Source organism: Pinus tabuliformis, chromosome 8 (genome assembly GCF_031772625.1).
Source record: "Pinus tabuliformis cultivar Carrire ecotype Pingquan chromosome 8, CPIR1, whole genome shotgun sequence".
Classification (NCBI taxonomy): domain Eukaryota; kingdom Viridiplantae; phylum Streptophyta; class Pinopsida; order Pinales; family Pinaceae; genus Pinus; species Pinus tabuliformis.
This window is the reverse complement of record NC_142294.1, coordinates 269,318,054-269,462,232: the sequence shown is the minus strand read 5'-3', so window position 1 is coordinate 269,462,232 and position 144,179 is coordinate 269,318,054.

Below are 144,179 nucleotides of genomic sequence, written 5' to 3'. Positions count from 1 at the left end.
CACTTTGGCACTTATGTACAAAAAACAGCCTCATCCATGACCAAAATACTTTCCACGAAATTTCTTGAATTGGCGGCCATGATATTTTTCTTCTTACAATCATTCTTTTTGTTCTCTGGGTTGAACTATGGATGAATTCTAACACTTCCCTCTTGTATGACCTTACAATGGTTGTAATGGTTTCTAGGACCTTTGCACTACCGTTTTATTACATTTTTCCTTTTTTCTTTTACAACATTCAACTTACTTTTCCCCTCCTTCCAATTTTCTTGGTGCTCCTTGTCCTTTGGCCAACTTTATTTCCCTTTCTCTTGGCCTACGTTCTCTAGGTATTGTGCTTGTAGACAATCCTTGTCCCCCAATATAGGTTTATCATCACTTTCTTCCGCATATGACTATGTACACTCCCAAGATACTTTTGGATTGTTTCTAGGTTCTTTGGGGAGATACCCAACATAATGGCCATGTTTCTAAATTTTGTGGTGTACTCTTGTACACTCTTCCCTTGCTTCTACCTTAAGTAATGTCACCTAGTCTACTAGTCCTCTACATACCTAATAGGGTCAAAATATGGCTTAATGATATCTTTTAAATGCTCTGGCATAGTCACTAAAGGAACTCCCCCAAACCTTAGGGTCTCCATACGGATTTCCTGCCAAGTTATGATTTGGCCTTCTAATTTTAGTTGTGTGAATGTAATATTTTGTTCTTCCTCTGTATGATGAACTGTAAAATTCTAATTATTGCAATTAATTATTTAACATATGAGTGTAAAAATCACCTTGATATGGCTTAATTTCAAACTTTTCTTCTATTTTGAATGGTAAGTATGAATGGTTGAAGACACTCGAACTAGGTTGTTCCTTTTCAAGTTATTTCTTAGATTCCCTGTCTAGCTCTTCCTAATCCTCTAATTTCCCTCTGATCAAAACTCTGTGTTAGGAAATCTATCTTCTCCACATAACCTATGATTATTAGTTAGGGCCTCTCTAACAAGGATGGAATTTCAATTTTTATTTTCAACTTATACTTCTAGCCATAAAAACATCTCCTTTGCAGGATCTTGAGATTTGTTCACAAATCCATCTCTCACAAATGGGGGATTGTGAATTTTGGTAAAATTAATATATATCTCCTACAACACCAAAAAATATACCCAAATAAAATTTTCTCTAATACAAATATTATCCGTAAACTACCATGGATATTCCACTAGATATTTTGTCACAATGGATCAGATAAATTTATACAAAAAATCCAAAATCTATACTATTAGGGTAATTTTCCTTAGACTTTTGGATTTATTAAGTTATTTTTTTTCTATATGTAATTTATTATAAAAAATAAAATAAAAAATCACTCACAATCGTAATAAAACAAGATATGATCTTGGAAACCCTTTCGAGAAAAAACCTAGTTGGAAGGTGAGGTTTCTTTACTCTTTCTTTATATGAATGGCAATGGAGGCAAGCACAAAGATGTGAAATGTGTGGCTTGTGGGATGCTACAATGCACAAACCCTCTATTGTTTATCTCTCCTATCCACTGTTAACCATTCTACTTATTTATGGAACAAGATGCACTCTAATAGAATGGAACCCCTTTTCCTCCTAGTTACCTAATTATAAGACAACTAATAGCCTATTAGTGGTTACGTTTGACACATTCAACTCTTAACTAGAGTTACTATATTGACTCATCTAGAGTCTTCTTCATCATGATTATTTGGATAACCCCTTTAAATGAATAATGGGCGCTGACATGTCGTCCTCTGAAATAATGGTGGTCAAAATAGGAAGTCAACTTATGGGTGGCATAACGTTTTCTTATGGAATATGATTAAGGAAATTTTTTCATCATTGGTAAGGAATTTGATTAAGAATATTTTTAGTGGGTGCCTTTTTCTTAAGCTACACATTTTAATCCACAAAAAAATTCCAATTTAAACGTCAAACTACTTCTGAAATATTTTAGACTCCAATTTTCCAAACTGAGACGTGCTAGTAGAAATGGTCCTATGATATGATCCATCCACTTTTTCCCGTTGTAAAATCATTAGTATGGCTAAAAAATAATATAATGATAGAAATTGGATTAGGGGAGGTGGAGCTTCATGCCACTTCTCATTTAGTGCTAGGAATTACTTTGATCTCATGCATACGAGGGATGTCATATTGAAACCTTAAGCTTGGTATAGATGATTAAGTTGGTGTGCCCCTATCAGTGTATCATCATGTCTCAAGAGCTATTCTAGTCCAAAAGGATCTCACAAAAGAGATAAGGATATGAAACTAAGGTTTTGGAAATATCCAATGCTACTTAGCATAGAACCCACATGGTTTATGGTTCATTTGAATTCTCTTTATTTATTTTTTCCATCACTTTGAGCTTGGAATATTTTCAATTGAATTGATATTTTTTCCTATTCTTCATTAGTATCTTATCTCTAGTCTCTCAATAAGCAAACATCCATAGTCTAGCTAGGCTTAAAGAGGGTGTCTCTAATATGTGGTTAGGAAGGTTTGGATGTTGCTTCTTTGGTGGAACCGAAATTAGTTTTAAGTGGGAGGAAGTAGGATTTTATTTGAATTATGGAAAAGGTTTTTCTAGTTCATTGGTCTAGCTTGATTTTTAGGTCTATTTCTGTTCGGTTTTTTTTTTGTATACATTATAATTTGTTATTGCACTTTTCTTAGTAGTATTTCTATTTATTTTACATGTTGGTGTGTTGTCTCAATTATTCTATAGGTAAAATTACTTTTCATGGATATTTTCTACCAATATATTCTCTTTACTTTCTCTATTCCAAAATTTAGGTTTCCTTGGAGAACCTTTTTTATTGTTTTTGTTGTCCCTATTCTAGAGTGTGCTCAATTTGTGTTTTGTTTTGATGGGCTCTTTTATACCTTATTGTTGCATTCTTTGGGTCACCTTCACTCTCTAGTTCTCTCTCAATTCTCCACTTTACTCTATACTTCTCTTTAAGTCTTATTAAGAAGTTATGTAGTCAATTCCACTTATTATTCTCTTCCATTTTTTGGCCCAGTGAATTTATATATTTCCTTGTTAAACTGGTCTACCTACCTTACATAGGGGGTTGAAGGGGGAGAAGAGGCTCTTATCAAACTTCCAACTCCTAAGTGGTTCTCTATAGAGCGTTGAACTACTATTTATGTGCAATCTACCCCTCCCAAACTTTGAAGAGAGATACAAGATGTAGAATGAGAAGCCAAAATAGGGAGGAGGTGTATGAAATATTTTGAGGTTGAGGAGCAATTTGAAGGTAAGGTTCTTGATATAAGAAATGCATAAACTCAACAAAAAAAATATATGTAAACTATTAACATATATTGTAAATTAAGGACCATCATGGGAAACGTATTTTTTGAGTACTTTTCAACGTAGAAAGATATCTTATTATACATAAATTAAATTCTTAAGAAAATAAGAAATATCATTGAAAAGGATTCAATTATGGCCAAAAATCTTGTACACTTGATTTTTTCTACCTTTGAAGAGGAAGATGAATTCGATAATACAATTCAATTAGATTTATCATTTTTTGGCATACAAGGTAGTGGAAACATATTTCCAATATTAGGCGAAGTCACCTCTAAGTATTCTAGCAAAGTTTCAAACTTTTTCAGAGTTCGATTATCTTTATAGTTTTGTCATCAATTCTAAAGTATTTAAATGGAGAAATATTTTTCTACCATGATATTGTTCTAGCTCACTAGTGACAGATGAGTGGACATAGCACACAATTTATACTTCTTGTTTGCATAGAAACATAAAATTGATTGGCTTACACATAAATAAATAAATATAATATTCAAAACCACGATTTTTCTGCTATGCATAATCAGATAATTATAAATTGATAATCATGAAAATAAACATAAATATATTTATAATGCAATTGACACAAGATAGAATATCAAATATAAATTTTTATTTTATGTTATACAAAATATAATGATATGAATGACGACTATTCTATGCAAAATTAACCGAAATAGTAAATCTATTCATTTTTTTGTATGATAGTGTGTTTGTGACTTGGACGAATAACATTTTGTTTAAGAAACCATGATGCAAAAACATACAAGTTATCAATCACCCCAGAAGACTAGTATGTGGTCTAAAAAATAATGACCCAAAGGTATCTAAGCTTTCAATCTCCCAGGAAACTATCTTTTGATAGAAGAAACCAAAACCCAAAATCAAAGAAGTTGTTAATCACAATGTAACTTATGTGGGCCACACAATCCTTTAACATAACTAGATTTTAAGTATCTCCTTTTATTCACTGAGTTTTAAATTTGAATCTCCCTACTTTCAAAACCAATCACAAATTTGACTACACCTACCCAATTATAAATTGCAAAAATGCTATAAATATTTTAGACTTAATGAATACAAATAAATATTTTTATTCTATATTCATATCTCGCAATAATATGGAGTAAGTGGTCATATGATAAAATATAGTGAAAGAAGTTGCCTAATTTTAAATAGATTTTTATTTTTTTTTGTGTTGGATCTTGCTATTGAAATTCAAATTCTTTATTCATATTGTTGGGCTTATGAAAATTCAACAAAGATCGCCACTTTGTGTTATAATTAATGCTTACATTAGTATATTTAGTTTTGATTTGTTAGGGATTAATGAGATTTTATCTCAACCATAATCTCCAAGTTTGGAATAGCTTAAATTTTACAACACTTATATAAGTGCAATATATATTAGTTTGAATATGAAATTAAAAAAAAATGGGTGTTTTCTTTGTGCATCAATTATTTCAATTTGGTATTAAATCCTAAATGTATGAGAGTAGATAGTTTTCTATTTGTATGAGTTTTTTGTTTGGCCACATGCCATAAGGATCTCATGGTAGTTTATTGTGTGATATTATTTGAAGATGAGTAGGAAGATGAGAAATTGTTTGAAAATGAGGAGGAAGATAGAATGAATGGTTTTTTTGTTGCTCTTGACAAAGAACACACTCTTTCTCTATCAAAAATCAGATAAGTGTTGTCTATATTTGTTACTCTAGAAAGAATATTGCATACAATTCATTCATCAAAATTTCTTAGATTAGAAGTTGAAGCAGCAGAATATGAGAATGAAATTATTGCTGAAAATTCCTTATGGAAAAAATGAAATTTTAGGAAGGATGATATTATGCTAGCCTAGACACATAGGTGTGGTTGGAATATGAAAGCTTCTCTAACACGAGTGTAGGTCCTATTCCTTTTGAATTGAAGAGGGTATTCAAAAATGGAACACAATTTGGTATAAGTCAATGCAACAGGAAATTGATCGAAGGTAGATACTTCATGAAGGGATTTGAAGCTAAAATTTGTCCTTTAATCAATCTGCATTATCAAAATATCATTTACCACATGAAACAAGTGGACATGGAACTCATATATTGTCCACAATGGGTGGGAATTTTTTGAAAAATGAAACTCTATTTGGAAGTAGAGAAGGTGTTGCAAAAGGAGGAGTTCCTAATTCCATATTTGTAAAATACAAATTTCATTGGTATAATAAAATAAACAATTTTGGTACTGATGAAATACATATCCTTTAAATATTTTATGTAGAGACATGTGATGGAGATTTTTTCTCTATTTCACTCAAATTATTATTTCAAGATGAAATTTCCATCAAATGACTCCATGTTTTCCAGAGAGGAAAGGTAGTTGCATGCTCAGTTGCGAATGTTGGTGTAACTAATGAGACAGTTGAAAATATCGCACCATGGATAGTAACTATGGGAGAAAGCAACATTTATATATAATTTAGTTCAGTTTTTCTCCTTGAGCATTGTGTGTGGTTGCTGACTATTTGATGGGCTTGAAGCCTGGAATAGCCTTGAAATCGCTTACATTCTTTCCCCTCACCACTTTTAAGGCCACTAGTACTCATAATTAAACTTATTATATGCAGGGTAGGTTTATTATTTTTGGGTTATAAAATAAATAATATGAAGAACCAATCATAGAATAAAGTAAGGTAACTTAAGTTGGTGGCTCTTGATGTAAGATAAAATGTCATTAGTTTGATTATGTCTATACTGTTACAATTTATGGTTCTTGAAGCATTTTGTAACCCAAGAACAATGGTTACTCGTCATAGTTTTTTATCCTTGCGTGTTAGTAAGCTTGTCTAAAATAGGCCACTTCATAAGATTGATTACTAGATATATTCAATATCTATATTGCTTTCCTAGATAATTGGTGAATACCATGCTATGTATTTTGACAAATGGAAGGATGTTAATAGAATGATTTAGTATGAATACTTGTTCTATGGAAAAGCGAAAATGAAAGTATGTCATGGATCTTCTGCCCTAAAAATACGCCATTGATCTCCACAAGCAACTGTATCTCAAATGGATAAAATGATAGCTAGAAGATGGTGGTGGATAAGGAGTGCAATCATCGATATTTCAGAGTGGATATAAGGGTTGATAAAGACCAAATTATACAAAGATCAAAAATATTTTATGTGATTTAATTATTCTTCATCGTAATGTAAGTATTAAGGGAGGGTGTTAGAACTAATACTTACATTAGTAGATTTGATTTGGGTTTGTTGAGATATTCTTTTAGCCACAATATCCATGTTTGATCTAACTTGGATCTAATAACATTTATATAAATTCATTATATCTTGTTTTGAATATAAGATTACAATAGTACAAATTTGGGTGTTTTCTTTGTGTTTCAATTCTTCCAAATATATAGCCACAATTCTATACAAAAAGGAGGCATTTTACATTGACATAAATTATAATTCATTTTTTTAATTACATGGTCACTTACATTAAAGTTTCATCCTCTTTGTATTGTTAAATGTAATGGACCATAAAATCATTAAACAAAATATTTATTTTTAATGTACGAAAGTTTGATAGGATGAGAATTGTTTTATATATATATATATATATATATATATATATCTATTTTTTTTTAATTTAAATTTTGTATATTTTAGATTAACTATTTTGAGAGGCGATTTACAACTCATTATGATGGATACATTCTCACATAGTGTTACATTTAAAAATAACAAAGTAATACTTACATTAACAAACTAAAAATACTAAGGTTTTTCTTTAATTGTTGCGCATAAATAAAATACTTCAATGTCCACCTTCATTTTACATCAAAATTTTATATAAATAGATAAAGTAAATGAAAATAATAAATTTTAATTTACTTTTTAGTATGAGGGAGATATGTAATTTCTTATTTAATATGGAGTTGACAGGTCTCATTTAAAAATAGTACTATTGATAATACATGATGTGTAATTCATTTTATGTTCAGTTTACATGCAAAACTTAGAAAAGGAATATATTAATAATATAGAAATACTTGAAACAAAAATATATTAATAACAAAAAGAACTACTCATAGTTATAAATAACATAATTTTATCTCAACTTATAACACACAAAAATAAAATAATTTAAATTAAAAAAAATCTTATATTTTCACTTCCCATTGTGAGGGAGATATCTAATTTATTACATTCCTAATATGGACTTCATATATGATATTTAAAAAGTGTTGATAAGAAAAAAAGGTTTAATGTGAATTCATTATAATTCAAATATTTCAAAATGCAAGTATGGTCATTACTTTTCTTCTTTTTGCCGATGATATTGTTCTTCTAGCCAAAATCCATGGGGGTATCGACAAACAACTAAAAATACTCCATGATTACTAATCCATGATGGGTATGATTGTTAAGACTAACAAGAATAAAGCCATGATAATTAGATCCAAGAATATCAACGATGAAAAACTCATTTATAATAAAAATTACTTGGAGAAGGTTTCTTCATACAAATATTTAGGTAAATTGACATTCATCATCAACTCAAATAGAATTATAACATTCAGAAAATGATTATTGGTGATTTGAAAGATTATTATGAGCTTGAAAACAATTACAAGGCACTACAAAAAAAGGACATTGGTCAGGATCGAAAACTGTCACCATAAGCTCATTGGTAATGCTCGAAAGACCCTCTTTCACAAAAATTGAACGTCACCAAAGGTGTCATCGCCAAAAGTATAGGCATTGTGGTGACATTCAAGGTCTGTCACCAATAATTATTTACAGTGATGGACAATGACCGTTATCATTTCATATGAGCAATGGTGACAGACCTTAGCCTTCATTACCAAAAAACCGAACATCACCAAAGGTGGCGTCGCCAAAAGTATAAATGTTGTGGTGACATTCAAAACCCATCACGGAAAATGATTATAATTATGGATAATGACCATCACCATTTCATATGAACATGTTTATGGTGTTGGACCCACGAACATGTCAAGGGGATCTCCCCGGTAAGAGGTCCTAATTAGACCTTACACTGTTTGGTGTAGGAGTCCTAACAGTGGGTGTAAGGTAATGACTTGACTGCAATGTCGCATAGAGGCAAGTAATATAACTTTTTCAGTAGCAAGGGTGTGACTGATGTAGAGAATCAAAGAATGTGTATTAGAGGTTCCAACACTTCAAAGGGAGAGGAAGATGAAGGTGAGTTCTGGGTTGAAAGGGATCAATCCCAACTGGGTTAGGAACACACCAAACAAAGGACATTCATAGCTTCTGGCGGAGCAGTCCACTCAGATGTGGTAGTCACAACATACAAGGCTAGATCACATGAACAACACTCACGGATCAGTCTAAGATAAGTGTGATAGTTGATGTAGAAAGGTTCATGAGAAAGGTCTGTCTGATGTCTGGCAGAGCAGTCGACACGGAAAGTGATATCATTAATAACATATGCAACACATTAACAACAAGATTCATATAATTGCACAAAAATCAGTTGATACACAACTACGTAGATTAAACTACATATGTCATTAAGGAAACTAGAACCGTCCAACTACAATAACACCATATGCATGAAAATGTGTTATCTCTTATTATATAAAAAAGTGGAAGTCACAATCATACAATACATCCATGTAAACTTCTAGCCCCAACAGTGGAACATTACAACCACATCCACGTGTGTTGTGGCCAGCAACAACCCCCCTTCTTATTTAGTGTTATTCCTAATACTGAATAAGTGGGGACCCTTAGTTAAAAAAAAAATTCAAATTAGTGTTTAAATTTCATTTTTCAAATAAAATTACCATCATAAACTTAGGAAGCCCCCCTTCTAAAAATCCAAAAATCTAAGTTTCATGTTAAGGTAAGACACAAATCTTTCCTTAGTAATATCGCATCGGGAAATCGATAACGGGATACCTCCTTATGAGCTGAATTTTAAACATTGCAAGATTGCGATGTGTGATAATGAAATATCGCATCGCATACAACACAATTTACAATGAAACGCTTTAATTTACTGATATGCGATGACGTCGAGCGCAAAATCGCATTTCACAGAAAACAGGTTAACAAAGATTATTATACATAACATTCCTGCAATCTGCGATATTGCGATATCGCGATACAGTGACAATGCGATAATGCGATATCATGAGCGACCAACTTTGCGACATTACGATTTTGTGATAGTATCATTTCGCGATATTGCGATCTGTGATATTGCGAAGCAAATCGCAAAATTGCTTCATCACAGATATGTCGGGCGCGTTATTCAAGAAAAGTATTTTCCTTAAGCTGACACCTGGTTATGTGCTTTAATGCTAATAAATGAGTTAGTTTCCAGTTATTAATGGAATATGGGTGCGTTCTTATCGAAAAATTCATCTCATATAAGGTGGTATACTTCATATGTCTATGGCATTTAAAACTTTCCCATCACCCTTCCTTTTCATTCATTTTCACTTCACTTGTGAATTGCAGGAATGGAGAACAGAGGACAATACAAAGAAATACACAAGTTAAAATGGGAAAGAAAAGCAAAACCCCGTGCTTGGAAGAAAAGGAAATGGTGCCCTTGTATACAGACACGGCCTATAACAGAGACGCGGGAATAGCTACGTGGGAAGGCATGTATAATCTGCTTGAAGAGGAGAATCCCAGAGTAATGGAAAGTTGTTGCTACTGTGGGCTCAAATGGTTCTTCTGAAACCTCCCTTACTGAGCTAGCTTGCTCATTCTTACACCGAATAGCAGCAAGACCCAAAATTCTCCCATACACAAATGTGGTGAAGTGGATATTGAACAACGCAGATATTAAAAACAGACAATTTAAAACTTAGGGTCAGGGACTTATCGGCTCATTCGCTACACAGGATTTAAAGCTCATGTATCATCTACTGGAGCCACAGGAAACTTATAACAAGTAGTTTATGGAGAAATTTGAAAAAGAAAATCAAGACCTGGCAGAAACTACCAAAGACTGGTCTAGGAGGGACGAACCGCTGAACAAAGATAAACACGGTATGTACAGTACTGGTTCTCTTACCTCTCCATATTGCTTTGCTGCTACCACGCTCTGTAGAATATTTGGAATGCCAGATATCAAAAAATTTTCATCCGAATGGCTACCGTTATTGGATGCCGCCACAAATTCCACTATTGTGGATTGGGCCAAAATCTTGTCTGATAACCTAGTCACGACCATTGTAAGTTATCGATCCAAAAGAACTGCGGCTCAAAGAATTTATCCTCCTTTTTACCTATTTGCATATATAATGGATGCAATATGTTATGTGTGTAAATTTCCTGTTATGGGTTGGAAGTGGACAACTCAAGACCCCTTACCCATTCATGTCTATCACAAAGAATTGTGGGACTCTAAGTTCACTCCATACTTCTACCAGATTTTTCATGGAATTATGATTCCCTTGTACAAAATTTTGTATGATAAAGACGCTCCGAGATGCTCTCATGAAGCAGAGGTAGACATCCTCCCTATCGCAAGATGGTTCGGGGAGGAATTGTTTACTTATGTCACGGTATTTGGAAGTTTTTCTTCTCCTCATATCCTACCTTTCTATATCCTTGATAAACTGTTAGCTCGAGAGTTGCCTATCAAACCTATGGGGAAGGCTGTCTAACTAAAGATTTGAAAGAAAAAAAGAAGGCTATATGGCCATAGTTTCCTGTAGCCTGTGGCGCCTTTTCGCTTTTCGATGTAGGGCATGCTTTCACAGAAGTAAATAATATAATGTGTCTACAGTTATTCAAATTTTCAGGAAGGCCATTTGACCCTCATGATGTTGCCAAGAATTTCACTACTACAGTCAAGATAAAGGTGTTGGAGAAAAGGATTTATTCGATGATATATTCCAACAGAGAAGCACACTTGAAGAAGTTTTGCATGCAGCCCAAAGGCAAGTCTCTCCAGAATAATTTCAAAAGTTTAAAATATATAGGGAAAGAAGGTTAGCTAGTGTTCCTTTGGAGAAACTATGCCTAAAACCCGCAAGGGAACCAACCCCAAGCATTAGTCTTAGTGGAAGTTCAGGCACTAACGGATCTAAATCCAAGTCTGAAAAAGAAATGTCTAAACATTCTAAAAGATCTGGAAGAGAACAAGATAAGAGCGAAGGGTCAGTAAAGGATACTGCCCAGTCAACGGAACTTCTACAGCAACAGGTTATTGCCTCTCCGCAAAGAAATCCTCCCCCTCTCGTCATTCAGCAACCGCCAGTCACAACCAAACTAGATAAAGAATAGAAAACCTTCAATGACTAGATCAATCTTGAAGGGAAAACCATAAAAAGACCTGTGAGTGATGCACAAGTAACAAAAGAAATAGTCACAAGAACAGTTAGCAATGTCTCATATATGGAGGATATTCCTATTGCCCCATCCTCTGAGCTTATGCTCAAAATAGAAGAAATCCCCCCTCTGGATGTATTTTATAGCCCACAACACAAAGCAGTAGTGAGAAGACAAAGGAAGAAAAGGAAATTGGAAAACGTTCTCCCTCAAGACACAGAACAATTAGATGTCCTGTGGCAAGATCCCACCAGAAATCCTACTGAGAATCTCACCAAACTATCTCATATTGCAGGAGCATATGCCTCTGCTACTATTGATAAAGCGTCTAAAGTACAACAATTGCTCAAAGAAAAGGAAGACCAGATACAAGTATTGCAACAACAGTTGCAACAAGCTAATGCCAAGAATGAAGCACAGAAATAGCTTGAAAGGTTATAGCAGGACTTCCAACAAATACAAATAGGATATTAGAAAAGTTTGGATGAGAAGGGAAAGCAGTTACAGGATTTACAAGAGATGCATAAGGACAATCCTAAACTTACAGAATTTATCACAGAGTCCATTTCCTTGAATGAACAATTACTACAGCAGCAGGAAGCGTTGGGCCAAAAGATATCGCAGTGGAGTTATTACTATGAAATAAGTGATAAAACCACTAATCAAGTGACTGAATATTTGGCTTGGCAAGAAACAGACGAGGGAAAAAGAGCAGGTGCACCAAAGATAAATGAAAATCACAAAGAAATGCTATTTAACAAATGGGATGAACAAATCAAAGAGGCAAAGCAAGCAGCATAAGGAGCGCCACAATAGCAAGCAGTATTATTTATTGTGTAAATGAAAATTTGCACAAGGAAAATTTGATCGCAGAGACCACTCTAGGATATTTACCTAACGCACAGCAACTGCAGGCAGATTGGAAGCAGAAGGCAAAAGAAAAGGCAGAAGCAATTCAAGGATTAACGAGGTTAAACTGGGATTATTATTAGGCTTACTTGGTAAAGCCACATAGCCAATGGATGACTCTCAAGTGTATCATCAATTCGGCTGAAAAGATGGCACCATCTCTTGTCGATTTTGTTTTCTCAGCTTAGCTAAAATCAGAATTCAGCCAGCTGACTCTTCTCAAACAGATGCTACATGCATGCGATTTCAAGGACCAAATACAGAAGTAGTTTAATTTTAGATTCAATTTTATTTTTAATTTTGTTTTATTTTCCTGAAAAGAGGACGGTCATTTAAACCGTATCCTATATTTTTGTAATAATTTATTTTTAGATTTAATTAGTAGTATTTAAACCCTTCTCATGCATTTAGAGAAGGGTCCTGAAATTTATCAAAAACTTATCCCCAGAACATGCACTTCTGTACCCTCTAAGGAGGTTTTGATGAATGAATGGAACAGGATTTATTGATGTTTTCATTTGATATCTACTACTTATGTTGCACTTTTGTACTCTTAGTGGATGTTTGATCAAGAAGAGATAAATAGTTATCACTTGAAGCTCATGAGTAGGACTAGTTATAAATGGTATTTCTATCTCTTAACTATTTCTGCCTTGTGTTAGAGTGATTTTCATGTTCAGTTATTTATATATTAATGTATGAATGCCTGAGTTATCATTTGGCACTTTTTTACGGTGATAGCTATTTATTTATGCTTAGTGTATGAATAGCTCATTATGCGATACGTTTTTCACAACTGTTTCGTCTAAATTTTTATACGTAGTGTTTCATATTTATTGAATTCTTTTCTCATAGCAGCTGAATGATCTTTATTACCAATTGTTGTCTGAAATAATTTTAGATTGCATACAGGAAAGATTACACCCTGGGTTAGTGTAGATTTACATATTTCTGTTTATTAGAATATAATTTCCTTATTATTAGATTAGAATTAGAGTAGAAGTATTCAAGTTAGAAACTGTTAGAAACAGAAATATAAATCTTTCCCACACACACACATAAATTTTGAAACTGGTCACATATCCCCAGTCGGACCTGCTATACTAAATGGAAAAGGAGTTGCCAACCAAGGTCCGGATTAGGTGGGTATCCCCCTTGTTGTAGACCCTATTTTCAGGGCTTCAACATATTTGGCGCTAGAAGGAGGGCTCCGAATTGTGAATGGAAAGAAAATCTAAATCTAAATACCATTCTGAGAGTAAATCGCCCTCACCATCTCCTCCGACTTCTCCATTGCATTCATAAACCTTAAATCTAGAGTTGGAAGTCGTTGGAGCAACAACCACTGCTACGAACCCTGATATTTTAGAACAATCCACTATTGAACCTCCTGAAGTTGAATCTTTGATTCACAAACTTCAGCGATTTTCAATATCTCCTCAAAATCTGATAAATCTCAAGGCAGCATGACTTCGCAATATAATCCTGCTCATCCTCTTCCCAGGTTAAAGAGTGAAAAGTTTGGTGTTCAACCAACCAAATTACCTCTACCTACTAGGAAGAGAGTGAGGAAGTCTCCTAAGGGATCTGATAGTGAGACTCTTTCATCATCATCATCCATCTCAACCTCTTCACCGCGAAGTCAACCATCCACTCCTCCACTTCAAATCATCGTCAATTATCCTATTGCAACTTCCTCAACTCCTTCTGAACCATCTGGAGTCATAATATCCTCATCTTCTCAGCCGCAGGGATCATCTTCTGCACTTTCCTCTGTTAGTAGTTTAGCGATGGCCCAAACTCCATGGAATAACCCAGGGGCAGTCTTAATGCCTACACCCTTGAGTCAGATACTGGCCCATCCTGAAAAATGGTTGCGTAAGTTTAACCCTGAGGCAAGCATGCTAGCGGAAGAACATATAAATAATTTTATGTTATCTATAAATCTCAATGGAGTTTTTAATGAAGATGTTGTTGTTCGACTTTTTCCTTATACTCTGCAAGGAATAGCCACATCATGGTATTTATCATTACCTTTTGGATCTATTACTAGTTGGGACATCTTCCAAGAACAATTTCTGACCAAGTTTGCTGATGACAGGTCTACAACGACACTGATCAATGACTTGTCTAACCTTAGGGCCGAGTCAAGAGAACCTATCAAAGATTTCAATTTACATTTCAATAAAATCTTAAACAAAATACCTACCACTTCTCAGCCTAGCAAAGAAGTGTGAAGTGAATGGTATATTACTGCCTTACCATCAAACTTAGAAATCTTTGTTGATAGGGCTAACAAAACAACCTTAGTGGAAAAAATGAAAGAAGTAATAGCAGTAGAGAAATGTATTATGGCCCTAGAAAATAAAAATGCGATGGAAGAAAGAAAATCTAAGAAAGTCTCTTTCAAAGAAGATCCCAAGAAAAAACAACCAAAAGATCCATTCAATTTAGAAGGATTACAAAAAGTTTTGAAGACCATGTCTAACGAAATGGTCAACATCAAGAAACAAGTGGAAGAAAATTATTCTGAAAATCCATACAGGCCTTTTAAAAGAAATCCCTCGACTGATTCCAAACCCCCTAATGCTATTTCAAATGTTGAATCAGAAGAAGAAGCAGAGGAAAACACTACCGAAGAACATACCAATGAAGAAGAAGTTGTAGAATTAAAGGTATGTGGGATTTCATCCTCCAAAATGAAGAAGATCAAGAGGCATTCCCGGTTAGTACTCACAGAAGAAATCAACTTGATCCTCCTCAACCTACACCTAAGCCAAAGAGTGCAAGCTCAATGTCTAAGGATAAAGTCGCAGCCAAGAAAACATCACCTAAAGTGACTCAAACCAGCCTAGTCCAAACAGATACATCTACTCCATCTAAAACGCTAATCGTTTCGGATGAAATGGAGTATAACATCGTAGAAGACATGAACAAGACTAGAGCTAATATTACTCTTTTTTAATTAAGCAAGTTAAAGCACTAGCAAAAAGTAATTTTGAAAGAATTACATGATGTTCCAGTTGCACATTTACCAGCTGTTGTAATCTCTCAAGCTTCCCGTGATATGGGAAGGCCTCCAACTAGAACGATGAATAAATTTGATCCAAACGATATCACATTAATTGGAGGAAGATCGAGATCGCATACTCCCCCATTTCTCCTTACTTATGAAATTTTCAATAAAAACGTCCATAATTGCTTAGTCGATTTTGGAGCTTCATCGAATATTTTACCAAGATCAATTTGTGAAAAATTGAACATTCAACCACAAAAATTCGTTGTACGCATAGTCCAATTAGATCGATCGCAAGTCAAAGTGACTGGTGAGTTAAATCAGGTTACCATAAGGCTGTCATCCAACCCAAAGGTATGTCAAGTTATTGAAATTTTAGTTGCTGATATTCCTGAATTTTATGGCTTAAGTCTTAGCAGAGACTGGTCAAAAAAACTTCATGGATACTTTGCAACTGATTGGTCCCACATGTGGCTCCCTTATAATGGTAAACCCAACCAAATAAAAGTTGAACATGAGCGACATCAGAAATACATATTAACAGAACTGGAGGGAGAAAATGAACCAGTAACATATAATTCTAACATCATTGGCAACTATTTAGTAGATTCTTTCCTAGGAAATGTTAATGATCATACTTCACCTTACTTAGAACATTCTGTTTTATATCAAGTAGAAAATTTCTCTCAAACAGATAATTTTAAATGCATGAATTTTATAGATAGTCCTGTAAATAAATATTTGTTTTGGAAATTATTTTTTGATGGTTGTAAGTCTAACGAAGGAGCAGGATCAGGATGCGTATTAGTAAACCCAGAGGGAGATAAAACCATGCTAACTTGCAGACTCGAATTCGAGTGCACCAAAAATACTACAGAATATGAAGCTCTAGTCCAAGGGTTATATAAAGCGATTGGATTAGACGTCAAATACCTGCAAGTTTTCGGAGATTCTAAGATTTTAATCAGACAGGTACAAAATACTATACACTGTTTATCAGGTCATTTAAAGCATTACCAATATTTAGTTCAAGATCTGATTGAAAATTTTATAGCATTTAATATTTCACCAATTCCCAGGCTCCAGAATGCTAACGCAGACCTCTTAGCCAATGTAGCTTCCAAGCTCATTCCTTTGGAAGATTTTAGCCTTGACCGATTTTCAATTGAGTTAATTTTTAGACCATCTATCCCTAATAACATTACTAATTGGAATATTTTCAACAATGATCCTGATATCATGAGTTTTCTCACATCTGAAGGATCCTACACCAATCAAATAATCGATGAAGACCAACATGACCAACAATTGCAACAGGATAGTACTAACTATGCTATACCTAAATCAGTAGTCAAATTAGAAGACCTTTATGATTTGAAAGATCGATTCAAAAGACCTACCAATTCAAAACTCCAAAGTTCAACTTTGAATTATGAATTAGTAAATCTAGGAACTGATGCCAAACCCCATAATATCAACCTAGGCCTTGGCCTAGCCCCTGAAGAGAAATTAGCATATATTCGTCTCTTGAAACAATACAAAAGTTTGTTTGCATGGAATTACAATGAACTCAAAACATATGACACCTCAATCATCCAACATACTATCCCAATCATTGATAACGAAAAACTTGTTCAACAAAAGTTGAGAAACATCCATCCAAATTTAGAAAATCAGATCAAAACTGAACTCAACAAGTTATTGAAAGCCAAAATAATATTTCCCGTTAGACAATGTTCTAAATGGGTCTCCAATATGGTACCTGTTAGAAAGAAAAACGGAGATATATTAGAATCTACATTGACTTTCAAAACCTTAGCAAGGCCTGCCAAAAGGATAACTTTCCTTTACCTCCCATGGAACAAATACTGCAGGCAGTTGCGGGCTCAGAATTAATGTCATTCTTGGATGGATTCTCAGGATACAGCCAAGTGTTGGTACATGTCGACGATCAATTGAAAACGAAATTCAGAACTAAGTGGGGCACATACGCATATCAAAATATGCCATTTGGTTTGATTAATGCCGGTGCCACATTTCAAAGAGCCATGGACATTGCATTCAAACGGTTAGTTAATAAGTCAGTGGTAATCTATTTGGATGATATTATTGTTTATTCCAAGAAATGAAACAACCATCTCAGGGATTTAAAACAAATCTTCCAACGTTGTTTAAGGTATGGGTTTTCGCTTAACCCGAAGAAATATTTTTTCGCATTAAGTGAAGAAAGCTTCTAGGATTCATAGTGTCAAAATCTGGAATTCACATAGATCCCGACAGAATCAAGGAAATTTCCGCAATTCCCCTACCTCACAAGAAGAAAGCCATGCAATATTTCCTTGGCCATATTAACTTTGAAAAGAGATTCGTCCCAGATTTTTCAAGAATCATGTCTCCTTTACAAGCCATGATTAAAAAGAACACAAATTTTAAATGGGGCCAAGATGAACATGAAGCATTCAATCTAATCAAACAAGCAATTATCAATGCTCCATCTTTAGCAACTCCAAATTTTTCTGATCCTTTTATTTTGTATACATTCGCCTCAGATAGATCATATGTTGCGATACTCACTCAAGAAAATCAAGAAAAGGCAGAAGCCCCAATTGCTTTTTTCAGTTCCAATTTACAAGGTGCTGAATTGAATTATTCAAATGTAGAAAAATAAGTTTATGCTGTTTTTAAAGAAATTAAATATTTCAAACCTTTCTTACTCAAAACACATACCAAGATCATAGTACCATTTCCAGCGGTAAGAAATATTCTATTACATAAGGATGTGGGTGAGAAAAGGGCCAATTGGATTACTGCCTTACAAGAATACGATGTAGAAATCAGACCAACAAATATTGTAAAAGGTCAAGGCTTTTGAAAAATGCTGGCAGGAGCATCACTAATGCCCAAAAATCCATCTGAAGAGGTACAAGTGTATAAGGTAAGCCTAAACGATGCTGAGTCATTATATGCTGATATTATTTATTATATAAAGAATGGATATGCCCCTTCAAACCTCGATCATACCAAGAAAAGAGCCCTGAGATTAAAAGCCAAACAATATCAACTCGTGAATGAAGTTCTTTTTAAAATAAAATATGATTCTATTCTTCTTAGATGTCTTGAGAAAGCTGAAGCTGAAAAAGTCTTGCAGGAACTCCACGATGGGCCAACAGGTGGACATTACGCTGGAGACACCACTGCTCATAAGATCTTACGAGCAGGCTATTACTGGCCCACATTATTCAAAGATGCACACAACTACGTAAGAAAATTCCAAGTCTGTCAAACAGCTGCTGGGAGACAAAAGAAACCATCCTTACCACTGCAACCAGTTACCATCGAACAACCATTCGATCAGTAGGGATTGTACATAATAGGTGAGATCGTTCCTCACTCTTCTAAACAACATAGATACATCCTTACGACGACAGATTACTTTACTAAATGGGTAGAAGCAGTTCTACTCAAGACGGCCAATGTTGAAAATATTATTGAATTCATAGATCAGTTCATAATCACCAGGTTTGGATTGCCTTCCACTTTAATGCTTGATAATGCATCATACTTTTCTGGAAATGCAATGACTAAATTTTCACTTAAAAGGGGTTTTAAGCTTAAATGCTCAGCCAATTATTATCCACAAGGGAATGGGTTAGCTGAATCTACAAATAAGAACTTAATTAGAATCATTAAGCGAACCATTGACCAAAATCATAAAAATTGGCATAAGTCTTTAATATACGCATTATGGGCAGACCGAATAACGCAGAAAGCCTCTATCGACACTTCTCCCTTCAATTTAGTTTATGGGAAAGAAGTGGTTCTTCCAACACATCTGGAAATTCCCTCTCTAGCCTTAGTTCAGTACATTGATGAAGTACCAACTTCTTCTTTACAACTTAGGCAGTTGCAATTAATTAAATTAGAAGAACAACAAGAATAGGCTAAAAGAACTCATGCTTATCATCAAGCATTGGTAAAGACCTCTTTTGATTCCAATATGATATCCAGAAAATATTTTCAGATGGGAGATCTAGTTTTAAAATGGGACAAAGCTCATGAGGAAAAGGGAAAACATACAAAATTTCAAAGAATGTGGGTTGGTCCTTTTCAGATCATAAAAGTCATAGGTCCATCTACCTTCATGTTACAAGATTTAACAGGGAAAAGGGATTCTTTACCTGTTAATGGCCAGATTCTTTAGAAATATTTTCCATAGAAGATTATTCTTCTATTTTTGTAGAATAGTTGTTTTTCTTTTCATAATAAAACCAGTTGTGAATGGTTACATTTGGTATTTACGAAAAAGACACCAATTCTCTTTCAAATTTTGATCTTTCGCTTGTATAAATAGCAAATATTTTGGAAAATTGATATTTATTATTGAAAGATACGGTTAGAAACTCTAGCCTAGATATGATACTAGTTCCAACTTCATAAAATTTGATGAAAAGAACCTTTAGTGATAAATTGTTATATAGCAGTGCAATGAAAGGTATCAATAACAAAATAAATATTCTCTGTAGAACAGCTATTTCCAAAAACAATATTATTGTCGTCCAGAGCTATCTTAAGGAAACAATGACTTCCTCCCTACTAAGGAAATCACAACTTTCAGAGGAACAATCCAAGGATACACTTTATCTTAAAGAGTAAGAGGTCTCATCACGAGCCGGCTTATCATGATCATAGATGTTATAACTTGTTGACTTTGCCAATACTGCATACCACAATAGGGCAATGACTCGAGATTGTTAAAATCAAAAGACAAGGGGTCTCATCATGAGCCAGCTTGTTCAACAAAGTTATAAATTAGTGAATGTCTATGTCACGAATTGGCTACCAAACCAAGCTGACTTTGCCAATACTGCATACCACAATAGGGAAATGACTTGATATTATTAAAATCAAAAGACAAGGGGTCTCATCATGAGCCAGCTTGTTCAGCAAAGTTATAAATCAGTGAATGACTATGTCACGAATTGGCTACCAAACCAAGACATTGCTCTTTAAGAATTAAAAAGAAAATCAAAGCAATAAGCGTAGGTGTGGATTCTTCTTTGGGAATTGTAGGTTTCTTTTAGTAGGATACAAGATCATTGCTAGGCAACAGGTAACCCTGTCGAGGCTATAAACGCCTGCTGGCAGCAGAGGCTCTACCTACGACAAATGAGCATATTTAAAACTGGTTTACAAAGAAGACTTTGTTTTATATTTACAAGCCAAATAATGATTGATGTAAATTCAAGGACTAGCTTGAGGCGAGAAGTAATCAAAGTTTAAAATAGTTGAAACAAAATGGCATTGACAGGTTAAAACATAATGTACTTTATCTTTCTATAATAAAGTTTAATTTTCTGGAAAATTTTCTATTTTGGAAGTTTTGAAAATTCAAAAAAACAGCAGAGGTAACTGGTTCTTCCAAGTGAATTGCCAATTGTTGAGGCCAGCAACAACCCCCCTTCTTATTTAGTGTTATTACTAATACTGAATAAGTGGGGACCCTTAGTTAAAAATAAAAATAAAAAAAATCAATTAGTGTTTAAATTTCCTTTTCCAAATAAAATTACCATCATAAACTTAGGAAGCCCCCCTTCCAAAAATCCAAATATCTAAGTTTTATGATAAGGTAAGACACAAATCTTTCCTTAGGAATATCGCATCGGGAAAAAGATAACGGGATACCTCCTTATGAGCTGAATTTTAAACATTGCGAGATTGCGATGTGAGATAATGAAATATCACATCGCATACAACACAATTTACAATGAAACGCTTTAATTTACCGATATGCGATGACGCCGATCGCAAAATTGCATTTCGCAGAAAACAGGTTAACAAAGGTTATTATACATAACATTCCTGCGATCTGCGATATTGCAATATTGTGATATTGCGATCTGCGATATTGTGATATCGCAATACAGCGACAATGCGATAATGCGATATCATGAGTGACCAACTTTGCGATGTTACGATTTTGTGATAGTATCATTTCGCGATACTGTGATCTGTGATATTACGAAGCAAATCGCAAAATCGCTTCATTGCAAGATCTTTCAGGTGCGTTATTCAAGAAAAGTATTTTCCTTCAGCGAACACCTGGTTATGCGCTTTAATGCTAATAAATGAGTTAGTTGTCAGTTATTAATGGAATATGGGTGCGTGCTTATTGAAAAAATAATCTAACGTAAGGTGGAATACTTCATATGTCTGTGGCATTTAAAACTTTCCCATCACCCTTCCTTGTCATTCATTTTCACTACACTTGTGAATTGCAGGAATGGATAACAGAGGATGATACAAAGAAATACGCAAGTTAAAATGGGAAAGAAAAGCAAAACCCCGAGCTCAGAAGAAAAGGAAATGGCGCCCTTGTATACAGACACGGCCTGTAATAGAGATGTGATAATAGCTACGTGGGAAGGCATGTATAGTCTGCTTGAAGAGGAGAATCCCAGAGTAATGGAATTTGTTGCTACTGCGGACTCAAATGGTTCTTCTGAAGCATCCCTTACAAATTAGCTTGCTCATTCTTACACCGAATAGTAGCAAGACCCAAAATTCTCCCATACACAAACATGGTGAAGTGGATACTGGACAGCGCAGATACTAAAAACAGACAGTTTAAAAGTCAGGGTCAGGGACTTATCGGCTCATTCGCTACACAGGATTTAAAGCTCATGTATCATCTACCGAAGCCACAAGCAACTTATAAAAACCAGTTTATGGAGAAATTTGCAAAAGAAAATCAAGACTTGGCAGAAACTACCAAAGACTGGTCTAGGAGGGACAAACCGCTGAAGAAAGATAAACACGACATGTACAGTACTGGTTCTCTTACCTCTCCATATTGCTTTGCTACTACCATGCTCTGTAGAATATTTGGAATGACAGATATCAACAAATTTTCATCTGAATGGCTACCATTATTGGATGCCGCCACAAATGCCACTATTGTAGATTGGGCCAAAATCTTGTCTGATAACCTAGTCACGACCATTGTAAGTTACTGGTCCAAAAGAACTGCGGCTCGGAGAATTTATCCTCCTTTTTACCTATCTGCATATATAATGGATGCAACATGTTATGTGTCTAAATTTGTTGTTATGGGTTGGAAGTGGACAACTCAAGACCCCTTACCCATTCATGTCTAGATCACAAAGAATTGTGGGACTCTAAGTTCACTCCATACTTCTACCAGATTTGTCATGGAATTATGTTGCCCTTGTACAAAATGTTGTATGATAAAGATGCTTCGAGATGCTCTCCTGAAGCAAAGGTAGACATCCTCCCTGTCGCAAGATGGTTCGGGGAGGAATTGTTTACTTATGTCAGGGTATTTGGAAGTTCTGCTTCTCCTCATATCCTACCTTTGTATATCCCTGATAAACTGTTAGCTTAGGAGATTTCCTATCAAACCTATGGGGAAGGCGATCTAACTAAAGATTTGAAAGATAAAAATAAGGCTATAAGGCCACAGTTTCTTGTAGCCTGTGGGGCCTTTTCGCTTTTCGATGTAGGCCATGCATTCACAGAAGTAAATAATATAACGTGTCTACAGTTATTCAAACTTTTAGGAAGGACATTTGACCCTCATGATGTTTCCAGGAGTTTCACTACTGCACTCAAGATAAAGGTGTTCTCTGGAGAAAAGTATTTATTCAATGATATATTCCAATAGAAAAGCACACTTGAAGAAATTTTGCATGCCGCCCAAAGTCAACTCTCTCCAGAATAATTTCAAAAGTTCAAAATATATAGGGAAAGAAGGTTAGCCAGTGTTCCTTTGGAGAAACTACGCCTAAAACCCGCAAGGGAACCAACTCCAAGCGTTAGTCTTAGTGGAAGTTCAGGCACTAACGGATCTAAATCCAAGTCTGAAAAAGAAATGTCTAAACATTCTAAAATATCCGGAAGTGAACAAGATAAGAGCGAAGGGTCAGTAAAGGATACTTCCAAGTCAATGGAACTTCTACGGCAACAGGTTATTGCCTCTCCACAAAGAAATCCTCCCCCTCTCATCATTCAGCCACCGCTAGTCACAACCGAACTAGATAAAGAATGGGAAACCTTCAATGACTTGATCAATATTGAAGGGAAAACCATAAAAACAACTGTGAGCGATGCACAGGTAACAAAAGAAATAGTCACAAGAACAATTAGGAATGTCTCATATATGGAGCATATTCCTATTGCCCCATCCTCTGAGCTTATGCTCAAAATAGAAGAAATCCCCCCTCTAGATGTATTTTATAGCCCACAGCACAAAGCAGTAGTAAGAAGACAAAGGAAGAAAATGAAATTGGAAAACGTGCTCCCTCAAGGCGCAGAACAATTAGGTGTCCTGTGGCAAGATCCCACTAGCAATCCTACTGAGAATCTCACCAAACTATCTCAGATCGCAGGAGCATATTCCTCTGCGACTATTTATAAAGCGTCTGAATTATAGCAATTGCTAAAAGGAAAGGAAGACTAGATACAAGTATTGCAACAACAGTTGCAACAAGCTAATGCCGATAATAAAGCATGAAAATAGCTTGAAAGGTTACAACAGGACTTCCAACAAATGCAAATAGGATATCAAAAAAGTTTGGATGAGAAAGGAAAGAAGTTACAGGATTTACAGGAGATGCACAAGGAAAATCCTAAACTTATAGAATCTATCACAGAGTCCATTTCCTTGAATGAACAATTACTATAGCAGCAAGAAACTTTGGGCCAAAAGATATCGCAGTGGAGTTATTACTGTGAAATAAGTGATAAAACCACTAATCAAGTGGTAGATTTACAAAGTGACTATGATCTAATTGATAAACGGGTGACTGAATATTTGGCTTGGCAAGAAACAGATGAGGGAAAAAGAGCAGGTGCACCAAAGATAAATGAAAATCACAAAGAAATGCTCTTTAACAAATGGGACGAGCAAATCAGGGAGGCAGAGAAAGCAGTAGAAGGAGCGGCCACAGCAGCAAGTAGTATTATTCATTGTGTAAATGAAAATTTGCAGAAGGAAAATTTTATCGCAGAGACCACTCTAGGATATTTACCTAAAGCACAACAACTACAGGCAGATTGGAAGCAGAAGGCAAAAGAAAAGGCAGAAGCAATTCAAGGATTAACCAGGTTAAACTGGGATTATTACTGGGCTTACTTGGTAAAGCCACATAGCCAATGGATGACTCTCAAGTGTATCATCAGTGCGGCTAAAAATATGGCGCCATCTCTTGTCGATTCTGTTCTCTCAACTCAGCTAAAATTGGAAGTTGGCCAGCCGACTCTTCTCAAACAGATGCTACATGCATGCGATTTCAAGGACCAAATACAGAAGTAGTTTAATTTTAGATTCAATTTTAGTTTTAATTTTGTTTTATTTTCCTGAAAAGAGGACGATCATTTAAACCGTATCCTATATTTTTGTAATAATTTATTTTTAGATCTAATTAGTAGTATTTAAACCCTTCTCATGCATTTAGAGAAGGGTCCTGAAATTTATCAAAAACTTATCCCCAGAACATGCACTTCTATACCCTCTAAGGAGGTTTTTATGAATGAATGGAACAGGATTTATTGATGTTTGCATTTGATATCTGCTACTCATGTTGCACTTTTGTACTCTTAGTGGATGTTTGATCGAGAAGAGATAAATCGTTATCACTTGAAGCTCATGAGTAGGACTAGTTATAAATGGTATTTCTATCTCTTAACTATTTCTACCTTGTGTTAAAGTGATTTTCATGTTAAGTTATTTATATATTAATGTATGAATTCTTGACTTATCATTTGGCACTTTTCTAGAGTGATAGCTACTTATTTATGCTCAGTGTATGAATAGCTCATTATGCGATACATTTTTCACAACTGTTTTGTGTAAATTTTTATACGAAGTGGTTCATCTTTATTAAATTCTTTTCTCATAGTAGCTGAATGATCTTTCTTACTAGTTGTTGTCTGAAATCATTTTAGATCGCATACAGGAAAGGCTACACCCCGGGTTAGTGTAGATTTACATATTTCTGTTTATTAGAATATAATTTCTTTATTATTAAATTAGAATTAGAGTAGAAGTATTCCAGTTAGAAACTGTTAGAAACAGAAATATCAATCTTTCCCCCACACACACGTAAATTGGGAAACTGGTCCCATATCCCCAGTCAGACCCGCTATACCAAACGGAAAAGGAGCTACCAACCAAGGTCCGGACCGGGCGGGTATCCCCCTTGTTGTAGACCTGATTTTCAGGGCTTCAACAACGTGCTCCTCCAAAGAGATGTACTAGCTCCGTGCAGTGGAGAAGTCAAGGCACATTATAATACTGTCCAAGCCTTCCCCAAGATAGTGTTAGTAGAAGAATTGGCTGACCAAAAGCCTATACAATGAGTTATGAGGGACTATTTATAGCAAAGGGTGGGGTGACCCTTGACATTCCCCTTTGTGACCATTCAACTACCCTCATGACTCTTCACCTACTCTATGATTGTTACACCCACTCTCGACACTTGACTTACACTTGACATGACTCAACATTACAATGCATATGTACCCATGTCAACAATGGCTTGGACAGGCCAAACTAGACATCATTCAGACTTAGACAACCATAGAAGTCCAATTGCTTAACATCCTCATGCTAATCAATAGCGACATATTGATGCCAAGATTGGTAGTCCTTGAGAGTGTATGTGTGTTCTGTTGTGACATCCGTTTGAAACCTGAACCTTGCCTCCATAGCATGAGGGTAAACTACTCAGGCTCCTCTGTCAAGCTCGTCTGTGAGCATGGTCATCATTTCTTTTAGTGTGGTCAAACCAGAAACATACTTGCACACGATGTCTACACTGATAGGCAAGTCTGGGCTAGTGGCAGTGCGCATCAGCTCATCGAAGTACGAGTCAAGCTCCTATTGGACCTGCTTTTTAGTCTTCGCCTAAGTGAGGATCTTAAGTGATGGGATCACACGAGTGTGAACTATAACCTCCATGCTTTTGAATACTCATGCATGGGAATCTTGTATGCTACTGATGAGTTGTTATAGGTCTTCATAGTTTCATATCTGACTCTCGATATGTGCTTGCAGCTCGACCACATTGGCCTTCACCATCTTTGGCATGTGAAGCAGGGCTCCCTTGTACTTCATCGTCCATGCTCACATGTTATCAAAGGAAGTATGTATGTTCCTCAAGATGCGTATTGTTCTTTCATATTGTTGTTGCCATCTGTGGAGATGAATGACTGCTTGATGCATGGTACCAAACTTGGAGTACAATGCTTGCATAACTATGTCCAAGGAAAACACTTCATCCAATATTTCCTTCTTTAGTTTAGCTTGGGCAGACATTGTCACCAAGTCTCCTCCCCGCTTTGCCACCTGTAGTTCCTTCCCCATTCGCTCATTCTCAACTATGAGAAAATGAACACTTGAGCTAGTGGCTTCGGCATACACTCTAGTTGCATCAGCTAATGTAGCTGGATGCTTGTGCACATTAGTCATGATCACTTTCTCTTCAAATTACACAGGGGATGTTGGATCGTCCGGAGTTGGTACTCTTTGAGACTGCACAACTCTGTGATGGGATTCATCAAAGGAGATGTTGCGCATCTCTACTTCCTGTTGACCACCAAGGATCTCAATGCCTCCTTGGTCATTCGAGACTTTCTTATCATCTCGATGCATTGAAGCAGGTGAGTCGACCTCTCTTTGGTGAGGCATGAGTTCAGTGTCCTATTCTAACTTTGCTCCTCCATGTCTGCATCCAACTATTCAAGAGCATGTTCTATCTCATGAGAAATGTCTTGTCCCTACGAGGGTTCACCCTGTTCTCCTGATGCTATTTATTCAGAAGAATCAACTACTTGTACGGGTGTTGCTTTGTTTATCTGCACGTAATGCGCCCCCTACTGAATCTGATACTATTGTGCTTCCTTCTGATGTTGGCGCAACTCTTGTTATTTCCAAAATTTCTCTCTCAACTCATGCAACTCCTTCTATTCTTCTTCCATTATATTATTATCCCTCTACCTTCACACAATTCATTTGTTGCGCTGCTACCTCTTCTGTTGAATAGCCATAGCTGCTTGTTCTAAAAGTGGATCTACTCAAAACATGCAACTTTGTTCCTCCTCCATGCAGTTGAAAATCTTTCTCTTCCCTTTGTCACACACAAGTATTCTTGGCTCTGTTGTTTCTATTGTTACTACTATTGTTGGTGTTCTCCATGATGCTGCTTCACGTTGTTGTGTTAACCACTCTCTGGAAAAACCATTCTATTCATTGGGTCTAGAGGAATTGAAGCATACCTCCATGAGTCCTCCTTGGCCCAATGGCATGCTTCATGGAACCAATTGAACTTAACTCTCATGTATTGATTCTTGACAATGTAGTGTGGGTCATATGGGTTGAAGCTTTAGAGGTCGAATGGGTACTTCTTCATCTGTTCAACTTCAACATCCACTTTCTTTATTCTCTGGATCTCGTATAACCCAATCGACAACGGAAGAGTTGGCCAAGGTGCCTTCTTCTTCTGCTATAGCCTAGCTATTAATCCTGCTGAGATATGATACACTACTTCCTGCATGACAAGCACATCCAAAGGAAAACTTTGGTAGAAAATGCGGAGGCTTCTCCGCATTGAAAACTCGGATGAACATGTCATCCGGTGAGGCATACCAATCTGCAATGCCTAACAATGCATTCATCGCTTGTTTTGACATGCAGGGTGGACCTTGTTGGAATATCAACCTGTACACTGGGGTGACAGGATGGTCGGACAGCCATATGATCACTCCTCTGAAGCTCCACTCGAACAATAACTTGAAATATGTGCTCAGAATAGTCTCCACTAGTGACCATACCCACTCTAAGCCCGAGAACTCATGTCAGGCACAGACTACATATAGAATTTAGGCAGACATGTAAATCTTTGCATGCATACATTTCGCTAACTATCGAGCCTTCGTGACTTTCTCCTTTAGCTGATGAGACAATATGTCAGACCAGTTGCATGGTCTTCCTTCTCTAGCTAGTTAGTCTAGTTCGACATCCCAACTCTAAGGGAAGGTCTCAATGTTCACTTGGCCACCCAATCAACATGTGAATATGACCAAGTATTGGTATGCATTCATCAATATATTCACCTTATAGATCTGAATGGGGGTCATCCTAAAATGAGCTAGCTCCTTTAAACAAATCTTCAAAATATCTCTGGAGTGGCCTCTACTATTGGGCAAGTTGAACAGGGGAGTCAGGACAGTCATGGGCTTGGCCATTCGATACATCTTATCGTAATATCATGCCCAAAAGGTTGCAATCTTCTTCCCACTGACACTACTGAAGGTCATTGTTTTGGGGTCAATGTGAGAAAAGATCCAGTGAATCATGTTTGCACATGGGAATGCGGGGTATCTGCATGCAATCCAGTACAAACTGGACTTATGAATGTTCACGTACACCTTACAGTCTTGAAGGTCTTCCCCAAAAGTACCTGTGAATGTTTCATTCACCTCTTGACACTTCAGTTTGATGTCCTTGTCTAGATACAACTTCATATCTGCATAGATAGGCAGACCAGAGGACACCTACTCAGCTGCTGCTCTAGCTGCCATACCATTAGCCTCCTAAGATCATGTTCTCTTGAAAGCCATCAAGGTAAATGAACACCTAAAATATCTGGGAACAAGCAGCATGCATGGCAAGAAATGTGCCAGTGAAAACAAAGCAAATCTGGGGAAGGACACAGCACATACCCGGGAAATTGATGAGCAAGATTGCACAAGTTTCACTAGGAGGCTCAGTGATTGGGTGCCAAAACTATGCAGAAGGAAGTCTGGGTTGACTGAGAGGCTAGACAGACTGCCAGATCTGCGAAATACGTAATCTAGTTGGGTAGTTGGTTGTTGGGATTGCGCAATATGCAATCCCAGCTAGGACGGAATGCTGGCTGAGGGACGGATTTGTGCACATTCTTGGGCCAAGCAACCACTACCCTCCAGGAATGTGAAAATCAATCCAAGAGGCTAGTTCTAGGCCACAATGCACAAATCGCAAGACTAAGGTGAACCTTCCTTCCCCAAATTGCGCAATGCAGCCTTACTGAAGGCAACGACTAGGCCAAGGTTGGCCCGACTCACCAACGGGCAACTGAAAGCAAGTAAGTCAATGAAATGCATGGTGAAACTAAGTGATAGCATAATTGGTAAACACTACATGCAAAACATGAATGGAATATTCAACAAATAGATCAACATGCATGTGGGTGAGGTCGTTCGTCGGTTGGGCGAACATCCATGCAAAAAAATTTCATGCATGCGATAGCAATGAGATAGCAACGAAAATTGAAGCAGAGCTAGGAAAAGCTAGAATATATGTAAACAATAGCAGTCATTCAAAGAAATAAAGCAAACAACAATCGCACAAGTGAATACACAAAAAGTGAAAAAAATGTTGAAAAAGACAAGTTCAGGACACTTACTCGTGAATAGATGATCCAGATGTGTCAAGGAGTCCTAGATGTGATGTGGCATGTTAAAGCTCCAAGATAGATGTGAATGAATGAGCTCTAATGTGTCAAATAAATAATTTTTGTCTCACGACATGCATGCCACAAATCTAGGAAAAAGTGACACCTAGAAGGAAACTTCTAAAACAACTTGCATGTAACCCCCGGCTACTAAAAATAGCTCCCTAAATCATGGGACGCATTTTTCATGTTGTATCTTGTTATTCTGGGAAGATAAAGTCATGCATGTATGCAAGTCAACTTTCATCGGTCCTAGGTGGAACTAGTCAACAAAACTCTCCATGCATGCCATTGCTCAACTTCTTGGGGAAAATGTGCATTCCTGACTGTAAGGTAGGTTGACTGCCCAAGGGGATTGCATAATTTTTGGGTAGGGCAACTGACTGCTGTCGAGATTTGCACAAATCCAAGGTTGAATAGCCTGTTGCTAGGAAAAATTGTGTAAATCCTACTAGGAGGGTTGGCTGGCAAGATTGCACAATCGTGGAGCCCATCAGACTGTTAGAGAGGATTGCGCAATTCCTGGATGGAAGGCTGGTTTCGCTTTAGGAATGGGAAATTTTCAAGGGGAAGCTACTCAGCCTGCCGCTGGACCAATTCTAGGTAAGTAGCCCATGAGTGGAATGGATCGACTGTGATACATAGGTTTCCTTTGTGCGAGGAAACACTGAAGCTTGAGTACTTAATGAACCAAGACAAAGTGTTTTATAAGGTGGTTGTAGCCACTACAACACTTGGCGACACACTGGTAGAACTCCAGGTCTCTGAATGGACTTGATTCATGAAAAATGAATCTAACACCTCTGGAAGTATCACTAAGTTCTTAGCTCATCTTGGCTTCACACTAGCTTGATGTAAGATGTAGCACTTTCCAGACTCTTGGTTGATTGACACACATTCCAAGCCAAGGCAACATAGTTGTTTTGATTGGGGTTGAGGGGTATATAGATGCACGAGCAGTATAGTTGTCAGAGACTTAGTTTCATCTCTACTTTAGCTTGGGCTGAAGTGCCTTGATAGTATTGGGTGTCTCAACCTCATCATCAAGTAGATCATCATACAAAAGTGGCTTCAAAAAATCAATTGTGATAGATTTGTGATCGTGATCAAAATTGGAAGCAAATGGATCATGACCACCATGATCAGAAAAATCAATAAATTCTTTGGCATCCCCATGATCAAATGAATCAAATAGAGGGGTAGATGAAAGGCAAATGAACTCATCCTCTATGTTTTTGAAAAAGATAGATGAAGGACCAAGTGGATATTCAATTAATACCTTATCCTCTCCATTGTTGAATGATGGACTAACATCCGGTGAGTCCTACGAGTGATCAAAAATGGGTGCATCCGTGGATGAAGACACACATGAAAAATCATGGATGATAGGTTCCCAAAAGAAGCTAGGAAAGAATAGAGGGGGCTTAGATGGAAGGGAGTCATCCTTTTTAGAAATTCCACAAATTCTCTACAAATCTCACCCTGAGACCTGTGTAGAAAATCTAACTGTAGATTAACCCGATAATGCAATATACCAAAGAAAAATACTATAATCTACTTCTACTATCAATTTTCTTGCGGAAGCTTAAAGATTGAGCAAGATCGAGTTGAACACATACAGCCAGAATAAGAAGAATCAATGCACATGAAACACAAAAAATACTCAAGGGAAAGCCTCAACTAAAAACCCCACTATTTTTATTATCATACAAGGTGGAAATACATCAAAATTATACAAAGCCTTAGCTCTCACAGCTAGCCAGCTCTCAGTACAATCCTCCCGGATGCTCATAGACAATCAAAGCTTCTCACAAGCCTTCCTCTCTACCGTCCAAGCTCCTATTTCCTTGCGTTGTTCCTCTGGGATGATCTTCTCCAACCAAGTGGAGAACTGATCTCTCACACTGATCTCACACCCTGTATGAACTGTGCAATCCTCAAGGAACCTTACCTTGACTACATGCATGAGTTTACTTTGTAGGAAAACACATGAAACTGATAGTACATTTTCGTTGACATTTAGCTCAAATAGGTGTTTTTCATAATAGACATGCATGAGTTACTGATCAGGGAATATTTAGTTATCTAGAGTACACTGGTTGAGTGCATGCATCCATCAACTGATTGATAACTCACAATTAGTTCCTCAAATAGTTTGGAACTAATTTAACGGGACTGAACTCAGTAAACTGAGCTAACTAATTACAACTCAATTATAACTCAATCTTATCTCCTTAATTAAGGGATAATCTGCTTAATTTAAGGGATAACTGTTGCATGACTACAGAAATAATTTTAACTTGAATTTCTCCAACTAATTAATTAATTATTTGCAAGTAGCTGGTGAGACTAAATTCGATTTTAATTCACAATTTTAATTCAAGGAAAAATTAAAATTGGTGTTTCTGGATTCTATTTTTATCATTTCTTGTTGTTATTTTCAACATCCTTCACTGAGTGTTGATGTTAAAGCTCCCACTCATACTCTTCATGAATGACAGCACATGTTGGTTGTGCATCACCAACTCCGTCTGTGGGTTGTTCCTCATCTACAACAAGTGCAAAGTCCATAATGGATGAACACAAGACAACATCATCTGGAGGAACACCTGAGTGTGAAGACGAAGGTTGAAGAAAAGAATGATGAGAATTTGAAGGACTCACAACCAAATCTACGTAAAAATTAAGTGGAGTGATGTTGAGAGGTCATGCAGTGTGAACAGATGTGTGAACATGATCATAAACATCACAAGACAATGGTGGAATGGTTGAATGAGAGGGAGGTAGACAGTCTGTCGAGATAGTGCCTGCTCCCACATGTGATTGCGTAGTTGCATCAATGAAGAAGTTTGAGCAAGGCTTCACATCAAGCTTTCTCTTGGGATGGGCAGATTCCTTAAGACAATACTCAAACTAGTCCTAGAGATAAGCAAACTTCATCTCGCTCCTGGGAGTTTGAAACTATAAGTCATGGAAGCACTGCCAAAAATCAATAACAGATTTATGTGGAGCCCTCCGTTGTTGTAACAGTTTCCGGTCTAGATGGTCTGGATTAGAATAATAGAATGTGTCTTCAATAATATCACAAAAGTGCTCACATGAGTGCATGGTGTCAGCTGGTACACTGAGAACCCAACGAAATGGATATTCACGAAGTGTGTATGCAAGAAGCAAACCAACATGTTCGTTAGTAAACTCATCTTCCTCATAAATCATGGAAAGAAAGTTATGTAAGTGTTTAGGCTAGGCCACTTCACCTTCACCATCATATGTTTCAAGAGATCAAATAGCTTCCCCGAGATGGAGAGATCTTCACAATTGGAAAAACACCTCGGGGGAAGAAGAATGAAAGACTCCATGAAATATATGCAAAGGTTCAAAACCGGATGAGAGGACACTACTTGTCATCAGGCCCTCCTTCTAGTGCTAGAAATGTTGACGGTACTGGATCTGCCATCATGTCAAGGGGAACACCCCGATAAGAAGTCCCAACTATACCTAAGACCGTTTGGTGAATGATTCCCAGCAATGGGTCATAAGGTAATGCCTTGACCGCGATGTCTCACAAAGGCAAGTAAGATAACTTTGTTAGTAGCAAGGGTGTGATTGATGCAGAGAGTCAAGGAATGTCTATGAGAGGTTCCAACACTCGAAGGGAGAGGAAGGTGAAGGTGAGTTCCAAGTTGAGAGGGATTAGTCCCAACTCAGCTAGGAACACAACACACAAAGTACATGCACATCTTCTGATGGAGCAGTCCACTCGGATGTAGCAGTCACAACACACAAGGTTAGACAACACGAACAACACTCACAGACCAGTTTCAGATGAGTGTGACAGTTGATATAGGAAGGTTCATGAGAAAGGTCTATCTAATGTCCCTAAGAGTAGCCGGCACAGACGGTGATAGCATTAATAACATATGCAACACATTAACAACAAGATTAATATATTTGCATACAAATCAGTTCATACACAAGTACATAGGTTAAACAACATATACCATTAAGGTAATCAGAACATTCCAACCACAATAACAACATATGCATGAAAATGTGTTGCCTCTTATTATATAAATAAGTGTAAGTCACAATCATACAATACATCCATGTAAACATGCTAGCCCCAATAGTGGAACGTTACGACCACATCCATCTGCTCCTCCAAATATATGTACTAGCTTCGTGCAGTGGAGAAGCCAAGGCACATTACAATAATGTCCAAGCCTTATTCAAGATAGTCTTAGTAGAAGCTTGGCTGACCAAAAGCCTATACAATGAGTTACAAGGGACTATTTATAGCAAAGGGTGGGGTGACCCTTGAAATTCCCCTTTGTGACCATTCAACTACCCTCATGACCCTTCACCTACTCTATGACTGTTACACCCATTCTTGACACTTGACTTACACTTGACATGACTCAACATTACTATGCACATGTACCCATGTGAAGAATGGCTTGGACAAGCCAAACTAGACATCATTCAGACTTAGACAACCATAGAAGTCCAACTGCTTGACATCCTCATGTTGATCAATAGTGACATATTGATGCCAAGATTGGTAGTCCTTGAGAATGTCCATGTGTTCTACTATGACATCTATCTGCAACCTAAACCTTGCCTCCATAGCATCTGGGTACACCGCTCGAGCTCCTATGTCCAACTTTTTTGTGAGCATGCGCATTATGGTCTTTAGTGTGGCCAGACCAGCAGTGTACTTATGCATGATGTTTGCACTGATAGGCAAGTCTGATCTAGTGGCAGTGCGCATCAACTCGTTGAAGTATGCATCAAGCTCCTATTGGATCTTCTTCTTGGTCTTTGCCTAAGGGTCCCAAGTGATGGGATCACATGAGTGTGCACTATAACATCCATGATTTTGAATACTCATGCATGGGAAGCCTGTATGCTAGTGATGAGTTGTGATAGGTCTTCATAGTTATAAATATAACTCTGGATATGTGCTTGCAGCTCGACCGCATTGGCCTTCACCATCTTTGGCAAGTGAAGCAGTGCTCCCTTGTACTTCATCATCCATGCTCGCATGTTATCAAGGTTAGTATGTATGTTCTTCAAGATGCGTACTCTTCCTGGACATCACTGCTGCCATCCGTGGAGATGAACGACTTCTTGATGCACAATACCAAACTTGGAGTACAATGCTTACATAATTGTGTCCAAGGACAACATTTCATCCAGCTTTTCCTTCTTCAGTTCAGCTCGGGCAGAGATCGTCACCAAGTCTCTTCCCTACTTGGCCACCTGTAGTTCCTTCGCTATTCACTCATTCTAAGCTATGATAAAATGAACACTTGAGCTAGTGGCTTTGGCATACACTCTAGTTGCATCAGCCAATGCAACTCGATGCTTCTGCACATCATTCACAGTCACTTACCCTTAAAATTGGGCAGGGGATGTTTGGTCTTCCAAAGGCAGTACTCTCTGAAACTACACAACTCTGTGATGAGATTCGTCAAAGGAGATGTTGTGCATCTCTACTTCCGATTGACCACTAAGGATCTCAATGCCTCCTTGGTCATCTGAGACATGCCCATAGTCTAGATGCATCGAAGCAGGTGAGTCAAACTCTCTTTGGTGAGGCATGAGGCCAGTGTCTTGTTCCAACTCCTGATGCTCGATCTATGCATCCATCTTTTCAACAGCCGATTCTATCTCATGAGCAAGGTCTGCTTCATCTATCTGCATGTGATGTGCTCCCTGGTAAATCTGTTCTTGTTGCACTTCCTTCTCATGTTGGCACAACTCTTGTTCTTTCCGAAGTTTCTCCCTCATCTCATGCAACTACTTCTCTGCTTATTCCATTCTCGTCTTAACCCTCTGCCTTTACATGATTCACTTGTCATGCTACTACCTCTTTTGTTGAATAGCCATAGATGCTTGTTGTACAAGTGGATCTGCTCGAAACTTGCAGCTTTGTTCCTCCTCCATGCAGTCGACAATATTTCTCTTCTCTTTGTCACGTGCATGTATGCTTGTCTTTGTTGTTTTCGTTGTTGTTGCTACTACTTCCTTTCTCCGTGATGTTGCTTCATGTTGCTGTGCTAACCACTCTTCAGTGAAACTGACTTGGTCATTGGATCTAGAGGAATTGAATCAATTCCTCCATGAGTCCTCCTCAGCCCAATGACATGCCTCATGGATCCAATTGAAATGAACTCTCATGTAGTGATCCTTCACATTGGAATGTGGGTCTTACGAGTTGAATCTTCGGAGGTCGAATGGGTACTTCTTCATCTGTTCAGCTTCAACATCTACAATGGAAGAGTGGGCCAAGGTGGCTTCTTCTTCTGTTTAAACCTAGTTGTTAATCCTTCTGAGATATGATAGCTACTTCTTGCATCACAAACACATCCAAAGAAAACTTTGGCAGAACACGCGAAGGCTTCTCCGCACTGAACATTCAGATGAACTTGTTGTCCGGTGAGTCATACCAATCTGTAATGCCTAACAATGCCTTCATCGCTTCTTCTGAAATGCAAGGTGGATCTTGTTCCACTATCAACCTGTACACTGGGGTGACAAGATGGTCAGACATACATATGATACTTCCTTTGAAGTTGCACTCGGACCATAACTTGAAATATGTGCTCACAATAGTTTGCGTCAGTGACCATGCCTACTCTAAGCCTAGAAACTCATGTCGGGAAAATACTGCATCTACAATGTAGGTGGACATGGAAATTTCTGCATGCATGCCTTTGGGTGATTGTTGAGTCCTCATGACTTGCTCCTCCAGCTGATGAGCTAGTATTCCCGACCAGTGGTATGGTATTCCTTCTCTAGCCAGTTAGTCTATTGCGACCACCCAACTCTGAGGGAAGGTATCAATGCTCGCTTGGTCACTCAGTCGACATGCAAATATGACCAAGTATTTTTATGCCTTCCTCAATATCTTCATCTTATAGATCTGATTGGGGGTCATCCTAAAACGAGATGGCTCTATTACCCAATCCTTCGGAATGTGTCTTGAATGGCCTCTGCTATTGGGCAAGCTGAATGGGGGAGTCGTGACAGTCATGGGCTCAATCATCTAATACATCTCATCTTAATCTCGTGTCAAGAAGGTTGCAGGATTCATCCAACTGACACTACTCAAGGTCATCATCTCGGGATCAGTGTGAGAGACGATCCAGTGAATCATGTTCACGCATGGGAACGCGAGGTATCTGCGTGTAATCCAGTACAAACCATACTTATGAAAGTTCACATACACCTAACAGTCTTCAAGGTCTTCCCCAAAATTACCTATGAATGTTTCATTCATCTCTTGCCACTTAAGTTTGATGTTCTTGTCTAGATACAACTTCATATATTCATAGATCGGTAGAACAGAGGACACCTACTCAGCTGTTGCTCCAGCTGCCATACCATCAGTGTCCTGAGATCCTATTCTCTTGGGAACCATTAAGAGAGATGAACACCTGAAATATCTGGGAACAACTAGCATGCATGGCAAGAAATATGTCAGTGAAAACAAAGGAAATCTAGGGAAGGACACAACACATAGTCATGGCTGACTGTGAGGCTACACTAGCTCCTGGATTTGCAAAAATGTGCAATCTAGTTGGGCAGTTGGCTACTGGAATTGCGCAATGTGAAATCCCAGCTGGAAAGGACTATTGGCCCAAGGACATATGTGTGAAAATTCTTGGGCTAGGTAACCACTGCCCTCCAGGAATGCACAAATCAGTCCAGGAGTCTAGTGCTGGGCCAAAATGCACAAATCTAGATAGAAGGTGAGCCTTCTTTATCCAGATTGCATAATGTAGCCTTGGTGAAGGCAGATATAAGGCCAAGGTTGGCCGAACTTGTCAACAGGAAACTGAAAGCAGGTAAATCGATGAAATGCATGGTGACACTAAGAGATAGCAAAAGTTATAAATATTGCATGTAAAACATGAATGGAAGATTCAACAAACAAATCAAAATGCATGTGTGCGAGGTCATTCACCGGTTGGGAAAAAGTCCATGCAAAACAGTTTCATGCATGCGACAGCAGTGAGATAGCAACGAAAATTGAAACAGAGCTAGGAAAAGCTAGAATATATTTAAACAATAACAAGCATTCAAATAAATTGAGCAAACAACACTCACACAAGATAATACACAAAAAGCGACAAAAATGTTGAACAAGACAAGTTGAAGCCTTTTACCCATGAATAGCTGAGCTGGATGTGTCAAAGAGTCCTAGATGTGATGTGGGATGTCATAGCTCCAGGGTTGATGTGAATGAATGAGCTTTGATGCATTGAATAAATTAGTTTCGTCTCATGACGCGCATGCCACAAATCTAGGAAAAAGCGATACTTGGAGGGAAAATTCTACAACAGCTTTGCATGTAACCCCCGACTGCTAGAAATATCTCCCTAAATCATGGGATGCCTTTTTCATGTTGTCTCTTGCTATTCTAGGAAGATCAAGTCATGCATGTATGCAAGTCAAGTTTCCTCAATCCCGGGTGGAACTAGTCAATCGGATTGTCCATGCATGCTAGTGCTCAATTGCTTGGGAAAAATGTGCATTCCTGACTATATGCTTGGTTGACTACCCAAGGTGATTGCACAATTTCTGGGTGGAGCAGCTAACTGTTGCCCAGATTTGGGCAAGTCGTGGGCTAAACAACCTACTTCTAGGAAAAATTATGCAAATCCTGTTGGGAGGGTTGGCTGGCAGGATTGCGCAATCCTAGAGCCCAACAGGCTATCAGAGAGGATTGCGCAATTCCTAGAGGGAAGGCTAGTTTCCCTCCAATAATGCACAATTTTCAAGGGGACGTTTCTCAGCCTGTAGTTGGACGAAGTCCAAGTAAGCAGCCTATGAGGGGAATGGATCGACTGTGATCCATAGGCTTCCTTTTTGTGAGGAAAACACTGAAGCTTGAGTACTTGATGAAGCAAGACAAAGTGTTGTGTAAGGTTGGTAGCGGGGGGCTCCAAAACAGGCTAAGGCAAAATTTTGTAGGGTGGTTGTAGGAGTTACAACAGAACAACAATGATTTATTGTGATGGACCTTCATGTCACTATTGATGCATATATATGGCAACATTCGTTGACTATCACTATCTCATATTTTGGTGAGGATCAAAAAATGTCACCATAAGCTCATTGGTGACAGTCAAAAGGTCCTTTGTCACTCAAAATTGAATGTCACAAAAGGCCACATTGCCAAAAGTATAGGTGTTTTGGTGACATTCAAGGTCCTTCACAAATAGTGATTATAATAATAGATAGTGATCATCACCATTTCATATTAACAATAGCAATTTATGGTGATGCACCTTTCATGTTCATCACTATTGATGCATATATATGGTGTCGTTCATTGACCATCACATTTCATATTTTGGTGAGGATCGAAAAATGTCACCATAAGCTCATTGGTGATACTCAAAACAGCCTCTGTCACCAAAAAATGATCTTCGTCATTCCATATGAATATCAGGGCACAATGGAATGTAACCACCAACCTCCTGCTTGTAAAGTAGGTTCTCCTCCATTGAGCTAGCACCCTTTAAAGAATTAGGCTTTAAAAAATAGACCTTGAAACATTATAAATTGTAAATTTTAAACCTTTCAATAAATTATTAAACTTTGTGATGTCTTGAAAAATATTTTACTAAACAATCAAATTAGGATCGAAGCCCTAATGGTCATGGAAGTTATGAAAATCAGTTGAAATGAAAAATAATTACCGATAAGATACTAAATATGTTCATATGAATAGTCAATTAGAAGTGAAACTTTGAAGTCATTTATAGCCTATAAATGACCTATAATTATCAAACTTAAAATCTGCAATCACACCAAAGTTTGAATTTTCTCACCTTGTGAATCATGTAAATCTATTATGAAAACATAAAAATTTGACTCTAAAACAATGATTTACCTTCCAAAAAGTAAAAAATAGTGAGCATATATGATTCAATTATGAATATTGAGCTACATGCTTGAATCCTACTAGATATGGGGCCTAGAAACTACTTGGCAGTGCTTCACGTTATTAGTAAATTCAACATGTCAAAATAAAATGATCAATAACAATGATCCTCAAATGTAACCATTAAATAAATGTTAAAATTTTAAGAACAAAGTTTGGCCAATATTTTTTACACCAACAAAATATCCAAGGGGCATTGAAACACATTCAAATCCACACCAAGCATGAGTATCCAAAGATGAAATTGCATAGATACAAGGAAATCACTCTCCACCTCTCAATGATAACTAGAAATTGCATCAAGAGGTGCAAAGGAACACCAATAGTAGGACTGAGGGGAATGTGGAACACCAATAACACATTTTTTAATTTGGAGTATGTACAATGTTTCAATGGGTACCTATGATGGTCAATGCAGGCAAAAGAATCATGTGGCATGTTGCAAAATAAAAATACATCAGTTCTCTTAGAGAGTGGGCACTTGGAACCCACTCTCATACAACAAACCTATAATACAACAAAATTTCTAAACCTATCATACAACAAAAAGGAAAATAAAAAGAGCATTAATAGATGCAGTTGCTAAACTTCTAATCACTAAAGGAGACAAAATAGGTACATAGTATGCCTCAAAAACACATTTTTTGGGTTGGAGTATGTATAATAACAGTCAATGAAGGTAAAATAATCATGTGTCATGTTGCAAAATAAAAATACATTAGTCCCTTAGAGAGTGTGCACTTGGAACCCACGTATGTCAACATGAGATTTCAATAGAGGAGTGGAAATTATTGTATTCAACTCATGATCATATCTGCATTCTAAACTTAACTCTTTCTATAGAGGTGACCCCAAGAATCCAAGTTTGTCTCAGGGAAACTTAACCATAATTTAAAGTATCTACCAAATTCTACGTTTCACTTCAAATGGCCTATGTACCTCAGCTTCCTAGAAGCTTTATTTCAACCTCGGATTGTATCTTGACTCTTGCTAATGGGTTCATAAAAACTCTTGACGGGGAAAATAATATCCAAGTGGATAGATCTGGGAATGATGGGGTAGTAATGAATCACAAATATAGTATCATTTTACTTTCTCCGTCAACATATCAAAAAAAGCTAAATTTGACACCCCATTTCAAGGACTAAATTAAGTGTTGAATAAGGGAATGATACACTCAATATTGAAAGAGAATCTCCCCTCTAGTAATTGGGTTTTAGATAAATGGGGTATGAGGTATTGGAGTATTCAAAATCTATTGAATGAAATTAGGTGTCTTGTTGCAAATAATCTTGTAATAAGGTTTTCCTATGTAAGAATATGGTTCATTAATATGTGGAACTAAATAGGAAACCGAGGAGATCATTTGGGACTAAAGAAAATTTAAGTAAGAATTCAGACCACTCCATGTTGGAACAAAATAAGAGAACATGTGACACATGGATATATGGGAATACTAGCACCTCTAGTCATATTAAATCAGGGATCTCTCATTTAAGGAGAGAGGAATACTTTTCACCACCATCCATAGTGAATTGAATAGTTAGCACAACTATCATTGTTTTGGGTGGAGGAAAAATATTATTCGCTACCTCTATTTTCGTAGCCTATTTTGAAAATAACATCAAAAGAAATCTAAAATATGTATAGTGTAGTAATTGATCTAGTTTGAAACATAGTGCATAGAGAATACCACTTTCTGGAGTTTTTAAGACTCTTTCTAGACACAAAAGGGCTTGTAGTTATACATGTCCCTCAATGATACCCCAATCAATTGAACACGATGAAGCTTTGAATCACAATTTGGAGCTAACGCATTGGCTAAGGTGATGGTATATGAAGAAAGGGCCAGTGCAAGGAATTTTTTCATTTCATCTAGGAATCCTTGAAGAAAAAGAACCTAAGTATAAAATCCCAGCATGGTTAGTAAAGGCTAAAGGAAAATTATTTTTTCATGACCCTTGTCAGCAAGCTAGAGCCACCTTATGGGGATGCACCCATCCTAGTGCCTTGGGTTTTGACCTCGTGACATAACTTAGGTGTCTAACGAAACTTTTCCAATCTTTCTACACCCTCAGGGAACCAATGGTTCATGTTCAAATGGTTAGAATATTTTAGTTGGTGGTATTTGATAGGTAAACTAGTGATAATATGGAATAAAGGTCTTGGTAGAACCCTTTGCTAGGCACCAATGTAGTTATGTGTAATTGAGACGGAATTTTTTTTCTTTTCCCCTGAAAAATGAACATGCTACAACATGCAATGAGTATCGAAGATAAAGAGGAAGATTACCCATTGAGAAGCTCGCAATTATTTGGAGTTAAAATATTGTCATACATTGCAGCCATGACGAGCCCAAGGAAACACATCACAAACACCATTGAAATGCGTAAGGCTGCAAACTTTAGCATTTTAAAGATGGATTCTAAGTCATTCCAAAATTTTATAATCATTCCTTGAAGAAATCCTTAGAATATAAAACTAGAAATGATATGTTTTGATATCAATGTTGTTGGTAACACTTTACTTCATGTTAACTCCTTCTATACAATCCAAACACTTCTTGTCTAATTTCCACTAAAACCTAAGATAAATCCACAAAAGAGTCTAAACTTCCACCAATTATGATTGTAAACAATCATTAACCGCGCCAAAATGAAAATAAAGTCTATTTTCTCAACAACAGGCCAGAGTGGATTCTGTAATCAGCAAACTTATATTGAAGGAAGTCCATTTATTGAAGGGAAAAAATAGTAAGCAAAAAGTACTGTAACTCATGCAGGGCACAATCCAATCCAAGTTAATATAATTGAATAGTTACAAACTCATGCAACAACTATTCCTTGAAACGAGCGTTAGAATTACCAGTGACCTGCATATCTCAAAAATTCAGTGCTTCAGTAATCACAATTTTATAGTAAATTTGCATGCAAATAGTTGATGCACACAAATATATCCAAATGAAGTTTTTTAACCATTCAATGCTCAAAAAAATTACTTTTCTTCGGCTATCTATCGAATAGCTAAAATGAATGAAGAACAGAGCACTCTATTTGATACAAATAGAAGAAATATTTCTGAATATTCTACAAGGAGCCAATCTAATAAGATCTAGATTATGATGTAGTCTCTAAATAATTTTTGTATTTTTTGAGAAGATATTGTCAAAGATAGTGACTAGAAAACTTAGCGAGGGGACCAATAATGTCTGCTCACAACACAACTAAGATTTAAATTGAAAAAGAAACATGTGACACAATGTACATTATTTTTCAAAGTTGTTCATGGTGGACTACTCAAGAAGGAAAAATCACGAGATTTCTTGCCTGAAGAGCAACCAGCTATTTGTAGATTTTGTGTAATGCATGGAACTATGAAACAATGATATAAGTGCACACATAATGGCTACAATTTGAGTTTCCTCTTCAAGTATGCAGAGGATGAATTCCATAAGTTTAGATACTTAGCATATGCATATCAGAACTTTTCTTCTTCAAAGGGACATGAAAACAACTCTCACCAAATGCTAGAACAAGCATACCAAAAGATAAGTAATAATCCATAGAATGTGAAGAATATTATCTTACCATTTAATCATATTTTATAGTGTCACAGATATTCCCAATCATGTGAATATCAGACATAGTATACATAAAGTAAAAATGAGATACGTAAAGAAAAACAACAAGGTCTATCAACAAAGAAAAGAAAATTCAAAATAGTTAAAACAAGAGCACATATAGACATAAATACACAACTTGATACAATTTTCCACCAAACTAAACCCCTTTCCTAGAAAAGTACCTGTTAAGAGTGAGTTCATATTAAATCTGGATTGGGCAACTAGGGTCCAAGAAGGAAGACCTGGGAGTGATGGGGTAATAATGAATCACAAACATAGCATCATTTTTACTTTCTCCATTGGCATATCAAACAAAAGCTTAATTTGAGGCTCCAATTCAAGGACTACTTAACTACTGAATACGGCAATGATACACTCAATATTCAAAGAGACTCTACCCTCTAGTAATCAAGTTTCAAATAAATGGGGCATCAAAGATACAAGTATTTAGGATATCTTCGAGGAAATTAGGTGTCTTGTTGCAAAGATTCCTATAATAATGTTTTCCTATGTAACAAGATGGTTCAAAAAATGAGGAACGAAATAGGTAACTAAGGACATCATTTGGGACTAAAGAAAGTTTAAGTGATAATTCATACCACTTCATGTTGGAGGAAATTAAGAGAGCATGCAATACATGTATATGTATGGGAATAATGGCACCTCTAGTCATTTTAAACATACAATTCCTTTACACTTGTTAGTTCACCAAGCTATGCTGCAATCACTTCCATGATACATCCACCGGTAAGAGATTGTATCATTTCAGGTGACTTAAGGTTATAAAAGGTGGATAAAATAGTCAGAGAATGTAAGGGATTGACAATGAATGAAGTTGATCAAAGAGGATTAGTACCATGAAGTTAAGGTTTTTAAGAACATTGAGTTTAAATGGAAAATTATATTGAAACTCCAATAGGATAATGATGCAAAATTCAGAGATGGAAAATCATAGACTTAGACGACATCATCACACATGAAAACTTCAATATTAATAATAGATAGAGCCATTTCAATTTGAACCAAGGTATTGGTAGGTCAACTATCTAAGAGTGTTGGGGGGATGCAGTAAACATCAAGTTCAAACTCTTCAGTGATGATAGATGAGAGCCAAGGATGTAGGTCATTGTATTTACAACCAAAATATGAAGAGGTTCCTTTGTTTTTAAATTTAATTACAAGATTATTTTTCTTTGAACTTTGATGGGTTTTTCCACATAGGTTTTATAAACTACACTAGAACTTAACTTCATACAAGATGTTCTGTTTTTTCAAAATGTAACTAGATCCTTCTGCTCCTTTTCATTTTTATTTTGGTTATTGGGTGCAACTTTAGGTTATGGTTTTATGGGAATTATTAAGTGTTATAGTTAACTCTTAGGATTATCTATGATTCTGGTCTAGTGGGCCATGTTTAGCACCACCCACAAGAATTCCACAAATTTACTGGGAAGGAGTGGAGTGAAAGGAAAAAACTCGACTCTCTACATGCCCTAAAGACTATGCAGCCCTGACCCACATGGTTGTCAGTTGTGTCAAATCCTAAAGGGAATTGTAACACTAGAAGGAAAGTTAAAGTAATCCATACAAATGGATACTTACTGAGAATTCTTTGAACTAAAAAATATGGTGGAATCTACTCTATGCTTACAGATCATCCCTCCTATTTTTTTCTCTTTTTTGAATTTAGTCCAGGTGGGGGTTGGGACAGAGGCTGTGAGTGTTGTTTTTTCTAGAGATTTGGGGTGAAAACTATTGTTCATAGCTTTACGTGAAATGGTTGTGGTAGTTGATATTTTTTCAAATGAGAAATTCAATGTTATACGTTTGAATGTGTTGATGGATTGGGAATGTTTGAGGTTCTATTTATGGGGGTTAGTCAATCCTTGTGTCAGATTCAACTTAATTGGTTTCATGTACAAAAGGAAAGGTAAATAAACATAATCATCAACACAATATAGGATAAATCACACACACTAACAAAAAAACAATATACAAGCAATCACACACACTAACAGCCCCAAGAAATACCTTAGGAAAGCCCCAACTCTATGGAAAACCCAGCTAACGAAATTCCATGAAAGGCTAGCCAAGATGATAAAATCCATCAATGCTCTTCACACAAATATTTAATGAAGTGCTTATAGATATATATATATATCCTTGTGCAGGTGTGTATATGGGATTGATATATACACAATATTGTATTTGTTAAAGGCTATGTCATTGAGACTGTATCTTTGGTACTACTCAATTTTAACTATTTGTGGTGTTTACCAACATCCAAACTCTTCAAAGAAATTTTTAATAACGCTAGAATTAAACAGAGATTTGAAAAATATTTTTATTCCAAGAAATAGCCTTTCAAATCCATGGTGGGGATGGTTTTCAGGTAGAGATTGAAAGGATTGACAACCATGTAGAAGTTGTAATTGTAGTGACATGGCCATCGTTAGGTAATGTTGCTCTCATTGCAGTGAGATGCCAAACAATGGTGTTGGGAGAGTGTTAGGGTCCAACCCTAACCCATTTATTTATGTAATAACCCCAATGGTTCATGTCATAGTCATAGTTATTTAGAGATTCATTAGATCCTGCCTTAATAATTGTAAGTGGTTGAACCGCATTAGAGAAAAGGGACCACAATTAGTTGTAAATGAGAAATAGTTAATAAATAAATTGGATAACCCATGTTATGAAAGGGACCACTATTAGTTATGGTTTTGGATTTCATTTAGCTGTAAATAGTCTTAGTTAGTAAGGGAAAGATCATGGAGTCTTATTGTAATCGAGCTCTACTCTGCTAGAGGTTGCCCCCTCGAAGAGGCAAGTGAACATTGCATCAGTTTCTCAATAATAAAATAATTTACAGTTTTTCTCATTTCATTCTATGTTCTGGGCTATATTTCTTTGTATTTCTGGTATTCTGAAATTTCTCGTTGGTCAAGAGCATGACAAGTGGTATTATAGCACCTTCCTGGGTCACTTGTACCTCCTATTTTCGCAAATTGTTTTAGGCTAGAGACGTGTTCCATCATCTTTAAACCACGACATCTATTATTGAGCACATAAACCTGCAAATTTGGGGAGGCATGCACGCGGGAACTACAAGAGGTGGTCACGCTTCTTGCACCCCCTTGTAGCCCCTATGGGTACCCCTTCGAATAGTATCGCATTAGACATACCCTCGCACAGACTACACTTCCACATACTGTTGGGTATATCGGAGGTCCCTTAGGCTCACCTAAAACCTAGCCTTAGATAAGTCGTCACTCGTGTTGTTGCTATAGTACACTAAGAACAGTACTTAGGGAGATTAGTCATGCATATGATAGGGTATTTGAGTACTACAACTAAGGTTAAAGGTTATATTCCTTAGTTAGCGCCCTAAAATATTGGGTCGAGTACTATTCCTAGACCCTTATGTGTTGGGTAGTGGAGGTCCCGTGTAATATTTTTCAGTCTGATAGCCTTGAAATTAGGATAAAAATATTGTAAACCTCCAAAATATACGGAGCGCGAAAGACCGTGTCAAAGAGTTGTCCGCCCAAAAAATAATATAAAATAATAGGAAGTCAATCTGCGAACCATAGATAGGTATAAATAGAGCACGGCTCTATGAGGGAAAGGTAGTTCTTTTCAGGTATGATCCTAGATTTAAATTGTAATGGGTTGTTGAGGAAGGCAATCTGAAACATCTGTAAGTCTGAGTCGAGGGTTTGGGATAATAGAGGCTCTGCCGTTGTGTGTGCAAAGGCCTGGAAGAGTCCGTAGTTGTGTGCACAGACCCCTGCAGCTGTGTGTGCAAGGCGGATCTGAATGTATTGGGGATAAGTGGAAATAAATATAAGCTCCTTCTGAGAATTCTGTGTCAAAACTGAATTATCGCGAATCCAGTATTTTGTATGATTAATAAGACTATTTTGATCTATGCGCATAAGTTTGTTTCTTGAACACTTGTGAATTTGGGTTTAATCTTAATAGGCGAACTGGATAAATCAGATAAATTTTTGCTTGAATATCATTTTAAGGTAGATCCGAGATGCAATACTTCATCTAATAGATTAGATCTGTAGACTGCATGCTAATAGACAGTAAGAGGTATTCGGGATGTGCCCAAATACAGTGCAGTGCGAAGGTGGAGAACGGGATGCGAAACCTCCAAACCACATCTATACATCCCAAGGGTGCGGAAACCTGGTTCCAGCACCCTCCTCTGCTACCTGGGGTGAGACCTCAGTCCGCACTTCACTCGAAAGGGCCGGTAGCTGCGGGATTTTCTTGGCGAAATAATTCTTCCGAACCTGGGTCAAGCCTATATTAGCTAACAAATGGTTCCATTGCCGGGACTGGGATTTGCCTAACGGGTGTTTGGTTTGAAACACAGGGACTTTATAGAGAAGAACATTGAAGGATGGAAGGGATCAGGAATAGTCGTAGATCAAGGGTAACTATGGCGAGCACGATTCATTTGCCGGTATTCAAAGGGGCAGGAGGCGAAGACCCGGAACAGTTTTGGTTTGTGCTAACATCAATATGGAATGCATAGTAAATTGCAGATGATAATATCAAAAAGGCTACCTTAGTTAGCACGCTGCAGGACCGAGCACTGACATGGTACATAAAGTACTCAAGCAAGCACTCAATAGCGGGGACAACAGAAATTCATACAGAATTGAAGAAGGAGTTTAGCTGGCTGAAGTCAGAAACACAGTCGATTATAGGATTCAAAGAGATCGTGATGATGCCTAGAGAAACCCCGTGGGATTTGGCACAAAGAATAAAAAGTACTATTCCCAAGGCTAACATGACATTCACGGATGCGCAACACTGTGCTTGGTTTATGGCATCCTTGACACCACATCTACGGGAAGCTCTATCACAATAGAAGATCTCAACCCAGGCCAAAGCGTTAGAGACCGCGATGAGGTTACATAAAACTCCATTGTAAGACCTGAGGTTGGGAGTTCAACAAATCCAAGTGTAGATCCAAGATTTGTGTGTTGAAATGAAGAAGCTAAAACAAGAATAGATACCACGAGCAGAAGTTCGGGAGGAAGTATGGTGTATAAAGTGCAGAAGCCAGGGACACGATAAAGATCACTGCCCGGTGTTAGTAAATTTTGTGGTGACGGGAGGACCAACGCTATTGCGACCAGAGGAACAAACAGGACCGAGCACCACAGCCCCGCTCTGGTGTGAAATCTGTCAGGTGGGAGGAAAGAACAACACTGATAACTACCACCTATTACCAAAATACAACCAATCCCCCTAGCAGCTATTTTGCAACTTTTGCAGGTCAGTGGGCCACGAGGAAAGAGACTGTCATAGCTACTAATTATTAATGGACCATTCACCTACTTCCAGAATGCAGACTAAGGCACGAGGTCAAGATCCAGCCGTGGCAATCACGCGTGGTGGGTTCCAGGGCCGTGGATGAGGACGGGGTGGAATGGGGCTAGGAAGGGGTCACTGACAGATAATCTGATACAACTGCAGAGGACTAGGACATTACACGTGGGAGTGTACCAACCCAACTAGAATTTCATGTAGTTATTTTGAACAATTCGATCATGAGCTGATAGATTGTCCTACACTGATAGTGCAGATTTGTGAGAAAAGGGCAGCGCAGCCAACAACGACACAGAATGTGCAGATGATGAGGTCTGAACCCCACGAGGAGGATCCCAAGGTCAACATGGTGCTCAAGAGTGGCACGACCACAGGAGTGGATGGAAGGATCTTAGGGGGTAGCAAGGAGACATATCTGGAAGCTTGGGAGAGCTTCGCAGAGGTATCTACCTCAGGTAGTAGGGATTAGCCTGAGTCGAACAAGGACCCCTCAATGATAACTACCTTTTTAGGGACATGTATAAATTTGCTTCACGATAATAGGGCAGTTAAATGCTTACACGAATTTGATAAATAAATGTGAAGGATGGAGTGAACATCCCGTCATTCGGAAGTTGGGAAGACATGCATCATAGACCGGAAGGAAAATGCGGTTAATGATGTAGATCGGCGACTATGATATAGAGCAGGTCATTTTGGATTTAGGATCAAATGCCAACGTACTGCCGAAACGGACTTGGGAGCGCATGGGTAGGCCTACACTACAATGGTCCACCATCTAATTATGGATGGAAAATTAGCAGAAGGTGCTGCCCATGGGAAGACTACAAGGAGTTATGGTAGACCTTGATGGCGCAAGTACCTGAATGGGCTTTGAAGTTATTGAGCTCATGGATGAAAGTATGCCCTATCCTACATTGTTAGGAATATATTGGGCCACCGACATGAATGGGGGGATTAATCTAAAGAAGAAGACAATGATATTTGAAACAAAGTTGCTCCGCGTAGTCATTCCACTAGATCCAGCTGAAGGACCATGCTACATTGAACCTGTGCATGACAGAGAACACGATGGAGATGTAGATAGTAGCTACAGAATGTCTGCCCAAGAGCAAGGATGGGTCAAGAGAACGAAGGATAGAAGAATATCACAGGGTAATGGAGAATCCTACACTCCTAATTTAGATGAGGGAGATGAGTGGTGGCACAACAAGTTGAATGAAGTAACCACACTACACTGCAACATGCTGACTAAATCAATGTACTGCGTAAGGGCCTAGGATCGCGAATTGCCAAAGTATGATGGGTTGACAATAATAGATGAATTCCTGAACAAATTTGAAATCGCAGTTCCAGAGCACCAACAGTTTGATGCGATGAAATGGGCGTTACTTGTGATGCCTACGTGATGGTGGGGCACACATGAAGGGACGTTCAAAGATTGGCACGCCTGTAGGCGCATGATGAAGATCAAATTTTAGAAGCCGAAACTAAGCATAACAGAGAAATATGATGGACGTGATGATCCATGCATGCACCTTACCAAATGGATCAAAGCCTACAGAGAGGAACCTCAGCCAGAATGGGTGCACTTATTTTATCACACCTTAGACGTCATTCCCAGAAACTGGCATATGGAAGCAGAGCTCCGACACGACACAGACAAGTGGGATATCTTGCGCACAGGGTTTTTGTCGAACTTCCTTTTTTAAGATCAATGGATGGATCCCATTGACGAAGCACTATAGCTAGTAAAGGCCGCCATATTCAAGACACTGCTAGAGCTAGAGAAAACTGTGCAGCCCAACTGGTTGCAGCAGCTGAGCTAGGCCCTCGAATGCTGTAATTTCTAGATAGAAGATGATTAGGATGATCCACAAAACGTCAATATTCTAGAATCAGAGGGGAGCTAGGAGGTGCACCGACCCGAAATCAAAGGTCCATATATCACGACGCCATTGAAAATGAAACAATTGAATATTGGAACCGAAGAAGAGACAAAGTATGCAATGCTTAGGGACTACTGGGACGATGCCACAATGGAGAAGGTCATCGAGTTACTGCGGGAATATCGAGATTTGTTCCCAACAAAGATTACAAAGCTAAAAGGGATCTTAGGAGACTTAGGAATGATGAAGATAACATTGAAGCCAGACATGAAACCGGTGAAGCAGCGGCCCTACCGATTGAATTCGAAATATAAAGCAAAGGTCCATGAAGAATTGGACAAGATGTTGGTAGCATGAATCATTGAACCAGTCAACAAGTCTGACTGGGTAAGTCTAATGGTTGTGCATGAGAAGAAACAAAAGGGCGAGATTCGCATCTGCATGGATCTCAGGAAGCTCAATGATGTCTACATCAATGATTTGTTTCCAACACCATTTACAGATGAGGTGCTAGAAAATTTGAGGGGGGCAGGAAGCTTACTCCTTCACAGATGGGTTCTCAGGACAGCACCAGATCAAGATCGCGCCAGAGGACAGGAGTAAGACAACTTTCGCCACCGAATGAGGTTGCTTTTAGTAGACAATAATGCCATTCAGACTAAAGAATGTGCCAACAATATTTTCATGAATAGTTGTCGTGGCATTCAAAGAATTTATCCACAAGTTCTTAGAAGTCTATCTTGATGACTAGACCGTCTGTGAATTGGTTAAGAAGCACATAGTGAGCTTACTTTCCTTGTCCCATTCGGGAACCTACTGGGCCATGTGGTCTATAGGCAAGGCCTGATAGTGGATCTGGCAAAGATCGCTTTCATACTCAATCTGCAAGCGCCGCAAAGTGTCAAGCAAGTACATGCCACACTAGGACACACGGGCTACTATCGAAAGTTCATCAAAAGCTACACCTAGATCACACCTCCGATGGAACAATTGTTGAAGAAGGACGCTACTTATTGCTGGAATGAGGAATGTAATAAAAGTCTAGAAACGCTTAAGGAAAAGATGGCATCAGCCCCTATATTGGTCTTTATGAAATAGGACGTCGAATTTCATGTGCATGTCGACGCGTCATGTGTCGCATTAGGGGCAGTATTTACTCAACTAGGAGTGGAGGGAATTTACCACCCAATTGAATTCGCAAGTCAACAGCTATCAAAATCTGATAATAATTACTCCACTACTGAGCACGAGACCTTAGCGATGGTATACGCGCTTCAAATATTCTGCCACTATCTACTTGGGGGTCACTTTAAGATGTATACCGATCGCTCGACATTAAAATACCCTGTGAATAAGCCTGTGTTGGTGGGGTGTATCTGTAGATGGTTGTTGTTATTCCAGGAGTATGACTTTGAGGTTGTCATCAAACTAGGATGTCTAAATGCATGCCCAGATCACCTGTCTCGAATTGAGACTGGCGAAGAACCCACAAATCTAGAGGACGGACTTCCAGATGCTCAACGATATGCGATGCACATAGTGGATGGTCACTTTGAAGATATAATCCATTTCTTAACTACAGGGACCATGCCGCAGGGATAATGCATTTAGCAGAAGAAGGAATTGATGATACGCGTAGCAGACTTCACCGCAATTGCGGGACACCTCTACAAAATGGGCAACGACGAGATATTGCGTAGATATGTCCCAAAGTTCGAGCAAGGATAGATCCTAGCCAAAGCACATGGGGGAGTTGCTGCAGACATTATGCGGGTCATGCCACAGCCTAGAAGATTCTTCTCAGAGGATTATGGTTGCCCACTTTGCATCAGGATTCGAAAGCATACTGTCGAGCCTGCAACGTATGTCAATGGATGGGGAAACCATCGTAGAGAGATGAAATGTCGTTATAGCCACAGATGACGCTATATCCCTTTGAGAAGTGGGCAATTGACTTCGTAGGACCTATCGAGCTGCGAGGGAAAATAAGCGTGCGTTATATCATCACCATGACAGATTAGTTGACCCAATGGGCTGAGGCACATCTGGTTAAGGATTGCACAGCTGCAACAACTACGAAGTTTTTGTTCGAGAACGTAATGACAAGGTTTGGATGTCCCAAAATTCTCATGAGTGACCAGGGAATGCACTTTCTAAATGAAACAATCAACGCACTCACTAAGGAATTCCAGATATATCACACAGAGTATGTCGTGCCACCGGCAAGTGAATGGGACTGTTGAGGCATTCAACAAAATCTTGGAGAACGCATTGACCAAGGTCTGTAATGCGCAAAAAAATGATTGGGACTTGCACATCCCTACTGTGCTATGGGCATACCTAACCACGTGCAAGAAGTTGATGGGCTAGACACCGTTTCGGTTAGTCTATGGCAAGGAGGCCATTATGCCTATGGAATATATTCTACCTAGTCTGTGGATTGCGGCAATCACAGGTATGGAATACTGTGGGGTTTTGGAGGAAAGGTTCATGCAGCTCAAAGAACTGGAGGAAGAATGATTCTTGGTTGGATTCCATCAGCAAGTACATAAACAATGCGAAAAAGCATGGCATGATCACCATATCAAGGTATGCACTTTCAAGGAGAATGATCTAGTATTACTATACAATAGTAAATTCGAGGAATTCCTTGGCAAACTCCAAATGCATTAGTTGGGACTCTATGTCATCAAAGAAGTTACCGAGGGGAGCGCAGTGCAACTTGCCAAACTCAATGGGGACCCCTTCTCGAGTCGAGTGAATGGCAGTCGCCTGAAGCTCTATACGGGTAGGTTGGCCGCTTGACTAATCGTTCGAGGGACAGTCTCACCACTCCATCCAGTTGAAAGAGAGTGCAGGATGGTAAAGCAGTCTGGGAGAACGAGTCACGAGCTCTAGGATACGCGTTGATCTAGCCCACCATGAAGATCGCAGTTGTGCGGTCAGAAGTATGCTGCTGCGTTTCTCCGAGCAGAGGTGACTATTCATGTCATTATTCATGACAAGATGTCTACATTATGGTGAAAGGGAGCAGGCAACCGGCAATCAAGAATAGGAGTACGAGACAGATATGGCACAAGCTACCACAGACTTTCCACGGGGATGCTAGAACAGGTGGGAATAAGGGAATTTGATATTCGAATCACTTATAAATCACTGAGGGGCATCCATCAGGAGAGCTACACTTCCGCAAAGCGTATGCTAAGTATTGACATGGAGTTGGTTAGTATCTCTATACAAGGAATAAGCCCGAGGGTGGTGATATGGTCGATGGCGCAGCAAGACTATCTAAGGATGATGGTGTTGATAGCCACGGGCGTTCTATAGCCTACTGCCTCAACAATAGGGGATGTACCAAAAAAGGGGAGACACGAAGCATAATTGATCTGGATGTCATCGCCCCGGCCATGGGTAGGTCGGCGAATCACAAAAATTCAGTAAAAGAATGGAAAAATGGATACACAGGTGGAAATGAAGTTACTAAGGCGTCTCTGAAATACCTTAAGGAGTGGGATCTCACGAAAAATAGTAACAGTCTTGCAAAATTGCAACACAAGCTACAGAAGACAGGATGAAGAGCAGATACGAAGGTTGGAAGTGGCTGCGGTGGTACAAGGAGGTTCTGTATGTGGCTCCCCCACTCAGGCTAAAATCCAATGAGGGGGTGTTCTGTGTAAATCGAGTAGAGTAGAATGAGCAGCATCAGTCACAAGATGTGGTAAAAACATTGAAGTAGGAGCCGAACGAAGCATTGCATGAGACAACGAAGAAGCAGTAGGATGACGAGCGTCACTTAGAGGGAGGTGAACCGTGAAGCCACGGCAGCGCGTCTCGCCGCACCAACGAGTGAATCGAGATGAGTCATGATGATTATGTCGGGGGACTGTTGGGTAGCAAAGGTCCCGCATAACAGTTTTGGGTCTGATAGCTTGGAAATTAGGATAAAAATATTGTAAACCTCTGAAATATGTAGAGCACAAAAGACTGAGTCAAAGGGTTGTCTGCCCAAAAAATAATATAAAATAATAGGAAGTAAGTCGGTCTGCAGACCATAGATAGGTATAAATAGAGCGTGGATCTATGATAGAAAGGAAATTCTTTTTGGGTATGGTCTTGGACCTAGATTGTAATGGGTTGTTGAGCAAGGCAGTCTGAAGCATCTATAAGTCCGAGTCGAGGATTTGGGATTGTAGAGGCTCTACAACCCTGTGCGAAGAGGCTTGGAAGAGTCCACAGCTATGTGCGCAGACCACTATAGCTTTGTGCGCAAGACGGATCTAAATGTATTGGGGATAAGTGGAAATAAAGATAAGTTCCTTCTGAGAATTCTATGTCAAAACTGAATTATCGCGAATCTAGTATTTTGTATGATTAATAAGACTATTTTGATCTATGTGCATATGTTTGTTTCTTGAACACTTGTGAATCTGGGTTTAATATTAATACGAGAAATGTATAAATCTGATAAATGTTTGCTTAAAGTTCATTCTAAGGTAGATCCAAGTTGTAATACTTCATCCAATAGATTAGATCTGTAGACTATGTGCTAATAGATAGTAAAAGGTATTCAGGATCTGTGTGAATATAGCACAGTGCGAAGCTGCAAAATGGGGCGCGAAACCTCCAAACCACATCTAGACATCCCAAGGGTGCAGAAACTTGGTTCCAGCAGCCTCCCATGCTACCTCGAGTGGTCCCAAAATTCTTCCTGATGCAACCTCAAATGATCTAGGTCATTAGAATCATGAGCTTGCTCTATTTCAAAGTAGACTACTCTTAAGCTCAAAACATTTATCTCAGATTGGTGTATGCAAGGTACTAGACCAAAAGATATGACTACGAAACAAGCACTCGAGAGGGTTAACAACCTTGAAGAAACATTCGAGGCATTTGAGGACATGATTCTCAAACATTTGTCACATATATCATCCCTTATAAGACCACCTTAGATGGAGGAGCTTAGTGTTGATGCACACATAGAAGGAGAATCTAGCCATCACATTCACTTCCATGGAAATCACCGCTCTCCCAACCACCAAAAACCAAGGCTGTACATGTATAAATTTTATGGCTCTAACCCTGGAGTATGGGTAGCACAAATGGAATAGTATTTCTCCAAACTAAACTACATGTGGGGACCCTCTACTTCGAACAAGAGAGATGGAAATGGTGGCAGTGGCATCAGAAATGTTATCTAGGGAACTTAAATTGGAACATGTTCTCAAAAGCCATCTGTGATCACTTTGACCGCAAAACTAATTTTTTGGGTTGTCTCACTAAACTAGGCAAGGCAGGTATAGTAAAGGACTACATTGTAGCCTTTTAGCAATTGGCCATCAGAAATGACGGTCTAGGAGATGAATTTTACTCATATTGTTTTATTAGTGGCATGAAATAATCCATCCAAGTCCATGTCTGGATGCACCACCCAGCTACCTCAATGGATGCCTGTAAAAAGGCCTTAGAAGAGGAAATAGCATAAACCGCCCAATCCAATCATCCAAATTTTTTCACCAAGGTGAATTCCACCGAAGCTCAAGGCCCCACCTATTGTTGGGAAAAGTGTCTACTCAGAACGCCCCTATCCCACTAAGGTGTGATAGTGCCTTAGCAACAAACAAGGAAAACTACTTTCGTATTCTTCTTTATGAATTGTAAACGAAGAGGAATAGGATGAACCAACCTGTGTCTTTCGCTAGTCTTTTGATCCAATCTCTCTTCTCTTTGACAGCCTCCCGCTACCTGCACTTCTTACTTGCCCAGCTTCACCAAGTTCCTGCAAGATCACAGAAGAGGAAAACTACACAAAGACATAGATTTACATTCATAAATAGCTTAGGATCAGATTTAAGCTAAACATGCAAATATAACAAAACATCATTGATACACAAGCATGTAGGAGAAACTCAAATAGTTTTATTGATATAACAAGAAGATCCAGGAAGAGATACAACCAAGTGAGTCCCGATCCAGCATCAACCTCCCAGCAAAGGAATCCCTTCTTCACCTCCAACAAAGCATAAATCACCCAATGCACTGAATCTCAAAACCAACAGCAATTCTCTGCAAAGTACAAAATTCCAGCCTCTAGATCTCTGGGATGAGGGATCCATATATAGATGTATGCATAGAGGATGAGTTAGCTTATGATTTGACTTGTGACCTCTCTTTGTCAGTTCTTTCTTCCACTTGGAGACTGAGAGCCTCTTACTCATCCTTGGTCGAACTCAGTGAGGCAAGTGTCATTGAGGAAGATTCTGGAAGCTTCCATTGTCTATCCACCTCGCGGAATGACACTGCCATTTGTCATTTCCTGCTCAGCGCACCCTGGTAGTGCATTTAGGTGCGTTGCATTGCACCTAGCTAGTGTACTGGGGTGCTATGCAACACAGCTGGCTAGTGGAGCAGTTGAAATGATCCTGATTTGACTGGTTCTCAGCAATTTCTGGTGGAGAACTTCTGGGAGGAGCTGTAATTTGTTGACCTTGTTCCTTTAGGGGCAGGAAAAACACTTTTAGGGACTTAGGATCCCTTGGTTTATGGACATTTCATGCTTAGAGCTATAAGGCACAAAAATGTCTATAACAGCTGCCCCTTAAAGTATGAGGTTGTTTATCGAGTGAAATGCTTTATTAGGAGGATCCGAAGTTCTTTCAATGCTGGGAGGAGACCTGTAATAAGATACAATACAATACATTATTTTCATACTGTTTTCATGATCCAGCTGAGGCGGGCATTCCCATGCTCAGCTTTATAAATTCATTTTTATGTACATAGGACAGACAATTGTCTGATGGTAGACTGATGATTTTGATGAAGTCATCATCCTTTTGGTAGGATGATTATCTGTGCTGCAATGCTGTACATGTCAATGTTTTTATTTTTCCTGAATATATATCGCAGCCCGGATGGATGAAACTAGATCCGGGGTCTTCAATCTCGTCCGATCTTCACTTGAAGTACAACTCGATCCATGTGAGAAATGTTTTGAAGTCGAACATGGAAAGACATCGCTTGATTACCAGTCAATGATGTAAACTGTTAACAAGTGCGAGAGGAATCACCGATAATGATGATGACCCTCAAGGTACTGCAGTACAATTCACGTGGTGTGAATAAAGGACTTGGCGTCGAACACCACGCAAAATCTTTCGGTTGAAGGTCATTGATGTATACCTGTCGCCGGAAGTGAGAAACTTGCCATTGAGGCATGCAAGCTTCAAAGTACTGAATGGGGTGTTCCTAGATCAACTTCTTGGATAATGAGCTACTGTCGACAAGAAGCGATCCGTCAAAGGAGGGCCTTGATGAATCCCACATCAATGACACGGAACGGAGCAAATGATTTTGATGGAGGTGAAAACGATCTGATGATATGTGGTTCAGGATGGCGGTCATGAAGGAATGAAGTATAATGTATGGTAGTGGATGGAACACGGGTGACTTCTCTGGATGACTTCTCTTGAACATGTCGGCGACACTTATATGATGGATTGGTAGCATTTACCCCAAATGTGGATGGTATGGCATGACCATGGTGATGTGACCGGTGAATGAAACAACCCAACCTGACTTAGGCACAGAGTGGAAGTGTCATGTTCAAGAGCGACTTGCTACCAATAAAGATTCTTTGAGTTTCTTCCCAATTTTTCCCCAGTCATTTCTGACCAGTACCTCTTTATTTTTGTCAAGCTTGAGGAGGATAACATATGCTTGTTCTATAATTTTCCCTTCGGGCAAACCCATCGCTATGTTTTAACGAGCCTAGCGATAGTGAAACTCGTTCTCGTCTAAAGACAAGTTTGTCGCTATTAATATTTTTAACGAGTCTAACGACAAAGATAACTTGGTCCTTTTCATTTTTAGAGAGTCTGAAAAGGTACGTAAAGTTAACTCTAGAATTCCTTTTTCGTCATCTAATCCCTTAAGTCCGAAAAAGTATAAAACAATACAGAAGGGATGAATTTTCGATAGTTTTAACAAGCCGAACAACACAATCGCTCGATCTTTTTGTGCAATAATCCCTCAGGTCCAAAAAGATTAAAATCTAGAGGAGGGATAGCACTTCCGGTCGCTTTAACGAGCTGGAAGGTCAAAACTCGGCAATCTTTTCATATTTTACGAGTCAGATGAAAAGAGCTTAAAGAAGACTCGTCTTTTGAGGAACGAGTGATAAAATGGGTAGCAGCTAATTCCAGGTAAGGGTTGGAATTTTCCAATCACGGCAGTGTCACAAGGATGGCTAGTGAAATCACTCTTCGCAGCTGTTCCTCAAAATGGGTAAACAATCAAATGGAGGTGAATGATCGGCCAATGGAAAAGTGGAGGTGACGGTGCAAACATGACCAAGGCTTTAATGGCTGATAATGCTACATTCACGGTGGTTATTTACGGGAGGATAGTTCATTTTTTAACGAGCTTAGACGCGGATTGAAACACTTGCTCGGTCTTATGTTTATTTTTTAACGAGCATGAACTATGTGCTAAAAATGCTCGATAATCCAGTCATATGATAAGAATGTCTCATATAAAACGGCAACATTTAGATTTTTGCCCCACATCCTTTCTTTATCCAAGTTAGGAAACGACTAATCCTACGAGTTTAAAGGGTTAGCCTACGGGTTTAAAGGGAGGACATGAAAATTTAAAAGATAAATAGCTGCCCCTTGCTTGCATTCCAAAAGGTTTGCATGCCCCCAGGTATAAAATATGGTTTCAAGGTTACCCCTCAATTTGCAAAAAAAACATTTGTTCTATCAGGAAAGGCCTACCTCTTTCAGGTTACCAAAGATTGTCTCATTCGCGTTACAAATGAAACACTTCCTCGGCGATGTCTACCGAGATAAACAAAGGTGAGTGACAACGAGCGCCACACACATAACTTTGACAAGAGAATCTTATTCTAGAATAACCCCTCTTCCACTGACGGACGGGGTACAGACTAGTCATATTCTCCCGCGGAAACCTACCCTATACCCGAAGATTTCCTGCCGAAGCAGACCAGGATGCATGCCCCCTAGGTTTCAGTCATATCCCTCCGAATTACTCGCGCTCATCGGGAGGGCAGACTGGGGGTTGAGACATTTCTTGCGTGAAGAGACCATTTAGGGATGGTATATGACTATTTGCGATGCGTGATCCGGGAAATGAAAGCTGGTCCACGAGCTCGACCACTCTTCCTTCGTGCGGAAAACACATTACTCTAAAGAGTGAGGAGACGATGGCTCCCATGCAATAAATATAGTCTCGTCCAAGGAGTAGGTTATAATCCAAGGGTCCTTGAATGACCATTACGTTCATTTGAACTGTCTTCCCTCTCAATGTTATGGGCACATTGGGAAGGATCCCTAAAGGTCGACTGGTTCCTTTATCAAAGCCTGTCAGATTTCTCATCTCAGGCAATAGCGATGGCAAACCAAGCGCTTTCCAAGCAGTAGAGGAAAGGATACTCACAGAAGCCCCCTCATCTATGATGGTACCAGCCATGACCATTCTATATATTTGGACGATAATTCTGAATGGTATGCTTGCTGGTAAACGGGGTCTGCCTAGTTGATTCCAGTCGAAGGAGACAACTAGGTTGCTTGGAGGTGGGACCGAGTAGACGGCCGGGTACGGCTCTGACGAACTTCCTTCCTGCGGTAAAGGAATGGGTAGATTGCCCCCGTGTTCGTCGGAGTCTGTGTTGATGAAGAGAATTTGGATGGTGTCATCCTTGATCTCTCTAGTGACTGTGTCATTCGAAGATAAAACCTCTGAAGGCAAGACCAGGTCAACAGCCGCCTCGACCTTTTGACTTTCGTCGGGTATGGATTCAGCTCGTTCATCTTTAATGATAGGCGCTTCAGCTGACCACTTGAGCGGGCCAGCTGGATTCTCAACTAACGAAGGACTCGGCAAGAGTTTTTTATATCCAGGAGGAAGTCGTAACGGTGAAACCGGACGATCATCCAAAACTCTTTTAGCTTCGTCTAAGAAGGGACAACGGTGGATGGCGTGATCACCTTCACACAGTTTACAGGGAGATCTAGCTCTCCCTTTTTGTCCTGGGGCTTCACTTTCGCTAGTTGACAATGTGTTTTCAACATGGACATCAGAGGTTGACGACACCGGATTGTGCAAACGGGGAGACCAGTCCCTTAGTATCCGAGGGATGCAAGGACAATCTCTGTGAAAGTGGTCTCCCTTGCAAATGACACATGGCGATTTAGGCCTAGTCAGTGCAGTGTGTGGATTTTCGTTAGAAGACACTCGTTTGCCCCCATTCGCTTTTGGCTCCTTCTTCTTCTTCTCTTTCTTCTTCTTTTCCTTCTTCTCCTTAGGAACTTGACTTTTGGCTTTGCCAGCCCCATTAAGCGAAGAGGAAGGAGGAGAGGAAGAATTAGAGGAAGTGGAAGGTTGGTGGGTAACTCTGGACTGGTCTAACTGCTGATTCGATTGTTCAGGAATAGTGGTGTTCTGAACGACATTGGTTGAGAAGAGCCAGACTGGCAAGCCAATTATCAGTCCTGGAAGCGACAATGTGGCCATATGGGGTGCACCAACATCTCCCCAAGAGGAGAAGGGACTAGGATTTCCACCAAGGGGAATTCCTTGGTTGGTAGACTCCATTTTCTCAACCTAAGATCAACGTAGGAAAAGGGTATGAATATTCCGTTTAAAATAAATTTTACGACGCTTGGACACAACTTGTTTTTTCAATTTTAAAGAGTCGAGAAAAAACAAAAGATGACTCTAGTCTCCTTCGATTTTTAATGAGCCTGAAGTGACAAGTGCTCAGATGGACCTTTTCCGTTAAGGAGTCTGAAAAGGAATGAAAGGGACTGCTCTAGAGATCTAGGTAGAGGGTGTACCAAACCAATCACAAAACTGCAGAATACGTTTTACGGTACGGCAGTCAATCTTCCCGAATGCTGTGTTTGGTGCATTGCGATCAGTAGGGCGGCCGACACGGCTTCCTATGGATAAAAAGTTTTAAGCCTATAGGGGTCTCCTAATATATACTCGACGGTACGTGGGAGAACAAGTCCGTACTGGCACTTATTGTCTCATAGTGGAGGAATCACCCAACCATCAGTGAGGACAATAGTTACCAGGCTTTACGACGTCGGAACACGTCTCTAGCCTAGACCTCTATGTTGTGCGTTAAGTTCCGATGCGTTGTTAGATTCATTCAATTTATTTTAAGTTCATATTTCTTAGAAGTTTGCCTTTTGGGTTCACCACGAGATGTAGATGTAATTCCTAAATGCAATCTAAAGATGATAAGCAAGCTTTTATCTCTTTTCAGCAATGAAAATCCTAGCTACAAGGGGAAAAGAAAGACACAATCTTTTCTCAAAGAGCAAAGAGCACACTGTAAATGCACTTTTCCTAAATCAAGCCATACAAACTATCAATATGCAAATGCACATATGCATGTATTTGTTTTCACTTTCTTAATATTGATGCCTAAAAATAAAGTTGATGTACAAATCTAAATTTGCTTTCAAGTGAAAAACACAAACAAGCTTCCTTTTGAAATCAAAAAGGTAGAGAAGATTACGACACTCTATGATTTTGAAATAAACACTCGTTTCGACACTAGAAAGTGAAAAATTCAAACCAAAGGTAAAACTAAAAGTATAATCAAATGTCAACAGCAAATAAACTTTCTCCTAAGATCAAAATCGACACTTACGACAGATCTAAATCCAAGGACGACAGTATGACTATTCTACTCTTTCAATGGAAAACTGTAAATGATGTAACAAACACACAAAGAACATCTACAGTCTTTTTGTACAAAGGAGGCAGAATTAAGGCAAAGAAAAGGGGTTTTCAGACAGGTACCCACACTGATCACAGGCTGCAAAAATCAAAGACAAAACTGGACAAAATGAAGCAAAGAACCTCAGTTGCACAGGGCAAAGGCTGATCAACGCACCTGTTGCACAGAGAAACTGAATTTTAGTGCAGGTAGCCCTCTCGAGACCTGCGTTGAAATGCAGAACCTCTTCACAGAGCCTGCGCTAGGACAGAAACGAGACTTACATCCGGGTTCTAGGTCACGGTTTGCAGTTTAATATTTGGTTTTTTGCCGAGTAAAAGCAATCAGTAAGGTACAATCAGAGGGATGATTTAAAGGAGGACTAAGAGCTATCACAAAGGGTAATCAGATCATTTGTGAATCAGATGTTCAAATCATAAACAAATCCAGTGAGTGGATTGAAGTAGTAGGTGTCTACTTTGCATTTGATAATGGCAAATGCAGTTCGATTGCTACTTCTGTGTTTATGAAACAAACAACAAGAGAAACACAAACAAAACTAACTAGACACGATCCCCAACGGAGTTGCCATTTTGTTGTTGGGAAAAGTGTCTACTCAGAACGCCCCTATCCCACTAAGGTGTGATAGTGCCTTAGCAACAAACAAGGAAAACTACTTTCGTATTCTTCTTTATGAATTGTAAACGAAGAGGAATAGGATGAACCAACCTGTGTCTTTCGCTAGTCTTTTGATCCAATCTCTCTTCTCTTTGACAGCCTCCCGCTACCTGCTCCCTTACTTGCCCAACTTCGCCAAGTTCCTGCAAGATCACAGAAGAGGAAAACTACACAAAGACATAGATTTACATTCATAAATAGCTTAGGATCAGATTTAAGCTAAACATGCAAATATAACAAGACATCATTGATACACAAGCATGTAGGAGAAACTCAAATAATTTTATTGATATAAAAAGAAGATCCAGGAAGAGATACAACCAAGTGAGTCCCGATCCAGCATCAACCTCCCAGCAAAGGAATCCCTTCTTCACCTCCAACAAAGCATAAATCACCCAATGCACTGATCTCAATCTCAAAACCAACAACAATTCTCTGCAAAGTACAAAATTCCAGCCTCTGGATCTCTGGGATGAAGGATCCATATATAGATGTATGCAGAGAGGATGAGTCAGCTTATGATTTGACTTGTGGTGTTGGGTCCCTATAATACTAGTGATTACCCCATTACTATTGTAGTTATACCCCTTATTTATACTGTTGTGCCCCTATTACCCCCATATTGTTACTATTGTGCCACATAGAAGCCCACTATTGTTATTGTTGTGCCCTACAATATTATTGTTATGTAGGCTTGGATTGTATTGGGACCACTTAGACTCCTATATATAGAAAGGAGGTATTTTCATTTGTATCATCCAAGAATTGTTCATTTATGTAATGTAAAGGAGGTTGCCCCCTCGAAGAGGCTGAATTCTAAGGCGTTGATCTTTCTTTTCTATCTTTTCTTGAGCTGGTTTCATAACATTTGGTATCAGAGCTTTGGATTCTAGGGTTTCGCTGCTCCAAACAGCTCATCGTGGAATTTTCGCTATAATTTTTTTTCTGTGACGTTTCAGAAGTCACACAAAAAACCCATTTGAGAATAATTGGCGCTGAACCTTGGGTCCGAATTTCAGATCTTTTCGCGGGATATTGTCGGCGATATGATCTGAGGAAGTTGGCCTTTTTGCAGACTCCTGAATTACATTCAAAACAGGTGACCTGGGGAAAATCTTCATAACTCTCTCTCTGAAGATCGGATTGAAATTTCGTAAAAGGTACAGAAAGAGGACGGACTGTAGTTTCTTGTCTGTGTTTTTCAGATTCAAAGGTTGAAACAGTGACTCGTGGCACGTCGTATAAGTTCGATCTACTGAACCAGTCTAAAAGCAAGTCACTGTGGGAGATTTCACATAACTCTTCCTTGGAGAATCCAATTGGGCTCAGACTTGTGGCATTGGAAAGAGGACGCAGAAGGCTACTACAGGTTGCAACTTCAGAATTGGATGATCTGAAATTACAGAGATACATCAGATTCAATATCAGGCTTCTATAAAGTGAAAAAAGGTGTGTAGTTTTTTTTAATTTTTGTGTAAGCTTGGTTTAACGGAATTCAAAGGGCATAGTAAAGCATTATTATCGGTAACTGATGCCCCGAGGAAAGAAAATGCAAACACCTAGTAAGGAACCTGAAAGCTCTAGCATGACTCATGAAGAAGAGGAAGAAATGCTACATGATATATCAAAATTACAAGAACAAGTGCAACATATGTCACGCTCACAAAAGCTAACAGAAGCTAAGATAAATGGTGTGGAATCTAAGATAAATGGCGTGGAATCTAAGATGAAGGGCATGGAAGCTAAGATGGATGATTTGAAGACAGATTTGAAGACAAACATGGCATATTTGAAGACAGATTTGAAGACAGACATGGCAGATTTGAAGACAGATTTGACAAATTTTCTACAAGAAATACTTACTAATGGTGAAAAGGTAGTAAAGGAAACTCATGATGAGAACAAAAGAAATGTTAATCATGATTCCATAGACTCTAATGTTGGATCGAAGACTCACCATGTTCCAAAAATCGATATGAGGAAGTTTGATGGCAAGGATCCCGCCACATGGATATTACAGATGGAGCAATTCTTCGATCTCAATAATGTGCAAAACACACAAAAGGTACGTATGGCAACTTTATATTTGGAACCAAATCAGTTTGTATGGTATCAATGGCTTTGTTCTCGTAAACAATTTATCACTTGGGCAATTTTTACGGAAGAATTGATAGCACATTATGAGGATACAAAAAGCAACACTTTTTTTAGCCAATTGATAAGTCTCAAACAAAAGGGTTCAATAATGGAGCACATTGAGGAGTTCCAAAAATTGAACATAAGGGTAAAAGATATTCCAGAGGAGCATAGGATTGATGTGTTCATAGGGTCTTTAAAGGATAATATCCAACATGATGTGCGCCTTTGGGAACCTGATTCATTAGAGAAGGCATTCAGGTTAGCAAGAAAAATGGAAAGCAAAATTATGGCAACTAGGAAGCATACCATTCACAACTATAAAGACGGAAGTGTTGCCCATAGTCTTCCACAACCTACAAGGTTGACACCACAACAATTGGAAGAAAAAAGAGCAAAAGGGCTTTGTTACAATTGTGATAGCAAATACACAAAAGGTCATAAGTGTGCTGAGAAGAAATTATTCTACATAGATTGTGAAGAGGAAGAAGAAAAGGAGCAAGAAAGGTCAAAAGAAGAGGATATATTCCAGGAACAAAGCCTAGATGAAGAACAAATAAATCCGACCATATCTTGTAATGCATTGGCGGGAATTACCACTCCTCAAACCATCAAGATAGAAGGACAAATCAAGAAGAAAAAGGTAATAGTGTTGATTGATTCAGGAAGCACCCACAATTTTATTCATTGTAGGGTAGCAAAAGAATTGAATTGCTTCCTATATCCAGCACCAGAGTGTCAAGTGATGATTGCAAATGGAGGAACAATAAATTGCTCTGGAAAGTGCCATAATATCAAGCTATCCATGGGAGAATATGTATTGACTAGCCCAATGCTTTCCATTCCAATGGGAGGTGCTGATGTTGTACTAGGAGTCCAATGGCTACAATCCTTGGGTACAATAGCTTTTAATTTTCAAGAACTTTTCATCAAATTTTCTGCGGAAGGAAAGGAAGTTGAATTAAGGGGTATTGCAGGGAAACCAGGAAAGATAATCAGCTCTCATGGTATGACAAAGCTTCTAAAAAAGGAGCAAAGAGGTGTAATTGCACAATTATGCTCGCTAGATGTTTCCACATTGGAATCATCTATTTCTCCAGATCTCCAAAAAGTCTTGGACAATCATTCCAAGGTATTTGAGACTCCCAAGGGTCTCCCACCTATGCGTGATCATGATCATGCTATTCATCTGATTCCAGGAAGTGTTCCTCCAAACATCAGGCCGTACAGATATCCCTATGTCCAAAAAAGTGAAATTGAACGTATGGTTGCAGAAATGCTAGAGGCTGGTATAATTCAACCGAGTCAAAGTTCTTTCTCAGCTCCAGTAGTATTGGTGCACAAGAAGGATGGATCATGGCGCATGTGTCGAGATTATAGGGAGCTCAACAAGCTCACTATTAAAGATAAGTTCCCCATTCCTGTTATTGATGAATTACTGGATGAATTGCATGGATCAATTTACTTCACCAAGTTGGATCTTCGTTCGGGATATCATCAAATCAGAATGAAGATTGAAGACATTCCAAAAATGGCATTTAGAACTCATGAGGGTCATTATGAATTTTTGGTCATGCCTTTTGGCCTTACCAATGCACCTTCAACATTTCAAGGTTTGATGAATTCAATTTTCAAACCATTCCTTAGAAAATTTGTGTTAGTATTTTTTGATGATATACTAATCTACAGCAAGTCTTGGAAGGATCATGTTGAACATGTTGACAGGGTGCTACAACTATTGGAGGAGAAACAATTATATGCAAAAAGATCCAAATGTTTCTTTGGAGTCCAGGAGGTGGAATATTTGGGTCATATTGTATCTCATGAAGGAGTTAAGGTAGACCCTAGCAAAATTAAAGCCATTAAGGAATGGAAAATCCCCACATCCATAAAGCATCTGCGAGGATTTCTTGGGTTGACAGGGTATTATCGCAAGTTTGTTAAGAATTATGGGAGAATAGCAGCACCTCTAACAACATTATTGAAGAAAGATTCATTTTCATGGACTCCAGAAGCAACAAAGGCCTTTGAACATCTTAAAGAGGCAATGTGCCAAGCACCGGTCTTAGCTACACCGGACTTCACAAAAAACTTTATTGTGGAATGTGATGCTTCAGGAAATGGAATTGGTGCTGTTCTAATGCAAGATGAAAGACCCATTGCTTTTGAAAGTCGTCCAATCAAGGGAAAGTTTTTAAGCAAAGCTATTTATGAGAAGGAAATGTTGGCAATACTCCATGCACTTAAGAAATGGCGACCCTACCTAATGGGAAGACACTTCAAGGTAAAAACGGATCATGATAGCCTTAAATACTTTTTAGAACAAAGATTATCCTCTGAAGAGCAACAAAAGTGGGTCACAAAGATGTTGGGTTATGACTTTGAAATCATCTACAAAAAAGGGAAGCAAAATGTGGTGGCAGATGCACTCTCAAGAAAGGATGAGGATGTGGAAGCATTGTTGTGTGCCATTTCTATTATCCAACCAGATTGGATAAACGAAGCAAGGGAGGAATGGAAGAATGACGAAGAAGTGTGGGCACTTATTCGAAAGCTACAACAAGATTCCAGTACTTCTGATACATTTAGCTGGAAAAATGATTCGTTATGGTACAAAGATCGCTTATACCTCTGTAAGAATTCCCAGCTAAAACAAAAGATTCTTATGGAATTGCACACTTCTCCCTTAGGAGGGCACTCAGGATTTTTAAAAACTTACCACAGGGTTAAGAAGGAATTTTTTTGGGATGGCCTTAAATCAGATATTCAAAAGTTTGTGGCGGAATGTTTGGTTTGCCAGCAAAATAAAGTTGAAACAATTAAGACACCAGGTCTATTACAACCTTTATCCATTCCAAGCCAACGTTGGGAGGAGGTTTCAATGGATTTTATCACAGGTTTACCCAAGTCTGAGGGAAAGAGTGTCATCATGGTGGTAGTTGACAGACTTACCAAGTATGCACACTTTTGTGCATTATCACATCCATTTAAAGCCAGTACAGTTTCTACTGCATTTATGGAAACAGTTCAAAAGCTACATGGAAACCCAAAGATTATTGTAAGTGACAGAGATCCCATTTTCACTGGAAATTTTTGGACAGAATTATTTTCTTGTCTTGGTACTCAGTTAGCTCATAGCTCATCTTATCATCCTCAATCTGATGGGCAAACTGAGATAGTAAACAAATGTTTGGAAGGATATCTTCGTTGCTTTGTATCTGATAAACAGACACAATGGGTCAAATGGTTGCCTCTGGCTGAATGGTGGTATAACACTTCCTTCCATACAGCAACAAAAATGACCCCATTTATGGCACTTTATGGGTATCAACCACCATCCATCACATCATATTTAAGAGAAAATTCTAAGGTTCAGGCAGTGGAACATCACATCGAACATCAACAACAAGTCCTCCAACTCTTAAAGGATAACCTCGTGTTGGCACAAAATAGAATGAAACAACAGGCAGATCAACATCGCAGTGAAAGAAGTTTTGATGTAGGTGATTGGGTATTCCTACGGCTACAACCATATAAGCAAATGTCCCTAAAGCAAGCTAAGAAGGATAATAAATTATCACCAAAGTATTATGGTCCGTACAAGGTGTTGCAAAAGATTGGTACTATGGCTTACAAATTGGAGCTTCCTGCAGCTTCTCGATTGCACCCAGTCTTCCATGTTTCATGTTTAAAGAAGGTTATAGGTGACAAGCTCCCAATTCAAACAAAATTGCCAGAACTTGATGAGGAAGGAAAAATTATATTGGAACCGGAAGCAGTCACAGAAACAAGAACTCGACAGCTACGAAATCGATCAATTTCAGAGTATCTTATCAAGTGGAAGAACTTATCCACTGAAGATTCCACATGGGAGGATGAGAATTTTATGCAGAAGTATCCAGAACTACTCAAGCGTTGAGGACAACACTTTTTTGAAGGAGAGGGGCATGTTGGGTCCCTATAATACTAGTGATTACCCCATTACTATTGTAGTTATACCCCTTATTTATACTGTTGTGCCCCTATTACCCCCATATTGTTACTATTGTGCCACATAGAAGCCCACTATTGTTATTGTTGTGCCCTACAATATTATTGTTATGTAGGCTTGGATTGTATTGGGACCACTTAGACTCCTATATATAGAAAGGAGGTATTTTCATTTGTATCATCCAAGAATTGTTCATTTATGTAATGTAAAGGAGGTTTCCCCCTCGAAGAGGCTGAATTCTAAGGCGTTGATCTTTCTTTTCTATCTTTTCTTGAGCTGGTTTCATAACATGTGGCCTCTCTCTGTCAGTTCTTGCTTCCACTTGGAGACTAAGAGCCTCTTACTCATCCTTGGTCGAACTCAGTGAGGCAAGTGTCATTGAGGAAGATTCTGGAAGCTTCCATTTCTGTCCACCTCGCGGAATGACACTGCCATTTATCATTTCCCGCTCAGCGAACCCTGGTAGTGCATTTAGGTGCGTTGCAATGCACCTAGCTAGTGTACTGGGGTGCTATGCAACGCAGCTGGCTAGTGGAGTAGTTGAAATGATCCTGATTTGACTGGTTCTGAGCAGTTTCTGGTGGAGAACTTCTGGGAGGAGATGTAATTTGTTGACCTTGTTCCTTTAGGGGCAGCAACAACACTTTTAGGGACTTAGGATCCCTTGGTTTATGGAAATTTCATGCTTAGAGCTGTAAGGCACAAAAATGTCTATAACACCACCCAAATACGTAATGTTCAAAAGGACTATACTACTACTTTGATGACAAGTACTCTTCTTGACATAAATGCAAAGAACCAAAATTATTTCAAATTGATTCTCCTGATAATAGTTAACATGAGGAAGCTCCATCCCTTGAGGTGCCCAAGGATGAAGTTGGGGAAACACAAACTAACAATGATCTCACGGCTATGCCAGATGAGCCTGTTATCTCACTACATGCTCTGGATAGCATTTCTTTACCTCACACTCTAAAATTTGAGGCTTTATTAAACATCGATCGATTCTGGTATTGATTGATAATGGAAGCACTCATAAATTTATCCATAAGCAAGTCGCAGAAGCTATTCATTACTTTGTGTGGGAAGTATCTAATTTCCAAGTCCTTATCGTTGATGGGGGAACCATGAAACATGGAGATCGCTGCAAAAATATTAAGCTTCAATTGGGATACTACCACCTAAATACCCATAGGTTTGCTATTGAAATGGGTGGTTATGACATTGTCTTGGTTGTTGAATGGCTTTGCACACTGGGCCCGATCATAATGGATTTCCAGGAGTTATATATGAGCTTTAAGAAGAACAACTACATTCATACATTATGAAGACTCCAGGCAAGTGCTCCTACTATCATTAGCTCACACCGAATGGAGAAGATTTTGAAAATGGACCATCACGACATTGTCTCCCAATTTAATGTCATCCAAGTCAGTGAATGCACTACTCATGTTCTCCTTGAGGTGAAATTGGTCTTAGACCTCCACCAGCAGGTATTTGACAAACCTAAAGAGCTTCGACCCACTAGAGGTGAACATGATCGTAGTGTCCCTTTGGTCTTAGCAGGCTAACCTCCTAAGTGCACCCATACCAATATCCTTTCTCCTAAAATGATTAAATTGAAAAAATCATCAAGGAACTCCTCAAAGATAGTGTTATTCGTCCCAATATCAATCCTTATTCATCTCCAATGGTCATGGTGCTAAAGAAAGATGTGTTTCCAAACATTTAGGCCCTTAACAAGCTCACTGTCAAGGACAAATTTCCTATTCTAGTTGTCTATAATCTCCCCGATGAACTACATACTGCTCAATTCTTTACCAAGACTATCTTCCGCACTTATGAAGGCTATTATGAATTCCTGGTCATGCCATTTGGTCTCTGTAATTCTCCATGTACATTTCAAAGCCTCATGAACCACCTCTGAAACCATATCTCAGAAAATTTGTCCTGGTCTTCTTCGATGACAATCTCATCTCTAGCCTAACCTGGGACAAACATCTTCAACATCTTGACCTAATCATGCTACTACTTCAGAATCAAAAAGTATTTGTCAAATTTTCCAAGTGTTCTTTTGATGTGCAAGAAGACGAGTATATGGGACACATTGTGGGTCGTGAAGGATTGAGGGTTGATCCAAAAAGATAAAGGGGCAATGCAATATTGGACCCAACCAAAAACCTTGAATATTTTGAGGGGATTCTTGGGTTTGATAGGCTACTATCTCAAATTTGTCATCAATTATGGTCGCATTGCTAGACCCCTCATTAATATTCTCAAAAAAATTCATTTCTCTGGACTAAGGCAGCTTAGAAGGCCTTCGTGGCTCTCAAATAGGCCATGCGCTTCACTCCCGTATTGGCCCTACCAGACTTCACCAAATATTTTGTGATTGAATCTGATACTTCTGGTACCGGTATCGTAGTTTTATTAATCCAGGAAGGTAAACCATTGGCCCTCACTAGCCAATAAATAAGTTGGAAACATCTCGATAAATCTACCTATGAGAAAGAAATGATGGCCATCTTACTTGTAGTAGACACCTAGAGGTCATACTTGTTGGGGTGAGATTTCCAAATGCGCATGGACCATCAAAGCCTAAAATAATTTTTGGAGCAACATGTATTATTTCCACATCAAAATAAATGGTTGGCCAAAACGATGGGATATGATTATAATATAAGTTACAAGGAAGGGCGTGACAATGTAGTAGATGATTCTTTATCATGCCAATTTGAAAATGGAAGAAACTTGCTATCAATCTCTCTGCCCATACCATATTGTATTGAAGAGGCCCACAATGAATGGTTCTCACACCCTTCTCTCTCCCAACTTATTAATAACTTCAGAGAAGATCCTAAATCCTCAATCGACTACTCTTGGAAGGATGATATTTTTCGCTACAAGGATTCAGTATTTATAGTGCCTGTTAGTGTTAGCCTTATTATGTTGTCACTTGGATCAAATATGCTTTTACTATGCTTGTCAAGACTATCAAAATCAAATTTTTTATGTCAGTGGGTTTACAAAGAAAAATTTGGTCACTTTTTGGTCAATCTAGAAATGAGGTCAGTCTTTTGGAAACTCAATCATGCTGGTCAACTATCACATTTTTATGGAGTTTTCATAATAAAAACATGTTAGTCATCAACATCATCCCATTTAGTTTTAGGTCATCCATTAGGTCGCTAGGATTTCCAAGGTCCATCATTTTCATGAATAAATCCAACAGTTAATAGCGCATGACAAGAGGCTCTTGTGTATTTATTTATGAGTTATCACATGTTCATCATGTTCTCATGGTCAAAATGTTCCAGAAGAAGAATTTCCAGCACTTGAGAAAGTGAAAAGGTAGCTCAGGTTTTAGTTGTAACGGTAACTCTATTTTCAAAATGAAAAATTAGTTTCAAAGGTTTGTGGGCCCTGTTTCTTTTTAAAAAGAGAAATAATTTTTCCTATATAAACTCAAAAAGCTCCCAAGATTGGTTGGTTTATCTCCTATTCACTCTTGAGTATCGAGCTCTCCCATCCAAAGGAGAGAAAAATTTGGTTTCTTTGGAAAATTTGGAAAAAACCTTGAAGCGTTGCGAACAGAGAAACTACATTATGCACAGGCACTGCGCATGGGGCAGAGTGTCTAGGAAATGCACAAATCTCTCCCAAATTCCATTTTTTGGCTTACAAACTTAATTTCGTTGATATATAAGAAAAATAACGATTGAGTACACCATCATTCTCCCTCATTTTCTTTTCAAAATCATCTCATGCTAATGATTCTTCAAATTACGGTTTGTAGCGAAGTTTTTCATGGGAAATGATAAGGTGATAATGACCATTTTTATTTTTTGGTTTATAAACATGCAAAAATGTTTCCCTACACCTGTATACATGTTTAAGAAACCATTTTAACCACTCAATCAACCTCAAAGAAAATTTTTACCTCTCAAAAGGTAAAACCCTAGTTCATTCCTAAATGTTTTTGGGCATTTTTCATTACAAACTTTGTCTTTTCTCCTTGCAAGCATATCACTCTTCCACTGATTTTTCACCCACCTTCATCAACTTCCAGAGTTAATTTCCACCTCTTTCAAAACCTCCTCTATCATTTTGTCAAACTCCACCTTCACATCACTTCATTTTCCATTCATACCTCACACTTTTTCTCATTTCCTGCTGCTAGGGTTTTTTGTCATCAAGGAGGCAGAAACTTCACCAGAGAGGAAAATACATAATAAGGGAGTGAAAATCCTCAAATATGAGCCATCAAATTGCAATGAAATAAACTCATATCCATTCATCAAATAGTGATTTGAATATGTACATTCCTTGGAGTTTTGCAAAATGGTGAGTGAGGTGGGCTTTCAGGAGCAATTAAAAAATTGGGTGGAAAATCAGTTGAAGGGCGTAAGTGTTGTTATTGTTGGTGTTGAATACATTTTTTCAATGGCCTCCATTTCACTTGCAACACGGTTACCAAACAATGGTGAATATTGGTTCAAGGGAATGAACCTAGATCTTGAATATTACAAGCCCTTCTTAAAAACACCATACAGGGAAAAACATGATCACACTATGCCTTTTAGATACTTATTGGAGAAATATGCCCCTTTGATGAAGATTATCATGAATTTTTTTACAAGGAAAGGAATATTCTCTAGGTTTTATGCTTATCATTTTCGCCTCCTGTTATTGAGAAAACTAGTGTCCATTCAGAGCTGCTAGTCCCACTAAGACGAGTAGCTATCTTAGAAAAAAACAAACTAAAGTTACTTGTGTTTTCCTTAATGAGAGATATATGAGAGAGAAGCAAAGAGTACCAACCTCAGTCTTCGCTAGTCTCCTTGCTTGCTTCCTCTCTCCCTTGATAGATCTTTCACCACTCCTTTCTCACTTGTCCCGCTTCAAAGAACGCATGTAGAGTCAAAGCAGCAAAATACCATCAAAGCCTAGATATCTATAACCATAAAAAATATAGGATCATATGTACATTAACCATACCAAATGAATATATAAATACAAGATTTAGAGATATACAAGTACATCGAGGAAAACTAAAATAGCTTTATTGATAGAAGTAGTAGAAGAGAGGATTACAACCAAGATGTCTGATCCAGCATCATCCTCCCAGCATGAAATCCCTCTTCACCTCATAAAAAGAAAGATCACCCAACAATAAAATGTCCCAAAGAGAAACCAACAACACTTCCTTATAAATTACAAAATTCCAGCCCTTGGATCTCTAGGTTGAGGAATCCATATATAGATGTTTGTAGGAGAGTGAGTCAGCTTCTGGGATTTTGATTAGTGTCATTTCACTCATAGTTCTTGGTTCCACTTGGCAATTTCATGATCTCTTACTCATCCCTAGGCGAATTCAGAGAGGCAAGTGTCATATGAGCAATTTCTAGAAGATTCTTTGAGTTTCCACCTAGCAAACTGCCTCTGCCATTTGTCTACTCTCGCTCATCTCACCCTATAGAAGGGCTTTTCAGTATTTATTGCACCCTTTGTGTGTAGAAGGTGAGATGCATCGCACCCTCAGCATGGAGCAGTCTGTATGGTCCAATTTTGACCAGTTCTAAGCAATTTTTCAGGGAGAACTTATGCGAAATGATGCAATCAGTTGACCTTGATCCTTTAGGGTATGAAACAACACTTTTACGGGTTTTAGAGTCCTTGGTTTATTGACATATGCGATAGGGGTTGTAGTGCCCAAATATGTTTATAACAGTTTCCCCCTAAAGCATTAGGTCGTAAATCTTCTAATGTCGAGTGAAATGCTTTATCATGAGGATCCGAGGTTTTTCAAATTGGAAAGTGACCTGTAATAAGATACAATAAAATACATTATCTTCATAATATCTTCATGATCTAGCTGAGACAGGCATTCCCATGCTCAGCTTTATAAGTTCATTTTCATGTACATAGGATAGACAATCATCTCTGTGGCAGACTGATGATTCTGGTAGAGTCATCATCCCTTAGCTTGGATGATTATCTGTGTAGCTATGATGTACATTTGATGTCTTTATTTTCCTGAATATATCGCAGCCCGAATGGATGAAAGTAGATCTGAGGTATTCAAACTCGTTGAATCTTTGCCCGAAGTACAAGTTGATCCATGTGAAAAAATGTTCTGATGTCGAACATGGGAAGACAACACCTGATTACCATCCAATGATGTAAGTTGTTAACAGGTGCGAGAGGAATCACCGATAATGATGATGACCCTCAAAGTACTGCAGTACAATTCATGTGGTGTGAATACATGAGCCGATGTCGAACACCACGCAAAATATTTCAGTCGAAGGCCATTGATGTAAACATGTCACTGGAAGTGAGAAACTTTCCATTGAGGCATGCAAGCTTCAAAGTATGAAAGGGTTGTTCCTAAGTCAACTTCTTGGATAATGAGCTGATGTCAAAAAGAAGTGACCTGTCGTAGGAGGGCCTTAATGAATCCCACATCTATGACACGAAACGGAGAAAATGATTTTGTGGAGTTGAAAACAATCCGATGATACAAGGTTCAGGGTGGCAGTCATGAAAGAATGGAGCGTTAAGGTATTGCAACGGATGAGATGTTAGCTAGGTTGGTGAATTCTCTGAGTGACTTCTCTTGAACATATCGGCGAAAATGGAATGGATTGGTAGTGTTATCCCCAAAATGGATGGTACAGAGGACCAATGGTGATATTACTGGTGAACGGAATAACCTAACCCAACTCAATCGTGGTGATGGAGGGAAAGTGTCATGTTCAAGAGTGACCTGCCACCAATGAAGTTATTCAAGTTTTCTTCCCTTTTTCCCTATTCATTGTTGACCAGTGCCTCTTTATTTTTGTCAACCTTGAGGAGGATAACATATTCTTGTTCTATAATTTTCCCTTCGGGCAAACCTGTCGCTATGTTTTAGCGAGCCTAGCGATAGTGAAACTAGCTCTTGTCTGCATGGACAAGTTTGTTTCTATTGTTTTAACAATTTTAATGACAAAGATAACTTGGTGCTTTTCAATTTTAGAGAGTCTGAAAATAGACGGAAAGGAAACTCCAGTGGCCTTTTTTGTAGTATAATCCCTTAAGTCTGAAAAAGTATAAAATAATACAAACGGGATGACTTTTCCGATCAACTTAGCAAGCCGAAAAAGACAAACGCTCGATATTTTTGTGTAATGATCCCTCAGGTCCAAAAAGATTGAAATATAGAGGAGGGATGGCACTTCAAATCACTTTAATGAGCTGGAGAGGTCAATTTCTTGGAAATCTTTTCATATTTTACTAGTCTAAAAAGAGCTTAAAGGAGACTCGTTTTTTGAGGAATAAGTGATGTTTTTGGATAGCAACTAGTTCCAGGTAAGGTTTGGAACTTTTTAATCACGGTAATATAAAGGAGGTGGCTAATAGAATCACTCATCACAGCTGTTCCTCAAAAGGGTAAACAATCAAGTGGAGGCGTATGATCGGCTAAAAAGAGTGGAGGTGATGGTAAGAACACAACCAAGGTTCAAAAGCTGATAGCTATGGAATCACAAAGGTTATTTACAGAAGGTGGGTTCATTTTTTAATGAGATTGAACTCTAGGGGAACATATGCTCATTGCTAGGTTTATTTTTTAACGAGCTTGAACCTCGCGTAAACCTGCTCGTGCCAGTCATATAATAAGGATGTATTTTATTAATAGGTTCATTTTTCAGGGAGCTTACCCCATGCGCAACTTTGCTCCGGAGCCTTTTGTATGCAAGCTAGGAACAACCAACTACTATCCTAAGGGTTAAAAAACTACTAAGGTTAGGTAGGATAGTCTTTCAATGGGAAACAACCTCCTTGGCTTTGTCGTTTCCGTTGGTCCTAGCAAAGGTGAATGGTGGATTAGACCAATCACCTAACTTAAGTAGTTGAAGTTAGTAAAACTATGGGGTTAGAGTTATGCTAGTCTCTTTTCACTTGCATACAAAAAGGGTTTGCATGCCCCCAGGTATAAAGAAGAGTAAAGTTTCCAGGTTACCATACGAAAGTTCTTGCATTAGCAAGATTGTTCCATCCACGTAGCAGACAAAACACTTTCTTGGATTTGTCCATCGAAATGGACAAAGGTGAATGGTGTCAGTTCTAATCATGTAACTTTAGACAAGGAAATGATACTTCTAGACTAATCCCATTTTCTTAAACAAACGAGTGTGTCAGATTGGTCATATATCCTACGAGGAAACACATCTTATATCTGGGGTTTTTCATGCCGAAACAGGCCAGGGTGCATGCTGTTAGCTACCTATACCAATAGGTTTCATATTTCATGATTGGCTATGGAAGGTCCAAATATGTTCTGCTTTGATCATGCAAAGATCACATATTTCCAAGGAAGTACAAGGTGTGTGAATAGATTAATGCATCCCAATTTTGATGGATGGTCCAATAGTCTAATCTGGATCATTCCATGGTTTAAATTTGCAGTTATAGATTAGAGAAGAAAGTCTGTCCAAACTGTTTAATCTTGGCAGACAAGTAGTTCAGGTAGAGAAGAAAAGGCTCCCAACAGCTTAATCTGGGACCTTGGAAGAGATAAGGGTAGAAGTAGATAGCAAAAGCAAAAGAAAAGCCAAAGAAAAGAAAAGGAAAGTAAGGGTCTGCAAGTCCAAGTGCACCCTCCAAGAAGAAATAAAAAATGCTAGGCAAAGTAGCTGGGTAAGTAGTTGGGGTTGCAGAAAGGGTATCTTTACCATTGCAAATGTATTAACTATGTTTACCAGAGCAAAGTCAATCAGTTGACAAGGTGTTCTTCTTCATCAAGTTGCAACAGAAAGCATGACTAACTTTCCTTTTCCATTTTTCATCTCATTTACTAACATTCCCTCATCAGCTGAGATTCATGGAAAAATTATGGTTTCATAGTGGTTTTTAATCTTTTTAGAAGCCACATTTCTTGTCTAAAATCTTTTCATTTTGATCTACTCTCTAAACTAAGTGAGTTTCAAGTAAACTTAGTATTTTCTCCCTCCATTCACTTCCCCCATCCATATTAACTCTGACTCTACTATGTAAATCCCCTATATTGCCTTTCCCCTACTAGTATTAACACCATGGTGTATAAACCCCAAATTTGGTATAAATATCCCTCCCCTTGGCATTATAGCCATATCTTCTCTAAAGGGATCAAATGACATCTGGTCATTGTGATAAGCCTAAGCCAAACCCCCTTTCCCCTTTACAAATCCATTTTCTCACTTTTTAACCCCCATTTACACATAAAACCTCCTAAAAAAGCTTTGTTTATACCCTTACCCGCTTCAAATGGCTAAAAACATGGAAAACCCATTTCTTCCCTTTTACCTAAAGTCCAAAGGGCGGGCGCATTTCCACAAAAAATTCGCGAAAACCCACTATACCAAAGTTTTCCGCCCATGCACAGATCCCCAGAATAATCATTAAAATAATCCCCGCCCCTCCCCTTACCTGTCGATTCCTTCGTCCTCCCGACGACCGTCCGATTAGAGAATTGAAGATCCAACGGCTCTCAAGGCATCGGACCCTTTCCGATGACCGTTGGTTACCCGCCCTATCCCCCTATCACATCAACTCTCCGATAGCCGTCCGATCATGCCCCCCAGATCTGACGGCCATCACTGCATCGGAGCAGATCCTCTGTCCGGGCGTTATCTTCCGACGGCCATATTATTGGCTACGTCATGCGGTAGCCACGCGTCCCCTCCATGGCTCATCGGAGGTACAACTGACACTTACCGCCACCGTACCGTAAGCGGTGCGATATGAAACCGCCTCCATTTTCGGTTTCCCCCATTCCATTTGCATTACGTCATCACCACGTCATTTCCCCGTCACCCCACGTCACTGCCACTTATGCCGTCACGTCGACCTCCCGCTCAACCATTGGCTGACCTATCCTGCCACCTCACCATCCCCGTGGACCAATCAGAGCCCGCCACCTGGCCTGATGACGTCATGCTGACGTCATCCGACCCTGACCCCACCTGTGACGTCATGCTGACGTCAGCACAAAAACGCGCCAAAATCCATATTTAGACCGAAAATTTCGCGTTTTTTGCTATTTTTGGCAAAAGCTGCACTGTTTGTTCTGCATGCAATTTACGTATAAAACTTGCACCAGCCTGCTGAGGAAAGTTCGAGACCGCCAGAGCGTCCATCACTCGCGCATTAGCAAGATTAAGCCGACGAAATTCACCAGGTATTCTCCATTTTCACTCTGCAAGTCCATTTTTCCGTAAATTCCGGGTATAGCCTGTGAGCAGACCTTAAAACGCCAATTTCACCATTAAAACTCCACCGAACCAGCATTCATACCAAACCAGTGCTACCATTACACGTTTAGGAGGCCACATTGGGCAAATTTAGTGGAAATTCCTCGTTGGTTCGCGCAATCGTGAAACAGCTACCTGCAAGAAACAAATTCACCACAAAGCAAACTCTGCTCAGTTCTGCTACTGCTCTATTTTGTTCAAAGGCAGTATTGCAACTGCCGCAGCCTTCCCATTCACTCTCTGTCCTCGCCAATTAACATCTTTCATTGAAGAAAACCTGAGTGTGTTGCTCTGCATAGCAACTCTACCCACAATCCTAGAAAAACCATGGACCCATCAGTCCCTCCTGTAGTACTAAATGTTCAACCCCTGAATGCCCCTCAAAAGAATTTGAAATGGCAAGCCTTGGCAGATATGGATTACCAAATTGCTGAAGAGAAGCTTATGAGCAGCAAGTTCCACCTTCATCTGTTGAATGAATTAAAAGCCAAGTATGAAAATGGGACAGATATACTGGGCTTATGGGACTCTTTCCTCCCTATTTTTAAGCTCCCTCAGGTCAACCAGTTCCCTGAACTAATCCACCTCTATGCTGAACAATATGATGTTTCTCAGCGAGCTGTTGTTGACCCATCTGGTGCAGTACTTTTCTATGTTACCCCTCAAGCTATCAGAGACATGCTTTGCTTCAACCCTCAGAAGAAGTTGGTTCCTTTATCACTGGTAAATCTGATAAAACAAGGGGATAAACTCACAGATGCTCAAATTGTCAAATTCAATCAATTATACATCAACACTAACATTGTAATGGGCCCTCCAGTTCTTCATGTATACCTCAATGAGCTGGGCAGAGACCTTGCAGATATGATTTCTCCCATCTTGGGATATAGTTCAATTGAGCATATTGATGCAACTGTGCTGGTAATGATGCTTATGTTTTCTCCTGGCAAGTCACCAATCTGCTATGACTATGCCACCTACATATCAGACAAGATTCATGAGCAATTGATAAATTTGAGGAGAGATAGGATGTTCAGATACACCTCCTACATCTACCATTTGATCTTGTACCATCAACATGAGAAATTTCACTTTTCAATCAAAAGAATGGATGCCCGAGGCAATCCCAGATCAGTGGTCTACTGGTCATTTGTCTTCCACATTTCACCTGAGTCTCCATACACTTACTATGAATTCATGGATCTGTTCATCCATCCAACTATGGCAATGCTGATGAGCTCACCTCCTCCGAGACTCACTGATGACATGCAGAGAATCCTTCAACTGCCCAAAGTTTATAGCATTGGGGATTGGTACTTCTACCAAAACCACACTGTCATCAGGATATATGGGTGTGATCTACCTCCTTTCAAATTACCCAAGTATGTGCCTATGAGGCTATTTGCCCTAGAGTACTTTAGGCAATTTGGCAGAGTTGATGTGCTTCATTTTTCAGGAAAAGGCAAAAAGGCACAGTTGAAGGTCAAAAGCCAACTTGGCCATTTTATCTATAATGAGAGGGAGCAAGGATGGAAGGAAGCAGAGACAATGCTTGAGGCCCTTGGCCTGCAAACCAGTTTCATATGGGTACCCTATGACCCCAATAATTTCATATCCATGAGGAGGCTCAAATACAAGTTATCTGCCTATGATCACCATAGCATCCCTCACATTGAAAAATATGCAAACCAAGACAAATGGAAGAGAGGGACCTTAGAAGAGCCCTTGTCACAAGAAGAGCTGAACAAGAGGGCACTAAGGAATCTAAAGAAGTTGGCTGACCTTGAGCTTTGTCCACAGGTATTCACACTTCCAAGTACACAAACGGGAGCAGCTGAATCCTCCTCAACTGCCAAGCAGCAAACTACCAAGGCCACTGAGAATATATCAAGCAGAGGCAAAGAAAAGGAAATGGAGACAGAGCAGACAGATAAACAAGAGCAGCAGCAGGCAGAACAACAACAGCAAGAACAGTCAGAACAGCAAGGGCAGCAACATCAAGAAGAAGGGCAACATGACAGACAGCAGCCCTTACAGCAAGAGAGGGTGATTGATACTCAAACTTCCACTGAGCAACAGGCTCAGAACATAGTGCCTCCTAGGCCAGAAGTCACCACTGATGCCTCGGTCCTCCAAACTCCTCAAAAGGAGGATACATTTGTTTTTAGGAAAAGGGATAGAGAAACTCCCCTGACATCATCTATAAACCAGGGAGAGAAAAGGCAGAGATTAAATGATTTTTCAGAGGAGGATATAGCAATAAGACAGGAATTGGGCATGGGCCCACCCAGCAGAGAAGCTTCAGCAAGTTCCTTCCAGCAGGAACAGGACAGGACCATGGGAGGGGAGGTCAGCTCCTCCAGCCAACAAAAAGAGGGACAAGTAAGCATTAAACAGCAATTTATAGACATTAAAAGGAGGAGTGATCCTATCAAAATACAGCTGTACAATCACCTACTAAACATGGCTCCTACCAATCAGCAAAGACTTATGTCTGCCTTTGATGTAGGTGAAGGCAAAATGATCATGAGTCATTTAATGCCCACAGCTTTGCATCCCCAATCTACCTCAGATTACCTCAGGACCAACCTGGAGGTCATGGCCAAAGACATACACCCAATGGACAAAATTGAACTGCACAAACAAACTGGTGAGATGGTGTATGCCTCCTTAGCAGATGAAACATTGGAAAATTATAAGCTAAAGAGCAGCCTCAATGCCACAGCCTCTCAACTGGAATTGGAGAAGGCATCATCCCAGGCAAAGGACAACAGAATAAAGTCCCTGGAAGACATAATCATTGAAATTGGGCATGATCCCAAAGATATTTCAGGGATACAGGAAATTTTGAAGTTAAGGGATGCTGACATGGCTGCCATGAGGAAGAAAATCAAACTCCCTGCCACCATGCACCCTCAGACAGATGAGGTAGCCCAACAAAGGCAGGAGAAGGACACCACAGATTTGTTGATCTCCATTTATAAACAGCTTATACAAGCACAAGACAAACTAGGAGAATCAGAGGCTGCAAAGGCAGCATTGCAAGCAGCATTGAAACAAAGAGAAGAGGGTCAGACCTCTCAACCTCCTCCTCAGATCATTAATCTTGAGGAAACTGCTCCTATCACTGCCCCTCCTCCTCAGCAAACCGAACAAACAGCAACATCTACTTCAGCAGCGCCAACAACTACAGAGCAGGCCCAAAGCCTAGATATGCAAAAGCTGAAGAACGAACTCCAAGTCCTGGAAGCTCAAATGTTGGAGCTCAATTCAGCCAAAGAATCTTTGGCTAAAATCAATGATAGATATGATAAATCCAAACAAACTGTGGCAGAGAAGGACAGGGAGGTGAAAGCCCTCAAAAACAAAATAAAAGAGCTAGAGAATGAGCTCAAGTTAGATAAAGTGGTGGCAGAACTGAAAATAGTACTATGGGCTAACATTGGTCAATCTATCAATGAGCAGTGGCCATATATTGAGACAATCCATGAGCAGCTGGAGCTCATCCCAAAGGCACAGAGAGAGATTCACAGAGCAAGGACTCAATTGAGCAATATGCCTGAAGTGGCCACTAGAATGATCAATGTACTTAATCATAAAACAAGTTCTCAGTTAGCCATCATGGGAATTACAAACCGGACTGATACTGTCCAACTGATCAAAAGGGTTCTCACACTGAGAAACTTAGTGCAGACATTGGAGAGAAGAACCCAGGATATGCAGACTGAGGTGAACAAGTTTTTGGAAAAGTTTGAAGTATTAGAAAGCAGAGGACTCCCTGGCTTACTGAACAGCGCAGGGAGATTGTTCACACATGACTAGTATGCTAAAAGGGTCAATACATTTGCCACTAGCCAGATCAGTGATAAGCCCAGCACCTCAGAGGAAACAGGGCCAGCCACAGGACAGTCTCTTTACAACAGAGTTGAGAATCTGTTTTTTATAATGAATGAGATCAATCACCTGTTTGGGGTGGCTCCCAATTTCTTCAAATACACAGAAGCAGAGGAGACAATGGATGCTATTCTCAGGCATCAACTCCCTACGCAAGACTGGTGGACAAGCGCAATACAGAAGATTTTGTAAACAGGGAGTCACTTAACAATTTTGTTTCTTAAAATATCAGTTCTCATGCAAAGCAAAGTTTAACAAAATCAGCATGCACAGCGGATTAAGGCTGGGCCAACTCAACAGATGGATCGCCAACAAAGCAGAAATAGAAGACTACAGGTGGCAGAGCCAAGAAAATACAGCGCAGTAAGAAATAAAGGCGCAGTTATCAGCATTTAAGCTAAGCGTTGCAACCGACTCAAGGACCTCCAAAGGTCAAATTACCCTCTGACAGACATAAAGAGCATTTATGCCACATTCAAAGCTACAATAACTTCTTCTCTACTTTTTGAACAAATTTATGAAGATATTTTCTCTCTCAGATGACTCAATGCCTGAGATATTTTGTATACGCCTTCCTATAAAGCCCCCTTTGCATGAGCTTGCAAGGGTTGTTGTTGATTTCTCCTGAAGAAGTTCTCATGCTGTAATCCTTTCAGAAGTTAATAAAGAAAGCAATGGAATTTCTCGGATTTCTGAGGTGTTGGATGCGTTCTGGTGTCTGTTGATAACTGCTAGATTCCTGTGTATTTCACCATACAATAAGTCTCTGTATCTCTCTCTGTCAATTAGTTGTTTTGTAAAAATCCATATATGTTATCTGATTTTCAATACTAAACAACAAGGAAAAAGAATAACTTTCAGGATTTACTCACTGAGTACCCTGAGTTCAATCTGTGTTGTTTATGAATGTTTTCTTCAGCAGTAATCTATATAAAGTGTAATTCTTAATTGCTGCACTTTCAGAATACACCTTTCACAGTGACCTTTGTCACAGGAATTCAAGCTTTGCTTCTGTGCAGTGTGTTCACTTTCACCTCACCAACTTAATAGAAAATTCTTAATTGCTTTCTGTTGGTTGACATACATCACCATTTAAGCTAATTTTGTTTGTCTGTAATACACAATAGGCCCTCCAGTTTGAACACCACCAAATCCAGCGTATCAGATCATTTTACAACTCCAGACTCCATTGCCCAATGGTATTTCACTATCTAAACACTATATCATAAGACCTGAAAGAAATCCTTCAACCAAAACATAAACCAAAACCTGAGCATAATAGCTAGCCTAAAACACCATCATAACAGAGACAAATCATAAAGAGAGAGCCCTCTCTGATCACAGTTTGGCTAGAAGCTGTGATCCAAAGATTGGTTAGTGGTTACCCCAGCCGTATTCCCTTGGGAGTCATAGGGAACAACCTGGGTGTTAACACATGCCCCTTGGGTTTAGTCACATTCACTGAATCACTCTCACTCATCAAGTGGATGGATTGGAGGTTGATGAGACATTCCTTGTGCAAAAATACCATTTAGGGATGGCATTTGACTAGTAACCATTTTTGAACCGAGGAATGAAAGCTGGTCTACGAGCTGGACCATTCGGACTTCATACGTGAAACAAATCACCTGAAAGAGTGAGGAAACAATAGCTTCCATGCTGTAAATGTAGTCACACCCAAGAAGTAGATTGTAATCTAGTGGCCCTTGGACTACCATCACATTTATATGAACAGTTTTCCTTCTCAAAGTTATAGGAAAATTTGGAAGGATCCCTAATGGTTGACTAGTTCCTTTATTGAAGCCTGATAGATTTCAAATCTCAGCCAGAAGTGATGGTGAACCAAGCACTTTCCAAGCAGTTGAGGAAAGGATACTCACAGAAGCCCCTTCATCTATGATAGTACCAGCCATGATCATTCTGTAAGCCTATACTATGATTTGTAATGGTACATTAGATGGTAGGCGGGGTCTCCCTAGTAGATTCCAATCGCAGGAAACAACTAGATTTCTTAGAGGAGGGACTGAATAAATGGCCAGATGAATCTCTGACGAACTTCCTTCCTACGGTAAAGGAATGGGTATATTTCCCCCATGTTCATCGGATTCTGTGTTAACAAAAAGAATTTGAGCGGTGTCGTTCTCATTCTCTTTGGAGAGTGTATCATCTGAAGACAGACCTTCTGAAGACAATACTAGGTCGACTACCATCTTGACCTGTTGACTTTGGTCCGGTGTGGACTCAGAGGGTTTATCTTCAATGATAGGTGCTTCGACCGAAAACAAAGGTGTGTCAGTCAAATTTTCAACTGGCGATGGACTTGGCAAGAGTTTCTTGTATCTAGGAGGAAATCACTGCGGTGAAGTAGGACGGTTATCCAAGACTCTTTTAGCTTCATCTAGGAAAGGATAACGGTGGAAGGCATGATTGCCTTCACACAGTCTACAAGGAAATTTAGATCTTCCTTTCCTTCCATTGACTTCGTTTTCATTATTTGATGGTGTGCTCTCAACATGATCGTCAGAGGTTGAAGACACCGGATTGTGCAATTGGGGAGACCAGTCTCTTAAGATCTGTGGGATGCAAGGACAATCATGATCATAGTGGTCTCCTTTGCAAATGACACATGGAGATTTAGGTTTGGAAGGCGCAGTGTGTGGATTTTCGCTAGACGATGCATGGTTACCCCCTTTCACCATTGGCTTCCTCTTCTTCTTCTCAATTACTTGGTTTATAGCGTTACTAGCTTCACCAAGTGAAGAGGAAGAAGGAGAGGGAGAAACAAACGAAGTAGAAGGTGGGGGGGAGACTTCAGTATCAGCTGGTTGTTGATTTGATTGCTGAGGAGTTACCATGTTTTGAATGACAGAGGTCAAGAAAAGCCATACTGGTAGGCTAATTGTGAGTCTTAGAAGGGACAATGTAGCCATGTGTGGAGCACCAACATCTCCCCAAGAAGAGAAAGGACTAGGATTCCCCCCAAGGGAAAATCCTTGATTAGTGGACTCCATTTTCTCAACCTAAGACCAATGAGGGAACAGTGATGCTATTCCGATTAAAATAAATTTTATGACGCTTTGACGCAACTTGCTTTTTCAATTTTTAAGAGTCGAGAGAAAGCTAAAGATGACTCTAGTCACCTTCAATTTTTAATGAGCTTGAAGTGACAAGTGCTCAAATGGACCTTTTCTTTTAAGGAGTCTGAAAAGGAACAAAATTGACTACTCTAGAAATCTAGACAGAGAGATTACCAAACCAATCGCAAAACTGCAGAATACTTTTTACGTATGGTAGTAAATCTTCCCAAATGCTACGTTTAGTGCATTGCGATCAATATGGTGGCAGACAAGACTTCCTAAGGATAAAGGATATAGCCTATTGTGGTCTCCCAATATATACTCGACGGTACATGGGAGCACAAGTCCATACTGGCACTTGTCGCATCAAAGAGTAGGAATCACCCAACCTACGATGAAAATGATAGTTACCGAGCTTTACGACGTTGGAATACGTATCTATCCTAGACTTCTAGATGTTGTGCATTAGGTTCTAAAGCATGTTTATGTTCATTGAAGTTTATTTTATAGTTGATCTTTCTTAAGAAGTTTGCCTTTAAGGTTCACCACGTGATGTAGATATACAATTCCTAAACATGTAATCTAAGATGATAAATAGTCATTTACTTTCTTTTAGCAATGAAAATCCTAGCTACTAAGGAAAGAGAAATAAAATTCTTTCAACATAGAGAAGAGAGTACACACTAGATTCACTTTTCCTGAATCAATTTCCGCATGCAGTCTAAATGCAAATGCACATGCATGTATTTTTTTTTTCAGTTTCCTTAATGTGAGAATGACAAAAATAAAACTAAGTACAGATCTGAACTATCTTTCCTCAAAGCAAGACTTTAGCAATTTCTGTTAAAAACGAAAGGAATACTAAGACGATGCTTTCAATTTCGTCTTGAAAACTGCTTTCAGCACTTCAAAGAATTGATGATTCAAATCAAATACAATAGCAAAAGTGTAATTGATTATCCAAAATAGGAAGACTTTACGACACTCTTTTTCTTGACTGAAAACGATAGTTGCGACACTCTCAAATCAAAAGACGACAGTTCGATTAAGCTACTATTTGCAAAGGAGAATTGTAAATGATGAAAAATACATAAAAAACATTCACTATCTTTATCAATGGAGGCTGAATAATGGAAAGGAAGAAGGTTTCAAGAGTGATATACTGATCATAGACATCAAAACTACTGAATAAAGCTAAAGACAATGAAGAAAAAACCAAAATCTGGAGGCAGAAACAGTCTCACTCAATCATCGCACCTATAACACAGGGAAATAGGGATGCATCTCACCTGCAACACACGAGAGGTGCGATGCATCCAGTTTGCCAATGAGAGATAGTGCGATGGGCTAGGGACGAGACTGAGCTAGGTTTTCACTCACAGTTTGTAGCTACGTTCAGGGATTTAGGCTAAGCTTTTGATAGGCAGTAAAAACAAAGTATAGGGGATGATCTAATGAGGTTATTTGAGCTACCACCAGGGCACTTAGGATGTTTGAAAGTGAGATGTTCAGTTCATAAACTGCCAGAGATTGACTGAAGCACTGTTGATCTACTTTGCAGTTGCATAACAAAAGCAATTCGAAGACTATCTGGCTTAGCTTCAGGCTCCATCTGTAGTTTATAAAGTAAACAACAGTAACAAAACAAACAAACTATTTGCTCCCCAGCGGAGTCACCATTTTGTTATCGGGAAAACTAGTTTCCATTCAGAGCTGCTAGTCCCACTAAGATGGGTAGCTATCTTAGAAACAAACAAACCAAATTTACTTGTGTTTTCCTTTATGAGAGATAGATGAAAGAGAAGTAGAGAATACCAACCTCAGTCTTTCGCTAGTCTCCTTACTTGTTTCCTCTCTCCCTTGATAGAGCTTTCACCACTCCTTTCTCACTTGTCCCACTTCAAAGAACACCTGTAGAGTCAAAGCAGCAAAATACCATCAAAGAATAGAGATATATAACCATAAACAATATAGGATCAAATGTACATTAACCATACCAAATGCATATATAAATACAAGATTCAGAGATATACAAGTATATGGAGGAAAGCTCAAATAGTTTTATTGATAGAAGTAGTAGAAGAGAGGATTACAACCAAGTTGTCTGATCCAGCATCATCCTCCTAGTATGAAAGCCCTATTCACCTCATAAAAAGCAAGATCACCCAACAATACAATGTCTCAAAGAGAAACCAACAGCACTTCGTTACAAATTACAAAATTCCATCCCCTGGATCTCTAGGATGAGGGATCCATACATAGATGTTTGCAGGAGAGTGATTCAACTTCTGGGATTTTAATTAGTGTCATTTCACTAATAGTTCTTGGTTCCATTTGGAGATTTCATGATCTCTTACTCATCCTTGGGCGAATTCAGATAGGCAAGTGTTATATGAGAATTTTCTAGAAGATTCTTTAAGTTTCCACCTAGCAAACTTCCTCTGCCATTTGTCTACTCTCGCTCATCGCACCCTACAAAAGGGATTTTCGGTATGCATCGCACCCTTTGTGTGTAGCAGGTGAGATGCATCGCACCCTCAGCATGGAGTAATCTGTATGGTCCAATTTTGAGCAGTTCTAAGTAGTGTTTCACGGAGAACTTCTGGGAAATGATGCAATCAGTTTGCCTTGATCCTTTAGGGTATGAAACAACAATTTTAGGGGTTTTAAAGCCCTTGGTTTATTGACATATGAGATTGGGGTTGCATTTCCCAAATATGTCTATAACACCTCCTAATGCACTTCACCTCTCAGAAGCCACTCAACATGTGTAACTACCTATTTACGAGTATTTCCAAAATTTCATAGAAAATACAAATGAAGAACAAGGAGCACTACTAAATCATGTTTCATCATAGTCTGATCAAGACTATTGTCCTTCACAAACTTCCAGAGAAAGGTATGACTTGGGAAACCTTTCTGGAAGCTGCCCTGAAATGGCATGAAACCAATGTAGCAGCTCAAACCTCTAGCATACCAAAGCAACAAATGGAAGTGGGGTCCTCAATCAAATCAGTTGAGAAAACTCAAGTACCTAAACCTAAGGTGACTAAGGTATACAAGAGAGGATAGATGCTTGTGTTTTCTTCTCATGATGAGAAAGGGGCCAAGCCTTCTTCATTGACAAAACAGGTACCGGTAGCAAAAGATAAAGACAGAATTGAGCATGAGTTTGAGCTAGTTGATTTAGAGGCAGAGGATCAGACTTCACACATGCAATAGAAAATTAGAGATAAATACTATCAAATAAAGTAGTTTACATTCAATATAGAAAGAGCTAGATACGTCATTTCATTCCTTGAACAGGAGAATAGTCAGCTCAAAGAAAAGGAATTAATCATGGAAAAATACCAAGCCAAGTTATTGTAGTAGGTTGGCAAGGGCAAAGAAATCATAGAATCAAGCAATATTGCAGGATCAAAAGGGAAAGGTAAGAGGAAAAGGCTATGAACAAAGGGCCTAAAGAAGGCATTGCAAGAAGAGGAATAAAACACCTGTTGAATGAAGACATAGACCTAGAAGGCGGAACTGCTCTTGAAATCAATCAAGACAAGGAGTATTGGCTAAACAGGGTGAATCAACACTTGGAGAAGCTACTTGAGAAGGAAAATAGAGATAACCAATTGCTTAGTCATATGGCGCACCACTACGAGGCTCAAAACATGATTGCCAATGTCAAGATAAAGCAGCTTGAAAAGAAGCTCAAGGAAGCCAAAAAAGACCAAAAGGATGCGGGAAAATTGGATATGCTTGTTGAAGCATCTATGAAGGTTTTAAAAACATATTTTACAGCTTCCAACCAATTTTGAACAAACTCTCAACACTTTTAGTTTTTTGAGAATTTTTGAGCTAAATTCAAAAAATTAGCAGCGTTTCCTCAGGCATCTATTTCAGGAAAGGTCTACATTTTTTGAAATCTCTTGCCTTTCTATAAAAACCCATTTTCTCATATTTTATAAAGGTGGCACAGTTTTGGAGAAAAGTGCAAAAAATGGCAAAAAACTAGCATTCTGGACCCCTTTTTGACAGGCGTTGTGCACCTCGAGTGACCTTGGCAGAATAGAATTTTGAGACCTTTCCATGGTGAAAATTCAAAAATGAAAATTGTTCTGGAAACTAGACTTGACGGTCTAGTTGATCGTTCTCTCGTTTTTTCATTTGGACCTTTATAAGGCACCTCAAAGTCATCTCAAAGTAGGAGATGTGCTTCGGCACTTTTCTGAGTTTTAATTTTTCAATTTGATTGTGTAAAATTTCTAGTTTCCAGTTTGACTTAGAAAAAATCAAACCTCTTTATCTAATGGAACTAGTTTCAAGGCTAGGTGATGTAGGCATGAATAAATGTACATGATAGGTTGTTTTTGATGTTTATTAGGCCTCATAAAGGAAGTAAACTCCTAAACAAACTCTACAAGAAGTTGTTAGGTCCCTATAATACTAGTGATTACCCCATTACTATTGTAGTTGTATCGCTTATTAATATTGTTGTGCCCTATTGTCCCCATATTGTTTTTACTGTGCCCCATAGAATCCCTGTATTGTTATTTTTGTGCCTTTATATTATTATTGTTAGGTCGGTTGGGTTATATTGTGACTCCTTACACTCTTATATATAGAAAGGAGGTTTTGTCATTTGAATCATCAAGGAATCATTAATTTGTGTAATGTAAAGGAGGTTGCCCCCTCGAAGAGGCTGAATTCTAAGATATTGATCTATCTTTTCTATCTTTTTGTGAGCTAGTTTCATAACATTTGGTATTAGAGCTTTTGGATTCTAGGGTTTCACTGCTTCAAATAGGTCATCGTGGTATTTTCGCTATAACTTTTTTTCTGTGATGTTTCAGAAGTGAAAAAAATACCCATTTGAGAGGAAAGCACACTAAACCTCGGGTCCGATTTTCAGAGGTTTTTGTCCTATATTTGCGGAGATATGATCTAAGGAATTTGGTATTTTTGTAGACTCCTGAATTACATTCCAAACAGGTGACCTGGGGAAAATCATCATAACTTTCTCTCTGAGCATTGGATTGAAATTTCGTAAGAGGGTATAAGAAGAGGATGACCTGTAGTTTCCTGTGTATATTTTTTAGAGCCAAACGTCGAAACATGGACACATGGCACATCGTACATATTATTTTGAAGGAATTCAAAGGGCATAGTAGAGCATTATTATCAGTAACTAATGCCTCGAGGAAAGAAAATGCAAACACCTAGTAAGAAACCTGAAAGCTCTAGCATGACTCATGAAGAAGAGGAAGAAATGCTACATGATATATCAAAATTACAAGACCAAGTGCAGGAAATGTCACTCTCACAAAATCTAACAGAAGCTAAGATAAATGGCGTGGAAGCTAAGATGAATGGCATGGATGCTAAGATGGACAATTTGAAGATAGATTTGAACACAAATTTGAAGACAGGCATGGCAGATATGAAGACAGATTTGACAAATTTTCTACAAGAAATACTTACTAATGGTGAAAGGGTAGTAAAGGAAACTCATGATGTGAACAAAAGAAATTTTAATCATGATTTCATAGACTCTAATGTTAGATTGAAGACCCACCATATTCCAGAAATCGATATGAGGAAGTTTGATGGCATGGATCCCGCAACATGGATATTACAGATGGAGCAATTTTTCGATCTCAATAATGTGCAAAACACAGAAAAGGTACATATTGCAACTGTATATTTGGAACCAAATCAGTTTGTATGGTATCAATGGCTTTGCTCTCGTAAACAAATTATCACTTAGGCAATTTTTATAGAAGAATTGACAACACATTATGAGGTTACAAAAAGAAACACTTTTTTTAGCCAATTGATAAGTCTCAAACAAAAGGGTTCAATAATGGAGCACATTAAGGAGTTCCAAAACTTGAACATAAGGGTAAAAAATATTCAAGAGGAGCATAGGATTGATTTGTTCATAGGGACTTTAAAGGATAATATCCAACATGTTGTTTTCCTTTGGGAACCTGATTCATTAGAGAAGGCATTCAGGTTAGCAAGAAAAATGGAAAGCAAAATTATGGCAACCAGGAAGCATACCACTCACAACTATAAAGATGGAAGTGTTGTTGCCCCTAGTCTTCCACAACCTATAAGGCTAACAACACAAAAATTGGAAGAAAAAAGAGAAAAAGGGCTTTGTTATAGTTGTGATAGCAAATACACTAAAGGTCATAAGTGTGCTGAGAAGAAATTATTCTACATAGATTGTGAAGAGGAAGAAGAAAATGAGCAAGAAAGGTCAAAAGAAGAGGATATACTCCAGGAACAAAGCCTACATAAAGAAGAAATGAATCCGACCATATCTTGTAATGAATTGGTTGGAATTACCACTCCTCAAACCATCAAGATAGAAGGACAAATCAAGAAGAAAAAGGTAATAGTGTTGACTGATTCAGGAAGTACACACAATTTTATTCATTGTATGGTAGCAAAAGAATTGAATTACTTCCTATATCCAGCACCAGAGTGTCAAGTGATGGTTGCAAATGGAGGAAAAATAAATTGCTCTGGAAAGTGCCATAATATCAAGCTATCCATGGGAGAATATGTATTGACTAGCCCAATGCTTTCCATTCCAATGGGAGGTGCTGATGTTGTACTAGGATTCCAATGGCTACACTCCTTGGGTACAATAGCTTTTAATTTTCAAGAACTTTCATGAAATTTTCTGTGGAAGGAAAGGAAGTTGAATTAAGGGGTATTACAAGGAAACTAGGAAAGATAATCAGCTATAACGATATGATAAAGCTTCTAAAAAAGGAACAAAGAGGTGTAATTGCACAATTATGTTCGCTAGCTTTTTCCACATCGAAATCATCTATTTCTCCAAATCTCCAAAAAGCCTTGGACAATCATTCCAATGTATTTGAGACTCCCAAAGGTCTCCCACCTATTCGTGATCATGATCATGTTATTCATCTGATTCCAGGAAGTGTTCCTCCAAACATCAGGCTGTACAGATATCCCTATGACCAAAAGAGTGAAATTGAACGTATGGTTGCAGAAATGCTAGATGCTAGTATAATTCAACCTAGTCAAAGTTCTTTCTCTACTCTAGTAGTATTGGTGCATAAGAAGGATGGATCATGGCACATATGTTCGTATTAGAGGGAGCTCAACAAGCTCACTATTAAAGATAAGTTTCCCGTTGTGGAGCGATAAAAAGGTGTCTTTTGAACTCCTAATTATCTTCACATTAATTATCAACCTAGGGACGACTTTTTATTTCAAGAGTGTACTCAGTCTGAGGCGGCTATTTACTCAAGACTAATGTTTTGTAGTATAATACTTAAAATCCAAAAGTACATGAAAGCTGGAAACAAAATCTAATTGGAACAACAAGAAACTGAAATGTTCTAAACTAAATCATTCACTTAAACAGCCATCAATCAAGGATACAGTAGCAATAACTCATTCCTCTGGATATTGATGCAATTGAAATCAAACCTGGATAAGACAATCAGTCTGGGAACGAGGAAGCAATAACCAATGTTCTCTACAGTTGACAGTCCTGCTTTAAAGCAATCAAAAGGAAATCGAAATTGAACTAAAGCTGCCTTTGAAAGTAAACTAGGAAAACTCTTTTAAAAGCAAACTCTTGCAATTAATCAACCAAACTGAACAGCGAAGTAAATGGACAACAAACTTATAATTAAATGAATTAAACAATGAATCATATTTAATAAATCTGAACAACAAACTCTGATTAGTGGAATCGAATAACCAACAATCTGAAATGAACAACGAAGCTTTACATTTGAAATGAAAAACACAACAATATAAGTTAATAATCTCTGTTATGATGGAAAAGAACAGCGACGCGATTCAATCTCAACTTGTGAAATAAAACAATTCCATAAAATATTCTAACAGCGCACTATAAAAACATGAAACTGTAAAATAATGCAATTCAAAAGAATAGGAAATAAATCAAACCATCACACAGCAACAATTGTAAAGATATGATACACAGCAGCAGCGTACTCCACCAGAGGCTAGGCCCTTAGCCGCCAGCGGATGCTGCTGGGCTACTTCAAATGAAAAGAATGAACAACAACTCCCAAATCAGGTATTAATCATTAAATGGTAAAATCATTACAATAGCAGCAGCTTTGAGACTTACAGTCTGAAACAATCCTTTCTTCCTCCTATCCTATCGTGAATTCTTAATTCTAAATCTCTAATTCTAAATCCTCAATTCCATCATTTTTCCATCATTCGAATCCCGCCTCAATCATCCCCATCTCTGATCTCTGTTTTCATTTAAATAGAGAGAGATCAGAGAGCAGTTACAATAGAGATAACTACAACATGATTTCTATTACAAAATTGGATTGTTTCCAACCAACTGATAAACAAGAAGATATATTTCCATCTAGCTTTCAACAAGAGCAAGACGAATTTGGTTTTGCAGCTGAGATTTGGAGGACGGCCACAAAAACAAATCTGAGAAAATCGTGTTCAAAGAACCTTGTGTTTCTCTCAGTACAAGCTGAATTTGGGCAAACCATTATCTAATAAAGTTAATTCGGTCCGTTCTGGACAAAACCCATGTTCTGGATTTTCCAGATTCTGCTTCATTTGCTCAGAATCTCAACCGCAAATCCGTCACTTATTATTCCACCGAATTTTTGAGTTGGCACTTTTAATGATCAAATCTTCCATCTGGAAATTATCTTGGAGGCTAAAAATGGTGAATAATGTTACAACTGATTTATTAAAACTATCATTGATAAAATCATGCATAATCATCAATTTATTAGATATAAAGGAGAATAAATAATATTCATTCATAGAAGCATAAATCATCATAAAATGGATTTATATAATTATAATAAATGACATGATGAAGAATAGTAGAAATGGGTGGAATAAGTGTTCAAAAGTGATAATAATAATGGCATATTAACGGCCCAACATACCCCCACACTCAATATGTTGCATGTCCTCATGCAACGAAAACTGAATATATTGTATGTCCTCATGCAACCCAAAGACAAAAACCCATGTGTTAACCAAGCAATAAAAAATTTGTTCATCTCAGCTCATGAAATGGATAGAACAAATGAATTCTTCCTTAATTAATGAATATTCAATTTTAGCAATCTTGATGAAGGCATAACAATTTTTACATTGACATTCAACTATATGTATGAAGTTGCAGCAAAATATGATATAGATAACAGCAAACTTCATTAACCATTTTCTCAAAAACTACAAACTAGATTTTGTTGAAACTTGGCAAGTAAATTTATAATATATGAATTCCTTTATGATCCAAAAATCAGACTGTTTTGATGCACGAATCATGAGATATAAACAAAATGGTTGTAGGTGAGAGTGCACGATTTCCGAAATTTTATGAACCAATTTATCTTGAAATTATCTAGGTATGTGTATTTTAATAGCATGTCTGTGTTTTGTAGAGATCACAAGAATTGAGTTCATAGTTTTAAAAATATTATGGAAATCAATTTCTACACTGAAATTGTATGCCTTAAATGAGAAAGAAAATAGAAAACATCCATCATGCGTAGCGATTCCTCCCCCTCTCTGAAAAATTAGCATGTCCTCATGCGATGCTAGAAAACAAATAGAGGTGGTTGCTACCAGTTGTTGAATTCTAAGCTTGGTGTAAAACAACATGGAATAAGGGAGGTGTTGAGAATGAATAAGAATAGCAATGGATGATAAAGAATATGAATGACATGGTCATAAGAAAGAAATGAATGAAAGCAACACTCCCCCAAACTGAAAGATGATATGCCACTGAAAAAGGTGAAGTGGTAAAGATGTGGAATGAAGGATGATAAATAATGCTCAAAATGGATTTCAGTAAATTATCCTAAATTCGTAATAAATCATAAAATTATGCTATTTTACCTCAAGTTTTACCTCCAAAAAGAAAAATGTGGAATGACATATATGTACTGGCATTTGTTGAAACTGATGTAGGAAGAGTTGGCACTGAAAGTGATGTAAAAGGTGGAATTCAGGTAAGCACATCATGTCTGAAGAATTATTCACGTTCACGAGTTGCTTGAGCCTCTTCTGTTAGTCACAATAGTGTGGTCATGCTGTGAATAGAATTCTGCCCATACTTATTGTTCTCCTGTAAACAAAGCACTATTTTGCATAAAATGTTCTTGAATCCATAGTGTTAGCTTTGAATAGAAATAGATAAGATGCATGCAAAACTTTTAGTCAGAAAAACTTTTGTCAAATCAACAAGTTATGGCAGGGTGTAGTAATCATAGCGCATGCAATCCCATAATGCATACATTCCCCTCTCCAATTGAAAAAGGGATTTCATGACCATAAAGCCTATGAAAGGTGTTATGCTGATGGCAAGGCAAGGGAATGAACAATACAGCAGTAGAGTACACATATCAATGATAGGACGGGGAGAGTTATGGTTATAATGAGAGCAGAGTGTGTAAAGATAGTTATGAATAAGAGATAGGATGATTTGAATTGATGATAAGTGATGAAAAAGAGAAAAAGAACAACAATATGCCAAAAAGATGCTTTACTGATAGTATGCTAGCTAAAAATGATGCGATTGATCATAAAACAATTTCTCATGCATAAAGGTTCAAAACAGGGAAAAATTTAAGGAAATAACTTCTCTGATAAAAAGAAAAAACTAAGAAAAGAGTATTATAATAATAATTAACGATAAGATATAACTTCAATACCATAAGCAGAGCCGTTGTTGCCAGCAGGCGTCCATAGCCTCGGCAGGGTTGCTTTTTAACCCATATGAGCCAGAATCCTCAATTTATAACTAGAGAGTTTCATTGTTGTTCTTACAGAAGAGACCAGTGTGCTGGCGTGGTAACCAGATAATCACACTGCCATTCACTGGAATGTAGCAAAGGTGATCAGGCCGGCTCGTGATGAGACCTCCTATTCCAAGGATAATTTGGCTATCCAATGGATCATAACCCTGGTGTGGTGGCCATAATGGGAATGTCACTTTCGTACAACCTTATGAACATGGTAGGTTGGCTCGTAATGAGACCCCCTATCCTCCGTCTGTGAACAAAAAATTTTTGTTATTACATATTTTTAGGATAAAAAGAGGGAGGCTCTGTACTCCTTAAGAGTAGAGATGGTGGGAGAAGTTGAACATGTCAATAAAAAAAAATATATATACCCATAATCTCATTTATTATAGATAGAGAAGATTATAACCAGTGAGGGTGGAACCAACATGGTATTAAGATGATCAATCAGTATCATGTACAGCAGAAAACAATGCAGTAAAATAGTATATAAATAATTGTGTCCCTTTTGAAAATAAGCTATCATCAAGGAGTTGTCCTGTTAAAGATCATAACATGAATGATATTAACTTGCTTCAAAAGAATCCATAATTCTTGTCTTCATAAAAATAGTGTACTTCATGCCATGAAAGAGAATCAATAAAATGTGGTTGAGATGAACTAAGAATAATTCCACAAGAGGAAGGAAGGGTTGCTCTCGAAAATACTCCCAAAGTGTTGCTCTTTTGAAGGAACAGCAAAAACAGTCAAAAAGTGGTGTTCCGTGTAGGGAACAACAAAGGAAATGCACACAAAAAAAAGTGTGAAAATGCGAATGCCATTCCTATGGAAAAAGGAACAGCAAAAACTAAAAGTGTGTTCCTTTAGAAAAGGAACAGCAAAAATGCAAGTGTTGTTCCTTTGGAAAAGGAACAAAAAAAATCAAAAGTGTCGTTCCTTTGGAAAAGGAACAGCAAAAACGCAAGTGTCATTCCATTGGAAAAGGAACATCAAAAATGAAAAGTGTCGTTCCTTTGGAAAAGGAACAGCAAAAACACAAGTGTCGTTCCTTTAGAAAAGGAACAACAAAAATGAAAAGTGCAGAAGTGTTGTTCCATTCAAAAAGGAACAGCAAAACGTGAAAGTGCAAAAGTGCTGTTCCATTCAGAAAGGAACATCAAAACATGAAAGTGCAGAAGTGTTGTTCCATTCAGAAAGGAACAACAAAATGGACAATCATAAAATGCAAACATGCAAAAAAAACAAATTAGTTGTTCACGACATTGATGCTGAGGATGAGTTACACTTTGAATGAAGCAATACCTGAAATACAAAATATATGAGAAATTAAAAAAGAAACAACATTTTATTTAAAAACAATATGTAAATTAAGTTACAACAACTATGACATTATGTAAAAAAAATGATCTTTTTGAAAAATGTTTTGGCAGCAGTGAAAAAACATGAATCTTCAAATCGAAATCAATTCTTCATTTCTTCTATTATGAATCCGTTGGTTAATGACTTGGATGAAATTCCTTTGTTTCATTAAAATTTCTTTCAAAAATCACTCGTCCATAAATTGACCTTCTTTATTTTCCCAAGACCTGCAAAAAACGAGTGTCTACCTGCAATAAAACATCAAATCATGGAGAAAGAGAGGTGATCGAGCTCCCCTAATCCAAGAATTATGCAAAAAAATAACAATTAGTTACTCTATATAACAAATCCACAGAGAAAATAACAAAGTAAAATTTATTTGTCACCTGCGGGAGAGCAGTGGTTGACCATACTAACCAGCGGTGTTTTAATCACAACTTTGTTTTTCGTCCAAATTGAGTGATTCCAAAGCGAAATGAGAGCTAATTCAAAGGCGTATCTCCAATAGGAACAGGTTTTAAAAATTCAATGATATGATATGTCAATTTTAGTTAGAACAACCTGCATAACAGAGTCATTTTCGATTACCCAGCTCAGACCAACAATTAATGTTTTAAGCATAGGTTTTTCATTTGATGTCAGATTCGAATGATTTAAATTGGAAATGAAATTATATTAATTTATTTATCTCTAATAGAAACAGGTTTTGAGGACAAGGAGAGTTGATAGGTCAAATACTTTAAGGAACAGCTGGAAAGACAAAGTTTTAAGAGTGCTGATTTACGATAGACAGTCAGTATTTTGATCATAACTTCCCCATACGATATCAAAAATGAGTCATTCCAATTGCATTGTAAACTAGATTCATAGGGAAATCTACCATAGTAACAGTTTTTAAAATTCAAACATTTATGCCTCCAAAAACTGACTATCCCAACTCTGTTCCTGAGCTGCCCACTAGACACCCTGTCAATGTTTTGTTTCTAACGTTTTCGTTTCAAATCAAAATTGAGTGGCTCAAATTGGGTTATAAAGTAGAAATCAAGGGATACCTAGGGTAGAAACAGGTTTTAAAAATATTCACTTTTGGCCCCTCGAAACATGACTGTCCCGACTGTTTTTCCAGAAATCTCATCAAGCCCACAAGCCAAAAAAATCATATTCAACCATTTTTTCATATTGATGATAAAGATGAATATAAGTATTTGTAGAATTGTTATTTGTATTATAAATCATCTACACAAATTAATTGAAACATTTATCATCGATGTTGATTTCAATAGCGTGTTGCAACAAAAGAAACAACTAGTTTTACACAAAAAAAAACAAAATGCATTTATTTATTCCCTTATTTATTTTATTTTCTACACTAACCTATTTTGATTTGAAAAATGAATATGACTACGTATAGGAGTACTTCCAATGGAACCATTTTCGAAATAGGGCTTCATGTATGCACATACCCAAATTTCAGAAATGCATGTTAATGGATATTAGGGTATGAGAAGCCAACTTCCCTTAAAAAAATGGTATCAAAAATTTTTGAAGCATAGAGTGATGTCGCAAACAAATGATGGAGTGAAAACAATATTCAATGTATCCGTTACTTTCTTGATTTCTCATATCCATCAGATCGTGAATTTCTTGAGCTTTTAAAATAGCTTGTTGATACATACTATAAGAAACCTCATTTTCTTCCATAGCTTCTACAATTTTTGAATTTGAAACATTCTGAATCTCATTATAAGTTTTCTCTAATGGCGCATGTGAGATAGAATGGGTGGGAAGGGTAGGTAAATTTGGCAATTCAACATTGTAAGCATGTTGTACTGGTTTATTGTGGTGAGGGTGTGGAATTAGTTGAGCAAGAAAATGTATAAGGAATGGAGCATTGTGATGATGTGGTTGGTTGGGTTGAGTGGATAAATTTAGTATGCAAGCAAGATGTTGTGGAAGAGCTGGTGAAAAATATGGAGAATATGTTTGTGCTACAAGATCAGGGAGAGTAGTCATGCCATCATAAGATGAACCATGCCCAACTTGTAAACAAGATTGGTGGTTATATTGAAATTGACATGGCTGCCCTAACACATTAGTATTCCATAATGGATTATGCAAGTAAGGGAATGGAGAAAAAGAGTTTTGAACCATACATGTAGGTCTTGTTGCAGCTTTCCCATCTCTTTGATATACCACTTCCATCCTAGATAAGGAAGACTGAGTATCTATGAGATTCTCCTTTCGGTCATGAGGGCAAAACACTTCATCAAATTCTTCATTTTTATGAACCTGCAAAATGTCCAATTTTTCATTTAGAGAGCTAATAAAATCAACTTTAAAATTTTCAAATAAAACATTGATTTCAGCTCTTATGTCTCCTATTCTTGTAGTAGATTTGGAAAACAAAGAACAAACATCTCTAGAATTCTTACCAGCCTTGGAGATTCCTCTTGAATACCTTATGCACAATTCACAAACACCATCATATGACAACTGAAAAACATCACCTTTTCCTATCAGATTTAAGAGTTCTAAAAATTCATCTTTGATTCCTTTAAGGAGTGTTTTTAAGATCTCTTTTTCCAAATGCTTATGCTTTGATTTTTGAAGGTTATAATGAAATCGATCTACATAATCCTCCAAACTTTCATCTTCCCCTTGTATCATACCGAAAATATCTTCATTGGATTTGCAATAGTCTTGGTACTTCTTCAAGAATATGTTCTTCATGTCCTCCCATGTTTGGATGCAATTCGCACCTAGGCTCATGAACCATCGAAGAGCTGCTCCTTTTAGAGTAAGAGGAAACACTTTCAATCCTTGATCATTAGTACAATAATCATATCCTCTACAAAGTATTTCGAACTCAAATAAGAATGTATCTGGATCTTCATTTGTCAAGCCATGAAAATTTGGTAGAGACAATGGGGGAATTATGTGCATTTGTGTCACTCCTCCTAGATCTTTGATAGGAAATTCAAAATTAAAAATGTGATCCATTTCTTACCATAACAAAAGATGTTTTTCATGTGTTTCTTCGAGGCCCCTTCTTCAAATGTTCCTGTCAATCGGTTAGTGAAATGGGTGGTGCTTACATCACCACTTGAGAGAAATCATGAGATTTGTTTTTCAAAATTTCTATTTTTTTTCTTTCAAGTCATTCACACAAAAATTCAAACATCTATTTCTACCCTAGGTTCTTAAACAGTCCTGCTAGAAAGCAGGCGGGGGAGCAGGGCTTTTACATGCTCCGTACGCAGGTTCTTACCTTCCGTTTTTAATACCCAATTCTCTCCTAACAGGCACTCATCGGATGCACACTACTCTTTAAAAATGGCTACACTCTCCCCAGCAACGAAGCCAAAATGTGGAGTGATAAAAAGGTGTCTTTTGAACTCCTAATTACCTTCACATTAATTATCAACCCAGGGACGACTATTTATTTCAAGAGTGTACTCAGTCTGAGGCAGCTATTTACTCAAGAGTAATGTTTTGTAGTATAGTGCTTAAAATCCAAAAGTACATGAAAGCTGGAAACAAAATCTAATTAGAACAGCAAGAAACTGAAATGTTCTAAACTAAATCATTCACTCAAACAACCATCAATCGAGGATACAGTAGCAATAACTCATTCCTCTGGATATTTATGCAATTGAAATCAAACTGGAACAAGACAATCAGTCTGGGAACGAGGAAGCAATAACCAATGTTCTCTACAGTTGACAGTCCTGCTTTAAAGCAATCAAAAGGAAATCGAAATTGAACTAAAGTTGCCTTTGAAAGTAAACTAGGAAAACTCTTTTAAAAGCAAACTCTTGCCATTAATCAACCAAACTGAATAGCGAAGTAAATGGACAACAAACTTATAATTAAAGGAATTAAACAACAAACCATATTTAATAAATCTGAACAACAAACTCTGATTAGTGGAATCGAATAACCAACAATCTGAAACGAACAACGAAGCTTTACATTTGAAATGAACAACATAACAATATAAATTGAAAAGGATAATAATCTCTGTTATGATGGAAAAGAACAGCCACGCGATTCAATATCAACTTGTGCAATAAAACAATTCCATAAAATATTCTAACAACACACTATAAAAACATGAAACTGTAAAATAATGCAATTCAAAAGAATAGGAAAGAAATCAAACCATCACACAACGACAATTGTAAAGATATGATACACAGCAGCAGCGTACTCCACCAGAGGCTGGGCCCTTAGCCGCCAGCGGATGCTGTTGGGCTACTTCAGATCAAAAGAATGAACAACAACTCCCAAATCAGGTATTAGTCATTAAATGGTAAAATCATTACAACAACAGTAGCTTTGAGACTTACAGCCTGAAACAATCCTTTCTTCCTCTTATCCTATCATGAATTCTTAATCCTAAATCTCTAATTCTAAATCCTCAATTCCATCATTTTTCCATCATTCGAATCCCCCCTCAATCATCCCCATCTCTGATGTCTGTTTTCATTTAAATAGAGAGAGATCAAAGAGCAGTTACAATAGAGATAACTACAACATGATTTCTATTAGAAAATTGGATTGTTTCCAACCAATTGATAAACAAGAAGATATATTTCCATCCGGCTTTCAACAAGATCAAGACGAATTTGGCTTTGCAGCTGAGATTTGGAGGACGGCCGCAACAACAAATCTGAGAAAATCATGCTCAAAGAACCCTGTGTTTCTATCAGTACAAGCATAATTTCGGCAAACCGTTCATTGTCAAAGTTAATTGGGTCCGTTTTGGACAAAACCCATGTTCCAGATTGTCTAGATTCTGCTTCATTTGCTCAGAATATCAACCACAAAACCGTCGCTTATTATTCCAGTGAATTTCTGAGTTGGCACTTTTAATGATCAAATCTTCCATCTAGAAATTATCTTGGAGGCTAAAAATGGTGAATAATGTTACAACTGATTTATTAAAACTATCATTGATAAAATCATGCATAATCATAAATTTATTTGAAATAAAGGAGAATAAATAATATCCATTCATAGAAGCATAAATCATCATAAAATGGATTTATATAATTATAATAAATGACATGATGAAGAATAGTAGAAATGGGTGGAATAAGTGTTCAAAAGTGATTATAATAATGACATATTAACAGCCCAACACCCATTCCTGTCATTGATGAATTACTGGATGAATTGCATGGATCAATTTACTTCACCAAGTTGGATCTTCATTCAGGATATCATCAAATCAGAATGAAGACTGAAGACATTCCGAAAATACCATTTACAACTCATGAGGGTCATTATGAATTTTTGGTCAGGCCTTTTGGCCTTACCAATGCACCTTCTACATTTCAAGGTTTGATGAATTCCATTTTCAAAACCTTCCTTAGAAAATTTGTGTTAGTATTTTTTGATTATATACTAATCTACAGAAAGTCTTGGAAGGATCATGTTGAACATGTTGACAGGGTGCTACAACTATTGGAGGAGAAACAATTATATGCAAAAAGATCCAAATATTTCTTTGGAGTATAAGAGGTGGAATATCTGGGTCATATTGTATCTCATGAAGAAGTTAAGGTAGACACTAGCAAAATTAAAGCCATTAAGGAATGGAAAATCCCCACATCCATAAAGCATCTACGAGGATTTCTCAGGTTGATAGGGTATTATTGCAAGTTTTTTAAGAATTATGGGAGAATAGCAGCAGCTCTAACAACATTATTGAAGACAGATGCATTTTCATGGACTCCAAAAGCAACAAAATCCTTCGAACATCTTAAAGATGAAATGTGCCAAGCACCGGTCTTAGCTACACCAAACTTCACAAAAACCTTTATTGGGGAATGTGATGCTTCAAGAAACGTAATCAGTGCTGTTTTAATGCAAGATGGAAGACCCATTGCTTTTGAAAGTCGTCCAATCAAGGGAAAGTTTTAACACAAAGATATTTATGAGAAGGAAATGTTGGAAATACTACATGCACATAAGAAATGGCGACCCTACCTAATGGGAAGACACTTCAAGGTAAAAATGGATCATGATAGCCTTAAATACTTTTTATAACAAATATTATCCTTTGAAGAGCAACAAAAGTGGGTCACAAAGATGTTGGGTTATGACTTTGAAATCATCTACAAAAAAGGGAAGCAAAATGTGGTGGTAGATGCACTCTCAAGAAAGGATGAGCATGTGGAAGCATTTTTGTGCGCCATTTCTATTATCCAACCAGATTGGATAAACGAAGCAAGGGAGGAATGGAAGAATGATGAAGAATTGTGGGCACTTATTTGAAAGTTACAACAAGATTCCAGTACATTTGATACATTTAGCTGGCAAAATGATTCGTTATGGTACAAATATCGCTTATACCTCTGTAAAAATTCCCAACTCAAGCAAAATATTCTTATGGAATTGAACACTTCTCCCTTAGGAGGGCACTCAATATTTTTAAAAACTTACCACAGGGTTAAGAAGGAACTTTTTTGGGATGGCCTTAAATGGGATATTCAAAAGTTTGTGGCGGAATGTTTGGTTTTCAAACAAAATAAAGTTGAAACAATTAATACCCTGGGTCTATTACAACCTTTATCCATTCTAAGCCAATGTTGGGAGGAGGTTTCAATGTATTTTATCACAGGTTTACCCAAGTCTGAGGGAAACAGTGTCATCATGGTGGTAGTTGACAGACTTACCAAGTATGCACACCTTTGTGCATTATCACATCCATTTAAAGCCAGTATAGTTTCTACTACATTTATGGAAACAATTCAAAAGCTACATGGAAACCCAAAGATTATTGTAAGTGACAGAGATCCCATTTTCACTGGAAATTTTTTGACATAATTATTTTCTTGTGTCGGTACTCAGTTAGCTTATAGCTCATCTTATCATCCTCAATCTGATGGGAAAATTGAGATAGTAAACAAATGTCTGGAAGGATATCTATGTTTCTTTTTATTTGATAAAAAGACACAATTGGTCAAATGGTTGCCTCTGGCTGAATGGTGGTATAACACATCCTTACATACATCAACAAAAATGACCCCATTTATGGCACTTTATGGATATCAGCCACAATCCATCATGTTATATTTAAAAAAAAAATCTAAGGTTCAAGCAGTGGAACATCACATCAAGCATCAACAACAAGTCCTCCAACTCTTAAAGGATAAACTCGTGTTGGCGCAGAATAGAATGAAACGACAGGCAGATCAACATCACCACGAAAGAAGTTTTGGTGTAGGTGATTGGGTATTCCTACGGCTACAACCATATAAACAAATGTCCCTCAAGCAAGCTAAGAAGGATAATAAACTATCACGAAAGTATTATGGTTCATATAAGGTGTTGCAAAAGATTGGTACTATGGCATACAAATTGGAGCTTCCTGCAGCTTCTCGAGTGCACCCAGTTTTCCATGTTTCATGTTTAAAGAAGGTTATAGGCAACAAGCTCTCAGTTAAAACAATATTGCAAGAACTTGAAGAGGAAGGAAAAATTATATTGGAACCCGATGCAGTCACAGAAACAAGAACTCGACAGCTACAAAATCGATCAATTTCGGAGTATCTCATCAAGTGGAAGAACTTATCCACTGAAGATTCCACATGGCACAATGAAAATTTTATACAGAAGCATCCAGAACTACTCAAGTGTTGAGGACAACACATTTTTGAATAAGAATGGCATGTTAGGTCCCTATAATACTAGTGATTACCCCATTACTATTGTAGTTGTATCCCTTATTAATATTGTTGTGCCCTATTGTCCCCATATTATTATTATTGTGCCCCATAGAATCCCTCTATTTATAATTTTGTGCCTTTATATTATTATTGTTAGGTCGGCTGGGTTATATTGTGACTCCTTAGACTCCTATATATAGAAAGGAGTTTTTCTCATTTGAATCATCAAGGAATCATTCATTTGTGTAATGTAAAGGAGGTTGCCCCCTCAAAGATGTTGATCTATCTTTTCTATCTTTTTGTGAGCTAGTTTCATAACAGAAGTGTTTTAGTTTCACCTTCTCACTCTCACCTATTGGTTGAGAGAATCTTGGAGTCATTTCCTCCACCAAGAATTCAACTCCTGAAAGTGGGAAAGTAGTCTAGGAGAGTATATATGTATCATTTCTCTTGAGGAGAAGAGGGTTGAAATTTTTGTGGAGACTTTCATGTAATCATATTTTTAGCTAATACGGAGACAGTTGCAGCTATTTTAAAGGAACTCTAGCCCAATGAGTTCATGGTGTTTGTTATTCATACTATTTCTTTTCTAAAGGTTAGAACATCTTTATCTACATGATATCTCTTCTTTCTATCGATGCCTTACAGTGAAATATACAGAATTCTTGTTTCTCAAGCTTTGTTATCTGGTTTTCATAGTTTTTGTTTATATCTTCCTAAGCTAATGAAATCATGCTTACTTATTCTCATTAGTTTACTACATTGGAAATATTCTAAATACACCATGGCTTCTGACATCTAGGTCCTTCTCATATTTTCTCCTGCACTCCAACAACATAGACCTATTTGTGGCTCCAAACCCTAAGTTCAGCAAACCCTAAAACCCAGATTTTCACAAATAAACAAACATATATATATATATATATATATATATATATATATATATATCTAGCCTAAAACTCATTTGCTTTAAATTCATATCACTGATAAGAGACTTAGAGAGATGCCTCTCATGCTTAGTAGGGCTACCTACTGAGCTAAAGTGCTTTGAGGTTACACTTCTCGATTTCCTTTCAAGCCTAGGAAATTGTAAGGACTAACCTTTTTGGCGTCGTTTCCAAGGAAATCATTCTTGGGAAATATCTAAGAGCTTTCAAAGAACTTATTCTGTAGTTCACATCTTCTAGTATCCAAAGATAGGCTGAATTCATAAATTTCATTAGTTTAGGGTGTGTACATTCTGCCTTCTAAAAGGCATACCGGGTCAAACCCTGACCCAAATCCACCTTTCATTGTTGAAGATACGGAAAGATTGCTCAAAAAACTTAGATTACCCATCACTAAGGGTGCAATATGAAAAAATTAAAAGAATAACCACTCTTCCTAAAAATTTGTTTTCCTTTGAGCAAATTCCTTTTGATGAGCGGATAGAATTATCTCTCTCTAGGTCAAAGTCTGTTATTTGAAGTAACATTAGAGCCTTTAAAGGTTGAAACTCACTCTATTTCTTCAGAATCTTTGTCTTCTAAAACTGATCATGAACTATGGTTGAATTTTGACAAGCTTCAAAGCCTTACTGACCAACTCTGGATCACTACTGAAAAGGCCTTCAGCCAATATCAACTTGAATACCTAGCCACTGCTTCATCTTATTTTTTTCCTCCAAGCACATCTCTTATATCTCCCAAGATTTCAGTTTCATCATCTTTCATATGACCTCCATTTGTTCCATATTTACCTATACAACCAATTGTTATAACTCTGCCACCTCCAAAGGTATCCTCATCCTTACCTACATAGCCCATTTTAGTACCCCCATCACCTCTAATAGTCATGGCACAATTCGCACCCCTCATACTACCCACTCAACTTTCTCCTCTGCCTCACAATTATGGTCAAAGACTCCCCTTGTTTGATGGAAGTGCAGAAATCACAGCTCAGCATCATGTTGATAAATTGATAGATTTTATTGACCTAGAAGAAATTGATGGTGTTGATGCTAAAATGAGAATCATAGCTCAGAGCTTTTCAGGGGATGTGAAGAAGTGGTTTCTCAGCCTAGATGTTAATTCTATAAATAACTCACAAAGGTTGATTGAATTGTTCCTAGCTCATTGACAAGAGAAGAAAAATCCATTGCAGATATTGGCTAAGTATAATTCAATGAAAAGAAATGCAAATGAGACAGTTTAAGAATTTCCAGCAAGATTTAATTTGGTATAAAATTCTATTCCTAATGAAATGAAACCTCCACCTGGTATAGCACTTCTACATTATTCTGATTCCTTTGACTCAAACATGGCATATTGGTTTAGAGAGAGAGATCCTGCTACTCTTGAAGAAATGCAACAAAATGCACTGAGTGTTGAAGCCAATCTACTTATCAATAAGTAAAAATCAAAGCCTGAAAGGACTGATAAGAAGGTTGTCTTTAAAGAAGAACCTGCATCATCTTCTGATGTAAAGCTTGACAATATAATAAAAACTATGGAGAGGAGGATGGATAGAATATCCATAACTGATCGATAAGCAGAAACTTCAGTGAGGAATCCTAACTTTCATGGACAGAAAGAACAGCAGTTCAAAAATCGACAGAAAGAGTAGTGAAACAAAGATCCTCAAGGTCAAGTAAGAGCTCCATTTCAGAAAAATTATACTGACGGGTAGGATGAAAATGAAGAAGATCATTTTTCTGAAGATTCTCTCATACAAAGTGATCAGCAATTTGTTCTTGCAAGTGATGATCTATAGGCTCTTCAAACTAAAGAGTACCAAAGAGGATATCAAAATGCCCTTAGTCATATCCAAATGCAGTACAATTTGCAGAATAGAAATATACCTGTAACTTTAACTCATAAAAGACAAAATGTATGAAAAGGCACACCAAGCAAGGAAACTACTCCTGTAGGTTAGAATAAAGAAAAGGACATTGTCATACTGAATCAACACAAAATAAATGAAGCCTCTACCAGCGATGTGAGGAAGGAAAAAGATTTGCAGACTAAAAGCCACAAGAAGGAGTCACAAGCTAAAGGGAAAATAGAAAAGAAGGACATTGCTACAAAGGAGGTAGAAGAGCAATCTAACCGTTTTAATTTGGAAAATGAATTTTCTAAATTGAAGGTTGTTATTCCCCTCACTGAATTAGTGAAGAATGAAAAATATAAATTTCATATTGCAAAGATGCTTAAGGTTGACCAACTATCTAATACAGTTAATGTAGCTGATGATGAGCCAAAAATCCTTTTTGGTCCATCCTTAGAAGGAACTCCTGAAGATAGTGAAATCCCTCCTTTTTATCTGAGTCTTAAACTTCATGATTTTATCCTCCATAATTCCATGCTAGATTTTGGTGCCTCACATAATCTTATGCCTAAAGCCATCATGGATAAACTAGGACTGAGTATCACCCGAACCTACCATGATCTTTATCCTTTGACTCCGGGAGAGTGAATCCCTTGGCCTCATTAAATATTTGGTAGTATCCTTGGACCAAATCCCGACAAAAAATGTACTCATGGATGTAGTAGTTGCTGATATTCCTCCTAGGTTTGGCATATTGCTTTCAAGGTCTTGGGGAGAAAAACTAAAGGGCACTCTACAGCTTGACTTTTCATATGCCACTATCCATGTTTTTTATTAGTTCTGAAAAATTTATATGGAAAAGAAGATGAAATTCATGATTAACAATAAGGAGAAGCCAGTCAATTAGCCTGTACATGTTGTCCATACTGATCTTTATTCTTTCATTTTATTTAGTGATATAAATTCCATTGATGATGAAAGTCAACTAGTGGAAATTTCATAAGTTCCTAAGGTCATGAGCAGCATCCATGAATTCATTATAGCTGAAGGGAAAGAGGCGAATAAATAGTGTTTGCAGCTAGCGAATTCTATTGAGGAGATTGAAAGAATAGTGTAGAAAATAGAGAGTCTTGAGACAGATGACCATCTTCTTAAAGAGAAAACAATTCAGTATTTAGAGATCCTTTTTCCAGATGAAGAAAATGGTCTTTGGACCATGGATTTTGATGGTGCATCGAGAAGAGGAGCTGGGATTGGTGTCTGGATACATGGTCCATTGCATCAGTCAAATAAAATTCCTTGAAATGTGAGAATGAGTTCTTACAAGTTGGCTTTTGAGTGTTCAAATAATGAGGTGGAGTATGAGGGATTGATTGTTGGCCTCGAAATTCTGAAGAAGTTGGGAGCAAAGAAAATTTCTGGTTATGGCAACTCTGAATTGGTAATCAAGCAAGTTAAAAGGGAATGCCAGGCCAAGCACCCAAGAATGAGATCTTATCGTAATGTTGTACTTGACATCCTCAAGAATTTTTCAGAATGCACTTTGTCTCTTATTCCTAGAACTCTGAATGTCATAGCTGACTCACTCGCCATTACAGCAAGTATGGTGAAGATTCCTATTCATCCTAGTGAAAATTACTCCATCCATGTCAAACATCACCTAGCTATTCCAAATAACATGAGATTTTGGAAGCTGTTTGGGGATGATAAACAGATGGACAATTTTCTACAATTGGAAGGAGAATTTCTGAATTTTCACATTGATGATGCATCCAATTTGAATGATCCGAACATTCACTCAGCTAAGATTTAGATATTACAGCTCAAGGAAAACAAAATTCCAAGAGGCTTGGTGCCTTTGGAAGAGCTTTTTGATCGTGATGATGTCACCAAGAAGCCCACCATGGTGCCTACCTAAAAATTAGTTTAATATGTAAACATTGGCACAACTGATAATCTGAAAATGGTCAAGTTATCAAAGTCCTTATCTCCTAAAACCAAAAGTAAGTACATGTATTTAATGAAAGAATTTTCTAATGTATTTGCTTTTGACTATTCAGATCTGAAGGTTTATGACAAAAGTACCATTCATCATACCATTCCTATTAAGCCCAATCAAAATCCATTTCACCAGAAATTAAGGAGGATCAATCCCAAGTTGTTGCCATCAATTGAGAAAGAGGTAAATAGGATTTATAAGTCTGGAATCATAGTCCCTATTCGATTTTCTGAATGGATGTCTAATCTAGTGCCTGTAAGAAAGAAGACAAAGGAAATTTGTCTATGTATTGATTTTAGAAATATGAACAAGGTTTCCTTGAAATACAACTATCCCCTGCCCAAGATGGATCACATGCTTCAGAGGGTAGTTGGGTCCTCTAGGATGTCATTGCTATATGGATACTCTGGATACAACCAAATTCTGGTACACAAGGATGATCAACTCAAGACAACCTTCACAATGCCATGGGGTACATTCATGTATGCCAAGATGCCTTTTGGGTTGAAGAATGCAGGAGCTACTTTTTAGTGAGCTATGGACATAGATTTTGCAAATGAAAAAGATGTATTTATGGTTATCTATTTAGATGATCTTACAGTGTTTTGAAATTCTTATGAATATCATCTACATCATTTAAAATTGTTTTTCAGAAATGCAGAAAATTTGGCATCTCACTCAACCCAAATAAGATCTTGTTCGCCATGGAAGAAGGTAATCTATTGGGACACATCATCTCTAAAGATGGCATCCACATTGATCCTGCAAGAGTGGAGGCCATTCAACAATTAGAGTTCCCAAGGAATAAGAAAGAGATTCAGTATCTTTTCTGAGAAGATTCATTCCTAATCTAGATGAGCACTTGAAAGAAATGACAAACATGTTGAAGAATGAAAGTGAATTAAAGTGGTCTTTAGAGGCTAAGAAATCATTTCATGCAGTGAAGTTTGCGTTATCTACTGCTCCTATTTTGATTAGCCCGGATTACACTTCAGATTTCATCATATTTTCCTTTGCCTCTAAGAATACGTTAGCAACTGTCCTAATGTAGAAGAAAGACCAAAAGAATGAATAGCGCATAGCAATTTTCAGTCTTACTATAAGAAATGCAACAGTAAGATACAATATCAGTGAAAAGCAGTGCTTGGATTTAGTGAAGGCTCTCAAGGATTCTTGAGTTTATATTCTGTGTTCTCACACCATTGCTTATGTTCCTACTGCAACACATATAGAAATCTTTGTGTAGATAGATCCTGAAGGTAGAAGAGGAAAGTGGATTGCAGCTATGTTATAGTATGACTTGGAGATAAAGCCTACAAAGCTCATCAAAGGACAAGGTTTAGCTAAACTCATGGCTGAATCAAATCTACATGCACTAGACATCAATTTGATTGTTGCACTTTATGAAGAACAAGAAGAAGATGATCCTTTCCTACAGGTGCCAGATATGTTGATGCCCTCACCTTGGTATTTTGACATTGTCTATGTCTTGCAGCACTTGAATCCTCCACCGGAAGTCCCCAAAGGTAAAGATAGATCACTAAAACTGAAGGCTTTAAAATATTGTATTCTAGATGGTGTTTTATTTTGGAAAGATCCTGGTGGTGTGCTGCTAAATTGTTCGATAGAAAATGAAGCCGAGGATGTCATGAATGATTTCCATAAAGGATACTATGGCGGTCATCACTTTTGGAAAACTACAGTGAACAAGATCTTAAGAGTTGAATTCTATCGGCCCACCCTCTTTTCTGATGTATACAAAACAGTCATGAGCTACCATGAATGTAAGAATTTTCAAGGAAAGACAAAGCTTTTGCCATTACCATTACAACCTATTTCAATTTCATCTCCTTTTCAGTAGTGGGGTCTTGATTTCATTGACAATATCCATCCTTCATCATCAGCACAACATAAATGGATATTGACAACCACTGACTACGTCACAAAGTGGATTGAAGCTGTTATGAAACTAGCTCAAGAAGAGATAGAAAAGATAGATCGACACCTTAGAATTCAGCCTCTTCGAGGGGGAAACCTCCTTTACATTATATAAATGAACAATTCTTCGATGATTCAAATGACAAAACCTCCTTTCTATATATAGGAGTCTAAGGAGTCACAATATAATCCAGCCGACATAACAATAATAATATAAAGCTACAAAAATAACAATAGAGGAATTTTATGGGGCACAGTAATAACAATATGGGGGCAATAGGGGCACAACAATATTAATAATGGGTATAACTACAATATTAATGGGGTAATAACTAGTATTATAGGGACCCAACATGCCCCTCGCCTTCAAAAAAATGTTGTCCTCAACGCTTGAGTAGTTCTGGATACTTCTGCATAAAATTCTTATCCTCCCATGTGGAATCTTCAGTGGATAAGTTCTTCCACTTGATAAGATACTCTAAAATTGATCGATTTCGTAGCTGTCAAGTTCCTGTTTCTATGACTGCCTCCGGTTCCAATATAATTTTTCCTTCCTCGTCAAGTTTTGGCAATATTGTTTGAACTAGGATCTTGTCGCCTATAACCTTCTTTAAACATGAAACATGGAAAACTAGGTGCAATCGAGAAGCTGCAGGAAGCTCCAATTTGTATGCCATAATACCAATCTTTTGTAACATCCTGTATGGACCATAATACTTTGGTGATAATTTATTATCCTTCTTAGCTTGCTTGAGGGACATTTGCTTATATGATTGTAGCCGTAGGAATACCCTATCACCTACATCAAAACTTCTTTCACTGCAATGTTGATCTGCCTGTTGTTTCATTCTATTCTGTGCCAACACGAGGTTATCCTTTAAGAGTTGGAGGACTTGTTGTTGATGTTCGATGTGATGTTCCACTGCCTGAACCTTATAATTTTCTCTTAAATATGATGTGATGGATGGTGGTTGATACCCATAAAGTGCCATAAATGGGGTCATTTTTGTTGTTGTATGGAAGGAAGTGTTATACCACCATTCAGCCAGAGGCAACCATTTGACCCATTGTGTCTATTTATCAGATACAAAGCAACGAAGATATCCTTCCAAACATTTGTTTACTATCTCAATTTTCCCATCAGATTGAGGATGATAAGATGAGCTATGAGCTAACTAAGTACCAAGACAACAAAATAATTCTGTCCAAAAATTTCCAGTGAAAATGGGATCTCTGTCACTTACAATAATCTTTGGGTTTCCATGTAGCTTTTGAATTGTTTCCATAAATGCAGTAGAAACCGTATTGGCTTTAGATGGATGTGATAATGCACAAAAGTGTGCATACTTGGTAAGTCTGTCAACTACCACCATGATGACACTCTTTCCCTCAGACTTGGATAAACCTGTGATAGAATCCATTGAAACCTCCTCCCAACATTGGTTTGGAATGGATAAAGGTTGTAATAGACCTGGTGTCTTAATTGTTTCCACTTTATTTTGTTGGCAAACCAAACATTCCGCCACAAACTTTTGAATATCTGATTTAAGGCCATCCCAAAAAATTCCTTCTTAACCCTGTGGTAAGTTTTTAGAAATCCTGAGTGCCCTCCTAAGCGAGGAGTGTGAAATTCCATGAGAATATTTTGTTTTAGCTGGGAATTCTTACAGAGGTATAAGTGATCTTTGTACCATAACGAATCATTTTGCCAGCTAAATGTATCAGACGTACTAGAATATTATTGTAGCTTTCGAATAAGTGCCCACACTTCTTCTTCATTCTTCCATTCCTCTCTTGCTTCGTCTATCCAATCTGGTTGGATAATAGAAATGGCGCACAACAATGCTTCCACATCCTCATCCTTTCTTGAGAGTGCATCTGCCACCACATTTTGCTTCCCTTTTTTGTAGATGATTTCAAAGTCATAACCCAACATCTTTGTGACCCACTTTTGTTGCTGTTCAGAGGATAATCTTTGTTCTAAAAAGTATTTAAGGCTATCATGATCCGTTTTTCCCTTGAAGTGTCTTCCCATTAGGTAGGGTCACCATTTCTTAAGTGCATGGAGTATAGCCAACATTTCCTTCTCATAAATAACTTTGCTTAAAATCTTTCCCTTGATTGGACGACTTTCAAAAGCAATGGGTCTTTCATCTTGCATTAGAACAGCATCAATTCCATTTCCTGAAGCATCACATTCCACAATAAAGGTTTTTGTGAAGTCCGTTGTAGCTAAGACTGGTGCTTGGCACATTGCCTCTTTCAGATGTTCAAAGGCCTTTGTTGCTTCCGGAGTCCATGAGAATGCATCTTTCTTCAATAATATTGTTAGAGGTGCGGCTATTCTCCCATAATTCTTAACAAACTTGCGATAATACCCTGTAAACCCAAGAAATCCTCGTAGATGCTTTATGGATGTGTGGATTTTCCATTCCTTAATGGCTTTAATTTTGCTAGGGTCTACCTTAACTCCTTCATGAGATACAATATGACCCAAATATTCCACCTCCTAGACTCCAAAGAAACATTTGGATCTTTTTGCATATAATGTTTTCTCCTCCAATAGTTGTAGCACCCTGTCAACATGTTAAACATGATCCTTCCAAGACTTGTTGTAGATTAGTATATCATCAAAAAGTACTAACATAAATTTTCTAAGGAATGGTTTGAAAATTGAATTCATCAAACCTTGAAATGATGAAGGTGCATTGGTAAGGCCGAAAGGCATGACCAAAAATTCATAATGACCCTCATGAGTTCTAAATGTTGTTTTCGGAATGTCTTCAATCTTCATTCTAATTTGATGATATCCTGAACGAAGATCGAATTTGGTGAAGTAAATTGATCCATGCAATTCATCCAGTAATTCATCAATGACAGGAATGGGGAACTTATCTTTAATAGTGAGCTTGTTGAGCTCCCTATAATCTGGACACATGCGACATGATCCATCCTTCTTATGCACCAATACTACTGGAGCAAAGAAAGAACTTTTACTCGGTTGAATTATACCAGCCTCTAGCATTACTGCAACCATACGTTCAATTTCACTCTTTTGGACATAGGGATATCTGTATGGCCTGATGTTTGGAGGAACACTTCCTGGAATCAGATGAATAGCATGATCATGATCATGCATAGGTAGGAGACCTTTGGGAGTCTCAAATACCTTGGAATGATTGTCCAGGACATTTTGGAGATCTGGAGAATTAGATGATTCCGATGTGGAAACATCTAGCGAACATAATTGTGCAATTACACCTCTTTGCTCCTTTTTTAGAAGCTTTGTCATACCATTAGAGCTGATTATCTTTCCTGGTTTCCCTGCAATACCCCTTAATTCAAATTCCTTTCCCTCCATAGAAAAATTGATGAAAAGTTCTTGAAAATTAAAAGCTATTGTTCCCAAGGATTGTAGCCATTGTACTCCTAGTACAACATCAGCACCTCCCCTTGGAATGGAAAGCATTGAGCTAGTAAATACATATTCTCCCATGGATAGCTTGATATTATGGCACTTTCCAGAGCAATTTATTGTTCCCCCATTTGCAATCATCACTTGACACTCTGGTGCTGGATATAGGAAGAAATTCAATTCTTTTTCTACCCTACAATGAATAAAATTGTGGGTGCTTCCTGAATCAATCAACACTATTACCTTTTTCTTCTTGATTTGTCCTTCTATCTTGATGGTTTGAGGAGTGGTAATTCCCACCAATGCATTACAAGATATGTTCAGATTTATTTGTTCTTCATCTAGGCTTTGTTCCTGGAGTATATCCACTTCCTTGACCTTTCTTGCTCCTTTTCTTCTTCCTCTTCACAATCTATGTAGAATAATTTCTTCTCAGCACACTTATGACCTTTAGTGTATTTGCTATCACAACTGTAACAAAGCCCTTTTGCTCTTTTTTCTTCCAATTGTTGTGGTTTCAACCTTATAGGTTGTGGAAGACTAGGGGCAACAACACTTCCCTCTTTATAGTTGTGAGTGGTATGCTTCCTGGTTGCCATAATTTTGCTTTCTATTTTTCTTGCTAACCTGAATGCCTTCTCTAATGAATCAGGTTCCCAAAGGCGAACATCATGTTGGATATTATCCTTTAAAGACCCTATGAACACATCAATCCTATGCTCCTCTAGAATATCTTTTACCCTTATGTTCAATTTTTGGAACTCCTCAATGTGCTCCATTATTGAACCCTTTTGTTTGAGACTTATCAATTGGCTAAAAAAAGTGTTGCTTTTTCTATCCTCATAATGTGCTATCAATTCTTCCGTAAAAATTACCCAAGTGATAAATTGTTTATGAGAGAAAATCCATTGATACCATACAAACTAATTTGGTTCCAAATATAAATTTGCCATACGTACCTTTTGTGTGTTTTGCACATTATTGAGATCGAAAAATTACTCCATCTGTAATATCCATGTTGCAGGATCCTTGCCATCAAACTTCCTCATATCGATTTTTGGAATATGGTGGGGCTTCGATCCAACATTAGAGTCTATGATATCATGATTAACATTTCTTTTGTTCACATCATGAGTTTCCTTTACTACCTTTTCACCATTAGTAAGTATTTCTTGTAGAAAATTTGTCAAATTTGTCTTCATATATGTCATGCCTGTCTTCAAGTTTGTGTTCAAATATATCTTCAATTCTTCCATGTATGTCTTCAAATCTGTCTTCCAATCATCCATCTTATCTTCCACGCCCTTTATCTTAGATTCCATGCCATTTATCTTACCTTCTGTTAGCTTTTGTGAGCTTGACATTTGTTGCACTTGTTCTTGTAATTTTGATATATCATGTAGCATTTCTTCCTCTTCTTCATGAGTCATGCTAGAGATTTCAGGATCCTTACTAGGTGTTTGAATTTTCTTTCCTCGAGGCATCAGTCACCACTAATAATGCTTTACTATGACCTTTGAATTCCTTCAAACCAAGCTTACGCAAAAATTTAAAAAAAAACTACACACCTTTTATCACTTTGTAGAAGTCTGATATTGAATCTGATGTATCTCTGTAATTTCAGATCCTCCAATTCTGAAATTGTGACCTATAGTAGCCTTCTGCGTCCTCTTTCCAATGCCACAAGTCTGACCCAAATTGAATTCTCCAAGGAAGAGTTATGTGAAATCTTCCATAGTGACTTGATTATAGACTAGTTCAGTAGAGCGAACTTGTACGACGTGCCACGAGTCACTGTTTCAACCTTTGGATCTGAAAAATGCATAAAAGAAGCTACAGTTTGTCCTCTTTCTGTAACTTCTTATGAAATTTCAACTGATCCCTAGAGAGAAGGTTATGACGATTTTACCCAGGTCACCTGTTCGGAATGTAATTCAGGAGTCTGCAAAAAGACCAACTTCCTCAAATCATATCTCCACAAATATAGCGCGAAAAGCTCCGAAATTTGGACCCGAGGTTCAGTTCGATTTCTTGTCAAATGGGTTTTTTTTGCAACTTCTGAAATGTCACAAAAAAAAAGGTTATAGCGCAAATTCCATGATGACCTGTCTGGAGCAGCGAAACCCTAGAATCCAAAGCTCTGATACCAAATGTTATGAAACCAGCTGTTATGCTCTTAACCTGCAAAATAATACCCAAATACAGAATATGCGAAGAAAAAGATACCTAGAATACAGAATAGCAATGATTTTATTATTCAGAGAGCAATGTTCACATGCCTCTTCGAGGGGGCAACCTCCAATAGAGCAGAGCTCGATTACAAAAATAAGACACAATCCTCCTCCCAGGGAGTCTCTATCCTTTATATATGACTCATACATGCAATACCACGGGCCAATACCGTGGGTTTTATTAATACCATCTATCTAATACTACGGCCCATTTGCAAATAACTGTGGTCCCGTCATTAATTACGGGTTAACCACTTACAAATATTAATATGGGATTTATTGACTCTTGACTATGACGTGATCCCATGACATAAATAAGGGGGTTAGGGTGGGACCCTAACATGCCCTCCCCCTTAAGACTAGCCTTGTCCTCAAGGCTGAAGCTGCGGAAACTGCTGAAGAATAGTGGTTGGTTCCCAAGTTGCATCCTCCGGAGAGGTATCTTTCCATTTGACGAGGACTTCCTTAATCATGCGGCCGCGCAGGTGCTTGTCTCATGTATCTAGAACCTGTTCGGGTTGAAGCTAGATTGACCCTTCTTCGTCCAATTTAGGTAGACTGGTTTGAACTTGGAAATTGTTCCCAATCACTTTCTTGAGGCACGATACATGGAAAACTGGATGGATTTTTGTCGTAGGTGGCAAAGCCAACTTGTAAGCCACTTCTCCAATGCGCTGAAGTACTTGGTATGGTCCGTAGAATTTTGGAGAGAGCTTTTGACAACCCTTGTCTTTGAGTGATGTTTGCTTATATGGTTGCAGCCTCAAAATGACCTGATCCCCTTCTTGAAATTGGCGCTCTGAGCGATGTTGGTCGGCCTGTTGCTTCATGCGGTTTTGAGCTTGATGAAGATTCTCTCTAAGATGGGCGAGCATGGTTGTGCGGTGTTGTAGGAGTCGATCCACTGCTTGTACTTTGGAGCAGCCCTTGAGATAAGAAGTAGGGGAAGGCGGAAGTTGACCATAGACTGCTTCATAGGGAGTCATTTTGGTGGTGGCATGATAGTTGGTGTTATACCACCATTCAGCCAGAGGTAACCACTGTACCCAAAGGTGTTGCTTTTCTGAAGTGAAACACCTAAGGTAGGTTTCTAGACATTTGTTGACTACTTCGATTTGACCATCTGTTTGTGGATGATATGAAGTACTGAGTTTGAGTTGAGTGCCTTGTATTCTGAAGAGTTCCTACCAAAAATTACTGGTGAAGATCGGGTCGCGGTCGGACACAATAGAAGTGGGCATGCCATGCAATTTGAAGATCTGATCCATGAAAGATTGAGCAACCAAAGTTGGTGTAAACGGGTGGGGTAGGGCGCAGAAATGAGCATACTTCGACAGTCGGTCCACAACCACCATGATGACTGACTTGTTCCCTGACTTTGGAAGACCTGTAATGAAATCCATAGAAACCTCCATCCAAATTGATGCCGGAATGGGCAATGGTTGTAGTGAGCCTGGTGTGTTGACGGTTTCCCCTTTCTGGCGTTGACAGACATCACATTCTGCTACGAAAGTAAGGATGTCCTTTTTCATGCCTGTCCAAAAAAATGATCTTCTGGTGCGAGCATACGTCTTCTGAAAGCCCGAATGTCCTGCAATGGGAGATGAGTGCAATCCTGCCAAAATGCGACTTTTGAGGGTGGATGTTGGTGAGATTACGACTCTATCCTTGTAGCGAAGAATATCATTCTGCCACGAGTAGCCCTTGCTGGAATTAGGATCTACCTGCAATTGAGAAATGAGTTGGGAGAGCCTGGGGTGTGAAAACCATTCCCTGCGAGCCTCTTCAATCCATTCTGGAATGGGAAGGGAAATTGCGAGTAGAGTACTTTCCTCCTCAAATTGGTGAGATAATGCATCTGCTACACTGTTGTCTTTCTCTTTCTTGTAAATGATCTCATAATCATATCCCAGCATTTTGGCTAACCATTTATTTTGTTGTGGGGAGGATAGGCGTTGCTCCAAAAAATATTTAAGACTATGATGATCCGTGCGGATTTGGAAACGTCGCCCCAATAAGTAAGGTCGCCAGGTCTCGACTACATGTAAGATGGCCATCATTTCCTTCTCGTAGGTGGATTGGCCCAGATTCCTCCCACTGAGTTGTTGGCTTATGAAGGCCAATGGTCGCCCTTCCTGTATTAAGACCGCCCCAATACCTGTACCCGAAGCATCACATTCAATGACAAAGGATTTGGTGAAGTCAGGTAGTGCTAAGACTGGAGTGGAACACATGGCGTTTTTTAGAGCGGTAAATGCCTGTTGTGCTTCCTCGTTCCAGAAGAAGGAATTTTTCTTTAGGAGTTGAGTGAGGGGCTTCGCTATGCAGCCATAGTTGTGGACAAATTTACGATAATAGCCTGTGAGACCCAAAAATCCTCTCAAGCTCTTCAAGGTCTTAGGTTGAGGCCATTCTTGCATTGCCTGGATATTTTTGGGGTCCACCTTGACACCTTCATGCCCCACAATGTGGCACAAATACTCAACTTCTTCCATGCCAAACGAACACTTAGACATCTTGACAAATAATTTATGCTTGCGAAGCAGTTGCAAGAGTAGATCTACATGCTGAAGATGTGCCACCCAAGTGCCACTATAGATGAGGATGTCATCGAAGAAGACAAGGACAAATTTTCTGAGATATGGTTTGAGAATGTGATTCATAAGGCTCTGAAAAGTAGAGGGGGCATTACAGAGACCAAATGGCATGACCAAGAACTCATAATGGCCTTCATGAGTTCTGAAAGCCGTCTTGGGAATGTCGACTTCCTTCATGTGAATTTGGTGGTAGCCTGAGCGAAGATCCAACTTAGTGAAGAATTGAGCCCCATTGAGTTCATCCAGCAAATCGTCAACCACCGGGATGGGAAATTTATCTTTGACTGTCAACTTATTGAGGGCCCTGAAGTCGGGACACATCCGCCACACCCCATCTTTCTTGAGGACCATGACCACTGGGGATGAATAAGGACTAATGCTGGGACGAATGACACCTGCTTCCAACAATTCCTTGATGATTTTTTCTATTTCATTCTTTTGGGTGAACGGATATTTGTATGGCCGCACATTTGGGGGTTGGGCCCCTGGAACCAAGGTGATGCTATGATCATGTTCCCCTCGCGAGGGTGGAAGCTCATGAGGCTTGTCAAAGACCGTCCGATGGTTATTTAAAATTTGTTGCATCTCAGGATGAATTGGCAGAGACATGGTTTCGACTACCTGGATGGCATTAAATTGAGCGACCACTCCATGATGGACCTTTTTTAACAATTTTTCCATCCTATGCAAGCTGATGATAGAGGGGGCTCCCGCCTGGAGTCCACGGAGGGTATGTGTGGAGTTGTTCTGCTTAAAACTCATATATAACTCCTGGAAATCCATTGTGATTGGCCCAAGAGTGCGGAGCCATTCAGCGCCTAGGACAATGTCGCAACCCCCCATGTGTATGGAAAACATGTGGGTTTTCAACTGATAATCCCCCATTTGAAGTTTGACATTTTCACAGCGGCCTTCACATTTCATTGTGCCCCCATCTGCAATTTGGACTTGGAAGTTAGAAACTGCCCGTACAAAACAATGCGCTGCTTCTGCGATTTTTTGATGGATGAAATTTTGGGTACTTCCACTATCAATCAAGACTACTACTGGGCGATGTTTAAGAAAACCCGAATTTTGAGAGTTTGAGGGGAAGAAATTCCTGCCAACGCATTTAGCTAAATAATTGGTTCGTCAGATACAATCTCCTTTTGGTTGTCTTCTTCAATCGCCTCCGGTTCCTCAAGTGGTGGATCTTCCTCGGTGGAGCTGTAGCCAGTGGCATCTATTTGAAAAAACTTGGGCTCCTTGCATTTATGACCCGGGGAATATTTTTCATCACAGTAGTAACATAGTCCTTGCTTCCTTCTTTCAGCCATTTCCGCAGGTGACACCTTTTGAATCTTAAGTGTCTGAGTCGTGTTGGGAGCCTGTGGGGGACGACCTTTAGCGGGGAAATTGGGGCGGCTATATTGGGCTGCTAATGCACGTTCCACCTTACAAGCTACCTGGCAAGCCTATGTCCACGTGGGAGGGTGGTGGAGTAGAACTTGAGCTTTGATGGATTCTTTAAGACCGCTGATAAAACATTCCATGTAGAACTCATCTGTGAGACCCTTAGTGCGGAAGGCTAAGGCTTCAAAAGCGGTAATATATTCATCCACTATACCCATCTCTCGGAGCTTAGTGAGACGGCCCAAAAAAGAGTCTTCCTGTTCAAAGTGATTTCGAAGAGCTTTGATAAATTGGGCCCAATTCTGAAAAGGTCCATTGCAACGTTGATGCCATTCCCCCCATTGCCATCATTCATTGTCCAAGTACATGGTCCCCACCATAAGCTTAGTCCAATCATCTAGGATATGATTCAATTTGAAATACTGCTCCATTTGTGCTAGCCATGCGGACGTGTGAGAACCGTCAAATTTATGCATATCCAATTTGGGAGGTCGCTGACTGGGTGGTGGATGGGTGTGCCAGACGTGAGGACAGTGGCTAGACTCACCCTCATGGTGTTCATGGTCATTAGACGCCTCCTCGTGGGCTGGCTCCTTGCCCTTCGAGAGTGCTTGCTGTATCTGGAGACTTAGTCCGCGAAACTCACGTTGGAGGGAGTTCATATTTTCTTCAAGTTTGTCCAACCTTTCATTGGCCATCGCTTGAGCTCTAGTTTCTACCATACACCAACTTGATGAAAATTGGGACCGCCTAATTTTTTTTTTTTTACTAATAAATTGAATGGTACCACCTTGCTCAGCTCGTCATCCTGATGCTGATGGGCTAGATCACCAATAAGCGCCTCGGAAGATCTCAGACTTTTTTTTTTTTTTTGGAAAACTCCAAACGGAGTTTACTCCTTGATCAATACTGCAGTCGCCAAATCCTCAAAATGTCAATGCTGCCAAAAGTCCTGCGAAAAGTATACCCCGGTATAGGAACCCTACACAACAACTCCGATCTGGTGGATATGAGAAATCTGAATGGTGGAACAACTGCTGCTGCGGATCTGATGGAGCTGCGGGACTGATGTCTGCTGCTGCGGCACGTCTTTGCACACGCGGATCTCGAATAGATGATGTGTGATCCCCCGATAGAAAAGGGAACTATGGTCTAGAGGAGTGTCAGGTGCTACAGATCGCAATATACATAAGGGTCTGACAGTAGTACTCGGCCCAATGTTTCAGGGCTCTAACTAAGGAGGATCGACCGTACCCTTAGCCGTACAACCCAAGTACCCTATTGTACGGGCGAGTAATCTCTCCGAGTGCTGTTCTCGGTGTACTGTAGCCACAAGACGGCCGAAGGTTTATCTATGGCGAGGTTTCGAGGGAGCCTAGGGGGCTTCCTATATACCCAGAGGGTACGTGGAAGACAGTCCTTCCGCGGTTCTGTCTAATGCGCTACTACTCGAAGGGGTACCCACAGGGTTACAAGGGAGTCCAACAGACGTGACCACCTCTTGTATTTCCTGCGTGCATGCCTCCCCAAATCCACAGGTTTATGCGCTCAACGACAGATCCCGTGGTTTAAAGACGCCGGAACACGTCTCTAGCCAAAAAAAAATTTGCTAAAAATTGGAGATCCCACCGAGCCCTGGAAAGTGCTCTGATAACACTTGTTATGTTCTTAACCTGCAAAATAATACCCAAATATAGAATATGCAAAGAAAAAGATACCCAGAACACAGAATAGCAATGATTTTATTATTCAGAGAGCAATGTTCACATGCCTCTTCGAGGGGGCAACCTCCAATAGAGCAGAGCTCGATTACAAAAGCAAGACACAATCCTCCTCGCAGGGTGTCTGTATCCTTTATATATGACTCATACGTGCAATACCATGGGCCAATACCGTGGGTTTTATTAATACCATCTATCTAATACTACGGCCCATTTGCAACTAACTGTGGTCCTGTCATTAATTGCGGGTTAACCACTTACAAATATTAATATGGGCTTTATTGACTCTTGACTATGACGTGATCCCATGACATAAATAAGGGGGTTAGGGTGGGACCCTAAAACCAGCCCAAGAAGAGATAGAAAAGATAGATCAACGCCTTAGAATTCAGCCTCTTCAAGGGGGCAACCTCCTTTACATTATATAAATGAACAATTCTTGGATGATTCAAATGACAAAACCTCCTTTCTATATATAGGAGTCTAAGGAGTCACAATATAATCCAACCTACCTAACAATAATAATATAAAGCCACAAAAATAACAATAGAGGAATTCTATGGGGCACAGTAATAACAATATGGGGGTAATAGGGGCACAAAAATATTAATAAGGGGTATAACTACAATAGTAATGGGGTAATCACTATTATTATAGGGACCCAACAGAAGCATTACCAACCAGGCAAGCTATTGATTCTGTCATCATTCAATTCATTGAGTCTAATATTTTGTCTAGATTTGGTTGCCCACAGAAAATAGTTACTAACAATTCTGTTGTTTTCAAGTCAAAAAGAATGGTGGGCTTTTGTGCCAAATACCATATTGTGTTAGGAAGTTCTACTGCTTATCATCCGCAAGGGAATAGTCTTACTGAATCTTCCAATAAATCCTTGGTTGACATTATCAAGAAGGTTCTAGAGGTGAACAAGAAGAACTAGCGTAAAAATCTCGTCAATGCCTTGTGGTCGGGTAGGGTCAGCACTAAAAAATCAATAGTTATGTCCCCTTTTCAGCTGGTGTAGGAATTGATACAATGTTTCCTTCATCTCTTGCTGACCTGGTCATGAAAATTCTGCAAGAATTGGATAGTGAGACTAATGACATCCAAAGAAGGATAAATCAGATGATTCATTTACAACAGACAAGGGAAGAGGTTCTTCAGAACACATCCAAACTCCTTGAGAAGATTAAAAAGATTTATGATCACAAGACGAGGTAATTTCAATCTAGGAGATGTGGTTCTTCGGTGGGATGCTAGAAATGAAGAGAAGGGAAAACATGGGAAATTTGAAAACTTATGGAAGGGACCTTACAAAAAATTTTCTTTCAGAGGAAAGCATTCTTTCTTATTGGAAGAAATGGGTGGAGGAGATTATTCAGAAGGGGTGATTAATGGTAGGCTTCCCAAGCACTACTATGTCTTTAAAAAGTCCTAAAAATTCATAAGCATTGTATATACCGATGTGTATTTTATTTCCAGCAATTTAGGTGGTTGTCATACGAGTTTGAAGCCTTAAGTGAAGGCCCTAAGGCTTCTTGGGTCAGTTACTATTTTGGTCTTTATTTCACTTTTCAATGTTTTTCATGTCAGAAGGCCACTTAGTTTTAAGTCAAAAGTCTATTTTTATGCATGTTGACTCCATTGCCCAATGGATAAGGCTACTTGGTCTATGGTGTTCTTGACACCTCCAAGGAGTTTCTATCCCCAGTTGGAGCCAATGTTAGTGTCAGTCTTGCTAGCCTGTCATATGGATCAAATGTGCTTTTACTATGCTTGTCAAGACTATCATAATAAAATATTTTATGTCATTAGCTTTACACAAGAAAATTTGGTCATTGGTTGGTCAGTCTAGAAATGAGGTCAGTCTTTTGGAAATTCACTCATGCTAGTCAACTATCATATTTTTATGGAGGTGTTATAGGAAAAACATGCCAGTCATCAACATCATTCTATTTAGCTTCAGGTCATCCATTTTGGTCAGTCTAGAAATGAGGTCAGTCTTTTGGAAATTCACTCATGCCAGTCAACTATCACATTTTTATGGAGGTGTCATAGGAAAAACATGTCAGTCATCAACATCATTCCATTTAGTTTCAGGTCATCCATTAGGTTGCTAGGGTTTCCAAGGTCCATCATTTTCATGAATAAATCCAGTAGTGAATAGAGCATGCCAAGAGGCTCTTGTATATTGATTTGTGAGTTATCACACATTCATCATGTTCTCATCATCAAAAAGTTCCAGAAAAAGAAGTTCCAGCACTCAGGAAAGGGAAAAGGTAGCTCAGGTTTGAGTTATAAAGGTAACTCTATTTTGAAAAGTGAAAAAACAGTTTTGAAAGGTTTGTGGGTCCCATTTCGTTTTTAAAAAGAGAAATAATTTTTCCTATAAAAACTCAAAATCCCCAAAACTTGGTTCATTTACCTCCTATTCATGCTTGAGTATCGATCTCTCCCATCCAAAAGAGAGAAAAATTCGGCTTCTTAGGCAAATTTGGAAAAAACCTTGAGGTGTTGTGCACAAGAACAAGGCATCGTGCACAGAGAAACTGCGTTGCACACAGGAACAAGGCATTGCGCACAGCGTAGAGTGTCCACAAAACACCCAAATCTCTCCCAAATTCCATTTTTTGGCTTGCAAACTTAATTTCATTGATTTCTAGTCCAAGAAACAAGTAACTACACCATCATTCTCCATCATTTTCTTTTCAAAGTCATCCCATGTGAATGATTCTTCAAATTAGGGTTTGTAGTGAAATTTTTCATGGGAAATGATAGGGTGATAATGGCCATTTTTATTTTTTGGTTTCTAAACATGTAAAATGTTTCCCTACACATGTATACATGTTTAATAAACCATTTTAACCACTCAATCAACCTCAAAGAAAAATTTTACCTCTCCAAAAGTAAAACCCTAGTTCATTCCTAGAGGTTTTTGGGCATTTTTCATTACAAACTCTGTTTTTCCTCCTTGCAAGTTGATCACACTTCCACTAATTTTTCACTTATTTTAATCAGCCTCCAAATTTCATTTCCACCTCCTTTAATACCTCCTCTATCATGTTGTCAAACTCCACCTTCACATCGCTTCATTTTCATTCATACCTCACACTTTTCCTCATTTCTTGCTGCTAGGGTTTTTTGTCATCATGGAAGTAGAATCTTCACCAGAGAGGAAAATACATCATAAGGGAGGGAAAATCCTCAGATTTGAGCAATCAAATTGCAATGAAATCAACTTATATCCTTTCATAAAATAGTTCTTTAAAGATGTACATTTCTTGGAGTTTTGCAAAAGAGTGAGTGAGGTGGGTTTTCTGGAGCAGCTAACAGATTCGATGAAAACTCAGTTGAAGGGTGAAAGTGTTGTTATTGTTGGTGTTGAATTAATTTTTTCAACTGCCTCTGTTTCACTTGCAACAGGGCTACCAAAAAATGGTTAATATTGGTTCAAGGGAATGAACCTAGATCTTGAATATTACAAACCCTTCTTAAAAACACCATACATGGAAAAACATGATCACACTATGCCTTTCAGATACTTATTGGAGAAATATTCCCCTTTGATTAAGATTATCATGAAGTTCTTTACATGTGAAGGAAGATTTTCCAGGTTGTATGCTTATCATTTTCTCCTCCGAATGCACTTCACCTCTCAGAAGCCACTCAACATGTGTAACTACCTATTCAAGAGCATTTCCAAAATGTCAGAAAAAATACAAATTAAGAACAATGAGCACTACCCAAGCCTATTTCATCATATTCTAATCAAGACTATAGGCCTTAACCATCTTGCATAGAAAGGTATGACTTGGGAAACGTTTCTAGAAATCGCCCTGAAATGGCATGAAACCAATGTAGCAGCTCAAACCTCTAGCATACAAAAGCAGCAAATGGAAGTGGGTCCTCTAGCAAATCAATTGAGACAACTCAAATACCTAAGCCTGAGGTGACTAAGGTATACAAGAGGGGATAGAGGCTTTTGTTTTCTTCTCATGATGAGAAAGGGGCCAAGCCTTCTTCAACAACAAAGTAGGGACCAGCAGTGAAAGATAAAGACACAATTGAGCATGAGTTTGAGATAGTTGATTTGGAGGAAGAGGATTACAGTTCACGCATGCAAAAAACAAATAGAGATAAATACTATAAAATCAAGGAGCTTATGTTCAATATGGAAAGAGCTAGATATGTCATTTCATTTCTTGAACGGGAGAATAGTCAGCTCAAAGCAAAGGAAATAATCATGGAAAAAGAACAAGCCAAGTTATTGTAGCATGTTGGCAAGGGTAAAGAAATCATAGAATCATGTGAGCCTGATGGATCAAAATGGAAATTTAATAGGAAAAGGCCAAGAACAAAGGGCCTAAAGAAGGAATTACAATAAGAGGAAGAAAACATCATGTTGAATAAAGACATAGTTGTAGAAGACAGAATTGCTCTTGAAATCAATCAAGAAAAGGAGTATTGGCTAAACAAGGTGAATCAACACTTGGAGAAACTACTTGAGAAAGAAAAAAGAGGTAACCAATTGCTTAGACATATGGCGCACAACTACGAGGCTCAAAACATGATTTCCAATGTCAAGTTAAAGCAGCTTGAAAACAAGCTCAAGGAAGCCAAAAAATATCAAAAGGATGAGGGAAACTTGGATATTCTTGCTAAAGAATCTATGACGGTATAAAAAACATATGTTTACAGCTTCCAGCCAATTTTGAACAAATTTTGAGCACTTTTAGTGTTTTTATCATTTTTGAGCTAAATTCAGAAAATCAGCATCTCAAGAAATGCAACGCCTTGGTGCTATGCTTTTTCCTCAGGAATCTATTTCAGGAAAGGTCTATATTTTTGGAAATATCTTGCCATCCTCTAAAAATGCATTTTCTCATATTTGACATAGGTGGCTCAGTGTTGGAGAAAAGTGCAAAAAAGTGACAAAAAACTAGCATTCTTGACCCCTTTTTGACACGCGCTGTTCACTTGGAGTGACCATGGGAGAATGGATTTTTGAAGGCCTTCCCATGGTCCCAACTCAAAAATTAAAACTATTTTGGAAGCTAGACATCAAGTGATAGTTGAATTTTATCTCATTTTTTCCCTTTTACCTCTTTAAGTCACCTCAAAATCATCTCAAAATCAGGGATGCGCTTCTGCAATTTTCTGAGTTTTAATTTGTCAATTTCACTATGTAAAATTTATAGTTTCCAGTTTGACTTAGTCAAAGTCAAACCTCTTTATGTAATGACACTAGTTTAGAGGTTAGGTGATGTATGCATGAATACATGTAAATCATAGGTTGTTTTTATGTTTATTAGGCCTCATAAAGGAAGAAAACTCCTAAACAAACTCTCTAAGAAGTGTTTGAGTTTCACCTTCTCAATCTCACCTGTTTGTTGGGAGAATCTTGAAGTCAGTTCCTCCACCAAGGAATTCAACTCCTGAATGTGGGAAAGTAGTCTAGAAGAGTCTATATGTATCATTTCTCTTGAGGAGAAGAGGGTCGAACTTTTTGTGGATGAGGCTTGCATGTAATCATCTTTTCAGCTAATACAGAGACAGTTGCAGCTATTTTCAAGGAAATCTATCCCAGTGAGTTCATGGTGTTTGTTTCTCATTATATTTGCTTTCTAAAGGTTAAAACATCTTTATTTACATGATTTCTCTTCTTTCTATTGATTCCTTACAGTGAAATATATAGAATTCTTGTTTCTCAAGCTCTATTATCTAGTTTTCATAGCTATGTTTATGTCTTCCTAAGCTAATGAAATCATGTTTACTTATGCTCATTGGTTTCTTCTACATTTTCCCTTCTATACTACACTGACAATATTCTAAATACACCATGGCATCTGATATCTTGCTCCTCATATTTTCTCCTGCACTTTTACAGCCTAGACCTATTTGTCGCTCCAAACCCTAAGTTCAGCAAACCCTAAAACCCAAAGTTTCACAAACAAGAAAACAAATATATATATATATATATAGATATATATATATATATATATATATATATATATATATATATATATATATATATATATATATATATATATATATATATATATATATATATATATATATATATATATATATATATATCTTGCCTAAAACTCATTTTCTTTAAAGTCATATCACTGATAAGAGACTTAGAGAGATCCCTCTTATGCTTAGTAGGGCCAGATACTAACATAAAGTGGTTTGAGGTTACCCTTCTCGATTTCCTTTCCAGCCTAGAAAATTGTAAGGACTAACATCACTGAAATCCACCCTCAAAACATGAATTTTGGAAGACTTCCACTCATCTCCAACAACAAGGAATTCAGTCTTTAAAAAGACTTATGCTTGCCCTCATCATTCTTTCTTTTGGACTGGCATGAAAAATAACATTCTTACTTTTTTAGCTGAATGTGATGTGTGTCAACACAACAAAGGAGAAATCGTTAAGTTACTAGGAACCTTATAGCCATTGCCACTCCCTACCTTTGTCTGGATGGATGTTTCCATGGATTTCATCACTAATCTTCCAAAGTTGCACAACAAATCCATCATCATGGTGGTTTTGGACATACTTTCTAAATATACTCACTTTTGTGCTCTACCCCACCCATTGAGCCCCACATTGGTGGCTCAAGTTTTCATGGACCAAATCTTCAAATTGTATGGCATGTCAACTTCCATTGTGTTTGATCACGAACCCACTTTCACCATCAAATTTTGGCAAGAAATTTTCAAGTTGCAAGTCACGCAACTCCAACTAAGTACCGCATATCATCCCCAAACTGATGGTCAAACATAAGCAATCAATAAATGTTTGGAGACATAGCTAAGGTTCTTCATTTTAGAAAAGCAACATCAATGGGTACAGTGGCTCCCTTTAGCTAAATGATGGTATAATACTAACTATCATCAAGCCACCAAGATGACTCCATATGAGGTAGTGTATGGCTAACTCCCACCTTAGCCTATTTCCTATATCCCCGGATGTTCTATGGTGGAGGCAGTTGATCAACTCCTACAGAACCGTGCTGCCATGTTAGCTCATCTCAAAGATAATCTACATCAAGCTCAAAACGAAATGAAGCAATAGGTAAACCAACATTGTTCTGAGTGAGCATTTCAAGAATAGGAATAGTTATTCCTGCGATTGCAACCATTTTAGAAAACATCTCTCAAAGAAAATGGTTTCCAGAAACTAGCACCAAAATTCGATGGGCCTTAACAGATACATCAGTGCATAGGATGAGCCACCTACAAAGTGGCGTTGCCGCCCACTTCAAAAACCCATTCGGTCTTCCATGTATCATGCCTTAAGAAAGTGGTGGGTAAAAATTACAGAATTCAAACAAGTCTACCTGAATTGGATGAGGAAGGCTCACTCTATCTACAACCAGAACATGCCCTTGATACTCGAAAAATACATCTTTGTGGCCGCACGATCAAGGAATTCCTTGTCAAGTGGAAAGACACCTCCCTAGAAGATGCGACCTGGGAACCAACCACTATTCTTCAGAATTTTGTGTAGAGTCTCCAAAATGTATTCAAAATATCATCCACTTCCACCTTTATCGCCACCATTTCACTCACATGCTGCAACACCATAGCCATATAATCTTTTATTAGCCTCCATTTTCATAATTAAATGGGTTCCATTTTTGTTTTCCAAAAGCTAATGATTTCTAGAATTATAAGTGAATTAAATGGTTAAAACTTAGAAAAATGACATATAATTGCTAATACTTAAAAGTGGCTTGAGTTTCATGACATGTGTAGGTCATTTGGAAGCTTCCAAGGCACCCTTACCTGGCCTCCAATGCTCAAATTTGAATTATCTTCAAGATATGGAAGAATATTTGGATAAAGGTCAAAGAGGATATGTGTCTCATCATTACCTATTTGAGTTGTAACTCTATGAGATTTTCTAAGATCTAGGGAGAGAATAATGGACCTCCATTAATGAGGTAGCTTCTTATGTTTTTGTATAAATGGGAGAACCTTGTCCTTTGAAAGGCATGTGTAAAGTTGGGGAAATGCTCATGTTTGGAATATAGAATTTGGATTTGGCACCATGCTCATGACTGATGTTTACCTTGATTTGGTTATGCTTGCATTTGGAGCCTCTCAACTTTCCATCTCTCATGCTTTTGGATTGGCCACCTACAATGTGTGGGATTTATTGTTTTTCATAGATTAAGATTTATTGTCTTCATAGATTAAGATTTATTTCTTTCATATCTTTTCCTGTGTGAGATGTTTAGAGTGATTGTTTTTATTTGCTTTCTACCTAGAAGTTGAGAGCAATTGTTTTTATTTTCTTTCATATCTTCTCCTGTGTGAGAGGTTAAGAGTGATTGTTTTTATTTTCTTTCTACCCAGAAGTTAAGAGCATTTGTTTTTATTCGCTTTCATATCTTTTCCTGTGTGAGAGGTTAAGAATGATTGTTTTTTCTTTTATTTCTAAAAGAGTGGTGTGCTTTTCAGTTCCTGCAAGATTGAAAGATTAAGATTTCAATTTCATGCGTTGTACTACAATTGTACTATAATTTATTTTGAATTGAGTGTTGAATTAGAATAGGTGAACTTGGTTTGTCATTATTTGGTTTCATAGTTAGATTGATCTAAATTGAAAGTTAATTTATAGCATATATAGTGGACGCATGCTTCACAAGTTTTACGAAACCACCAAGTTGACAATTAAATGATAGGTAATTAATTTGCCTCAACATTTTAGCGCCATTGCTAGGGAAGTGTGCATAGGAACAAGCTTTCAGTCTAGAGTTCATTTTTTTTTTTTCCAATCTTTTTCTAGATGCATGATTAAAGCATGTAGATGCATTAATCATTTAGCTGCATATCATTTTTATAAAAGAAATATCAAAAATTTCGATACTAACCATTTATGGATGAAAGATCTAGAATGCAGATCAAACATTATTTGGAGCACAAAGACTACATTGAGGAATGGTGTCGAAACGCGATTGCACCACAACACTCATCCATTCTTCAGGAGATATTTGCGACAAATCTAAAGGTTAAAATGATTGCTCAGGTCCTCATACATAATCAGGTACATTTCGCAAATTTGGATATGAATATTCTAGAAATTCTAATCCATAAATGGCTCCATTGGAAACATTCATATACTTAAAAATTAATATATATATATATATATATATATATATATATATATATATATTCTTTCAAGTAGGATAAACTAGGAAATAAAATCAAGCTTGATTACATTTTTTTTTTTTAGTTCTTGATTGCATTTTTTTTTAGACTTTAAAATAATTTAGAATTTTATTTTCTTTCTTACATTTCTTTTTACTAACCTCACAAAAATATTTTCAACAAAAAAAATCATGTTTTGATTTTAAACAATAATAATAATAATAAATCGTGTTAGATTTTCAAAAAAAAAGAAAAAATATTCATGTTTTTGAATAAGGGAAATGTAAATTTTTAATAAAAATTATCATTTCTTTTTTAAAAAGAATTGAGAAATTGACAATTTGAGCTCTCATGCAACCTGCAAAGAAAAAAAAATTCAAATGCATTAGCTTTAAAATCACAATCCAATTTTGAAAAAAAAAAATCATATATAAATCTTGCTTTAACATGCTACATATCTATTCCATTTTTTAAGAACTGCAGAAACGACTCATTTCTGCAGCCAAACCTAATTTAATTCCATCGCATCCATCACGATCCAATAATCATGGATCTTTCCCAAAGTGAACTCCTCGCCTAAAGGATCTCGTCTTCCCATGGATTTAGAATAAAAAACACTAGATCTCTTGTCAAATAAGCAATGAACGAGAGACATGCCTACAAAAAAATATTGACTCTACCATAATCAAGAATTGAAAAATTGATAATGCAAATATCAGATTGTGCAAATTCCTGGAGGGTTTCTTCTTGGTTTTGAATAAAAAGGGGATCTGATGGACGTGTTGTAGATGAATCCAATTAATCATTAAAATGATGTAGGCACGCTCCATTCACAACCTGTTTAGTGTTGGCAATAAATTTCTGAACACTGAGTTTAACAGTCTTACAACTGAGATTGTGTGCATTCAAAAAAAATGATGCGGTTCTGTTGGATTTCCATCATGGTAATGCTGTTGATAAAATTTGATTCTCCTGAATTAAAAAGATTCCCACTCATCCTCATCATTCTGCACAAAATCCAAGAGATCATGTAAGTTGTTAATTTTCAATTCATTGTATTGCAACATTGAAAATCAAAAAAAAAATGCATATTGTGTCATCAACCGCTCTCGTAGAAAGAATCAAGAATAAAAATGGAGTTGCAGATCAAATCGTGCCTGGAAGAAATCCAAAGTAGCTTGGTATTGTCAATTTTCTCGTAGGAGAAGCAACATCCATTATTTAATTCCAATATGAAAGATCCAGCAAGTAGTTTTTTTACCTGAGCAGAGGAAATGCGTAACAACTTAAAAATGTCTGTTTTAAAACATGATTGTTGGCCAAATGACAACGAATTTCGAAAAAATAAAATAGGGGTGTTTTTCAGATGGGGTAAGTTATAAAACCCAGGAACGATATTCGCAAATTCATAACCAATTGGCAAATATTCGGGGTTCTCTACAGACTTATTTAGCAAATTGCTTGAGAAAAAAAACAATTTTTAATTAAATTTACAAATAGTAGTTGCGGCCATAGAGAAACGATAAAATCCGATTTTGGATTCTATGGTGGTTTGAGAAATCAGGATTGTGATTTTCTGTCACCTAAATCCATGGATTCGATACCACGGAAGAAAGACATGTAAAAAGGAGAAACAGAGGAGGCTACATTGATGGCAATATCGTCTATCCATGGTCAACATTAGTCCATAGCTCCGCTACAACAGTAATTGATTCATTTGATTATTAATTCACCGCTAAAGTCAATACCTATCCAACGGTGTATGGTTAATGGCTACAATTAGAAGTTACAGGACACTAATCTAGTTGGTTACATGAAAATCTAGGAGCATGCAGGGTATTGAATTAATATCTTATAAGAATTTTTGTGGCACTGAAGACCCTATTAACATATGATGTCGCGTTTTCTCAACTAGTCTTGTTATAAGTAGAGTTGATTTTCATTTTTGTTATGGCTTCTGCTCCATCTATACGCATTAACATCTAATAGCACGAAGAAATCCCTTAACGAAGAGTTGACGATATCTGGTGGGAATGATGTAAATTTGACAAGAGGTATTTCAAGTGACTATTCCTGCAACAGTGGGGAAGAAGGAATTTCAAGATCAATTAGGTCGAAGCGTCGGTCTATTGAGAATGTTAATGAGTTACATGACAATTCGATTTTTTTATATTTATTATGTTGTTTTTTTTTGTTATGTTTTATTTTTATTTTTTGTTACGTTGTATTTTTTTAGAATGTTATATGTTATGTTTTGGTTTTTTTAATGTATATATTTATGTTATATGTTACAATTTTGTTTTATGTGTTTTTATGTTTTATGTATAATGTAATGTTTTTTTAGTATATATTTTTATGTTATGTTTTTTTATGTTTTAATTTTGACACTATGTATGTTATGTTTTAATATTATGTTTATGATATGTTATGTTTCTTGATTAGTATGTATAATGTTTTGTTTTTCACTTTTTAAATTTTGTAAATATTTCATTAGTTTTATTTTTATTTTTTATTTTTTTTTTTTAAGAAAATTTCTATGGAAAATTGTCATAAAAATTGATGTGAAATTAAATTCATGATTGGAGCAAAGTAAAAAAAAAAAGAAAAAAAATGAGATTTTTTTAGTTCACTTATACACTTGTCGAAGCAAGAAATAAAAAATAAAAAAATAAAAAAATAAATCATTAAATTTGCTAAATTTTCTTGAAGAGGTATTGATCATTTGGATTATTGCACTGGTTATTTGTCCATAACAAAAATGCATAGATGTGTGTACTTAACTATTTGTTCAAGATTTTAGCTATAGAAACTATGCAATTCTGCAGTTAAACCACAATTCTATCGCTATGTATTTAACTCAGTGATCTACTTGTCAACAATGCATTCTAATCAGAAAATCATGATCCAAATTTACTTTTTTTTTCTAATGATTATGTTTTCAAGCATGATGCAGGAAAGAAGAACTATGAAAGCACTCTATCTGCAAGATCAATTGATGAATTTTTTTATTGAGGATTCTTTTGTAGGAATCATTAAGCATTCACAATTAATATTTATTTATCTTTATGAAATGCTACGATTCAAACATAAATTGAGGAAATTGTTTTCTGTTAGAAATTGGATTTGTTATCACAATCGTGAAATTGGACTAACTATTTGAAATAAAAACATGTCATGAACCTGTCAATTATGCAAATTTTTCGTATGTACTTAGAGAAATTGATCACTTCTCTTTGAACACACTCATGTTTGTTGCAATGTTAGTACCATGTTTGTTTTCAGGTTCTAGGGCAATTGGAGAATTGAAGGAAGCCAATTTATGCATGGTTGGTTTTCTACAACCAATTTCAAGAAACATAAACCAATTGAATCCATTTCTATCATCCATAAATGCCATCATTTTTCCTCTCCAAACTCACAAGATATCTAATCATTTTCACTAAGCATCGTCATCACCATTTTCCGTGCAAAGAGTCGCATGTTTCCTTCACATTTTACTTTTACATTTTCCATTCACATTTTCCATAATTTCCTTTCATTAACCTATTAATGGAGACATTCAACTCGCTTACATGCTGATTTGTCATTTTTCTTTCTGCTCTCTTGTTTACCCTCTTGTCATTTTCCTTTCCATTAAATAAACCTTGATCCACTACGAAAAAATTCATTCATAGTCCTTCCAAAATCATCATTCATACTCGCGTTAGATGACGGAGGATTCATTAAGTCCTCCCTTCTAACAAGTCTTGGCCTATTGACATTAACACATTATCTAGGTTCAAGGCTAGAGTCCTTATTAGTACCTTGAGGCTTGTATGCACTAATGACAAGTTCTCTCACTGAAAATCATGGGAATACATCAATGTCTCTTGATCATTGGATCTTGTAAGTGGCTCGACATTAGCTCATCTATTCGCACTTTGCAAGATGTACTTAGGTACCTTGGCACTCGTTGACATTAATGGTGAGCTTGCCTCGCATTGATTAACGACATTCATCAATGGCCGGTAATCCAATGACTTCTCTTCATGCTCGACAACAACACATTCATTCACATGACTAGAATTGTACCATCGGGTTTTCTAGCAAGTGAAGACTATATCATTCAACATTTTGCAGCAGATACAACAGTTTTAGCAGCAGAAATAAAGAATCCACTTTGACCACCTCATCCATTATTTATGCAACAAAGAAGCAGTGAAATTCTACATTCTATTCCATGATCCAACAACAGCTACAAATTCTCTACATAAGCACAGTTTGTCCACTTCCTAGGTAAGCAAAGGTAAGTTACTTTCTAGCTTTTGATCATAGAATTCCTTGAATACGGAAGTTATAATTTTTGAAAATACTTCATATTTCCTTTCTCATTTGAAAAAATCGTAAACACCTTTAGTTGGGGGGAAGGGACATACATTTATTATCACATCCATATCACTTCATTTCATCCTAACATACTCGTCCTAAGCAATTATTATTGCATTATGGTTCAAAAGTTATTTGATTTGAAGATAAATGTCTAAATGATGGGCATATTATATGGTTGATTTATGCATTCTTAAACATGTTCAATGAATATCGCTCCAACAAAAAGTAATAAGGTATTGAAACAGAAGAACCAATACCAATTAAAATTTGATTGTCACACAGGAACCAACCAAACATGTTGTAATTAAATGTATGACAAATATTACTTTGCGAAAAGAAAGGAAATTGTGAAATGCAAAATTTAAGGACATATGATATAAGCCAAGCTCATTCAAAAACAAATCATGATTAAACAATGTAGTAGATTGCATGAGGAAATGCAATAACGTCAGTTGGGGGGTATGTAGAGTCTCCAAAATGTATTCAAAATATCCTCCACTTTCACCTTTATCACCACGATTTCACTCACATGTCACAATTCCATAGCCATATAATCTTTCATTAGCCTCCATTTTCATAATTATATGAATTCCATTTGTGTTTTCCAAAAGCTAATTATTTCTAGTATTATAAGTGAATTAAATGGTTGAAACTTAGAAAAATGACATATACTTGCTAATACTTAAAAGTGGCTTGAGTTTCATGACATGTGTAGGTCATTTGGAAGCTTCCAAGGCACCCTTATGTGGCCTCCAATGCTCAAATTCGAATCATCTTCAAGATATGGAAGAAAATTTGGATAAAGGTCAAAGAGGATATGTGTCTCATCATTACCTATTTGAGTTGTAACTCTATGAGATTTTCCAGGGATCTAGGGAGAGAATAATGGACCTCCATTAATGAGGTAGCTTCTTATGTTTTTGTATAAATAGGAGAGCCTTCTCCTTTGAAAGGCATGTGTAAAGTTGGGGAAATGCTCATGTTTTGAATATAGAATTTTCATTTGGCACCATGCTCATGAGTGATGTTCACCTTGATTTGTTTATTCTTGCATTTGGAGCCTCTCAACTTGCCATCTCTCATGCTTTTGGATTGGCCACCTACAATGTCTGAGATTTATTGTTTTTTGTAGATTAAGACTTATTGCTTTCATAGATTAAGCTTTATTTATTTCATATCTTTTTCTGTTTGAGAGATTAAGAGTGATTTTTTTTTATTTTCTTTCTACCTATAAGTTAAGAGCAATCGTTTTTATTTTCTTTCATATCTTTTCCAGTGTGAGAGGTTAAGAGTGATTGTCTTTATTTACTTTCTACCTAAAATGTAAGAGCATTTGCTTTTATTTTCTTTCATATCTTTTCCTATGTGAGAGGTTAAGAATGATTGTTTTTACTTTCATTTCTGAAAGAGTTGTGTGCTTTTCAATTCCTGCAAGATTGAAAGATTAAGATTTCAATTCCTCACATTGTACTATAGTTATACTATAATTTCTTTTGAATTGAGTGCCGAATTAGAATAGGTGAATTTGGTTTTTCGTTATTTGGTTTCATAGTTAGATTGATCCAAATTGAAAGTTAATTTCTAGCATATATAGTACACTCATGCTTCGCAAGTTTTAAGAAACCCCCGGTTTGACAATTAAATGATAGGTAATTAATTTGCCTCAACAGTTTTTGTAGCTTCAGCCTTGAGGACAAGGCTACTTTTGATGTGGAAGGGCATGTTAGTGTCCAATTTATTTATGGAATAATCCCAATGGGTTGTGTCATATTCATAGTTAGTTATAGATTCAATAAAACTCAAATTAATAATTGTAAGTGGTTTACTCGCTTTAGGTAAAGGGACCATAGTTAGTTGTAAACGGGCCATAGCTAATAAATAAAGTGGTTAACCCATGTTATCCAATGGACCACTAGTAGTTAGGGTTTTGGATGTCATTTAGCTATAAATAGTCTTAGTTAGTAAGGGAAATATCATGGAGTCTTATTGTAATCGAGCTCTACTCTCCTGGAGGATACACCCTCAAAGAGGCAAGTGAAAACTGAATCAATTTCTGCATAATAAAATAATTTGTAGTTTTTCTCATTTCATTATGTGTTCTGGGCTATATTGCTTTGCATTTCTATTATTTTGGAATTTCTCACAGGTAAAGAGCATATCGCAGAGAATCAAAATTACCAATATGTTTTGTGATTTATTTGTTAGTTCAATGATTCTTGTCAACAAAAGTCTTGTCCAAAACATGCACCATGGAATTTCATTCGTATAATCTGTTAGCCTCCTATTGCAATAGGTTTTCATATTTCATGATTGATTGTTCACATGCCAAATATGTCATTCTTTCCATGCTGCAAAGGTTCCATATTTCCTAGAAAACTCAGAAAATTTAAAAAATGTAAAGAGGGTATGCCCTAAAAGAATAATCAAAGGGAAAAAAGAATCAATTGGCCAAAGAGAAAAATAAATGAAATGAACCCCAAACAAAAGGCCAGGAAAGTGTGCTAGCTCAAATGCCACTACTATATTCCATTTTTGAAGAACTATTCCATTTTTGAAGAGTTACATAGTTAAGGGAAGGCCAAACATCTTAATCTTAGCTTCCCTAGATTTAAATTACTTGTTGTAGAGATAGAGAGTCAATATCTATCCAAATTGTTTAATCTTGGCAGATCATTAGATAGGTAGAGAAACAAGGGTGCTCAACTACTTAATCTGAGCCCCTCGCAGAAATAAGGGTAGATTTAGATAGGAGGATAGCCAAAAGAAAAATTGAAAAGCTAGGTTTGCTAGTCTAAGTGCACCCAAACAAAAAGAAGAAAAAATGTTAGGCTAAGTAGGCCGGGTAGGTAGTTCTGAGGTGGCAGAATGATGAATTGTGATCCATTTCAAATTTTCAAGTGTTAAATCTATTCTGATCACAAGTATAAGGCGAAATCCATTTGGAGCAGCTCAAGCGAGGCATGTCTAAATTCCCCTTCATCCTTTACCCCAAATCATTCACTAACTTCCCCTAAAGAGGTCAAGATCTGCCTGACATTTCTTAATTTCATCATATTCCATAAATATTGCCTAACTAAAGTTCTACTTTGCTTAAGGATGCTTATATTTCTTCTACAAGTCATATTTCCCCTTTAAAGCCTAAAAACTTCTATCCTTAGCACTTTCCGATTGAAATTCATATTAATTTCTAACTTATTATGTAAATCCCTATATATTTCCACTTCCCCTACTAAAATATGATAAGAATTCCTCTATATACATATCCCCTCTCTCTTGTTGAAATATAACCATAAATATTGCTTGGGAATTACTAAGTTTGCCTGAAACTTAGTAAGAACCCTCATTTTTCCTCTTTAACCATCTCCCTATGCATTCAGACCCCTTCCGATGCATTAACAATCCCTTCAAATGCATCAAAGTCCACCTCTGGTCTCATATTTTCCCTTCCGACTCCATAAAAACCCTCTTTTTATGTTATCGGAACCCTTCCGATCATGCAAAAACCCTTCCACTGCCATTATTTCCTTCCTCTGATCGGAGAGGCGTTCCTCCGATCGCAAGTGGCCCGTTACCGACTCATAAGGCATCCCTCCGATTGCATCCCCCACCCTTCGACACGATATCGCTATTGGAGGTGGCAGTCACAAGTATTGGCCCCTTTAAATATTCCTCTCATCCATTTTCCCCGATGCGATATGCCGACTGCACGCCAGCCATCCGATCACCCCACCCATCCAACGGCCCAGATCTTATCGCAATGCTCACATTTCGGCGATCACATATCCATAAAGCCCCGCCCCATGTCCCCGCCGATAGCAAAATGCCGATTTAATCACAGTCGCCCATTCAAGCCCTCAGATCAACGATCCTCATTAAGTCGTGGTCCCATATATAGCTGCGACTGGCCAGAGCCGAAATACTATAGAATGGAGCTTAATAGTGCGTCGGGTCCGCAAGGGATTGGCACTGTACGCTCCATAACCAGAGCTAAAAAGTTATAAACAACAGTTTGAAAGGGATTTCGGGTCCGCGAACCCATTTCATTGTAAATCCGCTGATCACCGCTCGCCGATTGAGCGCCAACCATTGGATCTGCCTTCACGCGATCCAACGGCCCAGATCTAATTTCCGCTATAGTGTCGCTCCCACCCTGTTTTTTCACCAAATTTCACGTTTAAAGTGATTTTTTTCCTTATAAAGGAAAAAGGCATTTCTTCATGGTTTTGTTCGATGCATGTGCATGCTTCAACTCCAAGGGAAGCTTAATCATTCTACATCAATTTTGGATCGCTCCACCACAAATTGGTTCTAAACAGCGGGGTGTTTGCCTCAGCAGGCTATCAGCGTCCATTCCTCCTCTTTTTTGCAATATTTCTTCAGTTTTGATAATGTTTTGATCGGCCAAGCACCAAAACAGTTCTAAAGGCCATGCAAGGCACAGCAACAGTCAAATCTTGCCATAAAGTGGCAGGCAAGGGCGATTTTGTAGCGGCAAAGTGTATCAGTGGAGAGAAAAGGCCCCGATTCAGTATTAAAGAGTATCAGAGTAGCAGCAAAGTGTATCAGTGGAAAATATCAGTGGAAATCATAAAGCCACATCAAAGGAACATTAAAGAGCCCCAGCAAAGTCAAAGAGTATCAGTGATGGAATTTAAAGCCATTAAGGCTCACCAGATCAAAGTTAATGCACATAAGGCCACCTAAGGGCAGCGCTGCAGAAACCAAAGCACAGTTATGGCCAAATGAACAACACAGAGCTCAAAGGACATCATACTAACTCATTTTTGAGGTAGCTGCCCCAATGCAGCAGTTAGATAGATCTTTTATGCATTTATTTCAGGATAAGTTAGATTAAAGGCACTTATTTCCTCAGATCTGTTTAAGATCTGCTGATTGTAGATATTTTGTGAATATTTTCTCTATATAAACAACCCTGTTCATTGTTTAAAGGGTTGGTTGGTTGATAACTCCTCTCCAGACTTGCGTTGTATTCTTTGAGAGCCTCTATAATCAAAGATCACTGGAATGCTTGGATGATGAACTGTCTGTTGTGTTTTAATGGCTGAAGAGTGAACTATGGAATTCTAATGCTTCTACATGGCTCAATAAGTCTTTCTTGCCTCTGTTTTCATTTTATATGTGTTTGTATCACCATTGTGTTGTGATCTAAGTAACAGAAAAGAAGAATAGCTTAGAATTTGCTCAGCGGCACTCTATGCTCAATTCCTGTTATTTATACATGTTTTTCCTCAGAAATAGTTATGAATATGCATACTTAAATGATCATGTTTACGCTGTTTCTCTCATTTATGAATGATTGTTTAGGAACCCTTGACTACTCCTAGATAAAGTTCATTTGCCCTCCTTTTGTTAGCTGATGAAAGATTCTTAGTTGCCTTTCATCTCTGACCTTCATTCCATCTTTATTCCAGCTTGATATTGTTCTATGTGTAGCTATCCTGCTCTGTATTCCTCTTGTGACCAAGAAAACACACCAGCAACCCTTATCCTTGACTCCATGCCCAATGGTTTGAACTTCTCACACTTTGCAGTCCAACTCCATTTGAAGAGCATCATCCTTCCCACCAAAAATCAAAACAAAAGCCATGTACACCATAACTAGCCTAAAATCATATCAAAACAAAGCTAAATTATAAAGAGAGAGCCCTCTCTGATTGCAGGTAGGCTAGGACCTGCAATCCAAAGATTGGTTTGTGGTTACCTCGGTCGTATCCCTTAAGGAGCCAAGGGACAACCTGAGTGATAACATCATTGGCGACTCCACTGGGGAAAATCTTCAAAAAATTCCAAAAAAACAAGTTAGAAGCTGTCTCCCAAGAAGAAATCATGCTATACAAGGTAAAATCCAGACCCAAATCCCCCAGCTGTTTTTGAAAATCCCAATTTAATCCCAAAGTTTCTAAGGAAACAAGAGGGAAAAGAGAATATTGCTGATTCGAGTCCTGAAGC